Source organism: Somniosus microcephalus, chromosome 31, assembly GCF_052327205.1.
Source record: "Somniosus microcephalus isolate GS21.2 chromosome 31, FLI_Smic_1.0, whole genome shotgun sequence".
NCBI lineage: Eukaryota > Metazoa > Chordata > Chondrichthyes > Squaliformes > Somniosidae > Somniosus > Somniosus microcephalus.
This window is the reverse complement of record NC_141017.1, coordinates 8,594,122-8,738,300: the sequence shown is the minus strand read 5'-3', so window position 1 is coordinate 8,738,300 and position 144,179 is coordinate 8,594,122. Positions and strand designations below refer to the sequence as shown.

Below are 144,179 nucleotides of genomic sequence, written 5' to 3'. Positions count from 1 at the left end.
AGCGGCCTCCTGCCACCCTCAGGGAAGAGGATATGGCGCCTGCGGTCCACTGCACCAACCAGCACCCTCAGGTCACCCTCACCAAAGCGCTGCGCTCTCTCCCTGGCCTTCTCCATTCTCCTGGGCATGGAGCAGTTCCAGAAGCAGTGTTCAGGCCTTGCCTTAGGGCTGCAGTGTGCACGGCGTGGCAGCCAAACAATTCCACCCTCCCCCTTTAAGTGCTGACCGGCGCCTGACTGTCTGCCCTCAATGAGCAACTCGCCGCACCTGCGCTGCGCCCGCCTTCGGTGTTTGCGCCCCGGATCGCCGGCTTAGCGCCTAATGATAGTCGTGCATTGCCTGCTTTAGCACAGCAGCAACCTCTTGGGGCGATGCAACTGAATATCGGCAAAGGTGGCGCTAAGTTGCGCCAGGCGCAAAAGTTACCAAACGCCATGCTGTAGAGCCCTAAATGTGGCTATACTGAATTTCTAGGCGAAAGTCTTCAGGCTTGTTTTTTTAACGCTCTTAGACCTATTAGAATTATTATTTACTGTGGCAATGTTTGACTTAAACTGTTGATTTCTCTGACTGCCACTTTTGTTTTTCTCCTTCCTATCTTTTGCTTTTATCCTTGTTTCCCTTTCCTCTGTCCCCCTGTTCAGGTTCTCAACCCCTTGCCATTTTAGTTTAAACCCTCCCCAACAGCACTAGCAAATGCTCCCCCTAGGACATTGGTCCCGGCCCTGCCCAGGTGCAAACCGTCCGGTTTGAACTGGTCCCACCTCCCCCAGAACCGGTTCCAATGTCCCAGGAATTTGAATCCCTCTCGCCTGCACCATTCCTCTAGCCACGTATTCATCTGAAATATCCTTCTACTTCTACTCTGACTAGCACATGGCATTGGTAGCAATCCTGAGATCACTACCTTTGAGGTCCTGTTTTTTAATTTACCTCCTAACTCCCTATATTCAGCTTTTAGGACCTCATCCCATTTTTTACCTACATCGTTAGTGCCTATACGCACCACGACAACTGGCTGTTCACCCTCCCCTTCCAAAATGTTCTGCAGCCGCTCTGAGACATCCTTGACTTGCACCAGGGAGGCAACACACCATCCTGGAGTTTCGTTTGCGGCCGCAGAAACGCCTATCTATTCCCCTTACAATAGAATCCCCTATTACTATAGCTCTCCCCCTCTTTTTCCTCCCGTCCTGTGCAGCAGAGCCACCCCTGATGCCAGGAAGTTGGCTGCTGCTGCCTTCCTCTGATAAGCCATCCCCCCCCCATCAGTATCCAAAGCGGTATATTTGTTTGAGAGGGGGATGTCCACAGGGGACCCCTGCACTACCTGCCTGTGCCTACTACTCTGTCTGTTGGTCACCCCTTTCCTTTCTGCCTGTCCAACCTTTGCCTGCGGTGTGACCAACTGCTCAAACGTGTTATCCATGAATTCCGCAGCATCGCGAATGGTCCAGTATGAATCCAATCGCAGCTCCTGCGCCGCAATGCGGTCTGCCAGTAGCTGCAGCTGGATACACTTCCCGCACACATGGTTGCCAGGGACACAGGAAATGTCCCTGAGTTCCCACATAGCGCAGGAGGAGCATGCCACGAGGCCGAGCTCTCCTGCCATGACTTACCCTTTAATTAATTGAAATTAAATTAAATCAAATCAATCCCACCAATTACACTACAGTTAAATGATATACTTAAGGGGCCTGGTTTACCAACAGTCCCCGCTACACCACAGAGACCTTAAAAACTATAAACCACAGAGTTAAAGTTTAAAAAGAGAGAAATACTCACCAACCAATCACTTACCTGCTTCCTGGTGACGTCACACTTCGATTACTTTTTACTTCCCTCCCTCTGAGCTCGGAGACTGGTACGCCTCTCGAGCCTCGGCGCCGCTTTTATTTACCTCCGGTGCTGCCTCGCTCCAGTCAGGTCCACTATGGGGCCTCTCGAGCCTCGGCGCCGCTTTTATTTACCTCCGGTGCTGCCTCGCCCACTGGGAGTGTCCACTGGGAGCCTCACCCACTGGGAGTGCCCAAGGGGAGCCTCGCCCACTGGGAGTGCCCATGGGGAGCCTCACCCACTGGGAGTGCCCAATGGGAAGCCTCGCCCACTGGGAGTGCCCATGGGAAGCCTCACCACTGGGAGTGCCCAATCGGGAGACTCGCCCACTGAGAGTGCTCACGGGGAGCCTCACCCACTGGGAGTGCCCAGCGAGGGTGCTTCGCACAATTCTCCATTCATGTGAGTGGAAATGTGCACCCATAAAATCGGCCTTCCGGAAAGAGTTACATAAAAATAAGAAAGATCTTGTTCTCTGTTTTCAGCTCAAATGTGTCTCTGTACTTCTTCAGATTGAAATCCCTCGGCATTGTTGACTCCCCAGAATATAGACACCACACCGAGCAAAACCGCGAGATCTGTTCAACCACTCGCTGCTGCTTGTAAACTGATTTCTTCGAGTTTCTCCAGAACCAATCTCAAGTTGTGTATTGACCCGCGGTTAGGGCAAATCCTCCTCTTGTGGTTCAGCCGAGACGCATGGAGGGAAATCGGGTGAGGAGCATCACACACCTGTGAGGGGCCTGTCCAAATTCCTATCCATTCACTTAGATTGGAGGACAATCAGGCTGCTCCAAAGCATTGGGCCCTCCCCAGCTGTTTATCTGCTCAAGTGAACCTCTAGACCCAAGTGAAAGAGGAGAATTTGCTCCAGTCTATTTTATCTGATAACAAAGGTCAACCAAGTGAATTTGAGAAGAAGTTATATCCTGTGTAATAAAACTAGGCCCAGGGTCTGATGTGTGGTTTTACTGTCAGTTACCAGGATGTCCGAGGATGCAAGAAACTCGCAGGCTGATTTCAGGATCAAGGTTCCCCAGATGAAGAATAACAGTAAGTGTTAAATAACAATCTGAAAGATGCACTCCTGCGGGTGGTCAGGCTGAGTTAATCCTGCCTTCTTCCTAGAAACTGCTTCAACTGCAGCAATGGACGATGTTTCCCTGCACCTAGCTCTTCCAAGAAATAAGGAGACCCTAAAAGGGTGCGGAAATGATAAAACATCAGTATGGAGATTTCTTGGTACCCGGTTAATTCAGCAGCACAATACTAGCACTGTCTCCTGAGAAACAGTATAAACAAACTCGGAAGGAGGAAAACCATAATCAGACTTTCTTCTTCAAGTCCTCGCCCTCGTCTTCAAATCTCCCCACACTCTCACCCCATTCCGTCGCTGCATCTTCCTCCAGCCTCATGTCTCCTCCTGCAGTTTGTGGTCTTCTCTTCACCCCACCATTGGTGCAGTCTTCAGCTGCCTTTGGTCCCAGTCTTTAGAATTCTCTCCTTAACCCCTCCACCTCTCCTCTTCTCTCTCCACCTCTGAAAACCCTAACACCCATATTTGGACCAAGCTTTTGACTGTCTCTCCGAACTCTCGCACCATGGCTGCTGGTTTATGTCTCTTATCTTTGATGTTTTCTGTGTTAAATGCGCTATATGTATGAAACCCGGTGTGCGGAGGTGCAGTGCTCACATTACTGGGCTAGTTAACCCAGAGTTCAAATCCCAGTGCGGCAGTTTGAGAATTTGAGTTCAGTTTTTAAAAAATCTGGAAATAAGAAACTGGAATCTGTAAAAGTGACCATGAAGCTGTCGGATTGTCGTAAAACCCCAACTGGCTCACCCCGTCGGGCCTCTATGTGACTCCAGTCCCACACCAATCTGGTTGAATCTTAACTTCACGTGTCCTAGCTAGCCACTCTGTTGTATCAATCATGCGGACTGCAGCGGTTCCAGAAGACGACACACCACCACCTTCTCAAGGGCGACTAGGGATGGGCAAAATAGTTGCCGGCCTTGCCAGTAGCAACCACATCTCACGAGTGAATAAAAAACCATCCGTGCCAATCTAGAAACCTAACAACATCTCAAAATTCAGTCTTAATGTAGGCATACAAGAGGCAAAAATCAAATTCCAAAGTGACGGTTGATCTTGCTCGCAAATAACAGATAGCAATGCAGAGCTAAATGATATAATATTGTAACAATGTAATAACACATTATTGAAATGGTGATCAGAACTGCCTGAAATTTCCCAGAGGTTTTCCCAAGCACCCGCTGAAAGTGACGGGGGATCAGGGGAAACACTAGGATTCCACAGGGATTGTGCCGGAGTTCCAGGAAGTCTCGGCGGAAATTCTACCCCAGTAAAGAAAGACTTGCATTTCTATAGCGCCTTTCACGACCACTGGACGTCTCAAAGCGCTTTACAGCCAATGAAGTATTTTTGAAGTGTAGTCACTGTTGTAATGTGGGAAATGCAGCAGCCAATTTGTGCACAGCAAGCTCCCACAAACAGCAATGTGATAATGACCAGATAATCTGTTTTATTGATGTTGATTGAGGGATCAATATTGACCAGGACACCGGGGATAACTCCCCTGCTCTTCATCGAAATAGTGCCACGGGATCTTTTACGTCCACCTGAGGGAGCAGACGGGGCCTCGGTTTAACATCTCATCCGAAAGACGGCACCTCTGACAGTGCAGCACTCCCTCAGCACTGCACTGGGAGTGTCAGCCTGGATTTATGTACTCAAGTCCCCTGGAGTGGGACTTGAACCCATGACCTTCTGACTCAGAGACGTGAGTGCTGCCCACTGAGCCACGGTTGACACTGTAAATGAGTAGATGAACCCTGAGGGGTGATTCGGCGATCGCCCGCTCCCAGTGATTGGTGGATTGTCAGGAATTCACGGCCAGCAAGACGTGACTTTTGTTCATTCAGTTCAGTCAATGGAAAACTGTGAGCTCCAGTCGACGATTCCTGACCTCTCTCTAAACACTACCTATTGCCAGGACTCGGATGGCTGAATCAGCCTGTAATTACTCAATAAACTACAACTAAAGGAAAGGTTGGCAATTTATGATACAGTCGATTCAGTCTTCATATCAAGACAGAGGAACAGGGGACGATAGGGGACAATGTTTTACAGACCACGCTCACATAATCAAAATATTTAATCCATTACAGTTTCTGCATAGTTCCTGCGTTGTCTTATTTCTCAAGTGTGATGTGAAATAATTAAATCAGGTAGAAGCTGTAGTCTGCCCCCCTGCCTAACCCTGTTTGAGAAGTCTTCCCTCTGTGCCAGTCCCTGTCTCTCAGTCACAGCCTCCCTTTCCCTGGCTTGATTCATCTTTCTCCTTGTGTCAATCAATACAGAGAGTGATTGGATGCACTCTGACCTCGACCCTCGACACTCTACCCTATCCCTGGCCTGGGTTTTGATCCAGAACCCCAGGACTGTGACTTCAGATGACAGGACATGCAGCGTAAACCCCAAGTTCGCACGCTTGCACACTAAGCTTGCACGCTTGCACACAAAGCTCGCACGCTTGCACACTAAGCTCGAATGCTTGCACACTAAGCTCACACGCTTGCACACTAAGCTTGCACACTTGCACACTAAGCTCGTACGCTTGTACACTAAGCTTGCACGCTTGCACACTAAGCTTGTATGCTTGCACACTAAGCTTGCACACTTGCACACTAAGCTCGTATGCTTGCATACTAAGCTTGCATGCCTGCACACTAAGCTTGTACACTTGCACACTAAGCTTGCACGCTTGCACACTAAGCTCGTACGCTTGCACACTAAGTGACATGAATCAACTGAGCGGCCTGCGGGTGGTGCTGTCCAGGGAGAGTATAAATACTCGGGCACGGGCCCAGCTTGCGCAGGACATTCTTAACAGGAACCAGTGAAGGACACAATTAGACCTCCATGCTGTAAAGCAGTTGATTAAAGCTTTGTTTAACACTTAGACCAAGTGCCTAGTAGTTTTCTTACGTCAATTTAATCAACTGAAACTTGCCCCATGCTCTGAGTGATTTTGGGAACAGACGGCTACGACTCAAACGGTAGAAGGGAACCAGATATAGTAATCAATCCATCATGGAGAAACTACTCAGACCCGCCCGTCTTGACCTGGACCCGAATTCACCTACAACTGCTAAGGTATGGAAACACTGGTATCGCACCTTCAGCAACTTCCTCGGGGCTTGTGGTGAGAATGTTCCTGATGAGTTACAAATGCTTGCCAATTATGTATCTCCTCATGTGTTTGACTATATTGAAGACTGTGTAGACTATGACTCCGCTATCCAAATACTGCAGCAACTATATGTTAAGGCCCCAAACAAAATTTTTGCTCGGCACTTACTGGTCACAACTTGACAACAACCCGGCATATCACTTGACAAATTCCTTCAAAAGCTTCGCAGGCTCAGCAAAGACTGTATCTCAAAGCTGTCTCAGCTGAGCAGTACCAGGAGGAATTAATTTGTGATTCTTTTATTAATGGAATTGCGTTTCCCTTCATTCTCCAGCGTCTGTTGGAGAATAAAACCCTCGAGTTACAAGCTGCCTATGACTAGACATATTCTCTGGACTTAGCAAAAAAAAATGCAGATGCCTATCTTTTACCACATGCACGGACTGCTGCTATCACTTTTAGTGACTCCTCCGATAAGCCTCAAGCAGAAGCCTTCATTGATGACAACTCTATCCTAGCTGATGACGATCCTACCCTAGCGGCATCTTGGCAATCTAAAAAGAAGTGTTTCTTCTGTGGAGGTGCATTTCACTATAGGAAATTTTGTCCTGCTCATAATGCAACCTGCAATCATTGCAGTAAGAAAGGTCACTTTTCTAAAGTATGTCAGCTAAGAGCCTCTCCTAGGGTTACAGCTGCTATCTATAAAACTGCTCCTTCCCCAAGAGCCACTAATAATGTAACAGCTGTCATCTATAAAACTGCTCCTCCCCCAAGAGCCACTACTAATGTTAGAGCTGTCAAGTATAAAACTGCCCCTCCTCCCATCATAGCTGTTTTTCCCCAAAGCCTGTCCCATGCAGCCACGAAGGTTTCGGTAAATGGATACATTTTGAGTGCACTAATCGACTCATGTAGCTCTGACAGCTTCATCAGTGAGCAGGCTGTCAGTAAGGTAAAACTGTGCATTTTCCCCTCGGACAGAGAAATTGCAATGGCTCTGACAACATTGACCACCAACTCTTCTGGCTTTTGTCTTGTCAACCTTATTCTCAATGGCCGCACTTATTTTTCCACCCGGCTTGGGGTGCTCAAAAACCTATGCAGCGATGTGCTCCTGGGACAGGATTTCCAGAAACAACACAAAAGACTCACTTTCGAGTTTGGAGGGTCAAAGCCGGAGCTTACTATTTCCAACGTACTGTTTTGTGCACTTTCGGCGGCTTCGCTCGACAAGCCCTCCTTGTTTGCCAATCTGTCCCCCCGATGTAAGCCCATAGTCACTAAATCACGACGTTTCAGTCAAGATGATCGATCCTTTATCGAGGCAGAACTCTCTCACCTTCTAGCGGAGGGTATCATTGAGCCATGTTCATCTTCCTGGCGGGCTCAAGTCGTCGTTGTTAAAAATCCTCTGAAGCCACACAAGGAACATCTTTGCATCGATTACTCGCAAACTATTAACCAATATACCGACCTGGATGCCTACCCACTACCACGCATCGATGACATGGTCAATAACCTTGCCAACTACAGGGTAGTTTCAACTTTTGACTTAAAGAGCGCATGTCATCAAGTACCGTTAAAGGACTCTGACAAGAAGTATATGGCCTTTGAGGCCAATGGTCAGCTTTACCAGTTTTGTCGCCTTCCGTTTGGGGTCACCAATGGGGTGGCCATCTTTCAACGGGCAATGGACAGCCTAGTCAAACAAGAGAACTTAACAGACACTTTTCCACATTTGGATAATATCACCATTGCAGGTTAGAACCAGAAGGAGCATGATGCCAACCTCCAGAAATTTCTTGATGTTCTCCGTCGTCGCAACTTAACCTTAAATGAGTCCAAATCCATGAAATCTGCACCATCAGTCAACATCCTTGGCTACTGGGTGGGCAATGGTGTCATCAAACTGGATCCGGAGCGACTTCATCCGCTTCAGGAGCTCCCTCCCCCTACGAATCTCGGCTCTCTTCATCGGGCCCTCGGCATGTTCGTCTATTATGCAAAGTGGATACCCCACTTCTCCGACAAGATCCAGCCCCTGCTTCACATGAAGTCATTTCCGTTGGAGGCAACGGCTATTTCAGCTTTCGACCTCCTCAAGCAACAACTGGAAAAAGCCACGCTTCATTCCATTGATGAAAATCTCCCTTTCGTGGTCGAGTGCGATGCATCGGAGGTGGCGATCTCAGCTACCTTGAATCAAGGTGGTCGACCCGTTGCATTTCTGTCCAGAACTTTGCAGGGTAGTGAGCTCCATTATCCTCCTGTCGAGAAGGAGGCTACGGCTATCATCGAAGCTGTACGTCAATGGAGTCATTTTCTCGCTTGTTGCCATTTCACACTTATAACCGATCAGCGCTCCGTGGCCTTTATGCTGGATAACCAGAAACGCACTAAGTTCAAGAATAACACGATACAGCTCTGGAGGATGGAATTGACTGCCTTTGGTTACACCATACATTATCGACCCGGCAAAGATAACGTGGCCCCGGATACCCTCACGCGTGCATTCTGCTCTTCCATGTCAACTTCGACTCTGGCGGATCTTCATACTGACTTATGCCATTCTGGCGTTACCCGTATGTTACACTTTGTGCGATCTAAAAATCTCCCATTTTCTACGGAAGACGTGAAAAGAACATGCTCCACTTGTAGAATTTGCACAGAATTAAAACCGCAATTGTTCTGTCCATCGGCTGGCTCGCTCATACATGCTATACAGCCTATGCAGTGACTCAGCATTGACTGTAAAGGGCCACTGCCTTCTTCAACGCAAAACACCTACTTGCTTACTATGGTGCACGAATATTCACGCTTTCCCTTTGCTTTCCCCTGTCCCAATATGCTTACTTCCACCATGATCAAATGCCTCGATCAGGTCTTTTCCCTTTGCGGTATGGCCAATTTCATTCACACTGATCGGGGTCCCTCCTTCATGTCAAGCGAACTCAAAAGTTATCTTTCCCAACGGGGAATCGCCACAAGTAAAACAACACCGTATCATCCTATTGGAAACGGACAGGTTGAGAGATACAACACTATCATTTGGAACACTGTTCGTCTTGCGCTGAGGTCACACAACCTATCAGACCAGCAATGGGAAACTGTGCTCCCTGACATGTTGTATTCCATCAGGTCTCTCCTTTCTACATCCACCAATGTTACTCCTCATGAACGATTCTTCAGGTTCCAGCGTCGCTCTACTCATGGGACGTCCCTACCATCATGGTTGGCAGCTCCTGACGCCATGCTGCTCCGAAGATTCATCCGATCCTCCAAGAGTGATTCCCTCGTCGACAAAGTGGAACTGACGGATGTCAATTTCATGTACACGCACGTGCAGTACCCTGATGGCCGGGAATCCACAGTGTCACTCCAGGATCTGGCTCCCTGCCCAACCGGTCCCACGGACCCAATCGATAGAGGGATCCGTATTAACGACGCCGATACCCTGCGCTCCTCCGAGGATGACGCCCTACCCGGGACGTCAAGGGATCTGCCAGTTACTCCAATGGATCAACCCGGGGAACAGAGCGCTCCCCGCGGGATGACCACCCGAAGCCAGGACGCCGGTCAATCACCGACTACTGAGCTGGATGAAGCCAGCTCTGCGCCTGTGGGGGCCCGCACCCTCAGGTCGATCAAGGTGACCCGGGCTCTGCCAGCCCGCTGGTACGAACCAAGTGACCCAGGGACCAAGCCTCAGTCCGAGGAGACATGTCTTCCAGCCACAAATGGAGATCCAAACGACTGCGGCTATTCGTAGTCCGATTAATCCGATAGAAGGAAGTTGCTGGACTACCAATCCTTCAGGCGGGAAGAATGACATGAATCAACTGAGTAGCCTGCGGGTGGCGCTGTCCAGGGAGAGTATAAATACTCGGGCACGGGCCCAGCTTGTGCAGGACATTCTTAACAGGAACTAGTGAAGGACACAACTAGACCTCCATGTTGTAAAACAGTTGATTAAAGCTTTGATTAAAACTTAGACCAAGTGCCCAGTAGTTTTCTTACGTCAGTAAGCTTGCACACTTGCACACTAAGCTCATACGCTTGCACACTAAGCTCATACGCTTGCACACTAAGCTCATACGCTTGCACACTAAGCTTGCACACTAAGCTCGTACACTTGCACACTAAGCTCATACGCTTGCACACTGAGCTTGCACACTAAGCTCGTACACTTGCACACTAAGCTCATACGCTTGCACACTAAGCTTGCACACTAAGCTCGTACACTTGCACACTAAGCTTGCACACTAAGCTCGTACGCTTGCACACTAAGCTTGCACACTAAGCTCGTACACTTGCACACTAAGCTTGCACAGTTGCACACTAAGCTCGTACACTTGCACACTAAGCTTGCACGCTTGCACACTAAGCTTGCACACTAAGCTCATACACTTGCACACTAAGCTTGGACACTAAGCTTGTACGCTTGCACACTAAGCTTGCACGCTTGCACACAAAGCTCGTATGCTTGCACACTAAGCTTGCGCGCTTGCACACTAAGCTTGCACACTAAGCTTGTACGCTTGCACACTAGGCTTGCATGCTTGCACACTAAGCTCGTATGCTTGCACACTAAGCTTGCACGCTTGCACACAAAGCTCGTATGCTTGCACACTAAGCTTGCACGCTTGCACACTAAGCTTGCACACTAAGCTTGTACGCTTGCACACTAAGCTTGCACGCTTGCACACTAAGCTCGTATGCTTGCACACTAAGCTTGCACGCTTGCACACAAAGCTCTTATGCTTGCACACTAAGCTTGCACGCTTGCACACTAAGCTTGCACACTAAGCTCGTACGCTTGTACACTAAGCTTGCATGCTTGCACAATAATCTCGTACGCTTGCACACTAAGCTTGCACACTAAGCTCATATGCTTGCACAATAAGCTTGCACACAAAGCTCATATGTTTGCACACTAAGCTTGCACACTAAGCTCGTACGCAGACGAATATCCCAGGACTGTGCCCATATGACAGCCCAGGCAGAAACTGAAGTCCTGACTTTTGTAAGCGAATGCCAGCTCACTGGCACAGCTTCGTCAGTCCGTGTCAATCTCTGGCATGTGCATTAAATGCAAATTGTCGTCACCCCTTCTAGTCCATCTGAGACTTTATCTGAAGCCACTTTGAAACTGTGGTCAAGCCACAACAGATGTAGGGGTGTAGGTCACCATTAACAGCAGTCAGGAGTTCTGCATCTGTGCCAGTCCAGGGCTCGGTCACAAACACCATTGCGCTTTCCAGAGCCTTCCCACCCCCGCTTTCATTGTGAAGTTAGAATGGAGTGCAAGACGTGAATGATAATTACGATGAAAAGTAATTTATTCCAAGAAACAAAAAGGACTCTTTGCTTTGCTGTGAAGTGCTGGAGAGGTTTGGGTGGAACTTTCTAAATGGCGATGGTGCATCTTATACACCCCGCGCAACTGAAGCCAACAGAAAGATTCATCGGGCGGGTGTATAATGGGCGGAGAATCCAGTACCGCCTGAATTACCCCGCCCAGCACCTGGCCAGAGCTGGACGTCCCGCCTGTTATGATTGGAAAATCAAGAGCAACACAGACCCAAATTTCCAGTATGTTCAGTCAGTGAATGAGGCTCCAGCCAATAGTGCGGACCTGGTAAAATGACCCCTAAAACACCAGCGTGTCTTTAATACTACGTACAGTTGACAATGTCACCCAGAGACATATGCAAAATCTTCGGTTCCACCAACTGCCTGATCCCCAATACATCCCGCACATACCCGTTAAACCCAGGTCCGGTCCGCTCAGACACCTGTGCCTTGCTCTTACCTCGCAGACTTGGTTTAACACAGAAACCCGCCACCCTTTGCTTCAGTACACCTGGTTTAAGAAGCAATACGCTAAGGTTTGCAATACCCACTACAGCGACTCACGGGAGCTGCAGGAGCACCGTCTGTGATTTTCTGATACAGGTTGGTTGCGTGCGAGGCACTGCGACTGCATGGGTCCTCACAATAGAACATAACATAAGAAATAAGAGCAGGAGTCGGCCATACGGCCCCTCGAGCCTGCTCCACCATTCAATAAGATCATGGCTGATCATCGACCAACTCCACTTTCCCGCCTGATCCCCATATCCTTTGATTCCCCTAGAGTCCAAAAATCTATCGATCTCTGTCTGGAATATACTCAAAGATTCAGCATTCACAGCCATCTGGGGTAGAGAATCCCAAAGATTCACAAACCTTTGAGTGAAGAAATTTCTCCTCATCTCAGTCGTAAATGGCCTACCCCTTATCCTGAGACTGTGACCCCTGGTTCTAGACACTCCATAGAAACATAGAAACATAGAAGATAGGAGCAGGAGTAGGCCATTCGGCCCCTCAAGCCTGCTCCACCATTCAATGAGATCATGGCTGATCGTCCAAATTCAGTACCCTGTTCCTGCCTTCTCCCCATATCCCTTGATCCCCCTAGCCTTAAGAAATATATCCAACTCCTTCTTGAATATATTTAATGAATTGGCCTCTAATGCCTTCTTTGGTAGAGAATTCCACAGGGTCACCACTCTCTGGGTGAAGAAATTCCTCCTCATCTCTGTCGTAAATGGCTTACCCCTTATCCTTAGACTGTGACCCCTGGTTCTGGACTCCCCGACCATCGGGAACATCCTTCCTGCATCTAGTCTGTCTAGTCCTGTTAGAATTTTATAAGTTTCATTGAGATCCCCTCTCATTCTTCTAAACTCCAGCGAGTACAAGCCCAATTGATCCAATCTCTCCTCATACGTCATTCCTGCCATCCCAGGTGAATCTTCGCTGCACTCCTTCCATGGCAAGAACATCCTTCCTCAGATAAGGCGACCAAAACTGCACACAATACTCCAGATGTGGTCTCACCAAGGCCCTGTACAACTGCAGCAAGACATCCTTGTTCCTGTACTCAAACCCTCTCGCTACAAAGGCCAAAATACCATTTGCCTTCTTAACCGCCTGCTGCACCTGCATGCTTACTTTCAGCGATTGGTGCACAAGGACACCCAGGTCTCGTTGCACTTCCCCTTCTCCCAATCTATTGCCATTCAGATAATAATCTGCCTTCCTGTTTTTGACACCAAAGTGGATAACCTCGCATTTATCCACATTATATTGCATCTGCCATGCTTCTGCCCAATCACCCAACATGTCCAAATCATCCTGGAGTTTCTCAGCATCCTCCTCACAGCACACATGCCCACCCAGCTTTGTGTCGTCTGCAAACTTGGGAGATATTACATCTAGTTCCCTCATCCAGATCATTAATATATATTGTGAATAGCTGGGGTCCAAGGACCGATCCCTGCGGTACTCCACTAGTCACTGCCTGCCACTCGGAAAAAGACCCGTTTATTCCAGCTCTCTGCTTTCTGTCCGCCAACCAGTTCTCTATCCAAGTCAATCCCTTGCCCCCAATCCCATGTGCCTTAACTTTACACGCTAATCTCTTATGCGGGACATTATCGAAAGCCTTTTGAAAGTCCAAATACACCACATCCGCTGGTTCTCCCTTATCTATTTTACCAGTTACATCCTCAAAAATTTCCAGTAGATTGGTCAAGCACGATTTACCTTTTGTAAATCCATATTGACTTTGTCCGATCCGGTCACTTTTTTCAGCCAGGGGGAAACAACCTCTCAGCATCTACCCTGTCAATCCCTCGAAGAATCTTATGTTTCAATGAGATCACCTCTCATTCTTCTAAACCCCAGAGAGTATCGGCCCATTCTACACAATCTCTCATCATAGGACAGCCCTCTCATCCCAGGAATCAGTCTTGTGAACCTTCGTTGCACCGCCTCCAAGGCAAGTATATCCTTCCTTGTGTACTCACCCATAACTGCACCATTGCCACCTAGTCAAGCCGCACAGCTCACAACTTAGAATCTCCATCGTACTGTGGCTGTGATAGACGCAAAGTTCCAGCATGTAGTTTTTATCCATAACGTCAGCCATGGTTCAATGGGTCGCACTCGCACCGAGGCCCCGTCTGCTCTCTCGGGTGGATGTAAAATATTCCATGGCACTATTTGAAGAAGAGCAGGGGAGTTCTCCCTGGTGTCCTGGGGCCAATATTTATCCCTCAGCCAATATCACTAAAAACGAATTATCTCGTCATTATCACATTGCTGTTTGTGGGAGCTTGCTGTGCGCAAATTGGCAACCGCGTTTCCTACATTACAACAGTGACTACACTTCAAAAAGTACTTTATTGGCTGTAAAGCGCTTTGGAACGTCCTGAGGCTGTGAAAGGCGCTATGTAAATGCAAGTCTTTCTTTTATAATGTGCCAGCTCCTGTAGCATATTCAACATGGAGCACTGAAATTCCTTCACACAGAAAAGCTGGGAGTCAGCACTACTGTACAGTTACTGGACCTGAACCTGGAAAACTACCCAGCACATAGGACCCTCGCCCTGGAAACAACAAGGCCCTGCCCACCGGTGCGGCCGCCCACCCCCCGCACAGAGAGTGGAGCAGCGACAAGGTGGGAGTGTCAGAGCAATGGAGGCCCAACCCCATATACCCTAGAGGGGCAGCACAGCCCCTGTGGACCCTGACTCTACTGCTGTCAAGTGGTTGATGGAATCGTGTGGAGAATTGGTTTAATCCATGTTTGCTTCTGCAGTCGAACCGACATGCAAGCTCGCGTAAAATATCAACTGAGTTGCAATCTTGAACCAAAGTGTTCCTATAGCTGTAGTTTGGCGAAAAAACTAACGACACAATTCCGCTAACGGCGACGAGTGTGATTTTCTGCAACTCAGCAAAATGTTTCCGTCTATTTCAGTTCTACAGATGTTCAGTGAGTTACAAATCTCGCTCGCTGATTTCAAAGTGGGGCTTTCACAGATGAAGAATAACAGTGAGTGTTGATTGTCAGATTTAACCTGTCAGCGGGTGTCCAGCGAGTTAAAGCCCACCCCCCGCCCCCCCCCCCCCGCGGCAGAGTGAGATTTGAACTCCCAGGCCTGATTGAAATCCCACCGGCAGGAAATTGCCCGGCCCGGAGACCACCCACCGACAGCGGGTGAGTGGCTGGATCGGTCATTGCACCATCCCACCGGGATCCCGGGATTGGGAAATGTGGGGTGGGGGGCGAGGGGTGGAGATCACGGCAGGGGAAGCCTAAGCTTTCATGATGGGGCCCACAAGGAAAGTACAAAACAGATTTGAACACTTTCCTTTGTGGGCCGGTTCCCCACTGCCTTCACCTGGCGGGAGCCTCGCTGACACTTCCCGCCCAGGCCACTGAGTAAAAATTGCACTCGCGTCCCGGGGACCTCAGCAGGACCCAACGCGCATGTATTAAAAGGGACCCCACTGGCTTTGGGTGGCTGTCCTCACCTCCTGCTCAGTTGAGCGATCGGCCAGTTGAGGGCAGGTAAGGAACCTGGGCAATTTTAACTGCCCCATACCGCCTGGGCCCCGCTGGGTTAAAATTACGTCGGTTGTGCCACCAGCTCAAAAAATTCTCCATCAGTTTTCTGATGGTTGGGAGCTTCTTGATAGAAAGTCAGATTTTCCAAATCCACATTGCAGGGCCAGCGCCTTGTAAATCAGGACATTGTATGTTCCAACAATTGTTTGCTGGGAAGAGATCAACAGCTTTCCTTCCATTTCAGTTGCACAGATATTGAATGCGGATAGAAAGTCACAGACTGATCTCAAGATGGAGCTTTCACAGATGAACAATAACAGTGAGTGTGAGACAATGACCAGAACCACAAATCAAGTCTTCGGTTCTCTAGATTTGCAGAAGCTCAGGTCGTTCTCCAAACACAGTCTCCAAGGCATGATCATCTGCTCCCCGCCTAACTCTGTGCTGTAAATTCCATGGTCCCAGTGTAGCATTATAAAAAGACGATATGGAACTGGCCACCAACTCTCCATCGCTTCCAGGGAACCATGTCTCATATCTTCCTCTAGTTGGTAACTGATGTACAAGCAGTGCTGCAATTGGGCAGACACGCTAACGGGTAATTGCATCTAAGAGTTGTCCCTAGCCAAAGTTGGGTGTAGGGCCTTAGTAACAATGACCAATTGTATTGTCTATCCCTGACCGCAATCAGCATTGCCTTTATGGCACTATCTAAGTGACAAGGAGGGGGAGAATTTGCTGTGTATTAGTGCCCAGAGACACATGTACAGCAAACGCCTGGAGTGAAGGATCCAGCAAACTCGGCTGCAAGTGTGTTACATATGAAATGACCTTACACCCAAATTTCCTCGCTCTTGTACACCCGTCTATCGATTCCTGCGCCCGAATGCGTCTCGGCTCATTATAATGGGCTAAAGAGTCGTACACACAATTTCCTGCAATTAGGCTGGTCAAAAACAGGTATAAAATTAAACCTAGAATTTTAAGCACAGCAGGAAACAAGCTCATTTTTCTGGTGTTTTATTGCAATTTGTTTATAAGCTGATCCCTGTTGGCGCAAATTCATTTCTGCCCCACGGTGCCTGATGTGCATCGAGGGTCGTCCGGTGGCATGACTTTAATTTGCATATGGGGGGGTGTTGGGGAGGGTTGGGGGGGCGGTTGAGGAGGTTTGGGGGGCGTTGGGAGGGTTGAGGAGAGGTTGGGGGGGAGGGGGGGTTGAGGGGGTTGGGGGGGTTGAGGGGGTTGGGGGCTGGTTTGAGGTTTGTTTAATTTTAACATCCCGTTTTTGGGGGTTATAATTCCCTCCCACAATTCTTTTTATCAAAGCAATGCCCTCTCTTGCCCAATTTCTCAAATGTAAACTTGCTTTATTTACCTTGGAGACTCAGAGACTTTCCTGTTCCTGCACCTGGGGCTATTGGGTTACAGGAAATAGTGGAAAACTGAGCAAGGAGGAGTGAGTCCCTCAGGGAGCCCACAGCTCAAGCTCTCCAACTCTTCAACCTGTTCATTCCTGTGATGGGATGGAGTACAGGACAAGAAGATTAATACAATGAACAGCAGTTGACTGGCACATCCCACCCAGCTCGCCCCCTCTCCATACTCACACTGCTAATAAAACTCCTGATGCAGAAACATTTAATAGTATTAGACCAGTACAGGTAACTTACGTCAACAGATTGTTGGTATTAATGTATACACCTGCAAATGCTGTTCAGAAGGGGTTAACACACAAGTTATCTAGAATGTTGATCAGGTCCATTAACTGGGTTACCAGATGAAGTTGTTAACATGTTAATATTGCTGCCATCATCATCCACACATCGTCTAGAGTATTCTTTTGCTTCTTAACTTGTCCCATTACCTTTTGTCTTGCATTATCATCCCTTTTGTCAGTCAATCTCTCCTGCCTTCCATCCTATCACAGACCTTCCCTTTATTCTTTCCTCCCCTCCTCCCTGCCCCTGCTTAAAAATCTCTCCTCCTGAACCTTTTCCAGTTCTGACGAAGGGTTTGACCCGAAACGTTGACTCTGTTTCTCTCTCCTCGATGCCGCCTGACCCGCTGAGTGTTTCCAGCACTTTCTGTTGTTATTTCAGATTTCCAGCGTCCGCAGTATTTTGCTATTGTAGTTGTTAACAGGAATGTGTTTACCGACAACACCATATCAGTTTAGGATAATGTGAAGAGAGGGTCATTAGCATTCCAGAGAGGTTTGCACCTATAATGTTGGATGGGTTTCATTCATTGAGCACAGCAGAAGGCCGAGCTAAGCAAGTAGTGTAGTTGCCATGGTTCCCACACCAAGGTAAGATTCTGACCCCATATGCTCGCCATCACCAAGACTGCCCACTTCCACCTCTGTAACATTGCCTGACCTCCACCCCTCCTCAGCTGCTGCTGAAACCCTAATCCATGCCTTTGTTACCTCTAGACTTGACTATTCCAATTCTCTCCTGGTCGGCCGCCCACCTTCCGCCCTCCAAAACCCATCCAGAACTCTGTTGCCCGTATCCCAATTCATACCAAGTCCCGTTCACCCATCACCCCTGTGCTCGCTGACCTACATTGGCTCCAGGTCCATCAGCGCCTCGATTTAAAAATTGTCCTCCAGGTTTTCACATCCCTCTGAGATCTCTGTGCTCCTCCAATTCTGGTCTCTTGCGCATCCCCTATTTTAATCGCTGCACCATTGGCAGCCGTGCCTTCAGCTGCCTGGGCCCTAAGCTCTGGAATTCCCTCCCTAAACCTCTCTGCCTCTCTTTCATCCTTTAAGATGCTCCTTAAAACCTACCTCTTCGGCCAAGCCCTTATGTGGCTCTGTGTCAAATTTTGTTTGATCACACTCCTGTGCAGCACCTTGGGACATTTTACTATGTTAAAGGCGCTATGTAAATACAAGTTGTTGTTGTGATAGCTGTGATTGGATGCGCGGCTAGCCAATCCTCAACACAGAGCTAAGGGAGAGATCAATGATCAGCTTTGTTTGTCCATCTCTCTCTGGACAGGGGATGTGTTGTGACTGCAGTGTGTGGGAGTTCCTGGATGCCAGTGTGATCCAGGACGAACACATCTGCGGTAAGTGTCTGCGGCTCGAGGAGCTTCGGCTCAGAGTTGATGAGCTGGAGGCCGAGCTGCGGACTCCGCGATGCATCAGGGAGGGGGAAAGGTACCTGGACACTTTATTCCAGGAGGCAGTCACGCCCCTTAGGATAGGGTCTCCTGATTTGGTCAGTGGTCAGGGACAGGAGGATGTGACTGCGAGTGAGGCAGGTATGGGGACCCAGGAGGTGGAGGAGCCTCAGCCTTTGCAATTGTCTAACAGGTTTGAGGTTCTTGCGGCCTGTATGGATGAAAGCGGTGGCTGCAGGGTGGATGAGCAAGCTGACCATGGCACCGAGGTACAGGAAGCCATTCAAGCAGGGGGAGTTAATAGGAATGTAGCGGTAATTGGGGACAGCATAGTCAGGGGGATAGATACAGTTCTCTGTGGCCAAGAGCGAGAGTCCAGACGGCTGTGTTGCCTGCCCAGTGCCAGGGTTCGGGACATCTGCTCTGGGCTGGAGAGGAACATGCAGTGGGAGGGGGAGGAGCCACGTAGGTACCAACGACATAGGTAGAACTAGGAAAGAGGTTCTGCTGAGAGAGTATGAGCAGCTAGGGGCTAAATTAAAAAGCAGAACCTCGAGGGTAATAATGTCTGCATTATTACCTGAGCCACGAGCAAATTGGCATAGGGTAAATAAAATTAGAGAGATGAATGCGTGGCTCAAAGAGTGGTGTGGGAGAAATGGGTTTCGACTCCTGGGGCACTGGCACCAGTACTGGGGAAAGTGGGGTCTGTATCGTTGGGATGGTCTTCACCTGAACTGTGCTGGGACCAGTGTTCTGGTGAGTCGTATAACTAGGGCGGCAGAGAGGGCTTTAAACTAAATAGTGGGGGCAAGGGATCAAATTTGGGAAGATGTGGTAAATCAAAGAGTAGAGACAAGGCAATAGAGAAAGGTATTAATATGGGAAATGGTAAACAGACCGTGACAGGAAGGGATAGAGAGGACAAATCTAAGAGTAAATCAACAGATAAGGCTAGAGGTTACAAAAATAATAAAAGGACAAAACTAAAGGCTCTGCATCTGAATGCATGTAGCATTTGAAACAAAACAGATGAACTGATAGCGCAAATAGGAATAAATAAGTACGATCAGATAGCCATTACAGAGACATGGCTGCAGGATGACATAGATTGGGACCTGAATATTGAAGGGTAAATGACATTTAGGAAGGACAGGAAGCTAGGAAAAGATGGAGGGGTGGCTCTGTTAATTAGTGATGGTATTAGCACAATAGCGAGGGTTGACCTACATTCAGGAAACTAGGATGTAGAAGCAGTTTGGGTAGAGATAAGAAATGATAAAGGCAAGAAGTCACTTGTGGGAATGGTTTACAGGCCCCCTAATAGTAACCACATGGTAGGATGGAGTATAAAGGCAGAAATAATGGGAGCTTGTCAGAAAGGTATGGCAATAATCATGGGGGACTTTAATCTACATATAGGCTGGAAAAATCAGATCAGCAAAGGTAGCCTAGATAAGGAGTTCATAGAATGTTTTCGGGATAGTTTCTTACAACAGCACATTCTGGAGCCAACCAGAGAGCAGGTTATACTTGACCTGGTATTGTGCAACGAGATAGGATTAATTAATGACCTCATAGTGAAGGCGCCCCTAGGTAGCAGCAATCATAATATGATTGAATTTTACATTCAGTTTGAGAGAGAGAACAGTGGGTCCAAGACTAGTATTTTAAACCTAAATAAGGGCAATTATGAGGGCATGAAAGCAGAGCTAGCTAAAGTGAACTGGCAAATTAGGTTAAGGGACAGGTCAATAGAGTTGCAGTGGCAGACATTTAAGGGGATATTTCAGAATACACAGAATATATACATTCCAACGAGAAAGAAAAATTCCAAGAGGAGGACCCACCATCCGTGGTTAACTAAAAAAGTTAAAGATAGTATCAAACTTAAAGAAAAAGCATATAATTGCGCAAAGATGGGTGGCAGGTCAGAAGATTGGACAGAATATAAAAAACAGCAAAGAATGACTAAAAGATTAAGGAGAGAAAAATTAAAGTACGAGAGAAAGCTAGCTAGAAATATAAAAACAGATAGTAAGGGGGAAACATTTGGTTGCTTTGCCTAAGAGGGCGCTAACGGTTAGCGCCGCCGCTAACCTCCCGCTGAATTTCGCGGGAGGCGTTGGCGGTGCTGCGGTATTGCGGAAAATAAAAGCTCATGGTGTAGGGGGTAACATATTGGCACAGATAGAAGATTGGCTAGCTAACAGGAAACAGAGAGTAGGCAATAATGGGTGTTGTTCTGGTTGGCAAGATGTAACAAGTGGTGTGCCACAGGGATCGGTGCTGGGGCCTCAGCCTTTTACAATTTATATAAATGACTTGGATGAAGAGACCGAAGGTACGGTTGCTAAATTTGCTGATGATTCAAAAATAGGGAGGAAAGTAAATGGTGAAGAGGATATAAGGAGGCTACAAAGGGACATAGATAGGTTAAGTGAGTGGGCAAAGATCTGGCAAATGGAGTATAATGTGGAAAAATGTGAAATTGTCCATTTTGGCAGGAAAAATAAAAAAGAAGCATATTATCTAAATGGTGAGAGATTGCAGAGCTCTGAGATGCAGAGGGATCTGGGTGTCCTAGTGCATGAATCGCAAAAGGTTAGTATGCAGGTACAGCAAGTAATTAGGAAAGGTAATAGAATGTTATCGTTTACTGTGAGTGGAATTGAATACAAAAGTAGGGAGGTTATGCTTCAGTTAAACAGGGTCTTGGTGAGATCACATCTGGAGTACTGTGTACAGTATTGGTATCCTTATTTAAGGAAGGATGTAAATGCATTGGAAGCAGTTCAGAGAAGGTTTATTAGACTAATACCTGGAATGGGCGGGTTGTCTTATGAGGAAAGGTTGGACAGGCTAGGCTTGTATCCGCTGGAGTTTAGAAGAGTAAGAGGTGACTTGGTTGAAACATATAAGATCCTGAGGGGTTTGGACAGGGTGGATGTGGAGAGGATGTTTCCTCTTGTGGGAGAATCTAGAACTAGGGGTCACTGTTTAAAAATAAGGGGTCATCCATTTAAGACAGAGATGAGGAGAATTTTTTTCTCACAGAGGGTGGTGAGTCTTTGGAACTCTCTTCCTCAGAGGGCGGAGGAAGCAGAGTCTTTGAATATTTTTAAGGCAGAGGTAGATAGATTCTTGGTAAGCAAGGGGGTGAAAGGTTATCGGGGGTAGGCGGGAAAGTGGAGTAATCAGATCAGCCATGATCTTATTGAATGGCGGAGCAGGCTCGAGGGGCCGAGTGGCCAACTCCTGCTCCTAATTCATATGTTCGTATGTATGTATGTTTGGAAGGGTCGAGAACCAGAGGACACGGATTTAAGGTGATTGGCAGAAGAACCAAAGGCGACATGAGGAAAAACTTTTTTACTCAGCGAGTGGTTAGGATCTGGAATGCACTGCCTGAAAGGGTCGTGGAGGCAGATTCAATCGTGGCTTTCAAAAGGGAATTGGGTAAGTACCTGAAGGAGAAAAATTTGCAGGGCTACGGGGAAAGGGCGGGGCGTGGGACTAGCTGAAGTACTCTGCAGAGAGCCGGCACGGGCTCGACGGGCCGAATGGCCCCCTTCTGTGCTGTAACCATTCTATGTTTCCATTCTATGACAAGACAGTCTGCAACAGGTTTTGGGTCTGGAACAGGTTTTGGGTCTGGAACAGGTTTTGGGTCTGGAACAGGTTTTGGGTCTGGAACAGGTTTTGGGTCTGGAACAGGGAGAATGGAAGCAAAGCCTTGTTTTCTATGTTAGTTCTCAGTGATTCAGCAATGCTGACTTGTAAAGTGAGGTAGACCCTTATCAACGGGCAAAGTTAGCATAATTGGTCAAAGTGTCAGCCATGGCGCAGTAGGTCGTACTCTCGTCTCTGAATCAGTAGGTTGTGAATTCAAGAGGCTGGAGCACAAAATCCAGGCTGACACTCCAGTGCAGCGCTGAGGGAGTGCTGCACTGTCAGAGGTGCCGTCTTTTGGATGAGATGTTAAACCAAAGCCCCGTCTGCTCTCTTAGGTGGACGTAAAAGATCCCGTGGCACTATTTGAAAAGGAGCAGGGAGTTCTCCCTGCTGTCCTGGGCCAATATTTATCCCTCAACCAACATCACTAAAAACAGATTATCTGGTCATTATCACATTGCTGTTTGTGGGAGCTTGCTGTGCGCAAATTGGCTGCCGTGTTTCCTACATTACAACAGTGACTGCACTTCAAAAGTACTTCATTGACTATGACGTGCTTTGGTCATGAAAGGCCCAAAGAAATGCAAGTTCTTTCTTTTAATTTTATTGTTTTTGATTAAATGAAATGAAAGGAAAGAAGTAAATCTCACTTTGAAAGCAATATTGTGTTAAGTCATGTATTCCATTAAAATAAACCAATGTGCTGGTTCACTCTCCCTGGAATCCTTATCAATCAGCGTTGTGAAAAACAGGAGAGTCACACATGGGGGCACATCGAAGAAATATACCCCGATACTGGACTGATCCCCTTATCGGAGTGTCTGGAGATGCTGAATCTGAGCCAATATCTGGTAACAATGATTAAGTCATGGTCTCGCACCATTGGTTGCAGTTGAGTGAATGTAATGATGTTTTCTGTTGGGATGAGAGCTAACACTTTGCTTCATATTTCAGTCACCAAAATATTCACCGAAATAAGGAATGCACAGTCTGATTTCAAGACAGAATGCTCTCAGACTACCATTAAAGGTAAGTGTTGCGTCCGGATTCTATAGTGCCTGTTTCGTGCTCTCGTTTAAAAACTTAGAACAACCAATAACTATTCCCTGCTGTCTTCCGGCCCCTCCACCGGGTATTCCTTCTGGTCCCTTCCTTAACCTGTCCAGTGGACCCTCCTCTCCAACGCTCCTACTTCCTGATAGTTCAGTTGCTGCTTCTCCCGTATGGAAAGCCGATGTTGACTTCCTTTCCCGGTAACTCTGACCTTGAACTTCAAAGAAGCCTCCCTACGTTGCTCCATTCTGTTGTATCTCACTGAACTTATGTCAACTCATGAATTAGCCATCACCTTGAAACCTCTGGCTTGCTTCAGGCTGAGCAGGATGGTTTATGGCATTGCCATTCACCTGGTGATCCCTGCTGGAATGTTCCACACATTTGTGATCAGGAGCAGAGGAATCACTCGATGAGAAAAGGCCCAGGGTCGATCTAATTCACCTTCTGCCGTCCGGGCAGTCGTATGATACAATGATAATGGAGGGGCGTGGTTGACTGATCACAGCAATCAATCTCTATCAATTAATCTACAACAGACCCAGGGAATGTTGTGTCACAACATGGCACAAGGAAAACCCCCAGTGGTTTGGGAACCATGGGGGAAAAATGTGGTTGTTTTGCACCTCCCTCTTAGGGCACTAGCGGGGCGCAAAGTAACTAGCGACCGGGCGCGGCGCCGCCAACGCCTCCCGCGAAATTCAGCGGGAGGTTAGCGGCGGCAGTAACCGTTAGCGCCCCGCGGTGCTGCGCCGCCGGCAATGACGCCATCGCGTGCGCAGCACCTTGCTCGCGCCCCGGCCGTGATCTTCGGTAGCGACCCCTGACTTACCGCTGGACGCTATTCTCTGGGTGGGCAGGACCTCAGGATGTCCCAAAGTGCTCTACAGCCAATTAAGTACTTTGTTTGAAGTGTAGTCACTGTTGTGATGTAGGAAATGCAGCAGCCAATTTGTGCACAGCAAGCTCCCACAAACAGCAGTAAGATAAATGACCAGATCATGTGTTTTTTTCTACTGATGTTGATTGTCAAATTTCAGTTTCACAGATATTCAGGGAAGTAAACAATTCCCAATCTGGTTTAAGGGTGGAGCTTTCTCAGATGAAGAAGAATTGTAAGTAATGGCAACACGTTTTCAAAGGGTCAAGTGTTTTACAAAAATGACTCATTTTGCATCCCTCAGTCGCTCCTCCCTCTTACACTGTTAAGGGTTTTAGCCTGGAATGAGTGTTGTTGCTAATTACTGGCAGTGTTCAGCTTTCTCCGAGTGATGGAGCGTGCCCGTTAATCTATGAGCTTGCCGATTTAAGGAGCTGTGTTAAAGTGTGTACCCAGCCCATCCAATGAGGCAGCAGAACCGCTAATAGGGGCAAGAACTGTGATGTCAGGAAGCACTTCTTCACACAAAGGGTAGTACAAAGCTAGAACTCTCTCCCCCCACAAGGCTGTGGATGCTAGGGAAAAATTCAAAACTGAGATTGATGGATTTTTGTTGGTTAAGGGTATTAAGGGATATGGAACCAAGGAAGGTAAATGGAGTTGAGGTACAGATCAGCCATGAACTAATTGAACGGCGGAACAGGCTCGATGGGCTGAATGACCTTCTCCTGTTCATATGTTCCTATGTAAACAGCCACTTACGCCCCTGAAATAGCACAGGGGAGCCCAGGACAGCTGTTAATGCAGCAATTATCCTGAATGATGGAGCTCCCCAGACAGAGGAAAGTAAGGTTCACTGGCCTGGCCTGAAGGAAGGAAGGATATGAGGGCCAGACTGTATGAAATGGGTGCCCCTCCGTCCTTCCCAAAGCAGCGGAAAGGGGCAACACCATCTCCACAATCCACAGGAGATATTTGGGAAAGGAGGTCAGACCGTACGATATAGGCCTAGAAATTGGGTTGAGGCGCCAAACTGGCACCAAGTTCGCCTGGGCGCTGATTTTTGCGCTGCGTTGGGAGTAATACCAATCGCCAGAAATTCAATTTCAGAAACCCTCGAGGGACACGGGGCGAGGCTCGAGGCGCTCCGCGTCTCTCTTAGGGCGCTGAAACTGAATATCGCAGCGCAACGTGCCGCAGCGCCACACGCTGCGGCACGGCACGCTGCGGTACTGCAGGCCTTCCTCCCATTGTTAAGGGGGAGGGGCCTGTAACAGCGCGATCCCCGATCGCGAGTGCCGGCAAAAGATCCCGGCACCGAGGAGAAGTGCCGGGCTCTCGGGAAACAGCCGGCAATGCCGCGGGGGGTGGGGTCAGGAGGCCAGGGACGGAGGTGCTGGCAGGCGGCCGCCGAAAAAGGCGGCCGTCCCGCACCTCCACCTTAACTTGCGCCGCTGCCGGCACAGCAAGGCCCCGTGAACCGGGCGTGGGTAGCGAACGGCGCTACAGCGGCGTTCGCTACCAAATATCGCGAATGGGGCGCTAATGGGGCGCTGCGCACACCGATGATGTCATCGGTGGCGGCGCAGCGCAACAGGCTAACGCCACCATTAGCGCCCCTGCTGAATATCGCGGGAGGTGCAGCCAGTGGCGCTATAGCCACTGACTGCCTCTTTAGGCGCTAACAGGTGGCGTTACTCACCCAATTTCTCCCCCATAGAGTTATAGAGTCATAACGGCACAGAAGGAGACCATTTGGCCCATCGAGTCTGTGCCGGCTCTCTTTAGAGCAATCCAGTCAATCCCATTCCCCTGCCCTATCCCCGTAGCCCTGCAAGTTTATTTCCCTCAAGTGCCTATCCAGTCTCCCCTTGAAAACATTGAGTGTCTCCGCTTCCACCACTTTCGTCGGCAGCGAGTTCCAGATCCTCGCCACTCGCTCCGTAAAAAAGATTTTCCTCACACACCCTCCCGTATCTCTTGCCCAAAACCTTAAATCTGTGTCCCCTAGTCCTTGTACCATCAACTGGTGGGAACAGCCTTTCCCCGTCTAGCCCCATCTCCTAAATTAAGGCATCAATACCTGACACACAAGCCACGCACTGGAAGATGCTGAACAGTAAGAGGAGGTTACTCAGTATTGTGGAGCCAGGGGGTGGAATGCTTTGAACGAATGGGGACACAGGAAGTATTATATATAATTACAATGAGGGAGGAATTAGCAACCTATGTGTACAACAACAGTTCTTAAAGGAGTTTCACATTAGGAGTATTCATCTGCAAGTTATAGCATGCAGAACCAGCCTGAAGCTGTGTGGATAGGATGTTGTCACAGCTCAATATCACTCCTTTGAGACAAGATGGTCTTTGGTCTGCACCAATATCGACCTGTACAGGAGCTCCAAAACAGTGCAAGTCCTTGACTCCATTTGAGGAGGCTCCACGTGGCATCATTGGGTGAGAGAGCAGCGAGGGAGTGGGGGTGAAGTGAAGGCATGTTCCTGCTCGCTTCAATATCTCTGCATGGACTCCAAGGCTTTCTTGAGGCTGAGGCATGAAATGGAATCAGCAACGCTAGCACGCAAACTGCAGCTGGCCACAGAACTGGAGCTCAGTAGAAGCTGCTTGCCACACCTCCCACCCCCTGTACGTGCGGTGTGACTGTGCTCCCAGTACCGCATGATCGGCCTCACCTGCCGTGCGGAGGTAAAGATCCAGCATCAATACTCCAAGCTCAGGGAGTTCCCCAGAGAGCGTCACCAAATCAAATGAGCAGGTCGTGCGTCACACGGTTATCTGTAGGTTGTCTTCACCTACATAACAACAGTCACTTCGACACATGAATTGTGCAAAGCACTTCCAGACATTTTGATGTCCGATTTTAGCCAAACATGTCCGGCAAGAACAGGGTGTGTCTGGGCCGGACCCTCCCCCCGCCCCACCGATCCGCACCCCCCTCAGATTCACCCCCATGATTCACCCCCCCGATTCACCCCCTCAATTTACACCACCGCCGCACCACCCACCCCCGCCACCCCCACCGGCCTGATTTACATCCCCACCCGATTTTATGCTCCACTGATTTCAGTTGATTCAACAAGTGAGTAGGGTGTGAATGGGGCGTCCGATCCAGACATGTCCTGTTCTCACCAGGTGCTCAAGGTTTCCATTGGGCCTTCCTGTAACTGAGGCGGATTCACTGGATAACACCGAGGATTGTGGGTACACCAGCGTGTTACTGACACCTGTCGGTCGCACCTTGTACCTGCACAGACCGGAGCCACTGATTGGTGCAAAATCCACGTTAACCTCTGGGTCACAGTGTGGAGATGCCAGTGTTGGACTGGGGTGGACAAATGTAAGAAGTCACACAACACCAGGTTATAGTCCAACAGCTTTATTTGAAATCACAAGCTTTCGGAGCGCTGCTCCTTCTTCAGGTGAAGTGGAGAAATGCATAGAGACACAGCTTATATCGTCAGAGAATCATGTCAGATGTTTACAGGTAACCTTTCCAACTGCCATTTATCACACCTCGGCAGAGAGATAATCACAGCAGTCAAAGGTGTGAATGGTGTCCAAACAGGTCAGTCAGGGAAACATTACATCAAAGAACAATGAGGTGGGGTCACAAGGGGTCAAATATTGCAGATGCTGGGGTCTGTATGAAAAACAAAAAAACAGACAAAAAACATTTTTTTTGGCTGGAAATCACAGCAGGTCCGGCCGCATCTGTGTAGAGAGAACAAGCCAATGTCGACTCGAGTCTGGATGACCCTGCGTCAGGTGGGGTTACATGTAGCGTGACATGAACCCAAGATCTCGATTGAGGCCGTCCTCATGGGTGCGGAACTTGGCTATCGGTTTCTGCTCGACGATTTTGCGTTGTCGTGTGTCTCGAAGGCCGCCTTGGAGAATGCTTACTCGAAGATCGGAGGCTGAATGTCCTTGACTGCTGAAGTGTTCCCCGACTGGGAGGGAACACTCCTGCCTGGTGATTGTTGCACGGTGTCCGTTCATCCGGTGTTGTGTGACTTCTTACATCTGGGTCACAATTCTAAAAGTACAACAATGGGGAAAAACATGATTTATTGCAGCAAGATCTGATTTTTTCCTCCATTTCAGCTGCACAAAAATTGATGGAACTGAGCATCTCACAGGCTGATTTAAAATCAGAAGTACTCAAGATAAAGAACAACAGTAAGGTTTAAACTGTGGCGGAGCCACCAAAGGACTCAGATCGTTTTTACATAATTCCTTTAACAACATGTTAGCTACAGTCTGAGTCTGTACCTTTATTTATGCTGTTTAACTATACAGAGTGTGGTTGCTTTAACAGCGCGTCTTATGTTCATTAATAAATAGACATTCTTATTATGAACACAGCTAGCTTTTGCTAGACACTTTATTGAGCATGTGTGGACGAGGTACAGTATCTGTAGAGGCATCCATCTTGACTGCTGCCTTGTGGGTAGCATAATGCCTCATGGGTAATGTAGTCTTAAAATACATACAGCTGGGTAGTGTAGTCTTATATACATACAGCTATATACAGCTCTACACAGCTCTACGGCTCCACCTAGTGTCCACTATAGAATGACATGTTATTGATCATTACATCCCCCTTTCTTTGAGGTTTAACAAAATCAATATCAATCAACTTTTAAGAAAACAATAAAGATAATATCAGTAACACTTTTGTTAGTGCTCTATAAACATAAACATTTTCAAAGCAGTCAACACATTTTCAAAGCTTTACATTGTACTCAAAGATTAAGTCTATCAGGCTTTTTTACTTCACGTGTGGATTTTCTCAACACGGGTAAGTCTGATGTGAGTTCATGAGATTGTTCTGGTGGTGAATGACAAGATGCAGTTGCGGCATTGTCATCAATCTGGTCTTGAATAGTCTCTTGTGTTTTTAGGAGGGAACGGCGGTTCCTCCTGAGAATCTGTCCTTCCTCAGTTCTAACAGTGTATGACCTTGGTCCTACTTCCTCAAGAACTGTAGCTTTCCTGTTCCATGCATCTGGATCCTCAATCCTGACAACATCATCCCTTGTCAATGGTTTTAGAGTTTTAGATGACTTGTCATAGTATGATTTCTGTTTCAGCTTTAACAGTTGAAGTCTCTGCCTCAGTTCCTCACTTTGCTGTTCTTTTGCACAGCAGGGGAGTGTGTTGCACAACTTGCGACCCATTAGTAGTTCAGCAGGTGAAGAACCACAGTCTAAAGGTGAGGCTCGGTAGCTCAGCAGGGCGAGATAAGGATCAGACTTGCTTTCTGTCGCTTTCTTCGGTAGCTGTTTGAGAACTTGAACACCTTTCTCTGCCTTACCATTTGACTGAGCATACAAAGGACTGGATGTGATGTGCTGAAAGTCATAATGTGCTGCAAACGGTTGCCACTCCTTACAGTTGAAGCACGGACCATTGTCGCTAATGGCAATCCTGGGAATTCCATGTCTGGCGAAGATGGATTTCACATGCATTATGACACTGCTTGCTGTGGTGCTTGAGAGCAGCGCCATCTCAGGATAGTTAGAATAGTAGTCAATCACTATTAGATAGTCTTTACCATTTAAATGAAAAAGGCCCATACCAACCTTTTGCCATGGTGCTGTTGGTATGTCAGCTACTATTATTGGTTCCTTTGCTTGTTTGTTTTGGTGTTTCTGACATGTCTCACATTTGCCTATCATGTTCTCAATGTCCTTATTTATGCCAGGCCAATAAACAGTGTCTCTTGCTCTCCTTTTGCATTTTTCAATTCCGAGGTGTCCCTCATGAATCCTTTTGAGCACGTCTTGACGTAGAGCCTGTGGAATGACTATTCTGTTCTGTTTTAGTAATAGTCCACTTGCGACACTCAATTCTGACCTTATGTGAAAATATTTTGGACAGGAACCTTTTGGCCAACCATGATGAATGTTCTCTATTACTGTTTGTAACACTGTATCTTTTACTGTTTCTTCTGCTATTTGCTTTGATTTTGTGTCTGACATGGGCAGCGCAGCAGTGACCATACTCACATGAACATCCACATCTTCTTCAGTAGAGCTCACATGACTCATTGTGGGTGCTCGGGATAGTGCATCTGCTAACACTATGTATTTGCCTGGTGTGTAGATCAGCTCAAAGTCATATCTTTGCAGCTTCATCATGAGTCATTAAATCCTTGGAGACATCTCATTCAGGTTTTTTTTTATGATGGCAACCAGTGGGCTGTGGTCTGTCTCAACTGTGAAGGTGGGAAGTCCATATATGTAGCCATGAAACTTTTCTAGTCCAACTACCAAGCCTAGACATTCCTTTTCAATCTGGGCATATCAACACTCAGCATCAGTCATAGACCTGGAGGCATAGGCAACAGGCTTCTCATCTTCACACTCTGCTTGTAGCAAGACCGCACCTAAGCCATCTTTTGATGCATCCGTTGACACTTTGATTCTTTTTGTTGGGTCAAAGAATGTGAGTACAGGTGTGGTTGTCAGCACTGTTTTGAGGTTTATCCACTCTTGTTCATGTCTTTCTGTCCATGCGAACTCATTTGTTTTATGTAGCAGGTCTCGCAGACAGGCTGTCTTAGCTGACAAGTTAGGAATGAACTTTCCAATGAAGTTTATCATCCCCATGATGCATAGCACTCCTTTTTTGTCAGTGGGTCGGGGCATTTTGAGTATGGCGTTTACTTTTTCCGTATCTGGCTCTATTCCTTTACCAGATAGATTATCTCCTAGGAAAGTGACTTCCTGGACGCCAAACTGACACTTGGCTTTGTTGAGCTTCAGTCCATTCCGGTGTATGCTCTGTAGCACTTTAGTCAGTCTCTCATTGTGTTCTTTCAGTGTGGAGCCCCAGATGATGATGTCATCAACATAGACCCGAACTCCTTCCAGACCTTCAGTTATGTGTTCCATCACGCTATGAAAGATTTCAGATGCAGATATTATCCCGAAAGGCATTCTGAGGAAACAATACCTGCCAAATGGTGTGTTGAAGGTACAGTATTTGGTGCTCTCTTCATCCAGTTTTAGTTGCCAAAATCCTTGTGAGGCATCGAGCTTTGTAAAGTATCTGGCACCTGACATTTCACTGGTGATTTCTTCTCACTTGGGAATCTGGTAGTGTTCACGTTTTATGTTTGCATTTAAGTCCTTTGGAACCATGCATATTCTTAGATCATTGTTCTTTTTCTTTATACATACCATGGAGTTAACCCAGTCTGTTGGCTCTTCAACTTTCCTGATGACTCCTAGTGTGGTCATTCTGTCCAGTTCATTCTTGAGCCGGTCACGCAGGGGTGCTGGAACTCTTCGCGGAGCATGTACCACTGGCTGAGCATCCTCCTTTCGCTGGATCTTGTAAGTGAATGGTAGAACTCCAAATCCTTTGAACACATCCTGGAAATTATTCACTACAGAATCCATTGAGTCATCTGGTCTGCTTATGGCACAGTTTATACGGTAGACTCTCTTGACCAGTTCTAAGTCCTCACAAGCTTTGTCACCCAGTAGTGAATCAAGTCTTTCAGCCACAACAGAAAACATGAGATGATGCACTTTGTCTTTGACTGTCACTTTAAGTCTGCATACACCTAAGCTATCTATTTTCTGTCCATTATAGTCCTTCAGTCGTACTGACTTTTTCTGTATTTTGGGCTTCTCTTTCATATTGTTAATGTCACTCGTACTGATTAAGTTTGCTTTGGCCCCAGTGTCTAGTTTCAAGGTAACTAATGCTCCATTTACCTGCAGTGGGATCATCGATTTGTCCTCTTTTACTACATTAACTTTATGTTCAGCATTGTCCAATTCTGAGGGCTGCACATTTTCTGTATCCTTTTTGATATTGTCACATGACACCATTCCTACAAAAAATGTCTCACTTAAATCAGTGTCCTCAATTACATTAACTCGTTGCCCTTTCTTAGTTTTTACTTTTGAATAGCATTTTTTGGCAAAGTGATTCTTTCCATTACACTTTGTGCACATTTTTCCAAACGCTGGGCATTGTCTTAACTGGTGTTTGTAACCACAGCATTTACACTTAAAAATGTCATCCTCCGATTGCTTTTCATTTCTGTTCTGCCCACGTTTCTTCCCCTTGTAGGACACAGCACCGACAGCAGCATTATCACTCATTACAATCGCATCATTATTGATTTCACTGAAAGTCTTTGCGTGCTTTCGAGCTAGCTCGCTGGCTTGGCATATTTTCACAGCATTTTCCAAATTTAGTTCGGTTTCTCTCAACAGACGTTCCCTGACTTTTTTTATCATGAATACCAAACACAATCTGGTCACGAATCATGGATGCTTTGAGCTCAGAGAAATTACATGTCTGTGCTTTCAGTTTCAGATCAGTTATAAAGCTATCAAAAGTCTCATTTTGCTGCTGTGTCTGAGAATGGAAGATGTATCTTTCATAGGTCTCATTCTTTTTGGGAGAGCAATGTGCATCAAATTTTTTTAGCACATCTTCTAATTTTTCTCTGTTCTCCTCTGGATTAAATACAAATGTATTAAATACCTCGATCGCCTGTGGGCCTGCAACCGTAAGCAGCAACGCTATCTTCCTTGCATCTGGCTTCGTACCGAATCCGATGGCTGCAATGTAGAGTTCGAATTGTTGTTTAAGAGTCTGCCAATTATAGTCGATATTTCCTGTGAGTTTCAAACGCTCTGGTGGCTTCAAATTCTCCATGTCGCTTTTCACAATTTTCAGCAGATCTTCACCATCCTGGTACCATCTTATGTTCATTAATAAATAGACATTCTTATTATGAACACAGCTAGCTTTTGCTAGACACTTTATTGACCACATGTGGACTAGGTACAGTATCTGTAGAGGCATCCATCTTGACTGTTGCCTTGTGGGTAGCCTAGTGCCTCATGGGTAATGTAGTCTTTATATACATACAGCTGGGTAGTGTAGTCTTATATACATACAGCTATATACAGCTCTACGCAGCTCTACGGCTCCACCTAATGTCCACTATAGAATGACATGTTATTGATCACTACAGCGCGGTTAAAACGTGATGACGTCACGCCGTTCATCACGTGATCCCTCACTGGCGGGAAAACGTGATGACATCATGACGTCAGCCACAGGACTGCAGGGGCAGTCCTTGTGGAGCCTCCAGAGAGCGCAGACCTACATTCGATGTTATCCTGCAGTTTCTTGTTAAAGCCTGTTTGTTTCATTAAAGTTCATTTTGTTTGATCGCCTGAGTAGAACTCAGTCTTTTAGTTAGGAACCCACGTTCCTACATTGGTGACCCTGACTTTCGTGAACAGTTTTTGCGGAAGATCTTCAGCATGGACACGAATGCCGTGACTCTGAAACTGCCACAGTTCTGGGAGCAACAACCAGACGCCTGGTTCATCCAGGCCGAAGCCCAGTTTGCCATCAGGAACATCGTCGCGGATCAGACCCGTTATTACTACGTGGTCTCCGCCCTCGATAGCGCAACTGCCTCACGGATCGTCAGCCTCCTCGGTAGTCCTCCTACTGACAGCAAGTATGATATGATAAAGGCACGGTTACTACAGGTCTTCAGGCTCTCGAAGTCAGAGCACGCTCGCCAGCTCATCACGATGCCTGGCCTCGTGGACTCCAAACCATCCGAGCTTATGAGCCAAATGCTCACGCTCTTGGGTGCCGAACCGGAATGCTTCCTCTTCCGGGAACTTTTCCTCTGCCAACTGCCAGAGCAGGTGCAGGCTGCCCTAGCCAAATCCGAGACTACAGACTCCGCCGAGCTTGCTGCTGAAGCAGATAAGATTTTCACGGTAACCCAGCAGTGCTGCGCGGCCACGAGGCGCCCATCCCACACAGACGCGGTTCCAGCTCCTCCTGCAGCGGGCTGGTGCTCCTACCACGCCCGTTTTGGCGTGAAAGCCCGACGCTGCCGCTCCCCCTGCAGTTTTTTGCCCAAAAAACAACAAAGCTCCTGCAGCGTTCCTGGTGAAGGAGGACCAGGTCTAACGGGCGCTCCACGGTTGCGATGGCCGTCGGATCTACGGGGAAACTTCTTTATAAATCCGATTCTTTATCGGGTCGACGTTTCCTTTGTGACACCGGGGCGCAGTGTAGCATTCTACCTGCGTCGAATCTCAATATGCAAGCTGGGAACCACGGTTTTTCCCTCGTGGCAGCTAATGGCGCAGCAATTCGAACTTTCCGAAAGCGGCGGGTCCAAGTCTGTTTTGGCGGTCAGCGTTTCTGTTGGGAATTCCTCACGGTCACAGTCTCGCAGGCCATCCTAGGGGCAGATTTTCTGTGTGCCAACGGCCTCCTCGTCGATATCCGGCACCGTCGGTTGATCAACGCGGCCACCTTCCACTCGATTCCGTGCTACCAAGGTACCACCATGGCGCGCTCTATTGCCTGCGCTTTCCCTTCTCTGGATGACTTCACTCGGCTCCTCGGAGAGTTTCCGGAGCTGACAAGGCCCACTTTCTCCTCCTCGGCCACGAAGCATGGTGTTGAACATCATATCACCACTACTGGCTCCCCGGTTTATGCACGGGCTAGAAGGCTCGAACCCGGCAAGCTCGCAGCTGCGAAAGTAGAGTTCGACATGATGGAGCGGCTTGGGATTATTCGCCAATCCAATAGTCCCTGGTCTTCGCCTCTCCACATTGTTCCGAAACCGGGTGGCGGCTGGCGGCCGTGCGGTGACTACCGACACCTGAACGACGCCACTACTCCTGATTGGTACCCGATCCCGCATATTCAGGATTTCTCGGCCCATTTGGCGGGAAATTCCATCTTTTCGAAAGTCGACCTCGTTCGGGGGTATCACCAGGTTCCCGTGCACCCGCAAGATGTCCCGAAAACCACAGTCATCACCCCTTTCGGCCTTTTTGAGTTCCTGCGGATGCCGTTTGGCTTGAAGAACGCGGCACAGGCTTTCCAGCGCTTAATGGACTACGTGCTCCGAGACCTAAGCTTCATCTTCGTCTACCTTGACGACATTCTCATCGCCAGTGCTAGCAAGGAAGAGCACATCTCCCATTTGCATACCCTCTTTGCACGGCTCAGCCAGCACGGTTTAATCATCAACCCGGCCAAGTGCCAGTTCGGCCTGCAGCAGATCGATTTCTTGGGACACCACATAACATCAGACGGCGCCGTCTGCTTACTGACAGGTGGAAGCTGTTACCTCTTTCCCGCGCCCGCTAACCGTCAAGGCCCTGCAAGAGTTCCTGGGGATGGTCAACTTCTATCACCGATTCGTCCCTAAGGTGGCTCAGCTTATGCAACCCTTGTACGGGGCCCTCAAGGGCAAGTCCAGTAAGGATCCAATCAGCTGGACGGCAGAGATGGACCAGGCGTTCGTCAACACCAAGAGCGCTTTGGCCAACGCAACCATGCTGGCGCACCCACTTCCAGGTGCCACCATCGCTCTTACCACAGACGCGTCAGACTACGCCATCGGCGCAGTGCAAGAGCAGTGGGTCAACGGCACGTGGCAACCGCTGGCGTTTGTCAGCCGTCAACTACGGAAAACTGAAAAAAAATACAGCACCTTCGATCGGGAGTTACTGGCCCTTTTCCTAGCCATTCGCCATTTCCGGTTCTTATTGGAAGGACGTCCCTTCACGGCTTTTGTCGACCACAAGCCTCTAACGTTCGCCATGGCCAAGACTGCCGAACCGTGGTCCGCTCGTCAACAACGTCACCTGACGTTTATTTCTGAATTTACCACGGACATTCAACATGTGTCTGGTAAGGACAACCTGGTGGCGGATTGCCTCTCCCATGCGACGGTCCACGTGGTTCACCTGGGGATCGACTACGCCCTCATGGCTGCAGATCAGGCCTCGGACTCAGAGGTCCAATCATACAGAACCGTCCCCTCTATTTTCCAAGCGACCGACGTCGGTTTCCAGGCCGCAGGCGCCACGCTCCTTTGCAACGTCTCCATGGGCGTTCCCCAACCTATCATGCCAGTCACATGGCACCGGAAGGTGTTTGATGCCATACATGGGTTGTCGCACCCTGGTATGAAGGCTTCACAACGGCTTATGTCGGCGAATTTCGTCTGGAAGGGTATGCACCTCGATGTCCGTGACTGGGCCAACACCTGCGTAGTCTGCCAGAAGGCCAAGGTCCTGCGTCATGTTAAAGATCCAGTGGCTACGTTCGCTGTTCCGGAGCGTCGTTTTGACCACATGCATGTGGACCTCGTGCGGCCGCTTCCGCCTTCTCATGGATATACGCATCTCCTCACCATGGTGGACCGCACCACTAGGTGGCCAGAGGCAATTCCTTTGGTTTCCACCACTTCGGCAGACGTCGCTAGAGCCTTCATCTCCTGTTGGGTTGCCCGTTTCGGGGTACCGGCAGACATCTCTTCAGATCGTGGGCCACAATTTTCCTCGGAGCTTTGGAACGCTGTAGCTCAGGGGCTTGGCACCAAACTTCATCGCACCACGGCCTACCATCCACAGGCGAACGGCCTTTGCGAGCGATTCCACAGGCCGCTTAAAGCCGCCCTTCGGGCCAGTCTTCAAGGTGCAGGATGGGTGGACAGACTTCCATGGGTCCTTTTGGGTCTTCGTACGGTGCCCAAAGAAGACCTGCAATCGTCCTCAGCCGAACTCGTCCATGGCCAGCCTCTCCGAGTACCAGGGGATTTCCTCCCTTCTCCCACAGAGCCATGGTCCGCCTCCCAGCAACTCGTCAGCCACCAGGAAGCGGCCAGATGTTTCGCTCTGGTGCCTACATCAAATCACAGCTTACAGAACTCCCACGTGCCAGCGGAGCTGAAGAATGCTGAGTATGTATTTATCCGCCACGACGCTCACCGGGATCCGCTCAAGCCCCCTTACACTGGTTCTTTCCGCGTTATCGAATCAGGAGACAAATCCTTTTTGGTCGACATCGGAGGAAAACCGTATCACATTTCGGTGGACCGATTGCAGCCGGCTCACCTGGACCTGGACTGCCCAGCCGTCGTCGCTCAACCGCCGAAACATGGCCGACCGCCCGCAGCCGCCGTGCCAGATCAACCAAAGCTGCCCGCCAACTCGAACACACTCGCCGCGCCAGCTTAACCACAACCGCCCGCCAGCTCGATCGCCGTCCACCAGCTTCCTCTGCAGGGTTACCGAAGTCGCTCGGATAGACTTGTCAGGCCTCCTCGGCGACTCACTTTTGCTGTTAAAGACAATTCTGGGGGGGCGCATGTGGCGGAGCCACCAAAGAACTCAGATCGTTTGTACATAATTCCGTTAACAACATGTTAGCTACAGTCTGAGTCTGTACCTTTATTTATGCTGTTTAACTGTACAGAGTGTGGTTGCTTTAACAGCGCGGTTAAAACGTGATGACGTCACGCCATTCATCACGTGATCCCCACTGGCGGGAAAACGTGATGACATCATGACGTCAGCCACAGGACTGCAGGGGCAGTCCTCGTGGAACCTCCAGAGAGAGCAGACCTACATTCGATGTTATCCTGCAGTTTCTTGTTAAAGCCTGTTTGTTTCATTAAAGTTCATTTTGTTTGATCGCCTGAGTAGAACTCAGTCTTTTAGTTAGGAACCCACGTTCCTACAAAACAACGATATCAACAAACTTTCTCTCCCCCCTCAAACCTCCCTCTCTCCCCTTCAAACCTCCGTCCATCTCTCCCTCAATCTCCCCCTCAAACCTCCCTCCATCTCCCCCTCAAACCTCCCTCCATCTCCCCCTCAAACCTCCCTCCATCTCCCCCTCAAACCTCCCTCCATCTCCCCCTCAAACCTCCCTCTCCCTCCCCCTCAAACCTCCCTCCGTCTCCCCTCAAACCTCCCTCCCTCTCCCCCTCAAACCTCCCTCTCTCTCCCCTCAAACCTCCCTCCATCTCCCCTCAAACCTCCCTCCGTCTCCCCCTCAAACCTCCCTCCATCTCCCCCTCAAACCTCCCTCCGTCTCCCCTCAAACCTCCCTCTGTCTCCCCCCAAACCTCCCTCCATCTCCCCCTCAAACCTCCCTCCATCTCCCCCTCAAACCTCCCTCCATCTCCCCCTCAAACCTCCCTCCATCTTCCCCTCAAACCTCCCTCCATCTCCCCCTCAAACCTCCCTCCATCCCCCCCTCAAACCTCCCTCCATCTCCCCCTCAAACCTCCCTCCATCTCCCCCTCAAACCTCCCTCTCCCTCCCCTCAAACCTCCCTCCGTCTCCCCTCAAACCTCCCTCCCTCTCCCCCTCCCCCTCAAACCTCCCTCTCTCTCCCCTCAAACCTCCCTCCCTCTCCCCTCAAACCTCCCTCCGTCTCCCCTCAAACCTCCCTCCGTCTCCCCCTCAAACCTCCCTCCGTCTCCCCCTCAAACCTCCCTCCGTCTCCCCCCAAACCTCCCTCCGTCTCCCCCTCAAACCTCCCTCCGTCTCCCCCCAAACCTCCCTCCATCTCCCCCTCAAACCTCCCTCCATCTCCCCCTCAAACCTCCCTCCGTCTCCCCTCAAACCTCCCTCCATCTCCCCCTCAAACCTCCCTCCGTCTCCCCTCAAACCTCCCTCCATCTCCCCCTCAAACCTCCCTCCATCTCCCCCTCAAACCTCCCTCCGTCTCCCCCAAACCTCCCTCTCTCTCCCCTCAAACCTCCCTCTCTCTCCCCTCAAACCTCCCTCCATCTCCCCCTCAAACCTCCCTCTCTCTCCCCTCAAACCTCCCTCTCTCTCCGTCTCCCCCTCAAACCTCCCTCCGTCTCCCCTCAAACCTCCCTCCCTCTCCCCCTCAAACCTCCCTCCGTCTCCCCTCAAACCTCCCTCCCTCTCCCCCTCAAACCTCCCTCCGTCTCCCCCTCAAACCTCCCTCTCTCTCCCCTCAAACCTCCCTCTCTCCCCTCAAACCTCCCTCCGTCTCCCCTCAAACCTCCCTCCATCTCCCCCTCAAACCTCCCTCCACCTCCCCTCAAACCTCCCTCCGTCTCCCCCTCAAACCTCCCTCTCTCTCCCCTCAAACCTCCCTCCATCTCCCCTCAAACCTCCCTCAGTTTCCTCCCTGGGTGGGATTTGAACTCATGTCTCAGTACAATCATTAATGACAATTATTAGTCCAGGTCTACCTGAATTATTAATCCAGTAACATAACCACTATGCTACCATTCCCAACTGATAAGACCCCAGAGGGTAAATGTGGCAAGATGCTTGCTCCCATCATGGGCCCTCTAGTGTCCAACTAACAATACACAAAAACAATACGTATCGTCCCCACGCCTGAGCTTGGAGCAGTCTAACTATTGAGTGAAGCGATCTCGCAGCAGAAACTGGCTGGCTGACAGACTTCACACTCTCCAACAATGGGAACAGCAACATACAGGAACAAATTGATAAAGTGGGGCCAGAGGCTGTCGGTTAATACTCTAATTGCCTTTCAGTTACACAGATGTTCAACGAAATAAGAAACTCGGAGGCCATTGTCAAGATGGAACTAATATACGTGGAGAATAAACGTGAGTGTTACGGACAGGAAGAGCTTCCTGTGTCTCAGGTTCAAACATTTCTCTGCAGGTTCTAGTTCCTCGGTATTATGAAATTGAAACGTGGACTCGCCAAATGTAAGGGGTAATTTTAAAAATTTATTCTTGGGATGTGGGCGTTGCTGGCAAGGTCGCCATTTGCTGCCTATCCCTAGTTGCCTTGAGAAGGTGGTGATGGGCCTTCACCTTGAACCGCTGCAGTCCGTGTGGTGAAGGTATTTCCACAGTGCTGTTAAGTTCTAGGATTTTGACCCAGCAATGATGAAGGAATGACGATATATATCCAAGTCAGGATGCTGTGTGATTCGGAGGGGATCGGTATTCCCATGTGCCTGCTGCCCTTGTCCTTCCATTGTTTCATTATCTGAGGAGTTGCGAATGGAACTGAACACTGTGCAATCATCAACGAACATCCCCATTTCTGACCTTATGTTGGAGGGATAGTCATTGATGAAGCAGCTGAAGATGGTTGGGGCTAGGGCACTGCCCTGAGGAACTCCTGCAGCGATGTCCTGGGGCTGAGATGATTGACCTTCAACAACCACAATCATCTTTCTTTGTGCTAGGTATGACTCCAGCCAGTGAAGAGTTTTCTCCCTGATTCCGATTGACTTCAGTTTTACTAAGGCTCCTTCGTACCACACTCGGTCAAATGCTGCCTTGATGTCAAGGGCAGTCACTCTTACCTCACCTGCCGCAGTAATTGGCTGTATTGGATTTGTCCTGCTTTTTGTGGACAGCACATACCTGGGCAATTTTCCACATTGTGGGGTAGATGCCAGTGTTGCAGCTGTACTGGAACAGCTTGGCTGGAGTTGCGGCTAGTTCTGGAGCACAGGTCTGAGACCCCATGCTTCCAATGGGGAGGAACACTCATAGGCGGAGCAAAAACAAGATAAGGTTACAATCGTGCCGGCCTAGTCCTCCAGTCCTGCTCCCTGCGAGTGACAGAATTACCCCTCATATTAACAGGGCAAAAGCTGAGATGAGATTGTTGACTCACTAGTGTGGTTCATGCTCTGTAATGGCAACAACAACTTGCATTTATATATCGCTTTTAATGTAGTAAAACATCCCAAGATGCTTCACAGGAGCATTATCAAACAAAACTTAACACCGAGCTACATAAGGTGATATTAGGACAGGTGACTAAAAGCTTGGTCAAAGAGGTAGATTTTAAGGAGTGTCTTAAAGGAGGCGAGAGAGGTAGTGAGGCGGAGAGGTTTAGGGAGGGAATTCCAGAGCTTAGGGCCGAGGCAACAGAAGACACGACCACCAATGGTGGAGCGATTATAATCAGGGATGTGCAAGAGGCTGGAATTAGAGGAGCGCAGAGATCTCGGAGGCCTGTGGGGCTGGAGGAGGTTACAGAGATAGGGAGGGGTGAGGCCATGGAGGGATTTGAAAACAAGGATAAGAATTTTAAAATCAAGGCGTTGCTTAACTGGGAGCCAGTGTAGGTCAGCGAGCACAGGGGTGATGGGTGAACGGGACTTGGTGCGAGTTAGGACACGGGCAGCAGAGCTTTGGATGACCTCAAGTTTACGTAGGGTGGAATGTGGGAGGCCAGCCAGGAGTGTGTTGGAATAGTAAAGTCTAGAGGTGACAAAGGCATGGATGAGGATTTCAGCAGCAGATGAGCTGAGGCAAGGGCGGAGACGGGCAATGTTCCAGAGGTGGAAATAGGCGGTCTTGCTGATGGAGAGGATATGGTGTCAGAAGCTCAGCTCAGGGTCAAATGGGACACCAGAGTTGTGAATGGTCTGGTTCAGCCTCAGAACTTGATGCTGTAAGTGCACCAAGTGATCTGTTGTTAATCACTGGAAGCACCTTGCACCATGTATGTCACCATGTCCCCAGAGGTGAAGTGATGTCACATTACAAACATCTAATTTGTGGTTTCACTCCCAGTTGCTCAGATGTCGGAGGAAGCGAGAGGCTCACACGCTGATTTCAGGATGAAGCTTTCACAGCTGAATAACAGTAAGTGGCCAATAAACCCAGGCATGTTATTTTCTTTTAATTTAAGCAATATCTGTGTTTTTCAGAGGTTCGGGGGCTGCTCCAGACAGTCACCCTGAGACACCCTGTGCTTGGTTTAATATCTGTCTCAGTGCAACATTGCAGGAGACCAGCAGACATTTCACCCACACCACATGTGTCAGGGGGGGCGAGGGGTCCTGAATGGGAATCTAAATAGGGAGTAAATGATTAAACCTATACCTGGACAGGGAGGGGATTCCCCCAGTCCTGGGTGTGCTGTCACCGAGGATGCGCCTCCCGATTAAGAAACATTTTAACCCACGAGTCAGTGTTTAACAAGAAGTCCATTTCCTTAACTGAGCGTAGAAGATGTCACTATCAACCAATCAAATCAGTTGAAATATGCAATTGAATGTTGATAGAACCAATGAGATCATTTGGAAGGTAGAACCGGAGTCAACCAGGAGCAATCCCATAGGATGGAACTGGAATTAACCAAGAGCAATCCCATAGGATGGAACTGGAATCAACCAGGAGCAATCCCATAGGATGGAACTGAAGTCAACCAGGAGCAATCCCATAGGATGGAACTGGAATCAACCAAGAGCAATCCCATAGGATGGAACTGAAGTCAACTAGGAGCAATCCCATAGGATGGCGAGCCAGACTGAAGGCTACTAGACCCAGGAGAGTTGGTGGAGAGCATTGAAATACCACTGGGGTTTCTCCTGCTCATCCATTTCAATGGAAGATCTACGGAAACCCTGGTAAATTGGCATAAGCACCCCATTGGTGTTGAAGGAAGGACGAGAACCAATCAATCGAGTCTTATACTCGCCCATTATTTGTTGGGCTTGAACTCGACATTTTCAACTGAGCTGCAGGTTGCGGCTGTTACCTTGTGTGAAGATTTATTGAAGGGGCTGTTTGCACTCCTGAGGGCAGTTTATCTCTCAGGCAGTCGTGGAGTGCGAAAGCAGAAAGGTACCCCTGTTTTCATCAGGATTGGTCGCAGTTACTTTTCTGCGATAAGCAGTATATCTCCTGATGTGACCGCATTACCTGGTGTCACTCGAGCCTTCCAATCACTGTACTTACAGCAAGGCCAGGGTTTGGAAATGAAATCGGGAGTGGAACAGGAATGGTTGTGAGCGTTACTTCATTTTAAAAAATGACACTGAATGACTCAGGAAATGAGTAGAAGGTTCCTGGGGAGAGTAAGAATATCACCCATCTCCCGATAAATAAAGCTCATGTCCTTCGCAGTCACGCCCCCCCCCACCCCCGCCGCCCCCCCCCCCCTACAACCCCCCCCCCACTCAGTCATTTCTAAATCCTCCACTGCTGCACATTCACCTTTTGCGTACTGCAATAAAATTGGCCAAAGTCACGAGGGCAAACCTTCAGCTTAAGTTATTCCAAACTTGTGTCCCACTGCACTGACAGTCCAGTATCTTGTCTTCACGTGTCAGAAGGCTGTTCTTGAGCAGTCAGCCATGTTGAGGCTGTATCAGTTTCTAGGTCAACAGGTACGAAGGAGAAAAGAATCATTCTGGCCATCAAACTCTTCCTTCATCGTGGACTTTGACTGTCCAATTTATTAGATAAAAGCTCTTAAAAGTGTAGAGAGACCCCCCGCCCCCCATTGCAGCCCACACACACTGAACATCTGTTGAGTAATTAACCAACTAGTCACAGTTTTGCAAGATGGTTCGACACATAAAAAGTTACAGCACCCGAACAGGTGAACCTCCAACGGCCGTCTTTTAATCCCACCTGAGCAGGTAGATAGAGCTTCAGTTTACTGTCTCATTTAAGAACATAAGAAATAGGAGCAGGAGTAGACCATACGTCTCCTCAAGCCTGCCCCGCCTTTCAATAAGATCATGGCTGATGTTCTAGATCAACTCCACTTTCCTGCACGATCCCCATATCCCTTGATTCCCTTAATATTCAAAAATCTATCGCTCTCTGTCTTAAATATACTCAATGACTGAGCCTCCACAGCTCTCTGGGGTAGAGAATTCCAAAGATTTCTCCTCATCTCAGTCGTAAATGGCCGACCCCTTATCCTGAGACTGTGACCCCTGGTTCTAGACACTCCAGCCAGGGGAAACATCCTCCCTGCATCTACCCTGTCAATCCCTCGAAGAATCTTATGATCAATGCGATCACCTCTCATTCTTCTAAACTCCAGAGAATGTAGACCCATTATTCTGCCCTTGCAGCGCGTTCCTATGCAGAGCTAGACAGGTAGCTAACAATTTGATATCTTCCCATAAAAATCACAAGGCTTGACTTTTCTTGTAAACTTTACTGAAAGATTCTTATTGTGAAACTGAAATACAATACAGAAATGGAAGCACACATTAGTACACAAGCACATAACTGATAATCATACACAAATTTAGGTAAGCCTGAGCAACACAGTACATTTGGCAAGTAACTTACCAAAACACGTGGAAACACAGCTTACTGTGAATGTACATTTAGCAAACTGAAAGGCATTCTCTTACATTCACTTTAAATTAGCCCTGTACATAGTGCATCAAAATACAGCTACAAGTTAACCAGCTAGATGCAGAGAGCGAGCACTTCACGGCTAGCTGTGCAGGTTTGCTTACAGAGAAAGGTTACAAACTAAACATTTCCTGCAAAATATAGTGTACACTAATCATCTATAACATTCTCAAGTACTTACAGACAAATAGTGTCCAAGGCCGGAGCGTAACAAGAAAATAACTTCCCAGACCATGTGTCGAGCTGCAGGTCTGTGATATACAGTAGTTTACTTTACTGCACTTTACTGCGCTTTACTGTACTTTACTGCGCTTTACTGCACTTGCTAGGTACCAAATATCCACTAGGTGGTGGCACACAATGGAAATCGACCCAAATTACTCAAACCCCTGAATTAACTTGAAACTAACATAAATTCCTAAAGGAAGGCAGCACACTCCCCGCTTGGTACAATTCCATTGTACCACTACAGATACAAAATAAAACCTAAAGAAAACGTCCTTTGGCTGCAAACATACTCAGAATCCTTTCTCTAGGTTTCTTCAGAAAGGAGGACTATGATCTCTGCGACTGGCCTCAGAAACACTTTGACAGTACCCTCCTTGACAATCTTCACCTCCACCTTGCGGACCCTCTTGTCCCTGCTTGGCAGAGTTTTGACAACCAGTCCCACTGGCCATTCATTTCTGTGTGCTTGGCTGTCTTTCAGCAAGACAACATCTCCCACTTTGACATTTGGCTTGTCTTCTGTCCATTTCCTACGGCTCTGTAGAGTGGACAAATACTCTCCTCTCCATCTCTTCCAAAAAGTGTCTGCAAGACACTGGACTTGCTTCCACTGCTTCCCGTGCAGCTCAGCCATGTCGAAGTTTCCAGAGGGGGCTGAAATAGCACTCATCTTTTGAGTCAGGAGCATCGCTGGGGTGAGGACTGCAGGCATGTCTGGGTCGGTGGACACCAGCACCAGGGGTCTTGCATTCATGATCGCCATGACTTCAGCCATGAGAGTGCTCAAGACGTTGTGTGTGAGACAAGTGGGTCCCGTCCAAAGCAGCATAGCATCCAGAATACGCCTGGCAACACCGATGAGCCTCTCCCATGAACCACCCATGTGGGATGAATGCGGGGGGTTAAACACCCACATGCATCCTTTCTTTTGGAGGTAGCTTCCTACCGCTGCATTGTCCGTGTGGATGTCCAACTCCTTACAGGCACCCACGAAGTTAGTCCCTCTGTCGGAGCGGAGAAGTTTGGCTGGACCACAGATTGAGAAAAACCTCCTCAGGGCATTGATGGTTAGGAAAGCTTTGTCGTCCATGGATATTGCTGGCTTGTCATCATCCTTGGACCTTTCAAACACTGAGCATCCTAGGCTGTCTGTGCTCACAGTGAGGCCTGCCTCTTCCTCACAGGCAGAGGAGGTTGACCTATGATGCTGCGTCATGCCATCATAGTCTTCCTTTACCTGGATCCTGTTTGGGCATGGGCTGAGAAAGGATGTGCGACCGTTGTGCAACACGTTTGCTTTATAGACATTGACATCCGCTGGTTTGTGGACTGTTCCCAGGCAAACTCCACCCACGAGGACCCATCCCAGGTCAAGCCGCTGCACATAAGGAGCATTGTGGGGCCCGTTGATTTGCTCACGCACCTTGTGCACTCTTAAGATGTCTCTTCCCAAGAGCAGGAGGATTGGAGCGTCCGGGTCCACAGCTGGAATCTTGTTGGCAACTGGCTGTAGGTGGGGCTGATGGCGTGCGACCTCTGGGGAGGGAATTTCCATCCTACCATCTGGCATCATGTCACACTCAATTAAGGTGGGGAGGGGAAGCTGTAGTTTCCCATCCATGGACTCGATCATGAATCTGCCAACTCTCCTACCCATAGTCTCTGTTGTCCCTGAACAGGTTTTTAGCCTGTACGGAGCTGCGCTGGCCTTGACTTCAAAGAGATTGAAGAATTCTGTCTTCGCTAGAGACTTGTTACTTTGCTCATCAAGCACTGCATACATCTTGATTGCCTTCTCCTTTCTCCCTGCAGGATATGCTTTAACCAAGCAGATTTTGGAGCATGAGCATGGGCTGCTTGCATTTCCACAAACCTCTGTACACTTGGAGGTGACTGAAGAAGATGCGCTTTTGCTTTGCTCCCTGCTATCCTCTTTGTCAACCGCAGCACTCACGGTGGTCGAAGGAGGAGGACCTGGATGCAGGGCTGCGATGTGTTTTTCACTGTTGCACTCGAAGCACTTGATTGTCGCCTTGCAGTCTTTTGCCATGTGCATAGTCGACCCACAACACCTGAAGCAGATGCGATTCTCTTTCAGGTATGATTTGCGCTCATCAATAGGCTTGCCTCTAAAGCTTCGACACTTTTTGAGTGGGTGGGGCTTCTTGTGTATTGGACACTGACGATCTGGGTCATCCACTTTATTCCCAGCAGAACTGGATTGGTTGACTGAGGGTTCAGCTGGAACATCTGTTTTGTGCACGCTCACAGAGGCTTTGTTGCTGTACTTTGTGGGTTTCTCTGTTCTTGAAGGAGCATAACTGCTGGAGGTGGAGAAAGTGAAACTTGGATCATTCCTCACCTTTGCCTGTTGTTGGACGAACCTGGAGAAGAAAGAGAAGGGGGGAAATGCCACTCCGTAGTCCTCCTTGTACTTGGATCCCTTAGCTATCCATTTCTCTTGAAGGTTGTAGGGGAGCTTTTCCACTATTGGGTTTACCCCATGAGCTGTATCCAAATACGAGAGGCCTGTCAGGTAACCTTCTCCCTTAGCACACTCCAGTTCAAGGAGAATGTCACCCAGTTCTCGAAGCTCGACATTATCTTTGTTGGTTAGCTTCGGAAAGTCCTCAATCTTCTTAAGCAGTGCGTGTTCAATGACTTCTGGTGTCCCATAACAGTCTTCGAGACGTTGCCAAACCAGGTTGAGGCCTGCTGTGGGATTGTGGACGTGCGCTGAGCGAATTCTCCTCGCCTGTTCTGACGATCTGACGACTCAGCTCCGAGCCACTTTGTCATCAAATCTAGTTCTTCTCTGGCTGACAGATTCAAGTCGTTGGTGGTACTCAGGAAGGACACTTTCCATGACCAATAATTTTCGGGACGGTCATCAAATTCTAGAAGACCTGAACTTAACAATTCTCGGCGGATGAGGTACCTAGCGAGGTCTTGTGCACCTTGTGGCTCGGGTGAGGACTGCTTGGCTGGATTGGCCGAGTGCTGTGGAGGTCTCTGCAGGTAAGTCTTACTTGCTTCTTCTCTTTTAAGCTCAGTGTCTCCGAAAACAGGCTGTTTGTTACTGTGGTGAGTAGCTGGTTCTGCGTCGAGATACCTGGATGTTTCCTTGAAGAACAATTTGGAGTTTTGTTGGACATACTCACTTGTACGTTGCACTGGACTGAGGGGCTGTTCTGGAACATATGGTTCATGGCTGTGCTCCCCGCCTTCATTCTCCTCACCTTCTTCATAAGCTGCAGCTTCAGCGGCAGCGGCAGCTCTCTGGCTTTGGAGAATGTGGAGACTGGCGTCCAGGTCAGCTCTCTGCTTCATCACACTAGCGTCGAGGTCAGCTCTCTGCTTCATCACACTAGTGTCGAAGTCGGCTCTCTGCTTCATCACACTAGCTTCGTTTTCAGTGAAGGACAATTGAGCCTGGGCAGCTTTTGCCTTGGCATGTGCTTTGGCGACTGCAGAAGCTGTCGATGACGACGGTCTGCTGGACCGCCGAGATGATTTAGAGGACTGTGACTTGGCATCATTTGCTCGAAGAGGCTCATGCTTCTCGGTTGGCTGGTCGACGTCCTCTATGGTATATTGTCTTCCTGAGCGTAGACTCATGGTAGCTGAGTGGTATCTTCTTGTGCTTGAGCCCGCTGTGCTGTTGTCTTTTCACTATTCTGCCCTTGCAGCGCGTTCCTATGCAGAGCTAGACAGGTAGCTAAGAACTTGATATCTTCCCATAAAAATCACAAGGCTTGACTTTTCTTGTAAACTTTACTGAAAGATTCTTATTGTGAAACTGAAATACAATACAGAAATGGAAGCACACATTAGTACACAAGCACATAACTGATAATCATACACAAATTTAGGTAAGCCTGAGCAACACAGTACATTTGGCAAGTAACTTACCAAAACACGTGGAAGCACAGCTTACTGTGAATATACATTTAGCAAACTGAAAGGCATTCTCTTACATTCACTTTAAATTAGCCCTGTACATAGTGCATCAAAATACAGCTACAAGTTAACCAGCTAGATGCAGAGAGCGAGCACTTCACGGCTAGCTGTGCAGGTTTGCTTACAGAGAAAGGTTACAAACTAAACATTTTCTGCAAAATATAGTGTACACTAATCATCTATAACATTCTCAAGTACTTACAGACAAATAGTGTCCAAGGCCGGAGCGTAACAAGAAAATAACTTCCCAGACCATGTGTCGAGTTGCAGGTCTGTGATACACAGTAGTTTACTTTACTGCACTTTACTGCGCTTTACTGCACTTGCTAGGTACCAAATATCCAATAGGTGGCGGCACACAATGGAAATCGACCCAAATTACTCAAACCCCTGAATTAACTTGAAACTAACATAAATTCCTAAAGGAAGGCAGCACACCCATTTTACTCAATCTCTCCTCATAGGACAATCCTCTCATCCCAGGAAACAGCCTCTCAGCCTGTCAAGCCCTCTAATAATTTTATACATTTCAATGAGGTCACTGAAACATATAAAAGGATGGCACCTCTGACAATGCAGCTCTCCCTCAGTGCTGTACTGGAGCATCACCCTGGATTGTGTGGTTAAATCCTGGAGTGGGGCTTGAGCCTGCTGACCGAGAGGTGAGAGTGCGATTCCTGAGCCAAGCTGACACTGGAGGTCAATCCATTGTAGCCTGTGTTCCAAAATGTTCCAAAAAATGTATCATTTTACCTAACACCATGTTTCCACTTCAGACACGTGGATGTTTAGTGAACTAAGAAACTCGCACGCTGATTTGAAGATGGAGCTTTCACAGATAAAGCATCAAGGTAGGTGTTATATTGTGTCCCATCCTGCCTGTTGTAAATATTCCACCCACCTCACCCGGTATCTCGATCAGTTTGAAATAACCTGAGCCAACACTATTTCTGTAAGTCCACTATCAGAGTTGCTGGACTTGGTGGGATTGCCTCGCATCCCCCAGCGAGAACGTTGACAGACCCTGTCGTGTTGGGAGGCACAGTTGCTGGAGGAGCGGGCACAAGGGAAAAGCCTGTGGCGCAGTCCAGGTGGCATAACAGGGGCCAGGGCAGAGGTTGGATTTACCCCAGTATTACCCTGGGGAGGGTTTAGTGAGCACATTGGGCGCGATCTGCTGGCTGCACACTTGGGCGCGCGCCCCTGAGGAAAATACCATACAGACTTGCATTGATATAGCGCCTTTCACGACCACCAGATGTCCCAAAGCACTTTACAGCCAATGAGGTACTTTTTGAAGTGTAGTCACTTTTTTGATGTAGGAAACGCGGCAGTCAATTTGTGCACAGCAAGCTCCCACCAACAACAATGTGATCATGACCAGATCATCTGTTTTAGTGATGTTGGTTGAGGGATAAATATGGGCCCCAGGACACCGGGGAGAACTCCCCTGCTCGTCTTCAAAATAGTGCCATAGGATCTTTTACGTCGCTTGAGAGGGCAGACAGGACTCAGTTTAACGTCTCATCTGAAAGACGGCACCTCTGACAGTGCAGCACTCCCTCAGTAGTTCATTGAGTGTCAGCCTAGATTTTTGTGCTCAAGCCTCTGGAGCGGGACTCTGAACCCACAATCATCTGACTCAGAGGCGAGGGTGCTACCAACTGAGCCACAGCTAACACTTAATTTACTACTTAGAATGTAATTGTTAGATTCAGCTCAAAGGATTAGTGAGCAGCGGGGGTAGTGAGTTATCGGCCCCGATAATTACAGGGAGACAGGGAGGGGGCGGGGCGGGTGCGGGGGGCGGGGGAAGGTATAGCGGGTTTCCCGGAGGTCCTGTCACATTTAACGACAAGACTCGATTTCAACTTTCGGACTCCGTTTCCTGAGTCCTGGGAAACCCGGTGTTAAATCTGAGGAATGCAGCCTCATTAAAATATTTAAATTAGGGACACGCCTTCATTAAAACCAGAATTTAAAAAAAGAATTAACCTCTCTCTATCTCCGGCATTCGGCACTCCACTGACGTCTATTATAAGCCCAATAACTCCCACAGCTAGCTGGAGTCTGCTTCTTCCCTTCCTGCGTCCTGTGAGGACTCCATCTATCTTCTCCCACTTTCTCCATCTCTGTTGACTCTGATGATTCCATCTTCCACACCAGAGCTTCTGAGACATCCGCCTTTTTCCTCAGCCCAAGATTCCTCTCTGTCATGGTTCCATTTCCTGTGCTTCTCCCTGAACCCCTCTCCCTCCTCTCACAATTGTGACAGGGTCCCCCTGTGCCTCACTGTCTGCCCCGCCAGCCTCCACATTCGCCTGATCATCTTCCACCATCTACAACATGTTCCAACCCCCAGAACATCCTCTGCTCTCCTCTCCTCCCCCTCCGCTCTGCTTCTCTCCACTCCTCTGTGCCCCACTCTCCTCCCTTCTCCTCCTGCCCTCTCCTCCTCCCCTCCCCCCTTTCCCTCTGCTCCCCTCCGCTCCCCTTCACTCCTCTACACTCCCCCTACCCTCCGCTCCCCTCCCCTCCCCCTCTGCTCCGCTTCCCTCCACTCCTCTCCTCTCCACTCTCCTCCCTTCTCCTCTGGCCCTCTCCTCCTTCTCTCCCCTCCCCTTCCTTCCTCTCTCCTCCCCTCCCCTCCACTCCCCTCCCCTTCCTTCCACTCCTCTCCACTCCGCTCTCCTCCCTTCTCCAGCCCTCTCCTCCTTTTCTCCCCTCCCCTCCGCTCCACTCCCTTCCCCTCCCCCTCCCCTTCCCTCCACTCCTCTCCACTCCACTCTCCTCCCTTCTCCTCTGGCCCTCTCCTCCTTCTCTCCCCTCCCCTTCCCTCCTCTCCCCTCCCCTCCCCTCCACTCCCCTCCCCTCCCCCTCCCCTTCCCTCCACTCCTCTCCACTCCACTCTCTCTTCTCCTCTGGCCCTCTCCTCCTTTTCTCCCCTCCCCTCCCCTTCCCTCCTCTCCCCTCCCCTCCGCTCCACTCCCTTCCCCTCTCCCTCCCCTTCCCTCCACTCCTCTCCACTCCACTCTCTCCTCCTCTGGCCCTCTCCTTCTTCTCTCCCCTCCCCTCCCCTTCCCTCCTCTCCCCTCCACTCCCCTCCTCTCCCCCTCCCCTGGGCCGAATGGCCTCCTGCTGCGCTGTGTCATTCTATGATTCTCGTGCTCTGTGTGGGTTTGGCTGGCTAGATTCTAGCAGTACCCCTGCACACACCCTGGGATCCCTGGGTCTTGACTGTTAACGATATGTGGATTTCTCAATGACTTGGCTAGCAGTCTGGGAAGCAAGGCAATATGCCCACCACCCAGCTCATCAAAATAAATCAATCTGTCCACTCTCTCCACTAAGCATTAAGAATAACCTCATGATGTTAGACTAAACCGTTCCCTCGGTCACAGTGGTGTAAAGCCCATTGCAATCTGTGGTGCAACATTTTCTATAAGTTTACCAGTAAACATGGTTATCTGGAATAAGAGTTAAGACTTTTCTCCCGTTTCAGTTACACAGATGTTCACTGAAATAAGGAACTCAAAATCGGATTCCAAGATGGAACTTTCACAGATGGAGAGTAAGAGTAAGTGTCATGAACCAGTTGGAAGATCATTCTGTCCCTCTGCTTTAAACAGAACACTCTCGTTTTTTTTTTAATGAAACACTCTCACAATGTACATGTGCACAGAGTCTAGAGCACAGAAACAGGCCATTCGGCCCAACTGGTCTGTGCCGGGGTTTGTGCTCCACATAACCCTCCGCCCACCCCTCTCCATCTCACCCCATCATCATATCCTTCTATTCCTTTCTCCCTCGTGTGTTTATCTAGCTTCCCCTTAAATGTATCTGTGCTATTCGCCTTAACCACTCCCTGTGGTAATGAGTTCCACATTCTCACCACTCTATGGGTAAAGAAGTTTCTCCTGAATTCCCTCTTGGATTTATTAGTGATTATCTTATATTTATGACCCCTAGTTCTGGTCTCCCCCACAAGTGGAAACATCTTCTCTACGTCTACCCAATCAAACTCTTTCATTATCAGGTCACCCCTCAGCCTTCTCTTTTCTCGAGCACACAGCCCCAGCCTGTTCAATCTGTCCAGATACGTATATCCTCTGTTCTGGTATTGTAATAGAGTCACCTGGTGGACATAAGAACATAAGAAATAGGAGCAGGAATAGGCCACTTGGCCCCTCGAGCCTGCTCCACCATTCAATAAGATCATGGCTGATCTTAGGCTCAAAGTCACTTCCCTGCCCGCTCCCCATAACCCTTATCTTCAACTTAAATGTATTTAATGACCCAGCCTCCACGGCTCTCTGGGGCAGAGAATTCCACAGATTTACGACCCTCTGAGAGAAGAAACTCCTCCTCATCTCAGTTCTAAAAGGGCAACCCTTTATTCTGAAACTATGCCCCCGAGTTCTAGATTTCCCCACGAGGGGAAACACCCTCTCAGCATCTACCTTGTCGAGCCCCCTCAGTATCTTATATGTTTCAATAAGATCACCTCTCATTCTTCTGAACTCCAATGAGTATAGGCCCAACCTGCTCAACCTTTCTTCATAAGTCAACCCCCTCGTCTCAGGAATCAGCCGAGTGAATCGCCTCTGAACTGCCTCCAATGCAAATATAACCTTCCTTAAATAAGGAGACCAAAACTGTATGCAGTGCAGATGTATATAATAATAAAGCCATATGTGTAGTGTCCGCGTATGAATAACACACGGACTGCAGGAGAACGGTAATAAGAGGTGTTCACTGAACAGAGGGTATGCTGGTACTGAAAGTACCTGCTACTGCTTTATATACAGGTGTGGTCACTGCCGGTACTACAGTATAAAGCAGTTCTCTCTTAAAGGTACATACACAACAATTCCTCCCCTTTTAGATAAACAGTACATAACATTCATTTAACAATTGAATAATAACTAATTACAATTACAATTTTCTTTGTACTATATACATCAGCTGAAAGTAATCATTTATAAATTCAGTCTTTGAGGAGGCTTCCTGATCCTGTCTGGATAGCGCCTTTCTCGAGTATCCTGTTCTTGCGGCGGAGTCGATTCTGGCTCATTGTCATTGGTTGGTTCGTCAGCTTCCAATACCACCGATTCTGAGGTAGACGCAATCTGTACTTCGGGTTCATCGCCAGGTGCGCATACTCGTGGTATGGATTTGACTTGTTCCTGTGACTCTAGAATCTGGTCAGCATGGCGTCTCACGATGCTCTCTCCAACGTCCACTGTGTACATTAGTGGCCCCTGCCGTGTGCATATCGTTCCTGGCTGCCATTTTTCTGTTCGGTAGTCGCGGGCCAAGACTGGTTGCCCTATCTTGAAGCTCCTGGTTGGCTTTTCGTTGATGTGCTGGAATTGCTTATTCTCAACATCTCGTCTTATGTTTGGTTTGAGCAAGTCCAGGCGACATCTTAACCCGCGGTTAAAGAACATCATGGCTGGAGCTTGGTTGGTGACTGCATGTGTCGCATTTCAGTAAGCGAACAAGAAATTATCCACCTTGTGTTGCAGTGGTATGTTGTCATTCGAAATGGCCAGATGTCATCAAAATGTCCTCCACCACCACGGAGAAAACTATTGCAGTCCTACGGCCCATCTTCGCCAGGAATGGCTTGCCAGAACAGATTTGCTCCGACAATGGACCACAGTTTGTGTCCGAGGATTTCCGGAGGTTTTTGAGGAATGTGTATCCACGGCGATTAAAAATATTGAGTCGATAAATGGACCAGCAAAATCAATGTGTACCCGTTGCCATGGAGATGAGGGCCACTCCCATGGGTGTAGCGGGGCCTGTGGTGGAGCGTTTTGGACTTTCTGGCATCCTGTGCATCTCTTGGTCATTTCCTCGATTTCTTTATTGATTCCCGGCCACCACACAAACGCTCTGGCTAGGCTCTTCATTTTTACCCCTCCCAGATGCCCCTAGAAAAAGTGACCATCTTTGCAGCCGTTGCACCGTCATCACCGGAACGCCCTTCTTTGGGTTAAAAATGGAGACAAGAGGCTGGTGATCAGTCAGTAAGGTGAATTTCTGCCCGTGCAGATAGTGATTGAACTTCTTCACCCCCCACACCAGGCTGAGGGCCTCCCTGTCAATCTGGGCGTAGTTACGCTCAGCTGATGTTAACGAGCATGACGCAAAGGCTATTGGCCTCTCTGAACCATCAAGGAATTTGTGCGACAGCACCGCTCCAATGCCGTAGGGAGACGCATCACATGCCAACCGAATCGGTAGTGATGGATTGTAGTGAGCCAATACTTCTTTTGAAGTGATTAGGCATTTACATTTCTGAAAGGCACGCTTACACTCATCACGCCATTTCCATGCTACTCCAGTTTGCAGCAGGGCGTTCAGCGGGTGCAGAATTGTAGACAAATTTGGCAAGAACTTATGGTAGTCGTTCACCAATCTGAGGAACGACCTCAGTTGTGACACATTTTCCGGTGCTGGAGCCTTGACTACTGCCTCAATCTTGTCTGGGGACTTATGTAACCCCTCTTCATCAATCACGTGGCCACAATACGAGATTTGTTTCCTGAAAAACTCGCATTTGGGGCGGTTGGCTCGTAGTCCATATTCTTGTAATCTAGTGAGCACCTGCTCCAGGTTGGCAAGGTGTTCATTGTCATTTCCGCCCGTAACCAGGATGTCGTCCAAATAACACTGGGTCCCCGAGATCCCTTGCAGGACTTGTTCCATCACCCTCTGCCAAATAGCCGGAGCTGATGCTACCCCGAATACCAGTCGGTTGTACTGGTAAAGACCTTTGTGAGTGTTTATCGTGAGGTATTTTCTAGATGATTCATCTACCTCCATTTGTAGATACGCTTGGGCCAGATCAATCTTCGTAAAGCGTTTCCCTCCAGATAGTGAGGCGAAAATATCTTCTATCCACGGAAGTGGATATTGTACTGTGTGAAGGACTGGGTTCACAGTTACCTTAAAGTCCCCACAGATGTGAACCTTCCTCGGTTCCCCAGGCATGCTGCTCAATGATTTCTTCATTACAGGAACGATGGGTGTGGCCCACTTGCTCCAGTCCACCTTGGACAGCACACCTGAATGCTCCAGGCTCTCCAGCTTTGCTTCGATGGCTGGGCGGATCGCATATGGTACCGGTCTGGCCTTAAAAAATTTTGGGTTTGCGTTATCTTCAATTTTTATCATTGCCGTTACGCCTTTTAGAGTCCCAAGTCCTTGCTGGAACACCTCTTTCACGTCAGTTAGAATTTTTGACAGTCATCCAGATGTGGCGTCGTCATCTTTTTTGTCAGCCACAGTTAGCGCCTAAATGGAATGCCAATCCAATTGTATTTTTCGGATCCATTCACGTCCCAATAATGGTGGTCCTCCATCTTGTAGTATATATAGATACAGTTCCTGTGCTTCCTTGCCGTTGTATTTAACGGGCACCCTTATTTTTCCTCTGGGGTAGACTTTTTGCCCCGTATATGTCTTCAAGACAATGGACGTATCCTTCAAGGGAATGTGTGAGAATAGCCGCTCGTAGTCTCGTCGATTCATGACTGTTAGGGCTGATTCTGTGTCCAATTCCATCTTTACTTGGGACCATGCTATCATGAGGGTGACCCAAATGGTTCGGTGATCCTCCTTTGCGATCACGTTGTGTAGCTTTAGACAACTTAGTCCCCTGCTCCCGGAGTCATTATCACTCTTCTGGTCTTCTGAACTACTGTCCGTCATCTTTTGTACTTTCTTGTACTTTTCCTTAGTAGTTCTTTTAGTGTTGGTTTTCTTTCCCGACCTGCAGACTTGTGCTATGTGTCCCATTTTTCCACATTGCCTGCATACTTTGTCCTTAGCCCAGCAATCCTTCTGGTCATGGGTTGTTCTGCCGCAGCGATAGCACTTTTCTGCTCCATATGCCATTTCATTGGTGCTATATTCTTGCGGTTTCTGTTGTATTTCCGCAGCTCCCTGTGCTGCTGCTTCGTAGGATACTGCAACGCTGAAAGCCTTTTCTAGCGTAAGGTCCTTTTCCGAAAGTAGTCGTTTCTGGGTTCCTTCACTCTGGAGCCCGCAGACAAACTTATCCCTTAAGGTAACTGCCAGTCCTGCTCCGAACTGGCAGTGTGTCGATAACTTGCGTAGTTCCGTAAGATAGTCAGCATTACTCTCGTCTTTGTGCTGGTTTCGTTTATGGAACTTGAATCTTTCTGCTATCAGCAGTGGTCTAGGGTTTAGATGTTCCTGTAAGATATTGACAATCTCTTCAAAACTTTTCTCCATTGGTTTAGCTGGGGTAATTAAATTTCGCAATAGGCCGTACGTTCTCGCGCCCATCAAATTTAATAATACCGACGCCTTCTTTTCAGCGGCCACCTCATTTGCCCTGCAGTACACTTCAATTCTTTCCACATACGTGGTCCAGTCTTCTATTTCGTTATCGAAAACAGTGATACTGCCACTCTTCGGCATCTTGGGTGGTTTAAAATGGCGCCTCCCGCGCTTTTCCTTCTTCCCCAATGAATTAAAATGGCGCCTCCCGCGCTTTTCCTTCTTCCCCCTGCTGCCAATGCTGCTCCTCACGTTTTAACAGGTAATGGCGGCGCCCCGCGGCTTTCTGCGCGTCTCTTTCCTTCCTCTTTTTTCTGTTTTTTTTCCAGTGCTGCCTGACTCTTGAGCACCGGCCGTGCCCTGTGCGCTCCACCCTCTCTCTCTCTTTTTCTTTCCGACGACGCTGCTCGGCCCCCTTACAGAGCCGCTCGCTCGAGCTCTAGCCCGCCGCAGTCCGGGAAGGGTCAGCGCACTACCTGCTACCAGCCCGATTTGCTGGGACACCTTGACTGGAGAACCAGGCCCAGCTCTCCACAGCTTCCCCTGCGATTCTCTGGACTCCGATGGATCACTGGGCGGTTGCCCACGGTCGACGCCCGTTGCTCTGGCTTTGACCTCCAAGAAGCTTCTTTCCAGGGATGAATCCCCGTGAGGTGATGCAGTACTGCAGGTGAGTTCGAACCTGCTCGTCGCCACTGTAGTGTATCAATAACACACGGACTGCAGGAGAACGGTAATAAGAGGTGTTTACTGAACAGAGGGTATGCTGGAACTGAAAGTACAGAAGCCTGCTACTGCTTTATATACAGGTGTGGTCACTGCCGGTACTACAGTATAAAGCAGTTCTCTCTTAAAGGTACATACACAACAATATGCAGTACAGTTCTTACCGGAAGCCATGTTGTGCTGTTGTGTATATATGCTGTATCCCAAGATATCACAGAATTGCCGATGAGGATGTGATTGCGGATTCCCTAGCTGAAATTTTTGTTGGAGGATAATCCTGCCAACCGATGGAGGGACTGTTAGAGGTTCTTCATTTTACAGAAAAACTTAAAAATCCCGGGCGGTAAATTTCGAGCACACATGGCTGAACTGTTGACGTTGCCAGAGTCCAGATGGCCGCGCCTATGGGAATAATAGGGCACTTGGGTAAGTTCCATTGTGACTGAGAGACTTTCGGAGCGTATGTGGGGCGGCTAGAAATGTTTTTCACCGTGAATAGTATCATTGAAGTCCCCGATGATGTAAACCGTAACCGGGCGGTTTTAGAAATAAAACGGGCTATTTTTTTGACTGAAGCAGGCCCCGAGGCGTACGAAACCCTGGAAAAGGTGCTTGTTCCCACCAAGCCGAAGGACACGCCACTGAAGGAGATCCTAACCAAGTTCGAACAGCACTACAGTCCCGAGCCCCTGGAAATTGCTGCAAGTTATCGTTTTGGAACACATGATCAATTAAATGACAAGGGTATCAGTGAGAACATTGTAGCTTTAAAAAAGCCGTCCATTCACTGTCATTTCAGAAACTTTCAGGACCGAGCTTTGCATGACCACTTTGTTTGTAGGTTGAAAAATGAACGTATTTGAAGTAAATTGTTGACAACCCCTAACTTGACTTTTGCCTTAGCTTGTCAGACAGCTATGTCGATGGATATGGCCGACCGATACTCCCGAGAATTCGCACCATTTCCAGTCGTCAGACAACTGAGGTGAATCGGCTGCAGGCTAAAAGTAAAAGGCAGTTGGGCCCCAAGGCCTCAGCAACTGGCCAAGGTAACAGTGCATTGAAGTCGTGCTATCGGTGCCTGGGACAACACTCGGACCTCACCGTCCTTGGCCTCTTGTACTGTTCCACGGAAGCTCAACGTAAACTCGAGGAACAGCACCTCATCTTCCGATTAGGCACTTTACAGCCTTCCGGTCTCAATATCGAGTTCAACAATTTCAGATCATAACCTCGGCCCCTATTTCATTTCTACTTATATTTTTCCACTCCTTTCCTCTCCCCCCCCCTTTCCTTTTGTTTCTCTCTCACACCTGGCAGCTATCTTTTGCCCTGCCAGTGCACTTTACACCTAATCCCAGCATATTACCATCTCGTCTAGCTTCTAATCTCTTTTACTTCTTTTGGTTCTTTTATTCTTTTGTCCGATCGCAGCCCTGCCTTTGATCTAGTTCCTTTTCTCTCCAGTTTTGAAGAAGGGTCAAACCCGAAACGTCAACTCAAATTTCTCTCCACGGATGTTGCCTGACCTGCTGAGTTTTTCCAGCATTTTCTGTTGTTACATCGCTCAAAGCTGTCCATATGTGAAGGCAGAGTGTTTCTACTGCAAGTAAACTGGGCGTCTTGCGAAGGCGTGCCGACAGAAGAGTAAACCGACTGGCAATGCTAGAAGTAGAAATTGCCAGACACTACATACCGTTGAAGAGAAGCAGCAGGACGAGGAGTTTCTGGAGATTCAGGAGCACAGAGCTATCTAACAGCGATTCGTGAGGTATCATCATCCAAGTAGATGTCGCAGGAACCAGGATACCCATGGAAATCAACAATGGTGCATCCATGAGCATAGTACTGGAATCACGATATTGCGACAAGTTGTGTGATTATCGACGAGAGAACTCGAAGGTAGAGCTGCGAGGCTACTCAGGGGAGCAAATCCCTGTAGTAGGAAGTGTCACCATACCAGTGAAATACAAGGATCCATGTCAGAGCTTGCCTCTCACAGTAGTGGCAGGAGACAAGCCTGCCTTGATAGGTAGAAATTGGTTGGGATCACTGAAGCTGGATTGGAATTAGATTTTTCGTGTGAAAGTGAAATTTGCATCGAAAGATGATGTCATCAAGCAGTATCCGAAGGTGTTCAGCGAAACGGGCAGTCCGATCCAAGACTTGTTCACAATGCTGGTAGGCGGCCAGATCTTTTCGAAGTTAGATCTAACAAACGCCTGCCTACAACTTGAGTTAGCTGAAGAGTCCAAGTCATGCTTGACTATAAATACACCGCGAGGCCTATATCAGTTCAATAGGCTACCATTTGGAGTGTCTTCTGCCCCCGACATATTCCAGGGGGTGATGAACCAAATTTTGCAAGGGATTGAAGGGGTAGTGTTTTATTTGGATGACATACTCATTTCAGCACCAAACAGGCAAATCCATGATGAGGTGCTGAATGAAGTGCTCAAACGGCTAGAGAAGCACAGAGTACGAGTGACAGCTCACAAGTGTGAGTTGTTTCAAAACTCAGTGGATTACTTAGGGCACAGAGTAGACAATGATGGTTTACATCCAACCAAGGGAAAGCTGGATGCAATCAGAAATGCACCCACTCCCAAGAACGTCTCTGAACTTCAATCATTTTTGGGTATTTTCAATTATTACAGAAAGTTTCTCCCAAACTTGGCTACATTGTTACATCCACTGAATAAGCTGTTGAGAAAACAGGTCCCTTGGCAGTGGTCAAAAGACTGTAGAAGCCAGTTAGTAGAGCGTACCATGTTAGTTCACGATGATGCATCTAAGGAGATCAAGCTAGCGTGTGATATTGGGTCAAAAGATCAGGATAATGAAACAGTTTGGGTGGAGATAAGGAATAATAAGGGGGAAAAAACACTAGTGGGCATAGTCTATAGGCCTCCGAACAGTTGCAACTCTGTTGGACGGAGTATCAATCAGGAAATAGTTGAGGCTTGTAATAAGGGAACATCTATAATTATGGGGGATTTTAACTATCATATTAATTGGACAAATCAAATTGGGCAGGGCTGCCTTGAGGATGAGTTCATTGAGTGTATTAGGGATGGGTTTCTTGAGCAGTATGTAACTGAACCGACCAGGGGGCAAGCAACCTTAGATCTGGTCCTGTGTAACGAGACAGGATTAATTAAAAATGTCCTAGTAAAGGATCTCCTTGGAATGAGTGACCATAACATGGTTGAATTCCACATTCAATTAGAGGGTGAGAAGGTTGGATCGCAAACAAGCGTGCTAAGCTTGAATAAAGGAGACTATGAAGGTATGAGAGCGGAATTGAGTAGAGTGGATTGGGAAAATAGATTAAAGGGTAAGACGGTACATGATCAGTGGTGTCCATTTAAGGAGTTATTTTACAACTTCCAATAAAAATATATTCCACTGAAAAGAAAAGGGTGTAAAAGAAAAGACAGCCATCCGTGGCTAAGTAAAGAAATTAAGGATAGTATTCGACTAAAAACAAGGGCATATAAGGTAGCCAAATCTAGTGGGAGGATAGAGGATTGGGAAAACTTTAAAAGACAGCAAAAAATAACAAAAAGATTGATTAAGAAAGGGAAGATAGATTATGAAAGTAAATTAGCAAAAAATATAAAAACAGATAGTAAGAGTTTTTATAGTTATATAAAAAGAAAAAGGGTGGCTAAAGTAAATGTTGGTCCCTTAGAGGATGAGACCGGGAAATTAATGGTGGGAAATATGGAGATGGCAAAAACACTGAATGAATATTTTGTATCAGTCTTTACAGTAGAGGACACTAAGAATATCCCAGCACTGGCCAAACAGGGGGCTATAGGGGGGGAGGAGCTAAACACGATCAAAATCACTAAGGAAGTGGTACTCGGTAAAATAATGGGACTCAAGGCGGATAAATCACCTGGACCTGATGGCTTACATCCTAGGGTCTTGAGGGAAGTGGCGGTAGGGATTGTGGATGCATTGGTAATAATTTTCCAAAACTCCCTGGACTCAGCAAAGGTCCCGGCAGACTGGAAAACTGCTAATGTAACACCCTTATTTAAAAAGGGCAGTAGACAGAAGGCTGGAAACTATAAACCGGTTAGCCTAACATCTGTGGTAGGTAAAATTTTGGAGACCATTGTTAAGGAGACAGTAACAGGACATTTGGATAATCATAATTTAATAGGACAAAGTCAGCATGGTTTTATGAAGGGGAAGTCATGTTTGACAAATTTGCTGGAGTTCTTTGAGGAAGTAACATATAGGGTGGATAAAGGGGAACCAGTGGACGTAGTGTATTTAGACTTCCAAAAGGCATTTGACAAGGTGCCACACAAAAGATTATTGCTTAAGATAAAAAATCACGGAATTGGGGGTAATATTCTGGCATGGATAGAGGATTGGCTATCTAACAGAAGGCAGAGAGTTGGGATAAATGGTTCATTCTCAGACTGGCAATCAGTAACTGGTGGTGTTCCGCAGGCGTCAGTGCTGGGTCCCCAACTCTTTACAATCTATATTAACGATTTGGAGGAGGGGACCGAGTGTAACACGTCAAAGTTTGCAGATGATACTAAGATGGGAGGGAAAGTAGTGAGTGAGGAGGACATAAAAAACCTGCAAGGGGACATAGACAGGCTAAGTAAGTGGGCAGAGATTTGGCAGATAGAATACAATACTGGAAAGTGTGAGGTTATGCACTTTGGCAGGAAAAATCGTAGAGCAAGTTATTATCTTAATGGCAAGAAACTGGAAAGTACTGAAGTACAAAGGGATCTGGGGGTCCTGGTGCACGAAACTCAAAAGGTTAGTATGCAGGTGCAGCGAGTGATTAAGAAGGCCAATGGAATGTTGGCTTTCATTGCTAGGGGGATAGAATATAAAAATAGGGAGGTATTGCTTCCGTTGTACAAGGTATTGGTGAGACCGCACCTGGAATACTGCATACAGTTTTGGTGTCCATACTTAAGAAAAGACATACTTGCTCTCGAGTCAGTACAAAGAAGGTTCACTCGGTTAATCCCGGGGATAAGGGGATGGACATATGAGGAGTGGTTGAGTAGATTGGGACTCTACTCATTGGAGTTCAGAAGAATGAGAAGCGATCTTATTGAAACATATAAGATTGTGAAGGGGTTGGATCGGGTGGATGCGGGGAGGATGTTCCCGATGATGGGTGAAACTAGAACTAGGGGGCATAGTCTTAGAATAAGGCGCTGCTCTTTCAAAACTGAGATGAGGAGGAACTACTTCACTCAGAGGGTGGTAGGTCCATGGAATATGCTGCCCCAAAAAGCTGTAGAAGCTACATCATTACATAAATTTAAAACAGAAATAGACAGTTTCCTAGAAGTAAAGGGAATTAAGGGTTACGGGGAGCGGGCAGGAATTTGGACATGAGTCTAGGTTCGGATCGGACATGGCCCTGTGGGTAGCGGAGCGGGCCCAGGGGCCGTGTAGCCTGATCCTGCTCCTATTTCATGTGTCTAATTCTGTTAGATTCAGGAGATGGTTCTGTGATAGTAGATTGGCGGTTAGGATCAGATCAGCCATGATCTTATTGAATGGCGGAGCAGGCTCGAGGGGCCGATTGGCCTACTCCTGCTCCTATTTCTTATGTTCTTATGATACCTCGCCGTACGGAGTTGGGGCAGTGATCTCTCATGTACTAGATAGTGGGGAGGAAGACCAATTGCTTTTCCTTCACACACTCTCAGTGCCAATGAGCAGAATTATGCACAGATCGAAAGGAAAGCTTTGTCATTGATTTTTGGGGTCAAGAAGTTTCACAAATACTTGTTTGGTCATAAGTTTACCATAGTTACTGACCATAAGCCCCTGACAGCAATCCTCCATCCAAAGTCCCCAGTTCCAACCTTAGCTGTTGCCCGAATGCAGAGATGGGCTTTGATTTTGTCAGTGTATACGTATGACATTGATTACAGACGATCAGCTGATCACAGTAATGCTGATGCTATGTCCACGTTGCCATCCCAAGTTACACCCAATAAGGAAGAAGTGTTCTATTTCTCAGACATCGATGAGCTGCCAGTCAAAGCTGAAGAGATTGGTAGGACAACCAAACGTGATCCAATTATGTCAAAGGTGTATGATTACATAGCAAATGGATGGCCAAACCAGGTATCAGAGGAAGATATCCATCCATACTTTGTTCATAGGAATGAATTGTCAAGATTTTTGAACGATAAGGGAGTCAAGGGTTATGGGGAGCGTGCAGGGAAGTGGAGTTGAGGCCCAGGTTAGATCAGCCATGATCTTATTGAATGGCGGAGCAGGCTCGAGGGGTCAAATGACCTCCTCCTGCTCTTATGGCTTATGTTCTTATGTCAGTGGATAAAGATTGTATCATGTGGGGAGCAAGAGTAGTTATAACAAGTAGGTTCAGGTTCTAAATTGTTAGATCACCTTCATGACCAGCATATGGGAATGTGCTTGACCAAGAGCTTTGCACGCGGTTATTTATGGTGGCCAGGTTTAGATAAAGAGATAACGTGCATAGTCAGTCAGTGTACAACATGTCAATCGGTGAGCAAGAAACCACCATCAGTACCATTACAGCCGTGGAAATGGTCTCCCAGAGTGTGGCAAAGGTTACATGTCGATTTTGCTGAGCTAGAAGGACAGCAATTGCTCATAGTGATAGATAGTCACTCGAAGTGGGTAGAGGTGTTTCCGATGCGGATAACAACAACAAGCAAAACACTAGACAATTTGCGAAGATTGTTTTCTTCATACGGCCTCCCAGAAGAAATTGTGTCTGATTTTGTTCAGAAGAGCTCATACAGGTCATGAGCAGAAACGGTGTGAAACATACCAAAGTTCCACCGTACCACCCTGCTTCAAATGGTGCAGCAGAGCGCACAGTACAAATTGTCAAACGTGCCCTCATCAAGCAAATGTTGGATCCAAATTCAAAGAAACATCAGTTGTCGTTGGACAACAAACTGGCAAATTTTCTGATTACCTATCGGAATGCTCCTCATACCAGTACCGGTGGAAAACCAGCAGAGTTGTTTCTCAAATGACAGCCATGAACCAGGTTCTCGTTGTTAAAGCTAAACTTGGCACAATCCGTAGAAGAGAAACAATCAAGGCAGAAAGAGAGTCATGATAAAGGTAGAGTTAGAGAGAGAAGTGTGAAGTTGAACCAGAATGTTAGAGTGAAGAACCATCACCATAACTGCTTAAAGTGGTTACCAGGAAGAATAGTGAAGATATGTGGCCTTCGTACATATTTGGTCAAGATGTTTGATCGTGGAAAGGTTAGGTTTGTTCACATTGATCATATCTTACCTACAGATGTGGAAGGAGTTGAAAGCTGGGATGATTCAATTTATTCTGATGAGTCAGATAGTCTTGTTACAAGTAGCGTACTAGTAGCAAATCCTACATCAGATGTACCAGAAACAAGTCCAAGACAAAGTCAGAATTCAAGTCTGAGGCCGAGTCAGGCAGACAAACAGTCTGAAAGTGTAGAGAGTCCAAATGTAGATCATGGTCAGCCCTTGGAGAAAAATTCTCCACAGGCTCAGCCTAGAATGAGTCAAAGTCCTACAACAAGGTCCGAAAGTTCTGTTCAAGAAAGAAGGTATCTTCTTCAAAACAGAAAACCAGTGGTTAAGTTTAATCTGTAAATATGTAAAATAAGTTCATATTTTTTTTTGTGTTACAGAATTCTATAGTAGAATCGGGAAACATAAATTGAGAAATGTATACCAAGACTTGTGTATACCATGCAAGTCATGTACAATGATTAGTTGCTATGATTAATTTCTTCAGTAAGGAGGGAGAAGTGTAATAGAGCCACCTGGTGGACGGCTGATGTATATAATAATAAAGCCATGTGTAATGTTGTGTCCGTGTGTTAATAGAGACACTGAAGGCAGGAGTTAGTTTCACAGGTGTTTACTGAACAAAGTCTGGAGGTGAACTAACTGATACAACACAATATACAGGCTTATATAGCCCGAGTGGCCATTACCGGCATTACAGTACACATGGGGCTCTTAAAGGCACATACACTACAATTCCTCCCCTTTTAGCCAACCAGTACATAATATTTTAAGTAATCATTAATTACATGTTACAAGAACAATAATCTACACATTGCTGCAGTTAATCAATTATAAGTCAGTCTCTCTGGAGGCTTCCTGACTCGGTCCGGATAACGCCTCGGTGGTGTTGTAGTTTCTGGTGGTGTAGTAGGTTCTTTTGGCAAGGTCGATTCGGCTTGAATGCCAGTGTCGGGTTCATCTGGTTCCAGTATCACCGGATCGGAGGTAGATACTATGGGTATCTCTACTTCATCATTAGGCGTATAGAGTTGTGGTGTAGGTTGTCCCTTTTCGGATGACTCTATGATCTGGTCAGCATGGCGCCTTATTATGCTTTCTCCAATGTCCACGGTATACATCAGCGGTCCTAGTCGTGTGCAAATAGTTCCAGGCTGCCATTTCTCGGTACGGTAGTCCCGGGCCAAAACCTGTTGACCTATCTGGAAGGTTCTAGTTGGCCTTTCATTCATGCCTTGAAATTGCTGGTTCTCCACGTCCCTTCTGATGTTTGGCTTGATCAAATCCAGCCGGCATCTTAGGCTTCTTTTGAAGAACATCATGGCGGGAGTTTGGTTTGTAACCATATGTATGGCATTCCTGTATGCAAACAAGAAGTTAGCTACCTTATGCTGAAGTTTTATGTCTTCATTACCCATGGCCTTTATGGCCTTCTTGAAGGTCTGGACAAACCTTTCAGCCAATCCATTGGTGGCGGGATGGTATGGGGTGGACGTGTAGTGCTTAACCCCATTGTTTTTTAAGAACTTCCTGAATTCTTCGGACACAAATTGCGGTCCATTATCAGAACAGATCTGTTCAGGCAGCCCATTCCTGGCAAATATGGTCCTTAATACTGTGATGGTTTTTTCTGTGGTGGTGGAGGACATCTTTATTACCTCCGGCCACTTGGAGTGTGCATCAACCGCGATTAAGAACATTGAGTCCATAAATGGACCAGCAAAGTCGATGTGTACCCTTTGCCATGGAGATGAGGGCCACTCTAATGGATGTAGAGGGGCTTGTGGTGGAGCGTTTTGGACTTTCTGGCATCCTAGGCAGCTCTTGGTCATTTCTTCGATGTCTCCATCGATACCTGGCCACCATACAAACGCCCTGGCTAGGTTCTTCATTTTCACTCCACCCAGATGCCCCTCGTGAAGCTCCTTTAGCACTTTATCCTGGAGTTTGGGTGGAATCACCACTCTGGATCCACACATCAAGGTTCCTCGGCACACTGACAGCTGTTCTCTTCTTTGCGAGAATGCTGGCAACAGTGGTTCGCCATGTGCTGGTCATCCCTTCACCGTTAAATCGTAGACCCGTGAGAGAGCCGGGTCATTTCTCGTTTCCCTTTCAATGGCAGAATTTGTTACTGGTAGACATTCCACTATGGTAGAGTGGAACATCTCCACTGGGTCTACTGTAGGTGCCTCTTCTACCGTTGGCAATGGTAGGCACGATAAACCGTCAGCATTTCCATGCTGTTTTGATCCTTTGTATTCTATGTCATATTGGTGTGCCCCTAGAAAAAGGGACCACCTCTGTAGCCTTTGCGCTGTCATAATGGGAGCACCCTTTTTAGGGTTGAATATGGAGATGAGGGGTTGATGGTCAGTCAACAAGGTAAATTTTTGTCCGTGTAGGTAATGGTTGAATTTCTTCACTCCCCATACCAGGCTGAGTGCTTCCCTGTCGATTTGGGCATAGTTACGCTCAGCTGAGTTCAATGAGCGTGACGCAAAAGCTATTGGCCGTTCTGAGCCATCAGGGAATCTATGCGATAATACCGCTCCTACGCCGTAAGGGGATGCATCGCACGCCAGTCTGATTGGCAGTGATGGGTTGTAATGAGCCAAAACTTCCTTGGACGTGATCAAGCTTTTACATTTATGGAAGGCACGTTTACAGTCCTCGCTCCATTCCCAAATTACTCCCGTTTGTAGCAGTTCGTTAAGAGGGTGCAGAACAGTTGACAAGTTTGGTAAAAATTTATGGTAGTAATTTATCAATCCCAGGAACGACCTTAATTGTGAGACATTTTCAGGTGCTGGTGCTTTTATGACTGCTTCAATTTTCTCAGGGGACTTATGCAGCCCTTCTTCATTAATTATGTGGCCACAATATGATATTTGTTTCTGGAAAAATTTGCACTTGGGGCGGTTTGCTCGTAGGCCCCGTTCTCTCAGCCTAGTGAGCACCTTCTCCAAATTGGCAAGGTGTTCGTTGTCATTTTCGCCTGTTACAAGGATGTCGTCTAGGTAGCATTGAGTCCCTGGAATCCCTTGGAGGACTTGCTCCATAGCTCTTTGCCAGATAGCTGGAGCTGATGCTACTCTGAAAACCAGTCGATTGTACTGGTACAGGCCTTTGTGTGTATTTATCGTGAGATACTTTTTAGAGGCCTCTTCAACCTCCATCTGTAGATATGCCTGTGCCAAGTCAATTTTGGTGAAACGTTTCCCTCCGGATAGTGAGGCGAAAATATCTTCTATCCTCGGAAGAGGATACTGTACAGTGTGAAGGACCGGGTTTACAGTCACCTTGAAGTCTCCACAGATGCAAATTTTTCTCTGTTCATCAGATTTATCATTATTCAACGTTTTCTTCATGACCGGGACAATGGGTGTTGCCCACTCGCTCCAATCTATCTTGGATAATACGCCTGCCTTTTCCAAATTCTCCAGCTCTGCCTCGACTGCTGGACGAATTGCTTATGGCACCGGCCTTGCCTTAAAAAACTTGGGAATTGCCGCATCTTCCACTTTTATTGAGGCGGTGATGCCTTTCAAGGTTCCTAGTTTCTCTTGAAACACTTCCTTGGCGTTGGCCAAGATGTCTTTTAATCGTTCAGGTATGACGTCATCATCATTTTTTTTCTTACTGGTCACCGTCAGCGCCTGAATGGAGTGCCAGTCTAAACGTATCTTCCTAATCCATTCATGTCCCAACAGCAGTGGACCACCATCTTGTAGAACGTATAAATACAACTTCTGTATTTCCTTGCCGTTGTATACAACAGGCACCCTTATTTTTCCTTTGGGGTATACTTTCTGCCCCGTATATGTTTTCAAGATAATGGATGTGTCTTTTAAAGGTATATGCGGAAATAGCCGCGCATAATCCCGTCGATTTATGACGGTCAGAGCTGATCCTGTATCTAGCTCCATTTTAACTGGGGACCCTGCTATCGTGAGGGTAACCCAAATGGTCTGGTAATCTCCTTTGGCAATTACATTATGTAATTTGAGACAGCTTAGTCTCTTGTTTCCGGAGTCGCTATCGCTCTTCTGGTCTTCGGAGCTACTGTCCGTCATCATTTGTACCTTTCTGTACTTTTCTTTATTGATTTTTTTCTTCCTGTCCGTGGATTTTTTTTGTCCAGATCGGCATACCCGTGCAATGTGTCCAATCTTTCCGCATTGCCTGCATGCTTTGTCCTTGAACAAGCAGTCCCTCTGGTCATGGGTGGATCTACCGCAGCGATAACATCTCTCGAAACCCTGTGTCATTTCATGGGTGCCGAAGTCCTGTGTCTTTTGCTGTATCTCTGCAGCTCCTCTTGCGGCTGCTTCGTATGATACAGCCATACTGAAAGCCTTGTCCAGTGTCAAATCTTTCTCAGAAAGCAGCCTTTTCAGTGTTCCTTCACTTAGGAGACCGCAGACGAATTTGTCTCGAAGAGAATCTACCAGTCCTGCCCCGAATTGGCAGTGCTTTGATAGCTTTCTTAATTCGGTGAGGTAATCAGCGTTACTTTCATTCTTGTGCTGATTCCTCTTAAGAATTTGAATCATTCCGCTATTAGCAGCGGTGTTGGGTTTAAGTGCTCCTGTAGGGTATCAACAATTTCCTTAAAATTCTTGTCCTTTGGTTTGGCTGGAGTGATTAAGTTTCGTAACAGCCCGTATGTCTTTGCGCCCATTAGATTTAGAAGTACTGACGCCTTTTTATCATTTTCTATTCCATTTGCTGTGCAATATACCTCCACTCTTTCCACATATGTGGTCCAATCCTCTATATCGTTATCAAAAGCATCAATATTGCCAGCCTTAGGCATCCTGGAAAAACAATGGCGCTTCCCGCGCTTTCCTTTCTTTCCTGCAGAAAAAATATGGCGCTCCCCGTGCTTTCCCGCCTCTGCTGCTGCTGACAACGCTGTTTTCTGCATTTTTTTTTTAATTTACAAGTGGAGACCCGTTCCCGCCGGACTCTCTGGGACTTTTCCCCCCTTCTGCTAGGTCCGAATGCCGACCTGCTTTGCAGCATCGGCCGTCTCCCGGGTGCTCCCCCCCGTCTGTTTCTGCTTGCCTCCGCCTTCGCTGCTTGGCCTCACTGCAGAGCCAGCCGATGGAGCCCCAGCCGGCTGCCCAGGAAGGATTATTGCAGTACCTGCCACCAGCTCGGCTAGCTGGTGAAACCACAGTTTTTTTTATTTTTCTTGCTTTTCTTCGACTTTGGACGTCTGAGGAATCGATGTCCTTGAGGTGCTGCCGAATTGCAGGTAAGTCCGTTTCCAATTCGTCGCCACTGTTGTATCTGTGTGTTAATAGAGACACTGAAGGCAGGAGTTAGTTTCACAGGTGTTTACTGAACAAAGTCTGGAGGTGAACTAACTGATACAACACAATATACAGGCTTATATAGCCCGAGTGGCCATTACCGGCATTACAGTACGCAGGGGGCTCTTAAAGGCACATACACTACAATGTGCAGTACAGTTCTTACCGGAAGCCATGTTGTGCTGTTGTATATATATGCTGTGTCTCAAGATATCCTTGTAAATCTTTTTTTTTATCTTCACCAGTGCCTCTACATCCTTTTCGTAATATGGTGTAAGATCTTAATGATCTTTGAGTTCTTGGACAAGACACCAATAGGCAGCAGCCAGTATGTTTGAGCAATAGATCAAGATTTATTAAGTTTACAGCGTAATATACTTAACATTAGGCGATAGTTTTAATGAGTAGCTCACAGCCCTTGGTCTCTGGAACCTCTTGAACACAGATGAAGTTGTCTTAAGTCTGTTCCTTTGTTCTCGCAGTACGTCTGTGTAAAGTTGTTCTTTAAGTATCGAGGTTTTAACCCTTTTCTTATCAAAAGTTGGTTTGGCCAGTGTCCATATATGGTCTTTAACAAAATCACCTTCTTTAATTGGTTCTAATGGTCAAAATACAATTGTCACTCAGACTAAGGGTAGCATCCCGCCTTTCCAGTATTTTTCCATCAACCCTATTCTGCTGTCTTGTTATCTTGTTTATAGTTTTTCACCCCATTGGAATTGACCATATCTGTTTCATTTCCTGCCTCCCTGATACAAGGTCTTTATACCAAGGGCCCATATCAGCACTGTTTCACTAGTCTTGAGGTATCCAGACTATCTCACTTTAATCGACCAGATAAATACCTTAACTTCCATGATCTCTCATTTTATGCCCTTATACAATTATCCTTTAATAATTGTTGCAATTAGTTTTGGTAAATGAATTCTAATTTCTACTTACCATCATAATATGATTTTTTTTTAGCAATTTAACCTTCACTCGCAGCCTGTGGCTGTTTTTTTATCAAAGCTTAGTCAAAACTGCTTTTGACTGTCCTTGCAGCTGCATTCTGAACAAGTCTTGGCTTTTTAGTTACCCAGCAGTAATTATGGGTAATATTATTTGGTCAATAGCTACACTTGAATTTATATGTATATAATTCTCATCTACTAAATATTGCTAAATATCAGCCTTTCATACAATGGAGACCAGAACTGTGCACAGCACTCTAGGTGTGAGCTACCCAAGGTTCTACACAAGTTTAACATAATGGCCTAGAAATTCACTGGCCTTAGCGCCGCTTTTGAGGCGCTAGAGGGCCTAGCGGCGAAGTTATGGCCAGTTTTGAAATTGACAGGGGCCCTAAATCGGCGTTAGGCCGGTAGCGCTGCGCCGGCACCGATGACGTCATCGGTGTGCGCAGCGTCCCGGTTGCCATGGTAACCCGCCCGAACTCGGAAATTGAGTTGCGGCCGCCTCGCCCGTGGCAGCCGCAAGCAACGTTCTGGCAGAGGTGCCTTACAGAACGTTGCGCCGGGGCATTAAAGGCCCCGCGGCGGCCGGCCGCTTTCCCGCCGCCCGCCTGGCCGCAGCTCCCTCCCCGGACTTCCCCCCCCCCCCGGAACAGAAGCAAGCCCGGCACTTGTCCGAGGTGCCGAGCTCATTTTTAAAAAGGTTATCGCGGGCCGCGGCCGGGTGCAGGCAGCTCCTCCTTAAGGGAAGGAGGAGGCCTGCACTTCCCGAACCTGCCGCACCGCAGCGGGCGCCGCAGCGCCGGAATAGCGCCGAAATTCAGCGCATAGCGCCAGTTTTCAGGCGCTAACAGCTTTCAGCAGCGCCGGCAGCCGTTTGGGCGCAGAAGTAGTGAATTTTTGGCCCGCCCAGCGCGACTTAGCTCCGGCACTAACTTCCGGCGCTAAAGCCGTCGCTGCGCCAAAACCCAATTTCTAGGCCAATATCTCTGCTTTTCAATTCTGTAACTAAACCCCAGTGTTTGGTTTACTTTTCAATGGCCTTATTGACCTGCATGATTTGTGTACCTCTACCCCCAGATCCCTCTGTTCCTCCACCCCATTTAGACTCTTAGGCCTAGAAATTCAGTGGGCTGCGCCACCCGTTAGCGCCTTAAGAGGGCGCTAAGTGGGTCGGAAGCCACTGGCCACGCCTCCCGCTAAGTTTAGCGGAACGTTAATGGCGGTGCTAGCCGTTAGCGCTGCGCCACTACCGATGACGTCATCGGTGTGTGCAGCGCCCCGCTACCGCCCCAATCGCGATATTTAGTTGCGCCCCCTGCTTTAATGCCGGACGCTATTTGTGACTGGTTCAGGGGGCCTACCTGCGGCGGTAGAGGCGCTAATTAAAGGAGAGGTGCGGGGTGGCCATTTTTTTTGCTGGCCACCTGCCAGCACCTCTCCGTGCTGCCGTCCCCGGCCTCCTGAGCGCCCCCCCCCCCCCCGCGGAGTGCCGACTGCATTCCAAGAACCCGGCACTTCTCCTCGGTGCCGGGCTCTTTTGCCGACACTCGTGATCCTCGATCGCGCTGCAGAAGGCCCCTCCCCTTTAAGAAGGGGAGGAAGGCCTGCAGCACCGCAGCGCGCCGTGCCGCAGCGTGTGGTGCTGCGGCACGTTGCGCCGCGATCTTCAGCTGCAGCGCCCCAAGAGGAATGCGGGGCGCCTCGAGTAGCACCGCACTTCCCTCTGGGGCGTGCAAAGTGAATTTCTGGCAGGCGGCCGCGACTACTTCCGGGGCGCTACTTTTAGCGCCCTGGCGAGGCTGGCGCCCCAAACGGGGTGCTACTGAATTTCTAGACCTTATATTCCAGGGAATATGTGACCACCTTATTCCTCCTACCAAAATACATCACCTCACACTTACCTATATTGAAATGCACTTGTAAATTGCACACCCATTCTGCAAGTTTATTAAAGTCTTCCTGTATTTTGTTGCAGTCATGCTCAGTATTAACCACACCCCCTAATTTAGTGTTGTCCGCAATGTCATAAAAACAATTCCCCCTATAAACGTACAGTTCCCTTTTCAGTTACAAGGATGTTTGAAGAAGCGAGTGGCTTATGTGATGATCTCGGGACCAAACTTTCACAACTGATGAACAGTAAGTGTGAGATAACGATCAGAGTGTGAGATAACGATCAGAGTGTGAGATAACGATCAGAGTGTGAGATAACGATCAGAGTGTGAGATAACGATCAGAGTGTGAGATAACGATCAGGTCCTTCTCTTCAGAGACGTGGGGTAGACTGTGAGCTGGACACCCACTGCTCAGTCTGTTCCAGAGAATGCTGGTTTCTGCAAGGTGAACTAAAAGGGGAGAAAATGGGGAAATGCAGGAGGATCCAGGCTCCCAGGCTAACCTGATAGCAAAATACTGCGGATGCTGGAAATCCGAAATAACAACAGGAAACGCTGGAAAAACTCAGCAGGCCAGGCAGCATCGGTGGAGAGAGAAACTGAGTTAACGTTTCAGGTCGATGACCTTTCATCAAATCCCATCAAAGAGAAGAGCAGAACTTCTTCAAGGTGGGCTCTCTACAGCCCTCTGGACTCAACATAGAGTTCAACAATTTCAGTTCATAACCTCGGCCCCTGTCACATTTATATATTTCCTTCTTTTTTTATCCACACTTTTTGTTTTTTCTTCCCTCCCTTCAGCGGTCCTTCATTCCACCAGCGCAATTCACACCCCATCTAGAGCCATCCTTTGTCCCTTAACCTGTCCCATTACCACCTCCTCTTGCCTTGAACATCTCTCAATGTCTCTCAATGTCTCTCCTGCTTTCTATCCTATCTCTGACCTTCCCTTTTGTTCTTTCACCCCCTCCCCCTTTTCCCAGCCCCCAAACTCGCTTTCCATTTCCTGCTTTTTTTTCCAGTTCTGACGAAGGGTCTTCGACCTGAAACGTTAACTCTGTTTCTCTCTCCACCAATGCTGCCTGACCTGCTGAGTGTGATCAAATATTCCATTCACCACTGCCTGTGACTGAGATCGGTTTCAGCGTCATTTCCCTTCCCCCAGACCTCATTGTATTGTGTACTGGAATGTGCTGTATTGTATACTGGAATGTGCTGGAATGTGCTGTGTGTAGGGCTCCGCCCATACCTGGCCCTGTTTGTAAGCTAGCTTCAGTCTGGCCTCAGCCTCCAGAAGGAAGACATCTCTCTCTCTTACATGTTACTTTCTAAGTTAATAAAAGCCTTGTTTTTGTTCTGCTAACTTCGAGCCTCGGAATTATTGAGGCACATCAATTTTATTAACTTATTTTTCAACACTATGGATCAACTCCTGAAACCCGAACGTTTGGATTTGGATCAACATGCTCCGGACGCATCAGCACGCTTCGGACACTGGTTTGAGTGTATGGAATTCTTCCTGGACAATTCCGCAGCCGTCAAAGACGCTACAGACGCTGCGAGGATGAGACTCGGAATTCTGCGGAATTGGGTAAGCCACCGGGTTTACCCCCTCATCCAAGACGCCGAGACGTACCTGGCCGCCTGCGACATCTTAAAGACGCATTACCAGCAGCCTACAAATGAGGTGAATGCTAGGCACCTGCTCGCTACCCGCGCACAGCGACCTGGGGAATCGGTGGAGGAGTTCCTAAGCACCCTGAAAATGCTTGGCAAAGACTGCAAGTGCCGAGATGTAAAAGCCGCAGTGTACACTGACGAGCTTGTTCGCGATGCCTTCATCACAGGCCTCAGCTCCACTTACATCCGGCAAAGACTGCTGGAAAAAACGGGGTTGGACCTGAAACAGGCTGCGGACACCGCGCGATCCCTGGATGTGGCCCAGAGAAACTCGGACGCCTACTCTTCAGCCCGCGCCGTCCACGCCGCCACGTGTGCACCGAGGGCACCGCCATCTTGGAAGGCATCTTCCCCGCCCGACAGCCCAACACCGGCTGGGCCCCGCTCTCCCCCCAGAAGCCCTACGACAGCCGCGACGCGTCAGGGACCCAACTGCTACTTCTGCGGGCAGCCAAAGCACACCAGAAACCTGTGCCCGGCGAAAGGCACCACCTGCTTTAAGTGCGGTAAGAAGGGGCACTTCGGGAAGGTGTGCAGAGGGAACCCCGCCGGAAAACCAACCGCCGGAAAACCCGCCACCGCCGCATGTGCGCCGTGGGAGCGGCCATCTTGGGCGCCATCTTGCCCGACCTCGTGGGGTCCGCCATCTTGTGAGCAGACAGCGTGGACGCCATCTTGTCTCGATCATGGCCCTACAGTGGCATCGGTCACAGTGGACCAGACCAGGCCGCACCCGCTATCCAGATCAATGGTGGACATCGAGGTAAACGGGTGCCGGGTTAAATGCTTAATTGACAGTGGAAGCACGGAGAGCTTTATCCACCCAGAACTGGCACAACAACTCTCCCTAAAGGTGGTCCCTACTCAGGGTACCATCTCTATGGCTGATAAAACCCAGACATCGACCATTCTGGGTTACTGCACGGTACAATTGTGCGTTAACGGAACTGTATATGATAATTTTAAAGTATTAATCATGAAGAACCTATGTGCGAGCGTGACCTTGGGCCTGGATTTCCAGTGCAACCACCAAAGCATCACGCTCAAGTACGGTGGGTCCCAGCCGCCCCTCACAGTGTGCGGTCTGGCTACCCTGAAGGTAAAGCCGCCTTCGCTATTCGCGAACCTTACCCCTAACTGCCGGCCAATAGCGACCAAAAGCAGGAGGTACAGCTGGGAGGACAGGCGGTTTATCGTGACCGAGGTAGACAGGCTCCTGAAAGAGCGCATTATTGAACGCAGCAACAGCCCGTGGCGCGCCCAAGTGGTAGTGGTAAGGGGTAGCGAGAAGAAACGGATGGTGATCGACTATAGTCAAACGATCAACAGGTACACCCTACTAGACGCCTACCCGCTACCCCGCATATCAGAAATGGTGAACCAAATCGCCCAATACCGGGTGTTCTCCACCATCGACCTCAAGTCAGCGTACCACCAGCTCCCTATCAGACCAGAGGACCGCCCGTACACCGCCTTCGAGGCGAACGGACGCCTCTACCAATTCCTCAGAGTCCCCTTTGGGGTGACGAATGGGGTCTCGGTCTTCCAGAGGGAGATGGACCGCATGGTCGATGACCACCACTTGCAGGCAACCTTCCCCTACCTCGACAACGTCACCATCTGCGGTCACAACCAGCAGGATCACGACACGAACCTCGAGAGGTTCCTGAAAACCGCACAAAAACTCAACCTCACCTACAACGAGGACAAGTGCGTTTACAACACCACGCGCCTCTGCATACTAGGCAGCGTGGTGGAGAATGGGGAAATCGGGCCAGACCCCGACCGATTGCGCCCCCTACGGGAGCTGCCCCTGCCCAACACTCCCAAAGCCCTGAAAAGGTGCCTGGGGTTATTTTCTTATTATTCCCAATGGGTCCCCAACTACTCCGACAAAGCCCGCCCCCTCTTGAAAGCATCCTCTTTCCCGCTCTCTGCTGAGGCCCACGCCGCCTTCAAAAGCATTAAGCAGGATATTGAGCGGGCCACGCTACAGGCAGTGGACGAGAACACTCCATTTCAAGTGGAAAGTGATGCGTCTGACTTCGCCTTGGCGGCCACCCTCAACCAGGCGGGACGGCCCGTAGCTTTCTTCTCGAGGACCCTCCAAGGGCCCGAGATCAGACACTCTTCCGTGGAAAAGGAGGCCCAAGCCATCGTGGAGGCAGTGCGCCACTGGCGCCACTACCTAGCCGGCAAACGCTTCACCCTACTTACCGACCAGCGGTCGGTAGCGTTTATGTTCAATAATAAACAGAGGGGGAAGATTAAAAATGAAAAGATTCTTAGGTGGCGGATCGAGCTCTCCACCTTCGAGTACGACATCATTTACCGGCCAGGGGCCCTTAACGAATCCCCTGACACCCTCTCACGAGGGATGTGTGCCAGCGCCACCGGGGATCGGCTACAGACCCTCCACAATGACCTCTGCCACCCAGGGGTCACGCGGCTGTTCCACTTCATAAAGTCCCGTAACTTACCCTACTCGATTGAGGAAGTTCGGTCCCTGACCAGGAACTGCCGCACTTGCGCTGAGTGCAAGCCTCGGTTCTACTGCCCAGATAGAGCCCACTTAATCAAAGCTACACGGCCCTTTGAGCGGCTCAGCTTAGATTTCAAGGGCCCCCTCCCGTCCGTCGACCGCAATGTTTACTTCCTGAACATTGTGGACGAATACTCCCGGTTCCCATTCGCCTTCCCCTGCCCAGACATGACCAGCGCCACGGTCATTAAATGCCTCAACAGCCTGTTCTGCCTGTTCGGTATGCCGAGCTACATCCATACGGATAGGGGGGCGTCCTTCATGAGTGAAGAGCTACGCCAGTACATGCTGTCCAAGGGGATCACCACGAGCCGTACCACCAGCTACAACCCCCAGGGTAACGGCCAAGTGGAGCGAGAGAACGGGACAGTATGGAAAGCAGTCACTCTAGCTCTAAGGACCAAGGGCCTCCCTATCTCCCGCTGGCAGGAAGTCCTCTCGGATGTGCTCCATTCGATACGGTCGCTATTGTGTACGGCCACTAATACCACGCCTCATGAACGAATGTTTGTCTTTCCCCGGAAATCCACCTCAGGCGTATCCATGCCGTCATGGCTCTCCACCCCAGGTCCGGTACTCGTGCGAAGGCATGTGAGGGGCCACAAGACGGACCCTCTCGTGGAGCCAGTACACCTACTCCACGCCAACCCCCAATACGCATATGTCCGGCACGCCGACGGAAGGGAGGACACCGTGTCCATAAAAGACGTCGCCCCAGCCGGCATCGACAACAACCACGGCAATAGCGGCAACGACGATCACAGCAACTCTTACCCACCCACTACTCTTTCATCACCCCCAGAAGAACACCGACCAACGGCACCCCCACCAACTACCCCTCCAACGACCCTGGCGGCACCCCCGGCAGAGACCCAGGAGGCTACCGGGGACACCCAGCCGACACCCGCGGCACCGCAACAGCCACGTCGGTCGCAGAGGACTATCAAACCCCCGAACAGACTAAATCTATAGAAGGGGTGAATGTGATGAAATATTCCATTCACCACTGCCTGTGACTGAGATCGGTTTCAGTGTCATTTCCCTTCCCCCAGACCTCATTGTATTGTGTACTGGAATGTGCTGTATTGTATACTGGAATGTGCTGGAATGTGCTGTGTGTAGGGCTCCGCCCATACCTTGCCCCGTTTGTAAGCTAGCTACAGTCTGGCCTCAGTCTCCAGAAGGAAGACATCTCTCTCTCTTACGTGTTACTTTCTAAGTTAATAAAAGCCTTGTTTTTGTTCTGCTAACTTCGAGTCTCGGAATTATTGAGGCACATCACTGAGTATTTCCAGTGTTTCCTGTTGTTAACCCAGGCTAACCTGTTGCAGCAGACGCAGCTTCTCGAACCTTCTCCAGGATAAAGTCAGGAGAAAGGATAGAAGGAGAAAGAAAGAACTTGTATTTCTATGTCACTTTTCAGGATGTCCCAAAGCGCCTCACAGCCAGTGAAGCACTTTCGAAGTGTAGGCACCGTTGCAATGTTGGAAACGCTGCAGCCAATTTGCCCACAGCAAGGAGAGATGATGCAGTGCCCTGATCAGACCGCACCTTGAGCACGGTGTTCAGTTCTGGGGAAACAGTTACGTTCTGGAGGCAGTGCAGAGATGACTCAAGAGGCTGACCCCTGGTGTCAAATGTTTAGTTACAAGAAGAAACTCCACCTTCACAAGAGGTGACTGAAAAGCGACTTTGAAGATGTATAGTGAACCCCCGATGTTAACTCGGGGCGTGTGCCTACACTTCAACTGTAATCACACTTCAAAGAGCCGTTGTCTGTGAAGCACTTTGAGATCATGAGAAGTGTTGCATAAACTTGGCTTGTATTCCCTTGAGTATAGGAGACTGAGAGGTAATCTGATTAAGGTGATTAAAATATTGAAAATATTCGATAGGGCAGATGCGGGTTCCTCTCTAGTGGAGGAATCAAGAACGAGGGGGCATAATCTTAAAATTGAGGAGTGAAATCAGGAAGCACTTTTTCACACAAAGGGTAGTGGAAATCTGGAGTTGCCCCTCCCAAGTGTCTGCGATTGCTGGGGTTTAATTGGAGCTTTGCAGACTGCGAGCGATAGATTTTTGTTGGGTAAGGGTATCGAGGGATATGGATCAAAGGCGGGTGAATGGACTGTCGTATGAGAAGAGATTGAATAAACTAGGCCTGTATTCTCTTGAATTCAGAAGAATGAGAGGGGATCTCATTGAAGCATACAAAATTATTACAGGGCTTGATAGGGTGGATGCTGGGAGAATGTTTCCCTTGGCTGGGGAGTCTAGAACCAGGGGCCACAGCCTCAGGATAAAGGGTAGGCCATTCAGGGCTGAGATGAGAAGAAATGTCTTCACACAGAGGGCGGTGAATCTTTGGAATTCTCTACCCCAGAGGGCTGTGGAGGCTCAGTCATTGGGTATTTTCAAAACAGAAGTCGATAGATTTCTGACTAGTAAGGGCATCAAGGGATGTGGCGATAGGGCCGGTGAATGGAGTTGAGGCAGAAGATCAGCCATGATCTCATTGAATGGCGGAGCAGGCTCGAAGGGCCGAATGGCCTCCTCCTGTCCCTATATTCCTATTGTGTTTGGTGGTCCTAGCTTAGATGAATTATGAACCAACAATCTCAACGTACCCATACAGGTTCCTGCAAATGAAATACAATTGGAGCAACATGTAAACTAGTGTAAAGTTCAGGGGAAAATGGCTCCTTCCTACCAATCCAATGTACCTGCAGAGCAACATATTTTAGAAACATAGTGAAAACAAAAAACATGTTTTTTGAGCACGAGAGCTAAATATTTACTTTAATTTCAGTGGCACAGATGTTCACCGAAATACGAAATACTCTGGCTGTTGTCAAAATGGACATTCTGCATGTGGAGAGTAAGAGTAAGTTGTATAAATAATCAAATATATAACAAACGATAAATAGTATATAACAATAACTTGTATTTATACAGCGCCTTTAATTTAGTAATTTAGTTTCAGCAGCAAATGACATGAGGCAGGGGCGGGGACCGGCGATGGTGCGCAGCTGGAAGTAGGTGGTCTTAGTGATGGCGAGGATGTGGAGTCAGAAGCTCAGCTCAAGGTCAAATAGGTCTCAAAGGTTGCTCGGGAGATGGATGGCATTGGTAGCCAGGGAACGGAGTTTATGGCGGGGCCCGCAAACAATGTTTTGGGTCTTCCCAATACTCAACTGGAGAAAATTTCTGCTCATCCAATGCTGGATGTCGGACAAACAGTGTGACAATCAGAGGCAGTGGAGGGGTTGAGAGAGGTGGTGGTGAGGTAGAGCTGGGTGTCGTCAGCGTACATGTGGAACCTGACATATTTTCAGATGATGTTGCCGAGGGGCAGCGTGTAGATGAGAAACAGGAGGAGGCCGAGGATTGCAATCAACAAATTGTATATAGCGATCTGCGAATGGTATATCACAATCAATAAATAGTATATAACACTGCTAACTCGTGTCACAGATGGTCAAAAACTGCAGGGGCCCGTGTAAATAATACATTTGTTTTCCATTCAGTTGCACAGATGGTGAACGAAATGAGAAAATTGCAGGCTGGGTTCAGAATGGAACTTTCGCAGATGAAGAACAACAGTAAGTGTTGATATTAATGAGAAGCGTGTTCACCTCCAGGCCTCAAATAGCTCGCCCCACATCTTCAGAGGGTCAGCTGCTGCTCTAGAGAGCCCTCCTGAGATAACAGCATTACTTGGCTCTAGGGCATCATTGGATCGGACTATGGAACATGGCCTTCACTCACTGAGGGTATTTTTACACATTCAGACTCCCGCTGTGAAATTCACATGTGAAGAGCACGTAACGAGTGTCTGGAGTCAGGCTCGAACTCCTAATAGGCACTCCCAACGGACACTAGTCCAAGACCTTCAGTACACACAGCGGATATCAGGTGTGAGTGCAATACTAGGGTACTGGGGTATTGCGTATATGGGGTGTGGGTACAGGATTGGTGTATTGTGTATATGGGTGACTGTACAAGATTGGGGTACTGTGTATATGGGGTGTGGGTACAGGATTTGAGTACTGTGTATATGGGTGTGTGTACAGGATTGAGGTGCTGTGTATATGGGCTGTGGTTACAGGATTGGGGTACTGTGTATATGGGCTGTGTACAGGATTGGGGTACTGTGTATATGGGCTGGGTACAGGATTGGGGTACTGTGTATATGGGCTGTGAGTACAGGATTGGGGTACTGTGTATATGGGCTGTGGGTACAGGATTAGGGTACTGTGTATATGGGGTGTGGGTACAGGATTGGTGTATTGTGTATATGGGCGACTGTACAAGATTGGGGTACTGTGCATATGGGGTGTGGGTACAAGATTTGAGTACTGTGTATATGGGTGTGTGTACAGGATTGGGGTACTGTGTATATGGGCTGTGTGTACAGGATTGGGGTACTGTGTATATGGGTGTGTGTACAGGATTGGGGTACTGTGTATATGGGTGTGTGTACAGGATTGGGGTACTGTGTATATGGGGTGTGGGTACAGGATTGGGGTACTGTGTATATGGGCTGTGGGCATAGAATTGGGGTACTGTGTATATGGGTGTGTGTACAGGATTGGGGTACTGTGTATATGGGTGTGTGTACAGGATTGGGGTACTGTGTATATGGGGTGTGGGTACAGGATTGGGGTACTGTGTATATGGGCTGTGGGCATAGGATTGGGGTATTGTGTATATGGGCTGTGTGTATAGGATTGGGGTACTGTGTATATGGGGTGTGGGTACAGGATTGGGGTACTGTGTATATGGGTGTGTGTACAGGATTTGGGTACTGTGTATATGGGCTGTGTGTATAGGATTGGGGTACTGTGTATATGGGGTGTGGGTACAGGATTTGGGTACTGTGTATATGGGCTGTGTGTACAGGATTGGGGTACTGTGTATATGGGTGTGTGTACAGGATTTGGGTACTGTGTATATGGGCTGTGTGTACAGGATTGGGGTACTGTGTATATGGGGTGTGGGTACAGGATTGGGGTACTGTGTATATGGGCTGTGGGCATAGGATTGGGGTATTGTGTATATGGGCTGTGTGTATAGGATAGGCACACCAATGTCAGTGTTCTCGCTCAGGCCAACATTTCCAGCATCGAAGCTTTGACCACGCTCGATCAGCTCTGATGGATGGGCCACATCGTCCGCATGCCCGATACAAGACTCCTAAAACAAGCGCTCTACTCGGAGTTCCGACATAGTAAGAGAGCCCCAGGTGGGCAGAGAAAATGCTTCAAGGACACCCTCAAAGCCTTCTTGAAAAAGTGTAACATCCCCACTGACATCTGGGAACCCCCGGCCCAAGACCGCACAAAGTGGAGGAAATGCCTCCGGGAAGGAGCCGAACACCTCGAATCTCTTCGCCGGAAGCAAGCGGATGCCAAGCGCAAGCAGCGGAAGGAGCGCCCGTCAACCCAAGCACCCCACCCGCCCGCCCCTTTAACCACAGTCTGCCTCACCTGTGACAGAGACTGTAGGTCCCGCATTGGACTCATCAGTCACCTGAGAACTCATTTTTAATGTGGAAGCAAGTCATCCGCGGTTCCGAGGGCCTGCCTAAGAAGAAGGAGAAGTACAGGATTGGGGTACTGTGTATATGGGCTGTGGGTACAGGATTGGGGTCCTGTGTATATGGGCTGTGGGTACAGGATTGGGGTCCTGTGTATATGGGCTGTGGGTACAGGATTGGGGTACTGTGTATATGGGCTGTGAGTACAGGATTGGGGTACTGTGTATATGGGCTGTGGGTGCAGGATTGGGGTACTGTGTATATGGGCTGTGGGTACAGGATTGGGGTACTGTGTATATGGGCTGGGTACAGGATTTGGGTCCTGTGTATATGGGCTGTGGGTACAAGATTGGGGTACTGTGTATATGGGCTGTGGGTACAGGATTGGGGTACTGTGTATATGGGCTGTGAGTACAGGATTGGGGTACTGTGTATATGGGCTGTGGGTACAGGATTGGGGTACTGTGCACATGGGCTGTGAGTACAGGATTGGGGTACTGTGTATATGGGCTGTGGGTACAGGATTGGGGTACTGTGTATAGGGGCTGTGGGCACAGGATTGGGGTACTGTGTATATGGGCTGGGTACAGGATTGGGGTACTGTGTATATGGGGTGTGTGTACAGGATTGGGGTACTGTGTATATGGGCTGTGTACAGGATTGGGGTACTGTGTATATGGGCTGGGTACAGGATTGGGGTCCTGTGTATATGGGTTGTGGGTACAGGATTGGGGTACTGTGTATATTGGCTGTGTACAGGATTGTGGTACTGTGTATATGGGTTGGATACAGGATTGGGGTACTGTGTATATGGGCTGTGGTTACAGGATTGGGGTATTGTGTATATGGGCTGTGTACAGGATTGGGGTACTGTGTATATGGGCTGTGTACAGGATTGGGGTACTGTGTATATGGGTTGTGAGTACAGGATTGGGGTACTGTGTATATGGGCTGTGGGTACAGGATTAAGGTACTGTGTATATGGGCTGTGTACAGGATTGGGGTACTGTGTATATGGGCTGGGTACAGGATTGGGGTACTGTGTATATGGGCTGTGTAGAGGATTGGGGTACTGTGTATATGGGCTGTGGGTACAGGATTGGGGTACTGTGTATAGGGGCTGTGGGTACAGGATTCTCAGTCCAGTTTGCCGAACACTGTTTCTGCCTTCAGATATTACTATTGCCCTCATGTCCCACACTGAACATCCCCCTGGTGTTGGCCCTTCATGCAATGTATCAGGCACAGTTGGTCAATGTAGATTGAGCCAGAATTAACTGAATCCAGACTGACGACATGGTTCTCAGCCCAGGGTCTTACTGACTTTCTTTAGGAGTTGATTACAAACTGGTGGCCTCCTTTCCCGTTTTTATGAACGAATGAATGTGACCCTGATCGTTATCGAGGTGTCTGCAAGGTTGTTCATCTGCAGGTATTGGTGGACCTGGTGAAATAATCCATCGCCAGTAATCACCATCTACGATGTGGTGCCATAAACCTGTCGCACAGGGAAAGACTGCTGTTCCCCACTGTTCTATAATAGCATCATATCAGCCTGTGCTGGGGATTTGTGGAGACCCATTGCTGTCGGGACCGCACTTTGCCAGCAGTGAGTTGAATTGTTGTTTCCATTGCAGCCATCCAGATATTCAGTGAAATACGCAAGACGAAGACTCACTTTCAGGTGAAGAATAATAGTAAGTGCGCAGTTTCTCTCGGGAAGTTCTTCATCAGCCAAGGGCTCCCGGTATATTCTGGAAGGTCAGGTTCCGCAGGAAACAATCTAACCTAAAACTGTACATTGGACTGGTCAACATGTATCATTATGAACCGATTCATTCTGATGGTTGGTAGTTTTTATCACAGGGATTCTTCATCACCCAGTTCGGGCTTCCGTGATATGATCTTTCCACCCTTTGCTGCCAAGGGTGAAGGATAATCAAAAGCAGTTTATTGCCAATCAGCTCCTTTACTTTGGAATGAAGTACTGGAGAGAATGGTGCTGCCCTCACAACAAAGGTATTCTTATTAAAACGTATAAGATACTGAGGGGGCTCGGAAAGGTAGATGCAGAGAGGATGTTTCCCCTCGTGGGGAAATCTAGAACTCGGGGGGCACAGTTTCAGAATAAAGGGTCACCGCTTTTAGAACTGAGATGAGGGGGAATTTCTTCTCTGAGAGGGTCATAAATCTGTGGAATTCTCTGCCCCAGAGAGCCGTGGAGGCTGGGTCATTAAATACATTTAAGGTGGAGATAGACAGATTTTTGCAAGATAAGGGAGTGAAGGGTTATGGGGAGCGGGCGGGGAAGTGGCTTTGAGCCCGAGATCAGCCATGATCTTATTGAATGGCGGAGCAGGCTCGAGGGGCCAAGTGGCCTATTCCTGCTCTTATTTCTTATGTTCTTATGCTCTCATGTATTGTTAGAACTAAAGAATGCACATGACTACCTCATCCTCATCTTTGGATTTTGAGGATTGACTCCTCTCTGAATCAACCCATAAACGTCACACTCTAGCTGGTCCTTTTACAAGCCGTGCCATCTGGTTTAACACTGTCGATGCTTGCCCTGTCCATATATACAACATCTACTGCACTACCTTGATGACAGGGAAGGTTGATCAAGGTAGTGCAGTAGATGTTGTATATATGGACTTTTGGAAGGCATCCGACAAAGTAACCACATGAAGCTTGTTGAGAAGATGGAAGCCCCTGGAATTAAGGGGAAAGTGTCGGTACAGATATGGAATTGGCTCAGTGACAGGAAGCAAAGGGTGGTGGATGGATTTTTTTTGCAGACTGGGAGGTGGTTTGAGTGATGTTCCCCAAGGGTCAGTTTTGGGTCCATTACTCTTTCCAATTTCTACGAATGACCTAGACTCGGGTGTAGCGAGCAGCATTATAAAGTTTGCAGATGATCCAAAACTTGACAATGTAGTAGATTGTGATGAGGATAGTTACAGACTTCAGGGTGACACAGACAGGATGGTGAAATGGGTGAAGCATGGCAGATAGAGTTCAATGTGGAGAAGTGTGAAGTGATACACTTTGGGAGGAATATGTAAAGACAGTAAACTATAAATGGAGCGATTATGAAAAGTGTAGATGAGCAGAGAGACCTTGGTGTCTATACACACAAATCCTTAATGGTGACAGGGCAAGTTGATCAGGTGGTTAAAAGAGCCAATGGGTTACTTGGGTTTATAAATAGAGGCCCAGAATATAAAAACAAAGAGATCAGGCTCAGACTTTATAAACCACTGGTTAGGCCTCAGCTGGAGTATTGTGGACAATTCTGGGCCCCACACTTCAGGAAAGATGTAAAGGCCTTAGAAAGGGGACAGAGGAGGTTTACCGGGATGTTACCAGGGATGAGGGACTTCAGTTATGAGGAGAGGTTGGAGATGTTCGGACTGTTCTCCTTAGACAGAGAAGGTTACAAAGTGACCTAATAGAGGCTTTCAAGATGATGAGAGGTTTTGATCGAGTCGAGAGAGAAAAACTATTCCCTCTGGCGAGGGGGTCAATAACCAGGGGTCATAGATTCAAAATCATTGGAAGGATCTCGAGGGGAGATGAGGAGAAATGTTTTCACTCCGAGAGTTGTGGGGATCAGGAACGCTCGACCTGAGAAGGTGGTGGAAGCTGATTCATCAATAATTTTAAAAGGGAGTTGGACGGGTATTTGAGGACGAGGAACTTCCAGGGTTACGGACAAAGAGCAGGGGAGGTGGGACTGAGCGCGACTGCTCATTCAGAGAGGCAGCACAGGCATGACGGGCCGAATGGCCTCCTCCTGTGCTGTAAGTTTCTGTGATTCTATGAATTTTCCTGTCCTCTCCCAATATCCGATTAATGTTTTATTTTTCAAATACTTGTCCACTTCCCTTCTAAATGCAATATTAGATTCTACTCCCCCCACCCCCCCCCACTTTTTCTGGTTGGGGATTCTATATCCTATCAACCCTCTGCATAAAAATAACATTCTCCGAACCTCTTCCTTTGCTTTGAATCTTAAATTTATGGCCTAACACTGGTAACCTATACCCTCAGCAGCCCCACCAAAGATCTTGACAAAAGGAGGCACAGGGAACATGGGAATACCGCATCCACCCCTGGTCTCACAAGAGTAGTGATGGAGCCCAGCTGTACCCTCGACAGGTACAGCAGCCATTACGTGCCCCTGTACAGCGGTGCCCAGGCACACAAGCTTGAAACATTAACAAGTTGTGCACACCATGCCCACAGATTCACAATTTCCTGAAATTAGGAAATATCATCACACCAACAGAAAATTCTCAGGGAAAAAGTGAATCATTTAGCATCAAACTGGTCCCTTGGCTGCAGTTTGGAAAACTCGTGCACCATGTTACAGAATGCCAACTCATAAAATATTGGCCTGGAATTTCCTGAATGTTTGTGCCCTGTGACACACGCAAACGGCATACGCGGCCTAAAGGATCGCGGAATATTGAGCGTAAGTGAGCTGCGTGCATAAGTGAACTACGCCCAAATCTCCCCGATCTTTGACGAGCATCTATCGATCCCTCCGTCCGAGTGTATCTCCGCCCAGAATAATAGCCCTGTTCCCGAGCTGCAGAACCTTAAGCTGGAGTTTCCTGCAATGGCATCTTACTCTAGGCTCTCTTCAAATTACAACCAGACTTTCAGCTGCGAGTCATTTCTCTGGTCTTCTGTTGCAGTTTTTTGAGAGTTTATTTTTTCATTTCTCCTCACTGAGACCTGCTCTGTATTTTCCTTGAATGGATTTTTATTCCATCCGTATAAGTCGCGTTAAAAATTGAAAAGCTTCCACGATTGCTTGTTCTTAAACAGGCTGTGCCTGATGGACAGGAATGATCGTTAGCTGGCTTCAAACTTTAATTTTCATACTTATGGAAGATACAGTGTGAGTTTGGTGCTTTCCTGGGGCCCCGATTGTTTACACTGATTCGCGCCCATGTTGTTCGACTGAGAGTGGCAGGAAATTTGAGCGTAACTTGACACCGGCAGAATGGTTGTAGGAATGGGCGCGTTTTCGGATCTAACACCCAGGTTTCTCTATCGGAGGAAACTCCGTGCCACGGCGGGAAAAATGCCTCTTTCTGGGGATGAGAATTAAAGCTTTGCCTCTATCTCAGTTGCACAAAGGTTCAGCGAAATGCGAAACTCCCAGAGCGATCTAAAGGCGGAGTTTATACAGATGAAGATTAACAGTAAGCGATAAATACCAATCAGAAACACTGTCACACCTCCAACTCTCACCATTATCTATAGTTTCATAGAACATAAGAACATAAGAAATAGGAGCAGGAGTCGGCCATTTGGCGCGTCGATCCTGCTCCACCATTCAATAAGATCATGGCTGATCCTCTACCTCATCTCCACTTTCCTGCACTATCCCCATATCCGTTGATTCTCTTAATATTCAAAAATCTATCGATCTGTGTCTTGAATATACTCAACGACTGAGCCTCCACAGCCCTCTGGGGTAGAGAATTCCAAAGATTCACCACCCTCTGAGTGAAGAAATTTCTCCTCATCTCAGTCCTAAATGGCCGACCCCTTATTCTGAGACTGTGACCCCTGGTTCTAGACTCCCCAGCCAGGGGAAACATCCTCCCTGCATCTACCCTGTCAAGCCCTGTAAGAATTTTGTATGTTTCAATGAGATCACCTCTCATTCTTCTAAACTATAGAGAATATAGGCCTCGTCTACTCAATCTCTCCTCAAAGGGCAATCCCCCCATCCCAGGAATCAGTCTAGTGAACCTTCACTAGTACGATAGCCTTCGTTGCACTCCCTCTATGGCAAGTATATCCTTCCTTGGGTAAGGAGACCAAAACTGTACACAATACTCCAGATGTGGTCTCACCAGGGCCCTATATAATTGCAGTACGATGTCTTTACTCTTACACTCAAATCCTCTTGTAATAAAGGCCAACAGTAGGGGGTGATTTACAGCCAAATACGGAGGAAAAAACAACTCAGCTGGGAAGGCAGAGCAAATATGTGAAGGCAAAAGGGAATATGGCAAGGCTGGAAGGCATTTATTTTAATGCAAGGAGTCTTGCAAGTAAGGCAGATGAATTGAAGGTGTTGATGAACACATGGGAGTAAGATATTGTTGCTATCACGGAGACATGGTTGAGGGAGGGTCAGGACTGGCAGCTCAATATTCCGGGGTATAGAATCTTCAGGCGAGACAGAGGGGGGTGTAAAAGGGGAGGGGGTGTTGCAATATTAATTAAGGAGTCAATTACTGCTGTAAGGAGGGATGATATATTAGCAGGTTCCTCTAATGAGGCCATATGGGTAGAACTTAAAAACAAAAAGAGGGCAAGCACTTTGCTGGGAGTGTACTATAGGCCCCCAAACAGTCAGGGGGAGATAGAGGAACAGATATGTAGGAAAATCTCAGAGAAGTGCGAAAATAATAGGGTAATAATAGTGGGGGATTTCAACTTCCCCAATATTAATTGGGATAGTCAGAGTGTGAAAGGCTTAGCGGGTGCAGAATTCTTAAAGTGCATCCAGGAGAGCTTTTTGAGCCAACATGTAGAAAGTCCTACAAGAGAGGGTGCGGTACTGGACCTAATTCTAGGGAATGTAGCCGGGCAAGTGGTGGAAGCATCAGTAGGAGAGCATTTTGGCGACAGTGACCATAATTCGGTGAGATTTAAGGTGGTCATGGAAAAAGACAAAGACGGCCCGGAAATAAGGGTTCTAAATTGGGGGAAGGCCGATTTTAATATGATAAGGCAGGATCTGGCCAAAGTGGACTGGGAGCAGCTACTTATAGGAAAATCCACATCAAAACAGTGGGAGACTTTCAGAAGGGAAATAGAGAGAGTACAACGCCAACATGTTCCTGTAAAGGTCAAGGGTGGGACCAACAAGCAAAGGGAACCTTGGATGACAAGGGATATACAAAAATGCATTAGGAAAAAAAGGGGGGCTTTTGGCAGTTACAAAAGACTAAAGACGGAGGAAGCCCTAAAGGAGTATAAAAAGTGCAGGGGCATAATTAAAAAAGAAATTAGGAGGGCGAGGAGGGGCCATGAAATAACACTGGCGAGCAAAATAAAGGAAAATCCTAAGATGTTTTATAAGTATATTAAGGGCAAGAGGATAACCAGGGAAAGGGTAGGGCCCATTAGGGACCAAAGTGGCAATCTGTGTGTAGAGCCAGATGATGTAGGCGGGGTTTTAAATGAATTTTTTGCATCTGTGTTCACTATGGAGAAAGACGATGTAGACATAGAAATCTGGCAAGGGGACTGTGACATACTTGAACATATTAGCATCGAGAGGGAGGAGGTACTAGTGGTTTTAGCAGGCCAAAAAGTGGATAAATCCCCAGGCCCGGACGAGATGTATCCCAGGCTGTTGTATGAGGCAAAGGAGGAGATTGCAGGGGCTCTGACACAAATTTTCAGAACCTCTCTGGCCACAGGGGATGTACCAGAGGACTGGAGAACAGCTAACGTAGTACCATTATACAAGAAGGGTAGCAGGGATAAACCAGGGAATTACAGGCCAATGAGCCTAACATCTGTGGTAGGGAAATTATTGGAAAAAATTCTGAGGGACAAAATTAGTCTTCACTTGGAGAGACAAGGATTAATCGGGGATAGTCAGCATGGCTTTGTCAAGGGTAAATCATGTCTGACAAATCTGATTGAATTTTTCGAGGGGGTGACTAGGTGTGTGGATGAGGGAAATGCTGTGGATGTGGTTTACATGGACTTCAGCAAAGCTTTTGACAAAGTCCCGCATAGGAGACTGGTCAAGAAGGTAAGAGCCCATGGGATCCAGGGTGCCTTGGCGCGTTGGATCCTAAACTGGCTGAGTGGCAGGAGGCAGAGGGTGATGGTCGAAGGTTGCTTTTGTGACTGGAAGCCTGTGTCCAGTGGGGTACCTCAGGGATCGGTGCTGGGTCCCTTGCTGTTTGTTGTGGTAAACCACTGTCATACCTGTCTGTGTCTGTATGTGTATTCCACTAGGTACAGGTCTGGACATGCCTCGGCTGACTCCTCCCACTATTCCAGGTATATAAGTGACTACCTCCCAGTCCCTTAGTATTCTGGACGGGTCGACCACTCGAGACAAGACCTTCATTCTTTAGTTAATAAAAGCCTGATTGTTACTCGCTCAACTTCAGTCTTTTGAGTAATTGATGGCGCATCATTTGTGATCTACATAAATGATTTGGATGAGAATGTAAAAGGTATGATCAGTAATTTCGCGGATGACACGAAAATTGGTGGGGTGGTAAATTGCGAGGAGGAAAGCCTCAGGCTACAGGACAATATAAACGGGTTGGTCAGATGGGCGGAAAAGTGGCAAATGGAATTTAACCCTGAAAAGTGCGAGGTGATGCATTTTGGACGGACAAATAAGGCAAGGGAATACACAATGAGTGGTAGGACCCTAGGAAGTACAGCGGGTCAGAAGGACCTTGGTGTACATGTACATAGATCCCTGAAGGCAGCGGAACAGGTAGATAAGGTGGTTAAAAAGGCATATGGGATACTTGCCTTCATTAGCCGAGGCATAGAATATAAGAGCAGGGAGGTTATGATGGAGCTGTACAAAACGCTGGTGAGGCCACAGCTGGAGTACTGTGTGCAGTTCTGGTCGCCTCACTATAGGAAGGATGTGATTGCTTTGGAGAGGGTGCAGAGAAGATTCACCAGGATGTTACCTGGGATGGAGCGCCTCAGCTATGAAGAAAGACTAAACAGGCTGGGGTTGTTTTCCTTGGAGCAAAGAAGGCTGAGGGGGGACCTGATTGAGGTGTACAAAATGATGAGGGGCATAGATAGGGTAGATAAAGAGGAACTTTTCCCCTTAGTAGGGGGGTCAATAACAAGGGGGCATAGATTCAGGGTAAGGGGCAGGAGATTTAGAGGGCATTTGAGGAGGAACTTTTTCACCCAGAGGGTGGTTGGAATCTGGAACTCACTGCCTGAAAGGGTGGTAGAGGCAGGAACCCTCACAACATTCAAGAAGCATTTGGATGAGCACTTGAAATGCCATTGCATACAAGGCTATGGACCAAATGCTGGAAAATGGGATTAGACTCCATTTGCCATGTTCTTGCCCACTCATTTAGCCTGTCTATATCCCCTTGAAGCCTCTTTGCATCCACCTCATAACTTACATTCCCACCCAGCTTTTTATCATCAGCAAACTTATATATTACATTTGGTCCCCCCATTCACATCATTGATATAAATTGTGAATAGCTGAGGCCCAAGCACTGATCCTTGCGGTACCCCACTAGTTACAGCCTGCCAACCCAAAAATGACCTGTTTATTCCCACTCTCTGTTTTCTGTCCGTTAACCAATCCTCAATCCATGCTAGTATATTCCTCCCAATCCCATGAGACCTAATTTTGTTTAATAACCTCTTGTGTGGCACTGAAGATCCAAATACACCACATCCACTGGTTCCCCCTTATTAGTTACAAGCTCAAAAAACTCTAACAGATTTGTCAAATACGATTTCCCTTTCATAAATCCATGCTGACTCTGCCCAATCCTTTTATTATTTTCTAAGTGCCCTGTTACCACGTCCTTATTAATAGATTCTAGCATTTTCCCTATTACTGATGTCAGGCTAACCGGTCTATAGTTCCCTGTTTTCTCTCTCCCTCCTTTTTTAAATAGTGGGGTTACATTTGCCACCTTCCAATCCGTGGGAACCGTTCCAGAATCTATGGAATTTTTGAAATTGACAACCAATGCATCCACTATCTCTATAGCCACCTCTTTCAAAATCCTAGGATGTAGGCCATCAGGTTCAGGAGATTTACCGGCTTTCAGTCCCATTAATTTCTCCAGTACTATTTTATTACTAATACTAATTTCTTTCAGTTTCTCTTTCTCGCTAGAGCCTTGGGTCTCCACTATTTCCGGGAAGTTTTTTGCGTCTTCTTCCGTGAAGACAGACACAAAGGGCTGGATTTTGGAGGCGGGATTGCTGTTTGCCGGCTTTCAATTCCGCCTCCATCAGCTTCTGGCCAACCAGTGGGATTTTCCCCTAATTGACCTTGTTAAGCCCGCCCTGTGGGCTCAGCAGGCCAATTAGGGGGAAGTCACTGACAGAGCACGTCAACATCTGACGTTCCATCTGTCAAGATTTCTTGAAAGAAGAAATGTCAGCTGTGAAGCTGTCAAACACTGACATTCTGTGTAGTTTGATGAGTCCTTGTGTGCAGGACTCATCAAACTTTTCAACTTTGCAGAAACCACCTGGTTGTTGGTTCGGTGGATCCAACAGCCAGTCTGTGAAATCTACAATGCAGATGTCGGGACTCCGGATCCACAGCGGCCGAAGGCTGTAGGCAGAAACAAAGGTAAGTGAACATTTTATGACGCTTAACACTCACCTTACATACTTGCACCCATCACTCACCTCTACATCTCACATTCAGACCCCTCCGAACCCCACAGACCTCCTTCCCGTTTCCTGCACCCTGGCGAGGTTCTCCGAGGTCGGGAAGCCTGCACTTCGGAGCTAAAAATAGGGATAATCCTTTTTTCTGCCTGTTAACCCACCTCCTGGCAAAAGGGCATGGAGGCAGGTTGGGGGTGGGTTTGCCAGCCGCCCCCAAATCCTGCAACTTTACCGGCAGTCCCGCCTCTATACCCGCCTCCTTGGGGCTGACAAAATCCAGCCAAAGGTATTTGTTTAATTCCTTTGTCAGTTCCTTATTCCCCATTATAATTTCTCCTGTCTCCATTTACTTTTGCTAATCTTTTCCTTTTTACATACCTATGGAAGCTTTTAGTCTGTTTTTATGTCTCTCACTAGTTTACTCTCATATTCTAATTTCCCTTCTTGTTATCAATTTCTTGGTCCTCCTTTGCTGAATTCTAAAATCCTCCCACTTCTCAGGCTTGCTGTTCGTTTTGGCAACATTATAAGCCTCTTCCTTTGATCTAATACTATCTTTAACTTCTCTTGTTAGCCACGGTTGGGCCACTTTTCCTGTGTGGTTTTTGTGCCTTAAAGGAATATATATTTGTTGTAAATAATGTATTAATTCTTTAACTGCTAGCCATTTCTTCTCTACCGTCATATCTTTTAATGTAGTTTCCCAATCTACCTTAGCCAACTCACCCCTCATACCTAGGGCCATGTGTTTTACCTCATTGAGTCACCCCGAGAAAATCTTGTTGCCTCCCTAAAGCTGGTTGTAGTGGAGCTTTGGAAGATAGGGAGGAAGCCCTGCAGCCACCTTCCCATCCAGGGATTGATGTGTCCCAAAAGGGTGATAAAATGATAAATTTGGTCTGTAAGATAGCTTACATATAAAGATAGGGTTAGGAATTGGTTTAATCTCATCTGATTAAATTTTTTGTTTCTTTTTTACTTATAGATTGTAGATTTGTACTGTAGCTGGAAATATTGAAATGGTTAAAGTTGCTCACTCCCAAGATGCTTTAGGGTGTAATGTGTTCGGGTACAATTTAGCTGACTATGTTGTTTAGCTTCTGCGGCAAGTGCAGGATGTGTGGTTCATGCCTGTTGACTCATTTTTGTGGTCACATTGTGAAACCCAAGGCAGTCTTGAGATAGGAAGTGGAAAAATGGAGTTCAGGATGATTAGTTCCATCCTAAATGGTAAACAAGTTGACATCTGGTGTCTTGGAAGGAAATATCTCATTTTTGGGGGTCTTGTTCACTTGTCATGCCATAATGAATCAACAAAATGACAGTGTGCGTGAGAGATGGCCTAATATTGTGGCGAGGGAAACAGAGTTAATGTTTTAGGTTGACAAGGTCCTCGACCGTGTCCGTTACATTTCCCGCAATTCTGCTCTCAACCCTTCCCCTCTCTTCTGAACCATGATAGGGTTCCCCTTGTCCTCATCTCTCACCCCACCAGCCTCCACATTCAACGTGGCCCCGAGCTTCCGGTCGCCTGTCACTTTAATTCTCCACTCCACTCCCACTCTGACCTCACCGTCCTCGGCCTCTTGTATTGTTCCACGGAAGCTCAGCGTAAGCTCGAGGAACAGCACCTCATCTTTCGATTAGGCACTTTACAGCCTTCTGGACTCAACATCGAGTTCAACAATTTCAGATCATAACCTCGGCCCCTATTTTTTCAGACAGCAGCTGTTGCTGATTCTGCTATTCCCATTCACACCTCTTCCAGACCCATCTTTAGTTTCTTTACTTGTCCCATTACCATCTCCTTTTGCTTTGTATAATCATACCTTTTGTCTCTTAATCTCTCCTGCCTTCCATCCTATCACCGACCTTCCCTTTTGTCCTTTCCTCACCCTCCCCCCTTTCCCAGCCTCTGTATTTGCTTAAAATCTGTTACATCTCGAACCTTTTCCAGTTCTGACGAAGGGTCATCGACCTGAAACGTTAAGTCTGTTTCTCTCTCCACAGATGCTGCCTGACCTGCTGAGTATTTCCACCATTTTCTGTTTCTGTATTTCAGATTTCCAGCATCCGCAGTATTTCGCTTTTGTTTTGAACACAGTAATACTGTTTATTTCCCTGTATGTCTACTGCTGAAAGACATTGTGTGTGTCTGGACTTGGTCGAGTACAATTAAAGGAGTAAATTGCAAATCTTATTTTGTGTTGGATTCGAACTGCTCACAGGGGTCAACATCTTTTAAATAGGAGCTGGGGCAATATCGTCTGAGAATTGGAAATGAGGTTCCAGAGATATTAACAGAACGGTTTGATTTGTTCCAGAGCAGGGATGGGAAATAAATTACTTTTCAATAAATGTAGATCAACAGATAATGTTCTGGGGGGGGGAGTCCCCAATTGAATAACCCGACATGGACTCTGGGTGGAGTGGGACTGATGGGAGGGGGGAGGGCGTCCCTGATCGAATAACCCAATATGGACTCTGGGTGGAGTGGGACTGATGGGAGGGGGAGGGAGTCCCTGATCCAGTAACCCGACACGGACTCTGAGTGGAGTGGGACTGATGGGAGGGGGAGGGAGTCCCTGATCCAGTAACCCGACATGGACTCTGGGTGGAGTGGGACTGATGGGAGGGGGAGGGAGTCCCTGATCGAATAACCCGACATGGACTCTGGGTGGAGTGGGACTGATGGGAGGGGGAGGTAGTCCCCAATCGAATAACCCGACATGGACTCTGGGTGGAGTGGGACTGATGGGAGGGGGAGGGAGTCCCTGATCGAATAACCCGACATGGACTCTGGGAGGAGTGGGACTGATGGGAGGGGGAGGGAGTCCCTGATCGAATAACCCGACATGGAGTCTGGGTGGAGTGGGACTGATGGGAGGGCGAGGGAGTCCCTGATCGAATAACCCGACATGGACTCTGGGAGGAGTGGGACTGATGGGAGGGGGAGGGAGTCCCTGATCCAGTAACCCGACATGGACTCTGGGTGGAGTGGGACTGATGGGAGGGGGGAGTGGGGGGAGTCCCTGATCGAATAACCCGACATGGACTCTGGGTGGAGTGGGACTGATGGGAGGGCGAGGGAGTCCCTGATCGAATAACCCGACATGGAGTCTGGGTGGAGTGGGACTGATGGGAGGGCGAGGGAGTCCCTGATCGAATAACCCGACATGGACTCTGGGTGGAATGGGACTGATGGGCGGGGGAGGGCGTCCCCAATCGAATAACCCGACACGGATTCTGGGTGGAATGGGACTGATGGGAGGGGGAGGGAGTCCCTGATCGAATAACCAGACATGGACTCTGGGTGGAGTGGGACTGATGGGAGCAGGAGGGAATCCCTGATCGAATAACCCGACATGGAGTCTGGGTGGAATGGGACTGATGGGAGAGGGGGGGGTTTAGTCCCTGATCGAATAACCCGACATGGACTCTGGGTGGAGTGGGACTGATGTGAGGTGGTGGGGGGGGTCTCTGATTGAATAACCCAACATGGACTCTGGGTGGAATGGGACTGATGTGAGGTGGTGGGGGGTCTCTGATTGAACAACCCGACATGGACTCTGCGAGGAGTGGATTTGATGGGCTGGATTTTCTTGTAAAAACAACTGGTGAACCTCCCCTGGCATTGCACGAGGGTAGTCCTGGATCAGGGATGGGGTTTCTGGTGTTGACGAGTCACTCAGTGGCTGAACATGACCTTTCACCTGTTGTGTCTGTGTATAATAAGACACAGACTGCAGGAGAATGGTACAACAGGTGTTTACTCAACGTGGCTCACACGAGAACTGATCTGTAGAGATTACTACTCAGTGCTATATACAGGTGTGGTCACTGCCGGTACTGCAGCATACATGAGCTGTAAAAGATAGTTCCCCCCTTAAAGGTATATACATTACAATTCCTCCCCTTTTAGATTAACAGTAGCATAACACTTATAACATGCAACATTAGCTGAAAATAGTCTATTTATATATTCAGTCTTTGGGGAGGCTTCCTGATCCTTTCTGGATAGCGCCTTTCCCGAGTGTCTTGCTCTTGGTGCGGAGGCGATTCTGGCTCCTTGTCGTCGGTTGGTTCATCAGCTTCCGATGCTACTGTTTCTGGGGTAGATGCGACCTGTACGTCGGGTTCATCACCAGGTACGTATGGGCGAGGCATGAGGTTGACTTGTTCCTGTGACTCTAGGATCTGGTCAGCATGGCGTCTCACGATGCTCTCCCCAACGTCCACTGTGTACATTAGTGGCCCCTGCCGTGTGCATATCATTCCTGGCTGCCATTTTTCTGTTCAGTAGTCGCGGGCCAAGACTGATTGCCCTACATTGAAGCTCCTTGTTGGCTTCCCATGGATGTGCTGGAATTGCTTACTCTCAACATCTCTTCGTACGTTTGGTCTGAGCAAATCCAGGCGAGATCTTAACCTTCGGTTAAAGAACATCATGGCTGGGGCCTGGTTGGTGACTGCATGTGTCGCATTCCGGTAGGCGAACAGAAAATTGTCCACCTTGTGCTGCAGCGGAATGTTGTCATTGTACATAGCCTTTATTGCCTTCTTAAAGGTTTGTACGAACCTCTCAGCCAATCCATTTGTGGCTGGATGATACGGGGCGGATGTGTAATGCCTTACCCCATTCTTTTTCAAGAACCTCCGGAACTCTTCGGACACAAACTGTGGTCCGTTGTCGGAGCAAATCTGTTCTGGCAAGCCATTCCCGGCAAAAATGGTCCGTAGGACTGCAATAGTTTTCTCCGTGGTGGTGGAGGATATTTTGATGACCTCAGGCCATTTTGAGTGCGCATCCACGGCTGTTAAAAACATTGAGTCCATGAATGGACCAGCAAAATCAATATGCACCCATTGCCATGGAGATGAGGGCCACTCCCATGGGTGTAGAGGGGCCTGTGGTGGTGCATTTTGGACTTTCTGGCATCCTGAGCAGCTCTTGGTCAGGTCCTCGATTTGTTTATCGATTCCCGGCCACCACACATAAGCCCTGGCTAGGCTTTTCATTTTTACCCCTCCCAGATGACCCTCATGAAGCTCATTCAGCACTCTATCCCTTAACTTGGGTGGAATTACCACTCGGGATCCACACATCAAGGTCCCCCGGCACACTGACAGCTGTTCTCTCCTTGTCGAGAATGCTGGCAACAGTGAGTCGCCATGTGCTGGCCATCCCTTCACCGTCAAATCATATACCCGAGACAGTGTCGGGTCATTTCAGGTTTCCTTTTCGATACAAGCATTAGTTACCGGTAGGTATTCAACTATAGTCGAATGGAACATTTCGACAGGATCCACTGCTGGTGCTTCCTCCGCAGTAGGCAGTGGCAGGCGTGATAGCCCATCAGCATTTCCATGCTGTTTCGTGCCCTTATATTCAATCTCATAGTGGTGCGCCCCTAGAAAAAGTGACCATCTTTGTAGTCATTGCGCAGTCATCACCGGAATGCCCTTCTTCGGATTAAAAATGGAGACAAGAGGCTGGTGATCAGTCAGCAAGGTGAATTTCTGCCCGTGCAGATAGTGATTGAACTTTTTCACTCCCCACACTAGGCTGAGGGCCTCCCTGTCAATCTGGGCGTAGTTACGCTCGGCTGAGGTTAGTGATCATGACGCAAAGGCCATTGGCCTCTCTGAGCCGTCCGAGAATTTGTGCGACAGCACCGCTCCAATGCCCTAGGGTGATGCATCACATGCCAACCGAATTGGTAATGCCGGGTTGTAATGGGCCAATACCTCTTTCGATGTGATTAGTGTTTTGCTGTTCTGGAAAGCTCATCTGCATTCGTCACTCCACTTCCATGGCACCCCAGTTTGCAGTAGGGTGTTCAGTGGGTGTAGTATTGTAGACAAATTTGGCAAGAACTTATGGTAGTAGTTTACCAGCCCGAGGAACGACCTCAGTTGTGACACATTTTCCGGTGCTGGAGCCTTGACTACTGCCTCAATCTTCGCTGGGGACTTATGTACCCCCTCTTTATCGATAACGTGGCCACAATATGAGATCTGTTTTCTAAAAAACTCGCATTTGGGGCGGCTAGCTCGGAGCCCATATTCCTGCAATCTAGTGAGCACCTGCTCCAGCTTGGCAAGGTGATCACTGTCATTTTCGCCCATGACCAGGATGTCGTCCAAATAACACTGGGTCCCTGGGATCCCTTGCAGGACTTTTTCCATTGCCCTCTGCCAAATAGCCGGAGCTGATGCTACCCCGAATAACAGCCGGTTGTATTGGTAGAGACCTTTATGGGTGTTGATTGTGAGGTTTTTTTTGATGCTTCTTCTACCTCCATTTGCAGATACGCCTGGGCCAGATCAATCTCAGTGAAGCGTTTCCCTCCAGATAGCGAGGCGAAAATATCTTCAATCCGCGGAAGTGGATATTGTACGGTGTGAAGGACCGGGTTCACTGTTACCTTAAAGTCCCCACAGATGCGAACCTTCCTTGGTTCCCCAGGCGTGCTGCTCAATGACTTTTTCATCACAGGGACGATGGGTGTAGCCCACTCGCTCCAGTCTACCTTGGACAGTACACCTGAACGTTCCAGACTCTCCAGCTCTGCTTCAACGGCTGGGCGGATCGCATAAGGTCTGGCCTTAAAAAATTTTGGGCTTGCATTTTCTTCAATTTTAATCGTCGCTGTCGTGCCTTTTAGTGTTCCGACTCCTTGCTGGAACACTTCTTTCGCATCAGTTAGGATCTTTGACAGTCGCCCAGGTGTGATGTCGTCATCCCTTTTGTCAGCCACAGTCAGTGCCTGTATGGAATGCCAATCCAGTTGTATTTTCCGGATCCATTCACGTCCCAGTAATGGTGGTCCTCCATCTTGCAACACATACAGGTCTAGTTTTGGTGTTTCCTTACTGTTATATATAACGGTCACCCTTATTTTTCCTTTGGGGTAGACTTTTTGCCCCGTGTACGCCTTCAAGATAATTTTTGTATTTCTCAAGGGTATGTGTGAGAATAGCCGCTTGTAGTCCCGTCGGTTTATGACTGTTAGGGCTGATCCTGTGTCCAATTCCATCTTTACCTGGACTCCTGCTATCTTGAGAGTGACCCAAATGGTTCGGTGATCCTCCGTTGTGATCACATTATGTAGCTTCAGACAACTCAGTTCCCTGCTTTCGGAGTCGTTATCACTCTTTTGTTCGTCTGAACTATTTTCCGTCATCTTTTGTACCTTCTTGTACTTTCCTTTGGTAGGTTTCTTATTGCTGGTTTTCTTTCCCGACCTGCAGACTCGTGCTATGTGTCCTACTTTTCCACACTGTCTGCACACTTTGTCTTTGAACCAACAATCATTCTGGTCGTGTGTTGTTCTGCCGCAGCGATAGCACTTCTCTGTTCTATGTGACATTTCGTTTGTGCCATATTCTTGCGGTCTCTGTTGTATCTCTGCAGCGCCCCGTGCTGCTGCTTCATATGATACCGCAATGCTGAAAGCCTTTTTCCAGCGCAAGGTCCTTTTCAGATAAAAGCCGTTTCTGGGTTCCTTCACTTTGAAACCCACACACAAACTTGTCCCTTAAGGTATCTGCCAGTCCCGCTCCAAACTGGCAGTGTTTCGATAGTTCGCGCAGTTCTGTTAAATAATCAGCATTGCTTTCATCCTTATGCTGGTTCCGTTTGTGAAACTTGAATCTTTCTGCTATCAGCAGCGGTGTGGGGTTTAAATGTTCCTGTAGTATCGTTACTGTGTCTTCAAAACTCTTTTCCATTGGCTTCGTTGGGGTTACTAGATTTCGTAATAACCCATACATCTTTGCACCCATTAAATTTAACAATACCGACGCTTTCTTGTCATCTGACACCTCATTTGCCTGGCAGTATACCTCTATTCGTTCGACATATGTAGTCCAATCTTCGACTTCATTGTCAAATGCGGTGATACTGCCACTCTTCAGCATTTTGGGTGTGGTTTAAAATGGCATCTCCCTATGGCTTAAAATGGCATCTCCCGCTCTTTCCTTCCTCCCCCGCTGCTGCCAATGCCGCTCCCGGCGGTTCTCATGGCAATGGCAGCGCCCTGTAGGTTTCGCGCGCTTCTCCTGCGCTGCTGCCAACGCCGCTCTCGGCGGTCCTTGTGGCAATAGCAGTGCCTCCCGGGTTTCTGCGCGTCTCTCTCTCCCTCTCTTCGACGCTGCTCGGCCCCTGAACACCGGCTGCGCCCTGTGCGCTCTGCCTTCTCTCTCCCCCGTCGACGCTGCTCGGCCCTTTGCTGTGCCGCTCGGTCAGGCTCTAGCCCACCGCTGTCCGGGAAGGGTCTGCGCACTACCTGTTGCCAGCCCGTTTCGCTGGACCACCTCGACTGGAAAGCCAAGCCTGGCTCTCGACAGCCTCCCCCGCAATTCTCGAGTCTCTGCTGGATGACTGGGCGGTTGCCCGTGGTTGACGCCCGAGTCTCTGGCCTTGACCTCCAATCCACTGATCTCCAGGAACGAATCCCTGGGAGGTGATGCAGAGTTGCAGGTAGGTTCGAACTTGCCTTGGCGCCAATGTTGTGTCTGTATATAATAAGACAGACTGCAGGAGAACAGTACAACAGGTGTTTACTCAACGTGGCTCACACGGGAACTGATCTGTACAGATTACTACTCAGTGCTATATACATGTGTGGTCACTGCCGGTACTGCAGTATACATGAGCTGTAAAAGATAGTTCCCCCCTTAAAGGTATATACATTACATCACCCATCTCCCCAATGCAGGAAATCTACCGAAGCAACATATCACGTGGCTGGCCCACGGTTAAAATATTACACACTCGACTGATGACTGCAAGCTTCAGGCCAATCAGGAATATTATTTACCAACCGCTTTAGGAAACTTGCTTAAGATGCACGTAACTTTATCTTTACTCCTCATAACCTCTGATTCTCAGTTATTGCAGTAATTCCACTGCTGATCTATGGACATGTTTCCTGATCTATCAACAAATCAGTAAGTTTCCTTACTTAAGCCAATCAGAACATAAGAACATAAGAAATAGGAGCAGGAATAGGCCACTTGGCCCCTCGAGCCTGCTCCGCCATTCAATAAGATCATGGCTGATCTTGGGCTCAAAGCCACTTCCCTGCCCGCTCCCCATAACCCTTCACTCCCTTATCTTGCAAAAATCTGTCTATCTCCACCTTAAATGTATTTAATGACCCAGCCTCCACGGCTCTCTGGGGCAGAGAATTCCACATATTTATGACCCTCTGAGAGAAGAAATTCCTCCTCATCTCAGTTCTAAAAGGGCGACCCTTTATTCTAAAACTGTGCCCTCGCGTTCTAGATTTCCCCACGAGGGGAAACATCCTCTCTGCATCTACCCTGTCGAGCCCCCTCAGTGTCTTATATGTTTTGATAAGATCACCTCTCATTCTTCTAAATTCCAATGAGTATAGGCCCAACCTGCTCAACCTTTCCTCATAAGTCAAACCGCTCATCTCTGGAATTAACCAAGTGAATCGTCTCTGAACTGCCTCCAATGCAAGTATATCCTTCCTTAAATAAGGAGACCAAAACTGTACGCAGTACTCAAGGTGTTGTCTCACCAATACCCTGTACAGTTGTAGCAGGACTTCCCTGCTTTTATACTCCAACCCCCTTTGCAATAAAGGCCAACATTCCATTTGCCTTTTTGATTACTTGCTGTACCTGCATGCTAACTTTTTGTGTTTAATGCACAAGGACCCCCAGGTCCCTCTGAACTGTAGCATTTTGTAATCTCTCTCCATTTAAATAATAATTTCCTTTTTTATTTTTCCTGCCAAAGTGGATAACCTCACACTTTCCCACATTATATTCGATCTGCCAAATGTTTGCCCACTCACTTAGCCTGTCTATATCCCTTTGCAGATTCTTTGTGTCCTTTGCACAACTTGCTTTCCCACCCATCTTTGTATCATCCGCAAACTTGGCTACATTACACTCGATCCCTTCATCCAAGTCATTAATGTAGATTGTAAATAGTTGGGGCCCCAGCACCGATCCCTGTGGTACCCCACTAGTTACCGTTTGCCAACTGGAAAATGACCCATTTATCCCGACTCTCTGCTTTCTGTTAGTTTGCCAATTCTCTACTCATGCTAATATATTACCCCCAATTCCGTGAGCTCTTATCTTATGCAGTAACCTTTTATGTGGCACCTTATCGACTGCCTTCTGGAAATCCAAATACACCACATTCACTGGCTCACCCTTGTCCACTCTGCTTGTTACATCCTCAAAGAACTCCAGCAAATTTGTTAAACATGATTTCCCTTTCATAAAACCATGCTGACTCTGCTTGACTGCATTATAATTTTCCAAATGCCCTGCTACTGCTTCCTTAATGAAGGACTCCAGCATTTTCCCCATGACAGATGTGTGCCACATGATTTTTTTGCTGCCAAGTTAAGTTGTTACAGAGTATACAACTGGCGATAGTCCAGAGCAACAAGGTAAAAGCTTTAGAAGTTAAATGTTGTCCATCAGGCCCTTCCTTTAACCAACCAACTTAATTCTCAACTTTCAGCAATTGTCTGACGTTTGTAGTCATATTAAGTCAGACCATCTCCATCCAGTTGCAATATGAATACCCTCCACAGTTCTGTATGAGGAGATCAGATGCAGTGTTCCAGCACAGGGGTACAAGTACATGTGCTACGCCTGGTGGGATAATGAACCTGCAGCCCCATAGAAACCAGCGGCTCAGCTCCCACCTCAGCCATTGAGTGAATCGTCAGCCTAACACTGGGAAACACCACACAATCTGGAGCAAAACCTCCCGCTCACCAACTGCAGAGAGAGTTCCCACAAAGGAAGGGACGGGCTGATAGGAAATGGAGCCATCAGCACAACAGCGCCTTCTCTAGGCAGGCCAAGCGTAGTGTATCTGCTCAGTGACATGTCCCAGGCACAGGAGGCTGGCTCCTCTGGAACCCAGAGCAGCCCCCAACATCAGCCAAACACTCAGACCCCGAGTGTTAAATTACAGTCATTCTATGTGTGACTTCTGCCAACAAACTCACGGCAATGTATAATCCCGGTCTACGGTCCTTCTACGGCAGCACGGTGGCATAGTGGTTAGCACTGTTGCCTCACAGCGCCAGGGACCCGGGTTCGAATCCGACCTCGGGTGACTGTCTGTGTGGAGTTTGCACATTCTCCCCGTGTTTGCGTGGGTTTCTTCCGGGTGCTCCGGTTTCCTCCCACAGTCCAAAGATGTGCTGGTTAGGTTGATTGGCTATGATAAATTGACCCTTAGTGTTAGGGGGATTAAATACGTGGGGTTACGGGGATAGGGTGGGATATGTGTAGGGGTTACGGGGATTGGGTGGTATATGTGTCGGTGCAGGCTCGATGGGCCGAAATGGCCTCTATCTGCACTGTGGGGTTTCTGTGATTCTGTGATACGATAGCTGTAAGAGCAAGTAATGCAATGTAAAAATTATATTGTGATCTTCAACCAATAAGACCTCTCACTTGCACTTTGTTGTAAGTCTGTTGCTAAACTTTCCTAACCACGTTTTTGTACAAAAGCATGTTAAACACGTGTTTCTCCCTTTCAGTCACACAGATGTTCACTGAAATCAGAACCTCACAGACCCACATCAGAATGGAATTGATGTACATGGAGAATAAGAGTGAGTTACGATCAATCAAAGATCTACTGTCTCCAGTTTCTCTGCACTGTTTTCTAATCCCTCTAATTTGCAGGAATTAACCAAATCATTAAAATGCATTTATCACAGATCACATGCATATATTAGGTGACAAACTATCTTTCAGATGAGACATTAAACTGAGGCCCCATCTGTCCACTCAGGTGGATGTAAAAGATCCCATTGCATTACTTGAAGAAAATCAAAGGATTCTCCCCGGTGTCCAGGCCAATAATTATCCCTCAACCAACATCACTAAAAGCAGATTATCTGGTCATTTACCTTGTTGCTGTTTGTGGGATCTTGCTGCGCACAAATTGGCTGCTGCGTTTCCTACTTTGCTGCACTTGACTACACTTCAATAAATACTTCACTGGCTGTAAAGCACTTTGGGACGTCCTGAAGACAGGATGGACTCTACATAAACACGAGCTCTTTATTTTATTTGCTCCTTGACATCCCGCTGTGGACAATGGACTGATGTCATTGCTGTGAGTTTATTGATAACTGACCTGCAGTTGATCGCTGTGAATTCTGGGGCCAACAGTGCAGGCCTGGCCCAGTCTGGGACCACTACACCCTCAGCCCTACGTACACCTGTACACTAACGGAATGGCCTCACCTGATACTGTGAGCTCAGCTCCTTTCAATGCTTCAATGTTGCTCCCAGCGTGTTGCTCATAAAGCTCTGGGATAGCGCGAGTTCACTGTGGCAGGGCTGCCCGTGCCACCGAGTGCAGACAGGGCAGAGGGTCCTTTCGGAGGGGGGCAAAGGGGGACAGTGCACAAGTAAAATAGGCCTTTTAAGGATCAACAGGTGAACAAGGTGGCCACCAGTGTGGAAAAGGGAGGTCTATGGATGTTGTCTGTATGGACTCCCAGAAGGCATTTGATAAGATTCCTCACAAGAGATTATCAGCAAAAATGGAACTGGAGGTAACCTTGAGACCTGGTTGTAAATTGATTAGGAGATAGGAGGCAGAGAGTAGGGATAAAGGGTGTGTACACTGATTGGTGGAATGTGACAGGTGGTGACCCCCAGGGATCTGCTCTGGGGCCTCAGCTTTTCACCGTATCTATCAGTGACCTGGAAGAAGGAGTAGAGAGTTGTATAGCCAAGTTTGCTGATGACACTAAGTTGGGAGGCACAGTGAGTTTTGTGGATGGGAGCAGGAAGTTACAGGGAGCAGGATAGATTAAACAAGTGGGCAAAACGGAGAGTTCAATGTCAGGAAGTATGAGGTCATCCACTTTGGATTTGAGGAAGTCAAATCAGAATATTTTCTTAATGATGAGAGACTAGGAGCTATGAAGGAGCAAAGGGATTTAGGTGTCTATGTACACAAATCACTAAAACCTTGTACACAGGTACAAAAGGTAATCAAAAGGGCTAAAGGAATATTGGCCTTTATCTCGAGGGAGCTGGAATAAAAAGTGAGGAAGTGATGTTCCAGCTGTACCGAGCTCTGGCTAGACCCCATCTGGACACTGCGTTCAGTTCAGGGCCCCGCTCCTCAGGAAGGATATATGGGCCTTGGAGGGGGAGAAGCACAGATTCAGCAGAATGATACCGGAGCTTAAAGGTTAAATTATGAGGACAGGTTGCATAAACTTGGTTTGTATTCCCTTGAGTTTACAAGATTAGGGAGATCTAATCGAGATCTTTAAAAGGGGCTTGTTGGGGTAAATAGAGAGAAACTATTTCCTCTGGTTGGAAAATCCAGAACAAGGGGGCATAGCCTTAAAATTAGAGCCAGGTCGGTCAGGAGTGAAATCAGGAAACACTTCTTCACACAAAGGGTCGTGGAAATCTGGAACTCGCTCCCCCAAAAGGCTGTGGATTGAAGCTTTCAAGACTGAGAGTGATAGATTGTTGTTGGGTAAGGCTACCATGGGATATGGAGCAAAGGCAGGCGCATGGAGTTGAGGTACAGAGCAGCCATGATCTGATTGAATGGTGGAACAGGCTCGAGGGGCCGAATGGCCTCCACCCATTCCTGTGTTCCACAATAGAAGTTAAGGGCCATTTCCCCGCAGCCCTCCCTTAGAGTGTCACGGTAGCGGGTGATGTATGCTACAGCGGGCACTCAGTGACCAACCTGGTCCTTGGGCGTCATGAGGAGTTGACCTCATTCTCCACAACACTTCAGCAGAGGCAGCTCACATTATCAGCCCCTCTGTTGGTGCAACAACAAACATCAACAGGCAGTCAAAATCAATCGGGAAAGAAGATAGAAATGATCTTGTGAAATAAGCGCTGGCGGCAAAATCTGACATGTTTCTGCTTTCAGCTACCAGGATGTCCAAGGATGCAAGAAACTCGCAGGCTGATTTCAGGGCCAAGGTTCCCCAGATGAATAACAGTAAGTGTTAAATAACAATCTGAAAGCTCTTAGTTTGTCCAACTAAAGCAGTCTCTGTACCTTCAAACAGGGATAGAGTCAAACTTGCAAAACATACGAACATGATTCCTGGGATGGCAGGGCTGTCGTATGAGGAGAGATTGGGTCGACTAGGCCTGTATTCACTAGAGTTTAGAAGAATGAGAGGGAGTCTCATTGAAACGTATAAAATTCTGACAGGGCTAGACAGACTGGATGCAGGGAGGAAGTTTCCCCTGGCTGGGGGGTCTAGAACGAGGAGTCACAGTCTCAGGATACAGGGTAGGACATTTAGGGCTGAGAGGAGGAGAAATTTCTTCACCCAGAGGGTGGTGAACCTGTGGAATTCTCTACCACAGAAGGCTGTGGAGGCCAAGTCACTGAATATATTTAAGAAGGAGATAGATAGATTTCTAGACACAAAAGGCATCAAGGGGTATGGGGAGAGAGCGGGAATATGGTATTGAGATAGAGGATCAGCCATGCTCATATTGAATGGCAGAGCAGGCTCGAAGGGCCGAATGGCCGACTCCTGCTCCTATTTTTCTATGTTTCTATACAGAGGAACATTGGAACTGGAGGAGGCCATTCAGCCCCTCAAGCCTGTCCCGCCATTCAATTAGATCTTGGCTAATCGGTATCTTAATTCCATCCACCCACCTTGGTTCCGTAACCTTTAACACCCTTGCCTAACAAAAATCTATCGATCTCAGTTTTGAAATATTCAGTTGACCCCCAGCCTCAAGATCTATTAGCGGGGAGTGAGTTCCTGATTTCCACTACCCTTTGTGTGAAGAAGTGCTTCCTGACATCATCCTTAAACTTATGGAAAGACAGACAGAGAAAGACCAGATGGTCAATCAACTCTGCCCCATTCAGTCATGTTGCAACTAAGCAGCACGACCCCCAACGCCCCTCACCCACCCGCAGCCATGTCATCTTCTGGGAGAGGCAAACAACCAGGTTAAAATAAAACCCCAGGCCAATTAAGGGAAAATATAAATTTTGGGAAATTCCTCTCTAACGCCCGAAGCCGATCAAAAATGAGTCCCAGGAGATAACCGTGACCATAAGATACATCACCCAACATCCCACCTCCCTTGTGTTTACCAGGCCAGGCAATCTACCACAAGCAGTCCAAAGAGATCGGCACTCAAAGTACGGTTCCCCAAGAGGGTCAAGACAGATCTTTACAGACTCCTCGCAGTCAGACCTCGAACCAACTTTCAGGGCATGGATGGTTCTGGCAGTGGTTGTCAAGGTAACTGCTGCTTTGAATTTCTGCGGTACTGGGTCCTTCCAAGAAACAGCAGGAGGTATCTGCCAAACTTTCTAAACTGATCTAGACACAAAAGGCATCAAGGAGTATGGGGAGAGAGCGGGAATATGGTATTGCAATAGGGGATCAGCCATGATCATATTGAATGGCGGAGCAGGCTCGAAGGGCCGAATGGCCGACTCCTGCTCCTATTTTTCTGTTTCTATGTGCACAGTTGCATCATGCAGGTAACTGATGTCCTCTTTGCCCAATGGAAAACAGTCAGCAACATGAGAGACCTCTTAGCATCTGGCTGGTGATTCACCAAAGTAGAGGGGGCCCTTATCCCCAGCACCGCCCCTTCATGTAAATAGATTACAGTCACATCTAGCTAGCGAGGAGTTAGATGGGGACAAGGTTGTACACAAGGGGTGGGCAGAAGTTCTGCTCCAGTCCAGATCTGCCCCACCAAGACTTGCTCTGAAATTCAAGGTCATGTTCTGCAGCATAGCGACCATCCACATTGCACTTTTTGCCACTTCTGACTGCCCTGGTCCCACCCCACTCCCCCAAACCAGCTGCTCCCTCATCCGCCCTCCACTTAAATATTCCCCTCATTCTTCCCATATTTTGTAGTTTCTCCCCCTTAGTCCCAGCTCACTTATCTCATCCATGGGGCATCTGCTCCAGTAATCCTCTCCTATCCCAGCTCCTGACCACCTAATTTCACCTCCTCACCTCCATGCTTGTCAAGATCGCCCTGTCTCTCATTCAGCATTGTCCCCACCTCTTAAATTAATCACAACTTAAGACCAAATATGACCCCTTGGCCACAGTTTGGTTCAAAGCACATGCTCAGCTGTGACACTGTCATCTGAAAATACAGCGGTGGGCAAAACATATTGTGCTGGGATGAGAACTAATTCCTTGTTTCCATTTCAGTTGCACTGAAGTTCAGTGAAATAAGAAACTCACAGACTGATTTCAAGATGGAACTTTCTCAGATGAAGACTAACAGTGAGTGGAATTGACAGTCTGAACCATCGCCATTTCTCCAACTCCAAAGGTTCTCTGTTTTACAGAGGGTTGGGTCAAGTCAGTCACCAACCTGACGCAATCTTGTGCGAACAACTGGTTAACCTTAACCACTGGTCCTAGTGTCACTGGATAAGGTCGCGGAGGAGCCCAGTTGCTCCTCTCCGTCAGGGCATGGTGTGTCCTGAAGGAGGATTTACCAGAAGTTCATTGACCGAGAGGTCGCTTGCTATCAGGCAAGGCTGTTCCAGATGATGCAGCTGTGATATTCCCCTCCCCTGAATAAGAACATACAAAATCATGGAAGGAGTAAAGGAAAAGATTCTGCACCTCAAACAATCCTCTCTGCTCTGTCTTCAACTTTGCAACATACAGGAAGCTTTGGTTTATCCGGAGGTTATATGTCCGGAATACTCGATCTAACGGCAAAAATCAGGAGCCGTTTTCTATAAGTTTTTTTAGTTCTCGTTGCTTTTTTTTCCCAGCCAGGCACTGCAAGGTCTGTAGCTATAGCAACAGCTTCAGCTAGAGACGCTTGCAGCTGCAGCCGACTGTTTTGAAGCTGTTGCTAAGCAACAGGGTTTGTTGCTTCACACGGAGCTTTTCAGTTCCGTATGTTTCAACATTAACGCTGGTATGTCCGGCACTTTTGATGGTACGGCACCAGCTCGGTCCCGTCAGTGCCGGATATCAGAAAGTTTCCTGTGTTTGATGGATCAAATTTAACAGCACATTAAAACCGTATCAGGAGCATTCCAGGCCACACATTTTGATAGGTGGATTAGGAAATATACGCTCCACAATTAAGCAATAGTCTGAGTTTTGCTGGATTTTGTAATGGATATCTTTACAGTCAAGGCTGAGCTTCTTTTGTACAGTGCACCTTCTTGTTCCACGTAACCCAGTCCCTTTTAGTTGCTGAATTGTGATGGATCAGGAGAGTAATACAATTGAATCGCTGGGTTTGATGTAAAGCGTGGGGGAGGTCCCAGCAGCCATCGGTTCAGATGCGCCACCCTGCCTTTGACAATATACATTTTGCACATCGCAAGCAGATCACCCTAACCTCACATTCCAGCAATTGGCTGATTCCCAAGCACAGTCTATATTCATCATAGCCTGTCAGACCCATACTCACATGGTTACACGTGGCTTACTCTTTTGTGCATTGTCTATTACACTTTGATCAGCACGAACCAATGGCATGGAGGCTGTTGTCAACCCTTCAATTATCCATCTTCTGGTCTACCTAAGATCACTGATATGGCTCTTGGCATCTCCACTCCACTGGTGAAATTCTTACCCATGTTCTTCAACTCTTCGATGCTTCACTGGTCATCTCCAGAACCTTTGACACTTTCTGGCACCACATATTTCTAAACAGGTAAAGACGCTCCTTTACCAGAATGGTGTCCCTGGCTGTGTGCTTTCTCACAGCTGTTGACCTGTTCAGCCGTTCTGTCACCTCTACCATCGATGCCCTTGTGACCAACGAAACCTTCACTGTCTCCGTTTCCTGTCGTTCCCCCGGTACAGCTCCCATCTTTGCTCCCTCAAGTCCAACGGGTGCAAATTTTGAGTCTACTTGAATTGGCTTCACCGTACATTGCCAGATCCGGCTGGACCACATCAAGCGTTACCAAGCCGAAACTGCCCACTACTCTAGAATAATCCTGGAGAGCAAAGATAAACCCCTGGCTTCTTTTCTCCACCACCAACTACCTTCTTAAACCCCTCGCCTTGCTCCTTCCACCCTTAAAGCAAGTACGAGGTGCTGATGGATTTCTTTGGCATCAAGACAGAGAAGGTCTGTTCAGCTGCCTCTGCTGCTTCACCCCCTTCCCCATTGAGCCAAACTTCCTCCCAGTCCGCTAGCCCTGAACCACAATCTCGCACCTTCCCCATGCTGTCTCCAAACTAATCGCCTCCATGACACTTCCCTCCTGCCAATGCTCCCTCTAAACACAGTCGCGCAGTAATGGTAACAGTCCCGCGCAGGCCACTCACCAGCTTCTCCAGTGTAAATGACGCACGTGCATGGAAATTTAAAGGGACCGCGCACTAAAAGTAATAGGCTGCGTAGAAGAAAACCCAGCTTACGGGGAACATTGCCTCCCGCTCCATCGATCCTGTTCCCACTAAACTGCTAACACCCAGCTTCCCTTCCTAGCCCCATGCTTGCTGACATTCTAAGCTTTTCCTTCTCCTCAGATACTTGTCCCCCCCTTTCAAAACCACTATCACTATCCCCTCTTCAAATAACCCGCCCTCGACCCTCCCTTCCTGTTTCATCACCAATCACCAATTTCTCTTCAAGAGCATTGAATGTGTTGTTGTCTTTCAGATCAATGTACATCTCTCCCTCAAATCCCTGTCTGAATTCCTCCAATCAGCTTCCTGCCTCACCCCCAGCAACAAAATAGCCCAAACCAAAGTCACAAATAACATTCTGTGTCCCTATGACCATGCTGTTTTATCTTTGTAACCTCCTCCAGACCTAAACACCCACCCCAAGCTCTCCGTTTCTCTGACTTTGGGCTATTGTGTATTCCTCCCCTTTCACCCCAACATTAGCGATCATGCTTTCAGCCGCCTCGGCCCCAAACTCTATAATTCCCTCCATAAACCTCACTGCCTTTTTACCTCCCAATCTTCCTTTAAGACCCACCTTAAAACCTACCTCTTTGTACGAGCTTTTAGTCACCCCTCCTATTCTTTCCTTCTTTGGCTCAGTTTCCATTCTTTCTTCTGCCTCTGTGAAGTGTCTTGGACATTTTTCTACATTAAAGGGGCTATATAAATGCGAGTTTTTGTTTGAATGGCTGAATCACTAAATCGGAGTGTCAGCTATGTTCCTCCTTCTTCTACATCGTGGCTTCTTCATGCATCTTGCAAGTCCAACCAGCAGCCCCCATCTCTTGGGTTTGGTAGCTCCATCTTTAGCCATTCTTCATCCATTGACATTGTTGACCTCAACGCCTCTTCTGATCTCAGCCGATGCTCTTGAATCTCCTCCATTGCTATGGAAAACTAGAAAAAACTCAGCTTGATCTTCCGTCAGAAACTATTCTATTTGGCTCAACTCTTCCCAGATCTGCTACTTCTGTCCCACTTCTGGGCAAGATACAAGAAGAAACTTGATGCCCCTTCCCTCAACTCGCATCCCAGAGATGTGTCTGTCACATCCTTTCTTGTCTCTCTATTTTATCAATCTTACTATGATACTCCTCTCTTCCTCCTAAGCTTCAAATATGGCAACTTGGATGCTGTTCTTTCTTGTTGTATCCTCAAATGAAGATGTGTTATTTCCTACTCTGACTTTTGGCCAAAGGGTGAAAATAGGTGCTAAATGGATGCAGTGCTAATAAGACTAGCCCATTTGAAAGTGTGGGTTTAGCACACAATTTTGGTCCTGATTTTTGTTTACCAAAATTTGAACTTGCCTGGAGGCGCTAAAACAGACACCTGCAGGTTTAGCACGCAAGCGCTGATTAGACGCAATTTTCGTGGCGCAGTACCTGTGGGCTCCTCGCACCCACTTCCACTGGAGGTGTGGAGTGCTCTGGCTGACACACACAGCGGCAGGTTTCAGGGTGGCTCGGGGACCGAGTGAGAGGGCGCACAGCTTCTCCTTTCTAATAACTGGCTGCAGTTCATCAATAAAAGGTTACAGGGAACAAACTACCTACTCACCATCTCATCTGGGGAATAATGGTGTATGAAAGGTATATACAAGGGGGAGAATATTATAGGAGCCATTGCACAGAAGGGAAGACTCTCTGCTCCAATGTTGATCTGTAAGAGGACATTCACCCAAATAGACCCTTCCTTTAGCCCTTAACTCAGTTAGTTTAATGGTAGAACCATTTTATAACTATAGCGAAACATCAGATGCATAGTACATAAGAACATAAAAACATAAGAAATAGGAGCAGGAGTCGGCCATACGGCCCCTCGAGCCTGCTCCGTCATTCAATAAGATCATGGCTGATCATTGACCTCAACTCCACTTTCCCGCCCAATCTCCATATCCCTTGATTCCCCTAGAGTCCAAAAATCTATCGATCGCAGCCTTGAATATACTCAAAGACTCAGCATTCACAGCCCTCTGGGGCAGAGAATTCCAAAGATTCACAACACTCTGAGCGAAGAAATTCCTCCTCATCTCAGTCTTAAATGGCCGACCTCTTATCCTGAGACTATGCCCCCTAGTTCTAGACACTCCAGCCAGGGGAAACAACCTCTCAGTATCTCAGAATCTTGTATGTTTCAATGAGATCACCTCTCATTCTTCTAAACTCCAGAGAGTATAGGCCACATATCTTGAACAGTCGACGCGCATTTAATTAACATCACTCAAGAAATTGCCTTGGTAATGTAACAACAGTCTGGTTACAGTCTGGGCCGGCCTTCCAACATAAGGACTTAGGTTTGCTGAGCTTGGTGTTTGAGTCCAGCTGCTTCAAGATGCAACAGCAGGAAGTATGTCAGAGGACGTATTTCACTAACTCGTGTGTGCACATTGCCTGGCACTGTGCCCAGGGAATGTGAAATGTTAGTGGGGGTGGGGACACCGCAGCAAGGCAGAGTTGGAAGCGCACATCTACGACAATCTTATCACCCCACCCTGCCCAGATCAGGTGGAGAATCCGAGACAACATCTACATATCTATAATATATTAAAAATCTTACATCGGCACACACTTCCTGTCTACACAATCTTACTTCCTGTTGTCACACTTTTCACTCAACTTTTCCATTATAAATAACTGTGTCCACTGTTATAATGGAAATTGCTTATGTAAACGTGTCACACTGTAATTACACCCTCCTGCCCGTGGTGGCACTGTAACACCTCAATTTTGCATCTCCCAGCTCATCCGTCTGTACTGCAGAGACACGCTAATGCTTCAACCAGCTCCCAAAATATTGTAAAATTTTGATACATAACTATAAATAATAATATCAAATGAAAGTCTTGTACAGAAGTAAGGACATGAACTGAATTATCTCGGCACAACCAGCTCCATTTATCCCCTGCCATACAATTCCACTTCATGTGAAGACTACACTTGGTTTTCACTCCCCATGGCCACAGGACATTGTCTAGTGTAGTAAGTTGGACTGTTTTATAAGGACAGAAGTGTTAGACCATACAATGCTTGGTTGGACCTATTTCTCATATGGCTACAAAGTCTAATATGATGCTAAGTAAACACTGGGTGAGTTCATTCATAGGTCAATTGCTATTCAGTCTGGAGATCAAAATCTGGCTTTATTTGTAGGAAGACCACTTAAGAGCCTGCGGATATTCTGGTTGTGGCCTGATTAGTTCCTGAAGAGCTGTCTTTATCGTTTTATCAAGTGTTTCCAAGAAATTTACATGGACAGCGTGTGACATCGGAAGTGTGACAGACAGGAAGTGTAATGGGCCAAAAGTGTGACGGACAGGAAGTGTGACAGACAGGAAGTGTGATGGGCCGAAAGTGTGGCACAAATGTGTGACAGACAGGAAGTGTGACAGACAGGAAGTGTGATGGGCCGAAAGTGTGGCACGAATGTGTGACAGACAGGAAGTGTGACAGACAGGAAGTGTGAGGGGCCGAAAATGTGATGGACAGGAAGTGTGACAGACAGGAAGTGTGATGGGCTGAAAGTGTGGCACGAATGTGTGACAGACAGGAAGTGTGACAGACAGGAAGTGTGAGGGGCTGAAAGTGTGATGGACAGGAAGTGTGACAGACAGGAAGTGTGACAGGCAGGAAGTGAGATGGAGAGGAAGTGTGTGCCAATATAAAGATCTTACAGAAGCTAATTATTTAAACATGTTAATTGTGTATCTTATCTGGAATGAAAACTAAAGTTTTGTTTCTGTTTCAGTCACACAGATGTTCACTGAACTAAGGACCTCCCAAGCTGAATTCAAGACTGAACTTTCCCAGATGAGTTATGACAGTAGGTGCTGAATAATAATCGGAAAGAGTCTCCAGGCCAGATATTCCTCTCCACTTTGTCAGGCCCAGTTCCTCCAAAATACATTTCAATATGAATAATTGAAATGTAACCATCAGAGAGTCATCCAATGGACCTGTTGTGGTAGCTGTAGAAGAGAAAGGTGTTGAAGTGCCTCAGTGCTCTGTGAGCAGTTATTAAGGACCTTTGTTAAAACAAGGTTTGATGCAGATGTTGGCCTACAAATTGGGCCGCACACCGCCTGTTTTTTAGGCGCTATACGGCCGACTGAGGCCCCAAAATGGAGGGCAGGAAGCGCGGGCCCATCTCTGACCGGAAGTGCGCCGCCCGCCATATTGGATAGGGACAATCAAGCGGCTTCCTTTACCCACGCCTGAAGTAGGCATTCGGCCCCTTGTATTATTATATACATATAACAGGCCTAACATCTGCTCAGGATCGCCTCTCCAAGATTGCTTTGCCCTGAGGCAGCCAACACCATTGCACCCAGGGAAACCAAACCTGCAGAACGCCTGCAGAAAAATGGTATTAACTTAACTGGATGTGAAGCCAGGAGGAGCAGGGGTGATCCTCCCGACCCCAAATGAAAGGACCCTCCCGATCGTTGCCACTCCCGCCCCCACCCCCCCACCCCCCGTGACCCATTCCTGGTCCTGAGGGTCGGTGTGACACTAGCAGCAGGTCAATTCCTCACCACTCCCCTCCATCCTTCAATGAGCGGATTCTACCAATGGGCAGGCGGCCTCTCACTGCCAGGGTGCAGATTATGATCCTCTCGCTCAATAGCAGCCCTGGGAAAGGCGAGGTGCTCATTTTGTCCCTGAGGCCCTTCCTTCTCCGCTGCAGCGGGATGTCCCCGGCTGATTAACAAGGGTGGTAGAGACCCACCAGCTGTGTTGTACATCACACTTTTTCATTAACACCCACAGTAACAATTAACAGTACCACAGCACTCAGGAGGTGGAACTGCTCGTTCAAGGCATGTCTTCACAGGCCAGGCTTCCAAGGTAAATCCTGCCAATGTCTTTCCAATACCAAGTTTGCATGGAAAGCAGTATTTTATGGGCCGCGATTTTACTAACCTCGGCAGGTTGCGGCCCCGCTGCTGTCTCCATCGCGCTCTGTGAAATGAATCTCCCCATATGGGGCTTGTTGAGGTGCCCAGTGCGTTTCCTGGGCCAATTAGAGGAAGCGGGCCTGGTGACATCATTTGATGATGCGTCTTCAGCCGGTTTCCTTAAAGGGACCATGGCCAACTTTCTTTCGACATTTGTGCTGTCAGTGTTCTACAGCATTGAGGTGCTGCAAGTACTGACAAGCACTGCACAGAGGTGCACGCCTGCACCCAGGCTCTCCCATGACTCAGCACGCAGGGAGGTCCTCTTCCCTTCCCATGGGCGGAAGAGACCTCCCTAGGAGATCAACACAGCCTGGTTGCACATTGCAGAGGAGGTCACAAGCAGGGATGTGGTCAGGAAGACCTGGGTGCAGTGCCGCAAGCACTTCAATGATCTCAGTAAATCACGAAACGTTAGTACAAAGCCACATTCGACCTCGTCCTGCTGTGCCTCTTATCACATCCCCATCACTCTGCCTTCCCTACTCTACTCCTGCACATCTTTACTCACACCAACTTACCTTGGATCTCCACCCACCCCTCTCTATCTATATTATCATATCCCCATCTCACTAGCCACCCCTCATACTCACCCTCATCCTAGTGCAATCAAACCAACTAACAACACACAAGGGTAGGCACTTGGGTGTTTTATGCAATGCTCATGTAAAGTTTCTGTTAATGTGGTGTCAAACATTGAAACCTTTATTTTCAACACTTTGCATTCTTGGACAGATTTGTGTGCACCTTTGGAAGTGGCTTAGTGAGTTGCAGTGAATGGTGAGACATAACGTTCCCCCCTCACCCGCAATGGTGAAAGGAATGGTTTGGACACTGTAGGGATGCTTTATGGTGCTGGAGTGGGGTGGTACCAACCTGGCGCATTATGTGACAGCCAGGGTGTGCAGCGTCAAGTGAAGTAAACCTGGCCATGGTGAGGCCATCCCTGGCGTCCCGGGCAGCAATGTGGTCAGATGCTGATGCCCTGTGTCCTGTGCAGCATCAGGTGATTACGGAGAAGGTTGGTATTGTTGTTGGTGCTGCTGGTGTTGGGGCTGATCATGGTCAGATTCTGAGGACCAAGGTGAGAGAGTATAAAGGGCACCCATGGTGTGGAATAGATAGCAATTGAAGTGAGATGAAAGAAACGATCTGTCAATAGTGAGAGAGGTTATTCCAATGAGAGGGCACTGGATAGAGAGTTTGCTCCAAACACTTGCAACCTGCATAAAGTTCAATCTGTCTTCCAAATGCAGTAAGCAACAGCTTCTGAGCTTGGAAAGTGAACAGCTGTGAGATGGGAGCTTTTATAGCACATTTCAAGCTGTCAAGTAATCAGCTGATTCAATGCCCATTCATCTCCTGCCTCAGTTTAACAGGCATGATCCCCGAGCAGCGTGGACCCCGTGGGCGAGCAGGTAAAATCAAAAGGTGAGCTCAAATGTGTTCTTAATGATCTCTAAACAAGGTCATAATTACCTGACTTGGGTCCCCATCGCTGCATGCCGGGTCTGCTCAGCGCTGACAGACCCGACATTGGGAAAGGCGCGTGGCGGCGGGTTCACAGCGGGGTCCCGACCCACTGGGAAAAAAAACACTTTCCCACCCGACCCGCCGCCGATCGCACCCGCTGACCCCCTGGAAAATCTCGGCCAATGGAACAGGAGGAGGCCATTCAGCCCCTTCAGCCTGTTCCGCCATTGAATAAGGTAATGGCTGATCTGTAGCTTAACTCCATTTAGCTGCCTTTGCTCCATATCCCTTGATGCCCGTATCCCCCCAAAAATGATCAATCTCAGTGTTGAAAGCTCCGATTGACCCCCAGCATCCAAGGCCATTTGGGGCGTGAGTTGCAGATTTCCACTACTCTTGGTGTGAAAAAGTGCTTTCTGATTTCACCCCTGAACAGCCTGGCTCTGATTTTAAGGTTCTGCCTCCTTGTTCTGGACTCCCCCCACCAGAGGAAATAGTTTCTCTCCATCGACCCGATCGAATCCCTTTATCAGTTTATAAACACCACAATTAGATCATCCCTCAACTTTCTAAACTCAAGTGAATACAGGCCTCGGGGGTGAATTGGGTATCGCCCCGTCTGGGGCGCTAACTTTTGACATTTTGAAAATTTAGCGCCAGGCGCTAAGGATTCTGAACTTCTACTAGATTGGGTGTTAGCGCCCCAGGAAGGAAGTGGGGCGCTAAATCAAGCGCTAATGACCTCAGTGGGGCGCGACAGGGGCGCTACCAGCAGAACGCTACTGACTTTCAGGTGCAATGCATTCAGCAATGATCTTTCACCCTGGTTCCTCTCGGCAATGGTAAGGAGCGTGGAGGAGTCCACCTCCAACATTGCACAGAGCTCTGCGCACACCATGGAGCCCATCATTTCTGTAGTGTATGTGCCTTTAAGTCAGAACTACTTTTACTGCTCCTGTATACTGTAGTACCGGCAGTGACCACACCGGTATATAAGCTTTGCGCATGCCTCTGTACCCCCAGTCTAGAGACTACCCTCCTCCAGTAAAGACCTGTTATTTGTTAATGTACAGCATCCGTGTGATTATTTAATAAGAGCATATCCACTGAGCCATGGATCCAACAGTGGCGACGAGTGTCAATTCGAATCTAACTGCAACAACAACAACAACAAAAATAGTCGAGGCCAGGAACACGGGCGTCAACCACGAGCAACCGCCCAGCAGTCAGGCAGAGATCCAACTTCGCAGGGGAGGCTGTGCAGAGCAGGGCTTGGTTCCCCAGCCACAACGAGCAGTAAGAGACCGACGACAGGTCCAGCGCAGACCCTTCCCGAGCAGCGGCGGCTGGAGCCGACCGACGGCGGAGAGAGAGCCGAGCAGCGTCGACGGGGTAAGACAGAGGGTGAAGAGCGCAGGGTGCAGCCGGGGGTTGAACACCGAGCGGCATCGAGGAAAATAAAACAAACCGGAGAGAGAGGGTAAGAAACAGTCGATTTCTAGACTGAGCGGCATCGAAAAATATAAAAAGAAGAATGCGCAGAGCACAGCCAGTGCTCACGGGTGAAGAAAGGGAAGACGCCATTGAGCCGCGGAGCAGAAGGAAGAGCGCAGGAGGCGCCATTGAGCCGCGGAGAAGAAGGGAGAGCGCGGGAGACGCCATTGAGCCACGGAGAAGAAGGAAAAGCGCGGGAGATGCCATTTTTAGAAGCTGCAGCGGAGAAGAAGGGCGAGCGCGGGAAGGAAGGAAAGCGCGGGAGACGCCATTTTGTGCCAGCGGAGAAGAAGGGGAAGCGCGGGAGGCGCCATTTGTGATAGTTAACGCACACCCAAGGATGCCGAAGAGTGGCAGTATCTCTACGTTTGACAATGAAGTCGAAGATTGGGCGACATATGTGGAACGTATTGAGGTGTACTGCAGGGCAAATGAAGTGCCAGATGCTAATAAAGCACTGGTCCTGTTAAATTCCATGGGTGCAAAAATTTATGGGTTACTGCGAAATCTAATAACCCCAGAGAAGCCGGTAAACAAGAATTTTGAAAGCATAGTAGAAATCCTACAGGACCACTTAAACCCCACACCGCTGCTGGTATTAGAACGATTTAAGTTCCATAAAAGGAACCAACACAAAGACGAAAGCAACGCTGAGTAACTAACGGAACTGCGCAAGCTATCGAAACACTGCCAGTTTGGAGTGGGACTAGCAGACACGTTAAGGGACAAGTTTGTGTGTGGGCTACAAAGTGAAGGAACCCAGAAACGGCTTCTATCAGAAAAGGACCTTACGCTGGACAAAGCTTTCAGTATGGCAGTATCACACGAAGCAGCCGCAAGGGGCGCTGCAGAGATACAACGGAGACCGCAAGAATATGGCACCAATGAAATGTCCTATGGAACAGGGAAGTGCTATCGCTGCGGCAGAACAACACATGACCAGAAAGATTGTTGGTTCAAGGACCAAGTGTGCAGACAGTGTGGGAAAGCAGGACACATAGCAAGAGTCTGCAGGTCTGGGAAGAAAACCAACAGTAAGAAATCTCCACAGGAGAAGTACAAAAATGTACACCAGGTGATGGACAGAGGTTCAGACGAACAGAAAAGTGACACAGACTCCGGAAGCAAGGAGCTGGGTTGTCTGAAACTACATAAGGTAACCGAAATGGAGGATCACCAGACTATCTGGGTTACACTCAAGATAGACGGAGTCCAAGTGGAAATGGAATTGGACACAGGGTCAGCTCTAACAGTGATAAATCAAAGAGACTACAAGCGGCTATTTTCACACATACCCTTGAAAGCTACAGAGATTGTCTTGAAGATGTATACGGGGCAAAAAGTCTACCCCAAAGGAAAAATAAGGGTGAAAGTGACATATAAAGGCCAGGAAATACCTAAAATGGATATATATGTATTGCCAAATGGAGGACCACCACTGCTAGGACGTGAATGGATCCGGAAGATACAATTAGATTGGCATTCCATACAGGCACTGAAGGTTGAGGCCAAAAAGGATGACGACGTCAGACCTGGACGACTGTCAAAAATGCTAACTGACACAAAAGAAGTGTTCCAGGAGGGACTAGGAACACTAAAAGGAATAACAGCAACGATTAAAATGGAGGAAAATGCAAGCCCAAAGTTTCTGAAGGCCAGACCAGTGCCTTATGCGATCAGACTGTAAGGGTTTGGGGGCTTCTTTAAACTGGTTTAAAGTAATTTTCCTGGTCTTGCAGCCTTTGCCTGCACATCAGACCAATTCCAATAAAACCAATTTTAAAACAGCGGTTTCGAATCGCTACCCTACCTTCCAGTTCTGACTGCAGGGCTTATAATTATTGATATTAAAACAGACACGTAGTTTGGATGAGAGAAAAAAATCAAGTTTTATTAACTAAAAGAAACTATAATCAAAATATCAAACTATCCCACACGAACACAGTAAAATTGTAAAACTATATAACAGGGGGGTTGCAGACGGCGAAAACAAGGGATACAATGGCTACAATGTTATTTAAACAATCTTAGCAATTCCCTTAAATCACCACCCCCAAACTCCTTAACTAGGTTGCTTTGTTGAGGAGTCAGAACACCCTGCTCACCTGTGGTCCAGCGAAGTAAGAGAGAGAGATAGCTTCTCAGCCGCTAGCTTTATACCTGGTGAGGCCCCTGCCGTTCTGCCTTGCAAGGGCTGTGTGCAAAATTCCCCACCCAAAAGGGTCCAATACACAAGAGAAAGCTGTGATTGGCTAACTCAAAGTGGTTAGACTGGGTTAATGTGTCTTCCGGAGCTCCCTGGGCTGAAACAAAAGGGAGATACAACTGCTCTATTGTCCAGTGCTGGGTGATTTAAAACCCATTCAAATGTTAAATGTTTCCCATTCAAGGTACAAAAGTCTCTTCTGCAGTTTAGATGTACCCACTCGATATACAAACAAATGCTAATAGCATTCAATTGCTTTGTAAACAAAGCATTGTCCTTTGTCTTCGGTCATGTGGTGACAGCCATTTTTATCCCTGGAAATTTAAAAGCACATCGCCCAGGGATTCTTTAATCAAAAAAAAAAGAATCTTCAGAACTGTAAATTATTGCGAATTCTTACAAGACCAGCTGTTGAAGCAGAGCTAGAAGGGTTGGAACATTCAGGAGTACTGTCCAAAGTGGACTGGAGCGAGTGGGCTACACCCATCATTCCTCTAATGAAGAGGTCGTTGAGTAATACGCCTGGGGAACCAAAGATGGTCCGCATCTGTGGGGATTTTAAGGTGACAGTGAACCCAGTCCTTCACACGGTGCAATATCCGCTTCCACGAATTGAGGATATTTTCGCCTCGCTATCTGGAGGTAAACGCTTCACCAAAATTGATCTAGCCCAGGCGTACTTGCAAATGGAGGTAGAAGAAGCTTCGAAACATTACCTTACGATCAACACTCATAAAGGTCTCTATCAATACAACTGGCTGGTGTTTGGAGTAGCCTCGGCTCCGGCTATCTGGCAAAGGGCGATGTATCAGGTCCTGTAAGGGATTCCAGGGACCCAGTGTTATTTGGACGACATCTTGGTCACGGGCGAAAATGACGGTGATCACCTCGCCAACTTGGAGAAGGTGCTCACCAGATTAAAGGAGTATGGGCTACGAGCTAATCGCCACAAGTGCGAGTTTTTCCAGAAACAGATCTTGTATTGTGGCCACGTCATCGATGAAGAGGGGTTACATAAGTCCCCTGACAAGATTGAGGCAGTAGTCAAGGCTCCAGCACCGGAAAATGTGTCACAACTGAGGTCGTTCCTCGGGCTGGTAAACTACTACCACAAGTTCTTACCAAATTTGTCTACGGTATTACACCCGCTGAACACCCTACTGCAAACAGGGGTACCATGGAAGTGGGATGACGAACGTAGACGAGCTTTCCAGAAGTGTAAAGAATTGATCACATCAAAAGAGGTGTTGGCCCATTTCAACCCAGCACTACCAATTCGTTTGGCAAGTGATGCATCACCCTACGGTATTGAAGCGGTGCTGTCGCACAAATTCCCAGACGGGTTGGAGAGGCCAGTAGCCTTTGCGTCTCGGTCACTAACCTCAGCCGAGTGCAACTACGCCCAGATTGACAGGGAGGCCCACAGCCTAGTATGGGGAGTAAAAAAATTCAACCACTATCTGCATGGGCAGAAGTTCACTTTGCTGACTGACCACCAACCACTTGTCTCCATCTTGAATCCTAAGAAGGGCGTTCCAGTGATGACTGCACAGCGGTTACAAAGATGGTCCCTGTTTCTAGGGGCGAATCAATATGAAATAGAATATAAAGGCACGAAACAGCATGGGAACGCTGATGGGCTATCGCGCCTGCCACTGCCTACTGTGGAGGAAGCACCAGCAGTGGACCCTATCGAGATATTTTATTCATCAATAATTGAACGATTGCCAGTAACAAACGCGGATATAGAGAAGGAGACCCGCAATGATCCGACGCTGTCACGGGTATATGAATTGACGATGAGGGGATGGCCAACACATGGCGACTCACTGTTGCCAGCATTCTCATCCAGAAGAGAACAGCTGTCAGTATGCCAGGGGGCAGTGATGTGTGGATCCAGAGTGGTGATTCCACCCAAGTTAAGGGAGAGAGTGCTAAATGAGCTACATGAAGGTCATCTGGGGGGAGTGAAAATGAAAAGCCTTGCTAGGGCTTATGTGTGGTGGCCGGGAATCGAACAACAAATCGAAGACCTAACTAAGAGCTGCTTAGGATGCCAGAAGGTCCAAAATGCACCACCACATGCCCCTCTACACCCATGGGAGTGGCCCTCCTCTCCATGGCAATGGGTGCATATTGATTTCGCTGGTCCATTCATGGATTCAATGTTCTTAATAGCAGTGGATGCTCATTCAAAGTGGCCTGAGGTGATAAAAATGTCTTCAACCACTACAGAGAAAACGATTGCAGTCCTACGGACCATATTTGCCAGAAACGGTTTGCCAGAGCAGATTTGCTCTGATAATGGACCACAGTTTGTGTCCGCCGAGTTCCAAAAATTCATGAAAAGGAATGGGGCAAGGCATTACACATCCGCCCCGTATCATCCAGCCACAAATGGATTGGCTGAGAGGTTCGTACAAACCTTTAAGATGGCGATAAAGGCCATGTGCGACGATGAAATTCCACTACAGCATAAGATGGACAATTTCTTATTAGCCTACCGAAACGCGACACATGCAGTTACCAACCAGACCCCGGCCATGATGTTCTTTAACCGAAGGTTGAGATCTCGTCTGGACTTGCTCAGACCAAATGTGCGAAGAAATGTTGAGGACAAACAATTCCAGCACATCAATGAGAAGCCGACAAGGAGCTTCAATGTAGGGCAACCAGTCTTGGCCCGTGACTATCGAACAGAGAAGTGGCAACCCGGAACGATATGTACAAGGCAGGGGCCATTAATGTACACAGTGGATGTCGGGGAGAACATTGTGAGACGCCACGTCGATCAGATCTTAGCGTCACAGGAACGCGTCAACCCCATGTCTCGAGTACCTGGGGATGAACCCGACATACCGGTAGCATCTACTTCAGACCCAGTAGCAGTGGAACCCGATGAACTACCCGAGGAAAAGGGGTCAGAATCGCCTCTGCACCAAGAACAAGAACCTCTGGAAAGGCGCTATCCCGAAAGGGTCAGGAAGCCGCCCCAAAGACTGAAACTATAAATGGACTTTTGTTGTTTATTGTACATGTTGAAATGTTAATTGTTATTTGAATATTAGGGGTATTACTAATCTAAAAGGGGAGGAATTGTAGTGTATGTGCCTTTAAGTCAGAACTACTTTTACAGCTCCTGTATACTGTAGTACCGGCAGTGACCACACCGGTATATAAGCTTTGCGCATGCCTCTGTACCCCAAGTCTAGAGACTACCCTCCTCCAGTAAAGACCTGTTATTTGTTAATGTACAGCATCTGTGTGATTATTTAATAAGAGCATATCCACTGAACCACGGATCCAACAATTTCCACTGTGCAGAGGACGGTAGACTCCCAGAGAGACTGTGTGGATCCAGACCTCATGTTACATGTCATGGGTGATGTGACAGCTTCCATTGCAGCACAGGTGGAAGCGACGCAATGTCTTAGTGCTGTAATGCAGTCAATGGTTGCTACCGTCGAGTCTCAGACTGCTCTCATACAGTCTCAGCTTGATGCCACAAAAGCTCTGACTGCTGCCATCGTGGCTGGGTCGAACACCGTCCACCAGGGCTTTCACGGTGTCGCAGCAGGCCAGCAATCTGTGCTCAAGCAGATTGGTATCAAACCAGTGTCCTGGCCAATATTTATCCCTCAACCAACATCACTAAAACAGAGTATCTGGTCATTATCACATTGCTGTATGTGGGATCTTGCTGTGTGCAAATTAGCTACCGCATTTCCTACATTGCAATAGTGACTACCCTTCGAAAGTATTTTATTGGATGGGAAGTGTTTTGCTATAGAAATTCAAGCCTTTCTTTCTTTCCTTTAAACCCTTTGAAGCTTCATCTTCACTCAGAGGTTGGTGAATCTTTGGAATTCTCTACCCCAGAGGGCTGTGGAGGCTCAGTCGTTGAGTAAATTCAAGACAGAGATCGATAGATTTTTGAATATTAAGGGAATCAAGGGATATGGGGCTAGTGCGGGAAAGTGGAGATGAGGTAGAAGATCAGCCATGATCTTGTTGAATGGCGGAGCAGGCTCAAGGGGTCAAATGGCCTCCTCCTGCTCCTATTTCTTATATTCTAATGTTCTTTTGAAAGGCCCCAGACCTTATCTAGATGAGGGTGTTCGATCCCGGAGTGGCGAGATTGGGGTGGGCAGTGCTGAAACATCCCTGCATGTCCAGACACTATGTTCCAATCACACAACTGATCCTGTCCCCACAATCAGGGACAGGGTCAATGGGCAGGAATGTAGGCGGATGGGAGATCCAAGCGCCCTCCCGCTAACGGAGCCCCTCCCTCCCTCCCTCCCCCGGGGAATTTGTGTCCTTCGCCTAGTTTAAAAGTGCCGTAAAACCATGATCCTACAGCTGATCGGGGATTGTTGACAGGAGCCTGATGGAAATCCCGCTGCTAAGAAATCCTAAACATACGATGCCAGGAATCTCCGATATCTGCCGGGTTCACATCTAAAACTGTGCTTCTCTTTCAGTTACAAAGAGATTCAGCGAAATACGAATCTCCCAGAGAGACTGGAAAACGGAACTGGGTCAATTGAAGAATGACTGTAAGTGCCAAGGTGTCTCCAACTCAAACTGTTCAGAAACATTGAGAAAAGGTCTGTTTAAACGTGGCAAATATAGCTCTGTATAAAACCCAGCGTCCAATCACCTGTGGAACCCACACTCTGATTGGGGGTGGAATATTGCCCAAATAGCGCATTCCCCTGGGGTGGGAGGAGCAGTCCCACGGTGCTCTCCTAAATGGTAATTCATGGGGGCTGTGTCCATGATGGGTGGATGGTCATAGGGACTGTGTCCATGATGGGTGGATGATCCTAGTGACTGTGTCCATGATGGGTGGATGATCCTGGGGACTGTGTCCTTGATGGGTGGATGATCCTAGGGACTGTGTCCATGATGGGTGGATGATCCTAGGGACTGTGTCCGTGATGGGTGGATGATCCTAGGGACTGTGTCCATGATGGGTGGATGATCCTAGGGACTGTGTCCATGATGGGTGGATGATCCTAGGAACTGTGTCCATGATGGGTGGATGATCCTAGGGACTGTGACCATGATGGGTGGATGATCCTAGGGACTGTGTCCATGATGGGTGGATGATCCTAGGGAATGTGTCCATGATGGGTGGATGATCCTAGGGACTGTGTCCATGATGGGTGGATGATCCTAGGAACTGTGTCCATGATGGGTGGATGATCCTAGGGACTCTGTCCATGATGGGTGGATGATCCTAGGAACTGTGTCCATGATAGGTGGATGATCCTAGGAACTGTGTCTGTGATGGGTGGATGATCCTAGGGACTGTGTACATGATGGGTGGATGGTCCTAGGGACTGTGTCCATGATGGGTGGATGGTCCTAGGGACTGTGTCCATGATGGGTGGATGATCCTAGGGACTGTGTCCATGATGGGTGGATGGTCCTAGGGACTGTGTCCATGATGGGTGGATGGTCCTAGGAACTGTGTCCATGATGGGTGGATGATCCTAGGAACTGTGTCCATGATGGGTGGATGATCCTAGGGACTGTGTCCATGATAGGTGGATGATTCTAGGAACTGTGTCCGTGATGGGTGGATGATCCTAGGGACTGTGTCCATGATGGGTGGATGATCCTAGGAACTGTGTCCATGATGGGTGGATGATCCAAGAACTGTGTCCATGATAGGTGGATGATCCTAGGGACTTTGTCCATGATGGGTGGATGATCCTAGGGACTGTGTCCATGATGGGTGGATGATCCTAGGGACTCTGTCCATGATGGGTGGATGATCCTAGGAACTGTGTCCATGATGGGTGGATGATCCTAGGAACTGTGTCCATGATGGGTGGATGATCCTAGGGACTGTGTCCATGATGGGTGGATGATCCTAGGGACTGTGTCCATGATGGGTGGATGATCCTAGGGACTGTGTCTGTGATGGGTGGATGATCCTAGGAACTGTGTCCATGATGGTTGGATGATCCTAGGAACTGTGTCCATGATGGGTGGATGATCCTAGGAACTGTGTCCATGATGGGTGGATGATCCTAGGAACTGTGTCCATGATGGGTGGATGATCCTAGGGACTGTGTCCATGATGGGTGGATGATCCTAGGAACTGTGTCCATGATGGTTGGATGATCCTAGGAACTGTGTCCATGATGGGTGGATGATCCTAGGGACTGTGTCCATGATGGGTGGATGATCCTAGGGATTGTGTCCATGATGGGTGGATGATCCTAGGAACTGTGTCCATGATGGGTGGATGATCCTAGGAACTGTGTCCATGATGGGTGGATGATCCTCGGAACTGTGTCCATGATGGGTGAATGATCCTAGGGACTGTGTCCATGATGGGTGGATGATCCTAGGGACTGTGTCTGTGATGGGTGGATGATCCTAGGGATTGTGTCCATGATGGATGTGGAGATAAAAATTTGTGGGACATGTAAATACCTAAAAAAAAATTAAATGATACAAATAGCAACACGTGCTATTATAGACCCCACCCAACCCATTGAATCTGCTGAGGAAGGTCCTGCAAAGTTTCTCCGTGCCTCCCATTTAATTCCACAATTATACCTCCTTGACGAAGTTGCCTCTTTCTGCCCTTGCTGCCACTGAAGAGGGTCTCGGAAGCCCCTCCGTTGTACTAGGGATGGACAATAAATGCCGGCTTTGCTACCGACGCCCACAACCCGGGAATCAATCATTTTTTCAAAAGCAATCATCATTGGAGAAGGACTGCAGCAAACCCAACATCGTGCGGTTAAGGGCTTTACATAACGGTGATATCAAAAGAGCAAATTGAGACTTGAATAGTACCTCGAACCATAAAAGTTCACAGCACAGAATCACAGTATTCAGACTTAGGAGAACTCTATCAACCTAGTTAATTGGGAGCACTGTGCACAGTTCTGGCCTCCATATTACAAAAAGGATATAGAGGCACTGGAGAAGGAGCAAAAAAGATTTACAAGGATGACCTGAACTGTGAGGTTACATCGATCAGGAAAGACTGAACAGGCCGGGGCTCTTTTCTCTAGAAAAAAGAGGGTTGAGGGGTGACTTGATAGAAATTATGAAGGGGTTTGATAAGGTAGACGTAGAGAAGATGTTTTCACTTGTGGTGGAAACCAAAACTAGAGGTCATAAGTAGAAGATAGTCACTAACAAATCCAATAAGGAATTCAAGAGGAACTTCTTTACCCAGAGAGCGGTGAGAATGTCGAACTCACTACCACAGGGAGTAGTTGAGGTGAATAGTATAGATGCATTTAAGGGGAAGCTGGATAAACACATGAGGGAGAAAGGAATAGAAGGATATGTTGATGGGGTGAGATGGAGAGGGGCGGGAGGAGGCTCGTGTGGAGCACAAACCCCGGTATGGACCAGTTGGGCTGAATGGCCTGTTTCTGTGCTGTAGACTCGATGTAACTTTTAATCAAGTGCAAATGTGAAGAACCTACAGAGATGTGTTTATCAGGCAACTGAAGGTCCTTAAAGCAAAATACTACGGATGCTGGAAATCCGAAATAACAACAGAAAATGCTGGAAAAACTCAGCAGGCCAGGCAACATCCGTGGAGCGAAAAACAGAGTTAACGTTTCAGGTCAAAACCCTTCTTCAGAACTGAGAAAAAAGCAGGAAATGAAACAGATTAAAAGGCCAGTTTGGGGGCTGGGAAATGGGGGAGGGGATGAAAGAACAAAAGGGAAGGTCTGAGGGGTGAAGAGACATTAAGAGATATTCAAGACGAGACAAGATGGTAATAGGACAGGTAAAGAGACAAAAGACGGCTCTAGATGAAGTGTGAAATGCGCTGGCAGAGTGAGAGACAGCTGCCATGTCAGAGAGAGAAAGGAAAAGGCACAAACCAAAGGTGTGGATAAAAAATATATTAAAACTAGCTGAAGTGCCCGGCGATGCCGAGGCTTTTTTGAGGGCATGTTGTTGTTGGAAGAGAGAGAGCGACTGGCGGGGGGGGAAGAGAGAGAGCGACTGGCGGGGGGGGAGAGAGAGAGCGACCGGCGGGGGGGGAAGAGAGAGCGCGACTGGGGGGGGGGAAGAGAGAGCGCGACTGGGGGGGGGAAGAGAGAGCACGACTGGGGGGGGAAGAGAGAGAGCGCGACAGGGGTGGAAGGTGGCCCGATGGACCCCTGCGAAGGAAGGAAGAAGGTAAGCTCTCCCACCCCCTCACTCTTTCCCTCCCTGTCCCACCCCTTCACTCTCTCCCTTCCTCACCCTCTCTCTCTCCCTCCCCCTGTCTCTCCCTGCTTTACACTCTCTCCCTCTCCCCTCCCTTCTCTCCCTCTCCCCCCCCTCCCTGCCCTCCCCCCCTCCCCACCCTCTCTCGCTCCCCCCCTCTCCCCACCCTCTCTCGCTCCCCCCCTCCCCACCCTCTCTCGCTCCCCCCCACCCTCTCTCGCTCCCCCCACCCTCTCTCGCTCCTCCCCCTCCCCTCCTCTCTCTCCTCCCCCTCCCCTCCTCTCTCTCCTCCCCCTCCCCCTCCTCTCTCTCCTCCCTCTCCCCTCCTCTCTCTCCTCCCTCTCACCACCTCCCTACCCCCTTCTCCTCCCTCTCTTCCCCCCCCTACCCCCTTCCTCCCTCTCCTCCCCCCTTCCTCCCCGTCCCCTGCCCGAGCCCTCATCCCCCGCTCGAATCCCTCTTTCCGCCCCGGGGCCCGGGCTTCGGCACCTGGATGAACGCGTTCCCTCGGCCGTCACCCTGACGCCGTTGGCCGTGAGGCAAAGACATGGCCCAGCCGAGTCCAGCGCCCCGGTCAGCTGGAGGTCCGCAGCCGCTGTTTGTCCGCAGCCCACAAAGCACCCGAGCCCAGCGCCGGCGATGTCTCCACGGAGCTCCGTGCCCCCCCCACGCACTGACATGGCCCCGCCCTCCCGAGCTGGCTTGAAGAGCGCCGATTGCGGCTGAGAGACGGCCGGCGGGCCCGGTTGCCGGGGTAACCCTTCCCGCTCTCCAAGCCCCGCCCGAGATCAGCACTCCCGAGAGCCCAGCCCCGCCAGCCTACCTGGAAAAACGGGGAAAGGTAGGAAAATTAATGAGATTAGATAAGTTAGTTACTTTGTAAATCTTTTTTTTTAAAAACAATATGGCCTAGAAATTGAGTAGCCTTAGCGCCGCATTTGAGGCGCTAGAGGGCCTAGCGCCGGAGTTATGGCCAGTTTAGAAATTCCCTGGGGCCCTAGAATCGGCGGTAGACCGGTTGCGCTGCGCCGGCACCGATGACGTCATCAGTGTGCGCAGTGTCCCGGTTGCCGTGGTGACGGGCCCCAGCGCCGAAATTGAGTTGCGGCCGCCTCGCCCGTGGCAGCCGCAACTAAGATTTTTTCAACCGAGTCTTCCCCGAGTTAGCGCCGGCGCATTAAGGTCGCGCGGCGGCCGGCCGCTTTCCCGCCGGCCGCCTGCCCGCACCTCCCTCCCTGGACTCCTCCACCCCCCCCCCCGCGGAACAGATGCGTCTGGCCTGCAAGCCCGGCACTTGTCCGAGGTGCCGGGCTCATTTTTTTCAATATTTGAACGGACAGCGGGCGGGTGCAGGCAGCTCCTCCTTAACTGAAGGAGGAGGCCTGCACTTCCCCAGCCTGCCGCACCGCATCGGGTCCCGCAGCGCCGGATTAGCGCCGCAATGCGGCAGTCAGCGCCCATTGGGAGGCGCTCACGCCCGCCAGTAGCGCCGGCAGCCGTCTGGGCGCGGCGCTACTGAATTTTTGGCGCGCGCAGGGGGACTTAGCGCCGGCGCTAAATTTCCGGCGCTAAAGCCCTGGCGCGGCGCCAACTCAATTTCTAGGCCTATGTGTTTTAAAAGCAACGTTTTTTTTAAAGACGCAGAAAGCGGGAAAAAGAAAGGAAAAGTTTGGAATCAAGATGGCGGCGACTCACCTCGGTTCAGAACGATAAGGCCCGCCCACACACGCACCGATTGGTCGACCGTCAGGTGACCAAAGCGTAGGATTCGTCAATCGACCCGTCACTCGACCGTAGGAGGGCCCGGCCGCACGCTGGTCGACCTCGAGGTCACTCTGTCGCTAATGAGCGGATAATGAGATGCTAATGAGCGGAATGTTGACGGTTTTTCGGATACCGCGGGCGCGATTTTAGCCCGGCCGAAACGTAAATACGCTTAAGACCGTTTTGGAAAGGTAAGCTTTCTTTCGACGTAACGCACGCGTAGGTACGCTCTGTAACTTTCGAGCGTATAGCCCGACAGACGCACACGTGAGGATAGACAGACAGAAGGACAGAAGGACAGACAGACAGAAGGACAGACAGACAGAAGCATCGCTTTATATATATATATATATATATATAGATGTAATGGGGGCCGAGGTTAGGATCTGAAATTGTTGAACTCGATATTGAGTCCGGAAGGCTGTAAAGTGCCAATCGGAAGATGAGGTGCTGTTCCTCGAGTTTACGCTGAGCTTCCGTGGAACAATGCAAGAGGCCGTGGACGGTGAGGTCTGAGTGGGAATGGGGTGGTGAATTGAAATGACAGGCGACCAGAAGCTCGGGGTCACCCTTACGGACTGAACGGAGGTGTTCCGCAAAGCGGTCACCCAATCTGCGCTTGGTCTCCCCAGTGTAGAGGAGACCACATCGTGAGCAGTGAATACAGTATACTAGATTGCAAGAAGTACAAGTAAATCGCTGTTTCACCTGGAAGGGGTGTTTGGGGCCCTGGACAGTGGGAAGGGGGGAGGTATAAGGGCAGGTGTTGCATCTCCTGCACTTGCATGGGAAGGTGCCGGACGAAGGGGAAGGGGTGCTGGGGGTAATAGAGGAGTGGACTAGGGTGTCTCAGAGGGAGCGGTCCCTACGGAATGCTGAAAGGGGAGGGGAGGTGGGATCTCGTTGGAGGTGGCGGAAATGGCGGAGGATGATCCGTTGAATGTGGAGGCTGGTGGGGTGAAAGGTGAGGACAAGGGGAACCCTATCGTGGTTCCGGGAGGGAGGGGCAGGGGTGAGGGCAGAAGTGCGGGAGATAGAACGGACACGGTGGCGGGCCATGTCAACCACGGTAGAGGGGAATCCTCGGTTGAGGAAAAAGGAAGACATGTCGGAAGCACTGGTGTGGAAGGTGGCATCGTCGGAGCAGATGCGGCAGAGATGGAGAAACTGGGAGAATGGAATACAGTCCTTACAGGAAGTGGGGTGGGAGGAAGTGTAGTCCAGGTAGCTGTGGGAGTCAGTGGGCTTGTAGTGAATGTTGGTCAATAACCTATCCCCAGAGATGGAGACGGAGAAGTCGAGGAAGGGAAGGGAAGAGTCGGAGATGGACCATGTGAAGGTGAGGGAAGGGTGGAAATTGGAGGCAAAGTGAATGAAATTGTCTAGTTCAGGGCGAGAGCAGGAAATGGCACCAATACAGTCATCAATGTACCGGAAAAAGAGGTGAGGGAGGGGACCCGAGTAGGACTGGAACAAAGAGTGTTCCACATATCCCACGAAAAGGCAGGCATAGCTAGGACCCATGCGGGTACCCATAGCAACACCTTTAATTTGGAGGATATGAGTGGAGTCAAAAGAGAAGTTGTTCAATGTGAGAACAAGTTCAGCCAGGCGGAGGAGGGTGGTGGTGGAGGGGGACTGGTTGGGCCTCTGTTCAAGGAAGAAATGGAGCACCCTCAGGCCATCCTGGTGGGGGATGGAGGTGTAGAGGGATTGGACGTCCATGGTGAAAAGGAGGCGGTTGGGGCCAGGAAACTGGAAACTGTTAAAGTGGCGGAGGGCATCAGAAGAGTCGGTCATGTAGGTGGGAAGAGACTGGACAAGGGGAGAAAAGATAGAGTCGAGATAGGAAGAGATAAGTTCTGTGGGGCAAGCACAGGCTGTCCTATTACCATCTCGTCTCGCCTTGAATATCTCTTGATGTCTCTTCACCTCTCAGACCTTCCCTTTTGTTCTTTCATCCCCTCCCCCATTTCCCAGCCCCCAAACTGGCCTTTTAATCTGTTTCATTTCCTGCTTTTTTCTCAGCCCTCACGAAGGGTCTTCGACCTGAAACGTTGACTGTTTCTCTCTCCACGGAAGTTGCCCTGGCCTGCTGAGTTTCTCCAGCATTTTCTGTTGTTATAACTGAAGGTTCTGGATGTGTTTGCAAAGTTTAACTGAAATCCTTATCTTGCTAATTGACTATAAATGGGCAGAACATCTAACTTCCTCTGTGATAAGCCAAGCTATTTAAACGCATGTGTTTTGCTTTCACAGTACACGACAGAGAAAGCGTACAACAGAAAGGAGTACAAATTGGCAGGAGAAAAATAAGCAAAGGTGAAAAGTAAGCAAAAGGAGATTACAGGTGACTTTCTGAAGATCTTATCCAAGGGAAGACCAACGTGTTTTAATGCATCAGTTTGTACCACTGTTATTGGACCCTGGGTATCCTATGTATGTTAGCCCTATCTAGGACTGTACTTCTGTTATTGGATTCTGGGTATCTTATGTAAGTTAAACCTATCTAAGACTGTACCACTGTCATTCCATTAAGTTGAGTCCAGCTGATGTGACTCTGAATCCAAAATATTATGTTTCCAACAGTAAGTTGACTGCTGTGTGCCTTGCGTGTGTGAAAGTAGTGAATTAAAGTGATGCTGGTAGTCCATTGATCTGTGTCTGTCCAGTCCTTACTGAGCTGAGTTGGTAATCTAAGCTGGAAGCGGGTGTTTCCTCTGGGGTCGATTCGGTGTCTGAAGGGAATTTGTGCCCCCAGCGTGAAATGGTGCCTGCTTTTATAGAGCGGCAGGTGCGAGTGGAACCCACATCGCCATACATACACCCTTGCAGAATGCTATCGACCTTGTCAACGGGAAAGAGTTGCACTCTATGATGTCCAGCTGGTGTTCATTCAGAACTGACTCACAATACACGTGAATGCTCACTATCCAGGGACCGAGGACGATTTACTTACTTTAACACAATCCACCAATGCTGACAGCTGAAGGAACATAAGAAATAGGGGCAGGAATAGGCCAATTGACCCCTCGAGCCTGCTCCGCCATTTAGTGAGATCATGGCTGATCTGATCTTGGGTTCAGCTCCATTTCCCTGCCCGCTCCCCATAACCCTTCACTCCCTTATTGTACAAAAATCTATCTCCACCTTAAATATATTCAATGACTCCGCCTCCACAGCTCTCTGGGGCAGAGAGTTCCACAGATTTACAACCCTCTGAGAGAAGAAATTCCTCCTCATCTCAGTTTTAAAAGGGCGAACCCTTATTCTGAAACTATGTCCCCTAGTTCTAGATTCCCCCCATGAGGGGAAATTTCCTCTCTGCATCTACCTTGTCAATCCTCCTCAATATCTTATATGTTTCAATAAGATCCCCTCTCATTCTTCTAAACTGCAATGAGTATCGGCCCAACCTGCTCAACCTTTCTTCATAAGACAACCCCTTCATCTCCGGAATCAACCTCGTGAACCTTCTCTGAACTGCCTCCAATGCAAGTATATCCTTCTTCAAATAAGGAGACCAAAACTGTACGCAGTACTCCAGGTGTGGTCTCACCAATACCCTGTACAGTTGTAGCAAGACTTCCCTACTTTTATACTCCAACACCAAAGGTAGATATACCTGTTTGGAATTAGGGTTACCATCTGCAGCAGTGGCTGATTACCCCTGTCAGGGTCCCAAGGAGCCCTGCGGACAACTGATAAAGAATCATAGAATGATACAGCCCAGAAGGAGGCCATTCGGTCCATCATGCTTGTGCCAGCTCTGTGACAGAGCTCTCCAATTGGTCCCACTCACCTGCCCTTTCCCCAGAGCCCTGAAAATTAGTCCCCGTCAAGTCATTATCCAATTCCCTTTTGAAAGTCATTATTGAACCTGCCCTTTCAGGCAGCGCATTCCAGATCTTAACTCGCGGTGTAATAAAGATTCTCATCTCGCCTCTGGAGTCATCAGGATTCTAACTGAGCATCTCACTGGTATTCTGAAGGCAGGTGGAGTTAGGAATAGTATTTAATGTTTCAGTATTTAGACAAAGGCTTCAGTCCTGTGCCTGTATTAATAATGAGTTCAATCACGGAGTCAAAAACGCTTGAAGGCTTATTAAGGGTTAAATGAACAGACATACCCATGACCAACGCCGAGATTACATAAGATGCGGCCACAGTTAAACTCAACCTTCCAGATCTCTCCTTCCCTTTCCTCTTCCCAACTCGTTGGAATTGCTGCTTGGAAAAAGACCAAGGTCCACCTAGTTTGCCTTCTACCATTCTGGTAGTCGCACGATACGACGATAATGGAGTTGTTGACTATTCACAGCAATTAATCTCTATCAATGAGTCTACAATAGATCCAGACATGAGGCAAGGAAAACCCCCAGTGGTGGAGAGCTTTGGGAACCAGAGGTCCAAAGTCACCCATTCCTCCCAAGCACGTCACACTCCCCACCCGCCATGTCACTTACCACAATGGTCTTGCTTTTAAGCTCATCTTAAGCCCACTGCATCACCTCCTCCAGGACCGTCACTCTTGCATCAGTTATTATTAGCTCAATGTTAAGTCTGTGTGTTCTAGTTATTGTTAATAAGAATCACTGCACACAGACCACAAGAGTAAATTCAACAGGTCTTTTACTAGTCGGAGGTCAGGCTGAACTGCCCAATAAATCATTACACAGCACTTATATACCGGTGTGGTCACCACCGGTATTACAGTATACAGCAGCCAAGATAAAGTAGTGCATCTCTTAAAATAGTTCTCTTAAAGGTGGAACGGTTACATGCACCACAATCCTCCCTTTTTAGCTTAACAGTATATTTTCCCCATTAAACATAACATAATAACATATATACACAACTTCATGGAAAAACAGTTCACAGATTCAGTCTCTGAGGAGGCCTCCTGATCCGAGACAGATAACGCCTTTCAGGGGTCTCTGGTTCTCGTTGCTGGGGTGACTCATCTAGTTGATCCCCTATGGATAGGACATCATCATCAGGTATATTCACTTCTGAGGTAGATGCTTCAGGTTCACTAACTTCCTCCACGGTTGTCTCTGTCGTAACCATGGGCTCGACCCTTGTTCTCGATCCCACCAGTTGGTCAGCATGACGCCGTATTACATTTTCACCAACATCTACCATGTACATCAGGGGTCCTTGTCTGGCCCGAATTGTTCCAGATTGCCATTTCTCGTTTTTATAGTCCCTGGCTAACACCGGTTGTCCTATTTCAAAACTCCGAGTGGGCTTGTTATTGATATGCTGGAACTGTTTGTTTTCGACTTCCCTCCGCACATTTGGTTTTAACAAGTCCAACCTGGACCGCAACCTCCTGTTATAGAACATCATGGCAGGACTTTGGTTTGTTGTTGCATGGGTGGCGTTTCGATATGCCAGTAGGAAATTGTCCACCTTGTGTTGCAGTGGAATCTGATCTTCGCTCATGGCCTTTATTGCCTTTTTGAACATCTGTACAAACCTCTCGGCCAGCCCATTCGTAGCTGGATGATATGGGGCAGAGGTATAATGTTTCACCCCATTCTTCTTCAGGAATTTCTGGAATTCCTCTGACACGAACTGTGGCCCGTTGTCTGAACATATTTGCTCTGGCAATCCATTTCTTGCAAATATCGTTCTTAGCACCGCGATCGTCTTCTCCGAGGTAGTGGTAGTCATTTTAATTACTTCTGGCCATTTAGAATGTGCGTCCACCGCAATTAAAAACATGGAATCCATGAATGGACCAGCAAAGTCAATATGTACACGTTGCCATGGGGTTGAAGGCCATTCCCATGGATGCAGCGGTGCAATTGGAGGTGCATTTTGGACTTTTTGGCACCCTGAGCAGCTTTTCGTCAGATCCTCTATCTGTTGGTCGATACCCGGCCACCACACATAAGCCCTAGCAAGGCTTTTCATCTTGACTCCCCCCAGATGACCTTCATGTAGTTCTTTTAGAACTCTCTCTCTTAACTTAGGAGGGATAATCACCCTTGTTCCATACATCACTGTTCCCTGACAGATGGATAGCTGTTCTCGTCTTGCTGAGAATGCCGGTAACAGTGGATCACCATGGGCTGGCCATCCCTTTACTGTCAATTCATAGACCCGGGACAGTGTTGGGTCATTCCTAGTCTCCCTTTCAATATTTGCATTGGTGACAGGTAAACATTCGATGATGTTCGAGTGAAATAACTCCACCGGGTCAACCGTCGGTGCCTCCTCCTCAGTAGGTAGTGGCAGGCGCGACAGCCCATCAGCATTACCATGCTGCTTTGTACCTTTGAATTCTATCTGATATTGATGTGCCCCTAGGAAAAGGGACCATCTCTGGAGCCTCTGTGCTGTCATCACCAAAACACCCTTCTTAGGGTTAAAAATGGATACCAACGGCTGGTGGTCTGTCAGCAGTGTAAACTTCTGGCCTTGCAGGTAATGATTAAACTTCTTTACTCCCCACACAAGGCTGAGAGCCTCCCTATCTATCTGAGCATAGTTGCGCTCAGCGGAGGTCAATGATCTGGATGCAAATGCGACTGGCCTTTCCAAGCCATTTGGCAACTTGTGTGAGAGTACTGCTCCAATACCATAAGGAGAAGCATCACAAGCTAAACGAATAGGTAGCGTTGGGTTGAAGTGAGCCAACACTTCCTCTGAGGTGATCAATGCCTTGCTTTTGCGAAAGGCCTTCTTACAGTCCTCGCTCCACTTCCATGCTACTTCTTTCTGCAAAAGAGCGTTCAGCGGGTGCAGCACCGTGGATAGATTTGGCAGAAACTTATGGTAATAGTTAATCAACCCTAGGAACGACCTCAACTGGGATACATTTTCCGGAGCGGGAGCCTTCACAACAGCTTCGATCTTGTCAGGTGACTTGTGCAGCCCCTCCTGGTCAATGACATGACCACAGTACGAGATCCGTTTCTGAAAGAACTCACATTTCTGGCGATTAACTCGAAGTCCATATTCCTTCAATCTGGTGAGCACCAGTTTCAAACTTGCAAGGTGTTCCTCATCGTCATCTCCTGTAATCAGGATATCGTCCAAGTAACACTGAGTGCTTGGAATTCCCTGTAATATCTGCTCCATGGCCCTCTGCCAAATTGCTGGAGCCGAAGCCACTCCAAAAACCAGTCTATTATATCGATACAAGCCTCTGTGCGTGTTGATTGTGAGATACTGGCGCGACTCTTCCTCAACTTCCATCTGTAAGTACGCTTGCGCCAGGTCTATCTTGGTGACATGTTTCCCGCCAGACAATGAAGCAAAGATATCCTCAATCCGCGGAAGCGGACATTGCACCGTGTGAAGCACCGGATTAACCGTGATCTTGAAGTCTCCACAGATGCGGACCTTCCCCGGTTCCCCTGGCTTGTTACTCGATGAACGCTTCATGACGGGAACAATGGGCATGGCCCACTCACTCCAGTCCACCTTAGACAGTACTCCTGAACGTTCTAGCCCTTCCAGCTCAGCTTCCACAGCAGGTCGTATCGCATAAGGTACCGGTCTGGCTTTGAAAAATTTTGGGTTTGCATGTTCTGCAATCTTGATTTTTGCCGTAATTCCTCTCAGTGTTCCCAGTCCCTGTTGGAACACCTCTTTAGCCTCATCCAATATTCTGGACAATCGTTCAGGTTTGACATCTTTTTTTCCGGAATCTACCGTTATTGCTTTTAGGGAGTGCCAGTCCATATTTATTTTCCTGATCCACTCCCGTCCCAGAAGTGGTGGACCTCCCTCAGGTAGTACATATATGTCCATTCCTTGGTGTTCTTTGCCCTTGTGTACCACCTTGACTTTTATCTTTCCGATGGGGTATACTCTTTGCCCCGTGTATGTCTGCAATACTATCTCCGTATCCCGTAGGGGAATATGTGTGAATAACCTTTTGTAATCTTGCTTATTCATGACCGTCAACGCCGATCCGGTGTCCAATTCCATCTTCACTTGGACTCCTGCTATCTGAAGTGTGACCCAGATAGTTTGTAGGTCAGCTTCCTTACTCACATTGTGAATTCTCAGACTACCCAGTTCCTTGCTGTTGGAGTCCGAATCCGAATTCTGTTCATCCGAACTCTTCTCAGCCACCTTATGTACCTTTCTGCACTTTTCCTGCGGTGACTTTTTGTTGCTGGTCTTCTTTCCTGACCGGCATACTTTAGCTATGTGACCAAGCTTGCCACATTTTCTACATTCCTGATTTTTAAACCAGCATTGGTTCTGATCGTGTGTTGTCTTTCCACAATGATAACATTTCGCTGTACCCAAAGCCATTTGATCTACGCTGAGTACCGCTGCCTTCAGCTGCATTTCCGCAGTGCCTCTCGCTGCAGCTTCGTGCGATGCTGCAATAGTGACAGCCTTATCAAGTGTAAGATCATTCTCTTCAAGCAGCCGCTTTTGTGTTCCTTCTTTTGACAATCCACACACGAATTTGTCTCTCAGTGCCTCTGTCAGTCTTTCCCCAAACTGACAGTATTTCGCTAGCTTACGCAGTTCAATTAAATACTCCGCGTTGCTTTCCTCTTTCAGTTGCGTTCTCGCATAAAATTTAAATCGTTCCGCTAACATCAGCGGTGTGGGGTTCAAATGATTTCTCAGGACAGCAACAATATTAGCGAAAGCCTGATCCGCCGGTTTAGCTGGTGATAGAAGATGCTTCAATAGCCCGTATGTCTTCGCACCCATTGAGTTTAGTAAGGTTAGTGCTTTATCTTCATCTGATATTTTATTTGCCTTACAATAAATCTCTATGCGTTCTACATACGTGGCCCAATCTTCAACATCGGGATCGAAATCATTGATGTTACCATGCTTAGGCATCCTCGCAATCTTCTTGAGAAACAAAAATAAATTTTTCTTTAATTTTTTTTTTTAAATGGCGGTTTCCCGCGCTTGTCTTCTTCCCCCCGCCTACGAAAATGGCGGCTTCCCGTGTTTGCCTTTCTCCCCCGCTGGCTGTAATGGCGATTGCCGTATTGCTGCATTCGCCCTCCCCAGCGGTTCTCAAATCGTGCCTCCCAGCCCCCCTTGCAGTCCGGTCCTTTCCCCCGGCTGCGGCTGAGTTCTCCGCGGCTTTTAAAAAATTTTTTTATCCCGCGCCTCACGGCCTCGGTAGCTGCCCGGCCTTTTTCCCCGGTCACGGTCGAGCTCTCTCTCGACGCGGTTGCGTCTCCCAGCCCGCTTGCAGTCCGGTCTTTTACACCGGCTGCGTTTGCATTCACCGCGGCTCCCGTGCCTTACGCTGCCCCAGTCTCAGCGCCTCTAGCCCCGACTTCTGTCTGGCTCTTTTCCCCGGCCGTGGTCGAGTTCTCCGCCCTTATATCCTCCGTTTTTCCCTCCCCTACTTCACAGCCAACGTGGCCGACTTGCTGCTCGTCGCTGATCGGCTTACCCACCACCGTGATAGAAGGGATGATCACTGCCTGTTGCTGATGGAAGACTTCGTGTCAGGATTCTTCCTTGCTCTTCAGACCCGAGTCGTTTCTCAGCAGGATGATGAGGGCGGATGCCTCTTCTCGACGCCCGTTAAACTGCCTTGGATATATCTCTGCCGCAGGGTAAGATCGTCATCGTCGCCACTGTTAAGTCTGTGTGTTCTAGTTATTGTTAATAAGAATCACTGCACACAGACCACAAGAGTAAATTCAACAGGTCTTTTACTAGTCGGAGGTCAGGCTGAACTGCCCAATAAATCATTACACAGCACTTATATACCGGTGTGGTCACCACCGGTATTACAGTATACAGCAGCCAAGATAAAGTAGTGCATCTCTTAAAATAGTTCTCTTAAAGGTGGAACGGTTACATACACCACACTCAACATATCGAAGCCCCAAAACGGCTCCACAGAATGGCTTCAGCACAGAACATAATCTACTCTCTCTACCTGTACAGATCAGAATAACCATATAGATGGATCCATGAGAGGTTTACAACTAGCCATTCTACAGGTATCTCCCGCCAGCTACATTGGCAGCTTTCTTAATTCTAAGATTTTAACTACAGAACTAATAACATGAAAGCAGTATCCGTGATTCTTTCGGGTAAAATGGATTTCTAACTATTTCTCAATCTTAATCTCTAACGCTACCTTGATAGATATGAGGCAGCTTCTCAATATCGCTCATCGAACCACTCATCACTGACCAACATTGACTAAGGCCCCCACAGTATGAGATCGATCCAGCAACACCTCGATTGTAAAATTCTCATCCTTGTTTTCAAATCCCTCCATGGCCTCGCCCCTCCCTATCTCTGTAATCTCCTCCAGCCCAACAACCCTCCGAGACCTCTGCTCTCCTCCAATTTTGGCCTCTCGCATATCCCCAATTTCCTTCGCCCCACCATTGGAGGCCGTGCCTTCAGCTGCCTGGGCCCTAAGCTCCAGGGTACCATCCTTAAACCTCTCCACCTCACTACCTCTCCCTCCTCCTTGAAGACGCTCCTTAAAACTTACCTCGTTGGTCAAGCTTTCAGTCACCTTTCCTAATATCTCCTTATGTGGCTCGGTGTCAAATTTTGTCTGATAGCGCTCCTGTGCAGCGCCTTGGGGCATTTCACTACATTAAAGGCGCTATATAAATGCAAGTTGTTGTTGTAGATGCATGCTAAATGCAAGAAGACTTGTATTTATATAGCGCCTTGCACGACCACCGGACATCTCAAAGCGCTTTACAGCCAATGAAATACTTTTGAAGTGCAGTCACTGTTGTAATGTGGGAAACGCGGCAGCCAATTTATGCACAGCAAGCTCCCACAAACAGCAATGTGAAAATGACCAGACAATCTGTTTTTTAAAATATGTTGGTTGAGGGATAAATGCTGGCCAGGACACTGGGGATAACTCCCCCTGCTCTTCTTCAAAATAGTGCCATGGGATCTTTTACATCCACCTGAGAGAGCAGACGGGGCCTCGGTTTAACGTCTCACCTGAAAGACGGCACCTCTGACGGTGCAGCACTCCCTCAGCACTGCACTGGGAGTCTCAGCCTAGCTTTATGTACTCAGGTCCCGGGAGTGGGACTTGAACCCACAACCTTCTGACTCAGAAGCGAGTGTGCTACCCACTTTTTTTTTAATATACTTTATTGAACATTAAGAACATTTACAACATGGTGATCATTCCATTGTATCATACAAATCAATTCCGCCGCACTGCACAGCCATTCCTCCACCGCATATTAACATCAAAACCTGAAGTTTAATTTGTCTCCTGTAACATATATTAATCGATTGTACTTTAAAAATTGATTGTAAAATACTATCTTTAAATTCCTTTCTGAATAAAACATCCACAGAGCCTTATAATGATCTTTTAGCTTATATTTAAAATACTCTTTTAGATTGATTTTCCTCCCCTTAAAAAAACAGAGCATTCCTTCTTTGCACAATCACGAATCTAACCAAACTGAACATTAAATTAATTGCCAATAGCAAAATACTGCAGATGCTGGAAATCCGAAATAACAACAGAAAATGCTGGAAAAACTCAGCAGGCCAGGCAACATCCGTGGAGAGAAAATAGAGTCAACGTTTCGGGTCAAACCTTTTGTCAAGACTGGAAAAGCACAGGAAATGAAACAGATTAAAAGGCAGGGCTGGGAGAGAACAAAAGAGAAGTGAAGAGACATTAAGAGGTATTCAAAACCAGACGAGATGGTGATAGGACTAGTGGAGACAAAAGACAGCTCTAGATTAGGTGTGAAATGTTCTGGCAGAATGGGAGACAGCTGCCATGTGGGATTCCCACTCGGACCTCACCGTCCTCGGCCTCTTGTATTGTTCCACGGAAGCTCAGCGTAAACTCGAGGAACAGCACCTCATCTTCCGATTAGGCACTTTACAGCCTTCCGGACTCAATATCGAGTTCAACAATTTCAGATCATAACCTCGGCCCCCATTATATTTTTACTTATATTTTTATCCACACCTTTGTTTTGGCCCTTCCCCCCCCCCTTTTTTCTCTCCCACATGGCAGCTGTCTCCCATTCTGCCAGCGCATTTCACACCTAATCTAGAGCCGTCTTTTGTCTCCACTAGTCCTATCACCATCTCGTCTCGTTTTAATACCTCTTAATGTCTCTTCACTTCTCTTTTGTTCTCTCCCAGCCTGGCCTCTTAATCTATTTCATTTCCTGTGCTCATCCAGTCTTGACAAAGGGTTTGACCTGAAACGTCAACTCTATTTCTCTCTCCACGGATGTTGCCTGGCCTGCTGAGTTTTTCCAGCATTTTCTGTTGTTATTAAATTAATTGCCGCTCCACTGGACTCGGGCAGACTCTCCTGCAATCCCCATCTCAAAATTGAATCCCACGGGATTCCCATTCTCGCTCTTCGGTCCCCACCCAGCAAAAAAACTTCACATAACTGTTGAACATAGTAATTAAAATCATTTAACTGTGGACATAACTCCAGTAAATGGGACAGAGTCGCATCCCGTGTCCCACACACTGGGCAAGTTGCCCCCTCCACTCGTCCAATCTTACACAAGACCATCATGGTAAAAATCCGGTTATGAGCCAATTTGAAATCCAGTTCAATCCACTCTGGACATTTAAAATT

General features: G+C 48.1%; 1 protein-coding gene and 1 long non-coding RNA gene across 2 annotated transcripts; both read left to right on the top strand.

The window, feature by feature from the left end:
• Nucleotides 1-23,105: 23,105 nt before the first annotated feature.
• Nucleotides 23,106-85,124, top strand: LOC147097562 (uncharacterized). Its single transcript, XM_085971404.1, has 11 exons — nt 23,106-23,298; nt 24,363-24,437; nt 39,582-39,656; nt 41,595-41,666; nt 49,151-49,225; nt 51,877-51,951; nt 73,062-73,133; nt 79,921-79,995; nt 80,639-80,713; nt 84,288-84,347; nt 85,078-85,124. Exons 1-11 carry the CDS (start codon nt 23,175-23,177, stop codon nt 85,122-85,124), a joined length of 825 nt encoding a protein of 274 aa, XP_085827530.1. The 5' UTR covers nt 23,106-23,174.
• Nucleotides 85,125-109,289: 24,165 nt separating this feature from the next.
• LOC147097561 (uncharacterized) lies at nt 109,290-134,254 on the top strand. Its single transcript, XR_015074292.1, has 4 exons — nt 109,290-109,358; nt 115,257-115,331; nt 126,124-126,198; nt 133,868-134,254. It is a non-coding gene; the product is annotated as an uncharacterized LOC147097561 (long non-coding RNA).
• Nucleotides 134,255-144,179: the final 9,925 nt, after the last annotated feature.

Excerpts from the sequence above, each read along its gene's own strand:
- LOC147097562 (XM_085971404.1), top strand. The coding sequence starts at position 23,175 with ATGATGTTTTCTGTTGGGATGAGAGCTAACACTTTGCTTCATATTTCA. Across the intron at positions 24,438-39,581 it reads TTCTCAGATGAAGAAGAATT|TTACACAGATGTTCAACGAA; the intron begins GTAAGTAATGGC and ends ATTGCCTTTCAG. Across the intron at positions 84,348-85,077 it reads CTTTCAGGTGAAGAATAATA|AACTAAAGAATGCACATGAC; the intron begins GTAAGTGCGCAG and ends ATGTATTGTTAG.